Consider the following 144,179-nt stretch of genomic DNA (forward strand, 5'->3'; position numbering starts at 1 on the left):
GAAAGAACTGGGACATTTTCAGCTTCAAGGAATTGTGTACAGATGCTTGCGACATGGGGCAGTGCATTATCATGCTGAAACATGAGATGATGGCAGCGGATGAATGGCTTTAGGATCTCGTCATGTTATCTCTGTGCATTCAGATTGCCATCAATGAAATGCAATTGTGTTCGTTGTCCGTAGCTTATTCCTGCCCATATCATAACCCCTCCACCACGGCACTCTGTTCACAACATTGATATCAGCAAACCGCTCGCCCACGCAATGCTTTACATGCTGTCTGCCATCTGCCCTGCACAGTTGAAACTGTGATTCATCCGTGAAGAGCACATTTCTCCCATGTGACAATGGCCATCGAAGGTGAGCATTTTCCCACTGAAGACTGTTACGATGACGAACTGCAGTCAGGTCGAGACCCTGGTGAGGAAGACGAGCACCCAGATGAGTTTCCCTGAGATGGTTTCCAAAAGTTTGTGCAGAAATGCTAAATTGTGTAAACCCACAGTTTCATCAGCTGTCCGGGTGGCTGGTCTCAGACGATCTCACAGGTGAAGAAGCCGTAGGTGGAGGTCCTGGGCTGGCGTGTTTACACATGGTCTGAGGTTGTAAGGCCAGTTGAATGTACTGCCAAATTCTGTAAAATGGCATTGGACACGGCTTATGGTAGAGAAATGAACATTCAATTCTCTGGCAACAGCTCTGGTGGACATTTCTACAGTCAGCATGCCAGTTACATGCTCCCCCAACTTGAGACATCTGTGGCATTGTGTTGTCTGGCAACACTGCACATTCTAGTGGCATTTTATTGTCCACAGCACAAGGTGCACCTGCGTAATGATCATGGTGGGGGGTTTTAGGGCGGCACTAACGTTAGATACACAAGTAAACTGTGGCTGTCACGGCTTTTAAGAGTCATGATGGCTCACAGTGATGTTGCAAAAAATGTACTATTGATGGAATTAACTATTGATGAACTGACAAGTAATTAACTTTACACTCACCATTGATAATGTCTTTATAAATAAATAAATACCGTTAAATATATGAGTTACACAAAGTAGGGAACTTTATTTTGAGAGGGGATGGATTGTAATTCTGTTCAAAGAGAGAGAAGAAGGAACATAATGTTACTTTATATAATGTTAATGAACAAAGCATGAGAATGATTAGGGTTAATATGGTAACTTCCATTAGCACGAGACAAATCATTGTATAAAGTACTTAACGTTAGTAAATTACTGTATAAAGCAACAATATTAATATTAAAAATGTATTTAATAACTCACCTCTGTCCTCTCAGTCCATCATATACTGTACACTGAATGTACAAAAAGTTATGAACACTTGCTCATTCCATGACATATACAATAACGTTATGTTGAATTACATGGAAATTATATCTACTTTTTTGAGTCCATTGCCTTGGAATGGAATCTTAATAAATGATGTTGCATGAACACAAAAACATGGCGCCGTTATACCCCTGAACAGCTACAGGCTGCTAACGAGGAGGTGAAGGCTGGGAGGAGCCTGAAGGAGGTGGCTCATACCTCCTGTTAGTACCTGTTTACCGGGAAGCCAATGGTCCAAAAACATTCCACATAGTTAATAACTATTGCAGTATGGCGATATGCTGTAAAATGTCACCGAACTGGCTGTGCACTTTGGTCTTTAAGGGAGTCACGATAATTTTCTTCACCTTTAAACAATCAAGAGCAGAAAGAGAGGCACGCAGGAATGTCATGTTTCAATTTGGGTTAGAGCATGACATTTGCAAACAAGTTTAATAGATAGCACGTGAGAGTTTAGGAAATGTGTTATTGCACACAAGATTTAACACTTCAATTATTGAACACAGCACTCGTGAACAGGTTGGCACAGCAAAGTTATTTAAAAACGTGAACACAGCAAACGTGAGAACAAAAAAACGAAAGCTCTTTATCAGAAGGTGAAGGGTTTACTTGTATAAATGCAGATTAAAGGTTGACGCAGTGGTATTCTTTTTAATATTCTGCACATCAAAGTCTTATGCAATTCATTATTGATTGATTCAGTGTTTGTGTTATTGATAACCACATTGCTATTAGCACCCTAATCATGAAAAATGTGTTTAATATTGGCCATAATAGTATTAATACTAATGCTCATTTAAACAAAAATGTCTTACAAGTGTATATGGTTAAGCATGTTTTTAATCTGCGCAAGAAACTCTACCCCTGGTGGAAAGACGCTGTACGGCACACAATGAGTTTCATAATGAGTGCTGTATGTTGCGTCGTGACATTTGCATAATATTGAGGTTTATTTTCATACATTTGACTTTTATTTGAATCAACTCTATTTTACAACAGCCCTGAACATTGTATGACCACCCCATCTTTGGACAAAACATGTTGAAATTAAGAATCCAGACAGTTGATTTGGAACCATTATTGACAAGGGATTAAGATTGACCAGTCCGCGACTTGATCACTTGAAAATAAGATCTCAGCAATGGTCAATCATATCCTCATGAAATAAAGTGTTCTGTGTTTCTGAGAAGCTTCTCTATAACATGAAATACAAAAGTATAACACCAGAACCACAGTTTAGCTTTGACCCCGGCGCCAACATACTATTACTGCTTATGAAAAGCATGCAGTTACTTGCTGTATAACTCTGATGATACAAATCGGGAATTTGTAGTTCTGACTATGCTCTTCAAGAGGTGGTGATATTAAAACCAAATAGTTCAAGTGTATTTTACAATCACTTATTACCATCAGCTAAACCAATTACATTAAAATGCCTATTTACCGTGTTCCATCTGACTGTGCAATCCACTGTCTTATCAGCCCAGCCAGGTAATTTATTAATTCTCCACCATAAAAAGCATCTAGACGTTATCTCACATTTCTTTTAGACTAACATTTAGTTTTCAACAGCGGAGATTTGTGTAAGCCTTGCTGTCTGTCTTTCCGACGTTTGCAACATTGTTTCAATATTCAAATTTGATCTCCAGCTGTCCCACAGTATTGAACGTGTCGGGACTCGGGACAAGACAGACAGTCAGGCAGCGTTTCTCAGCCAGTCGAAATCATGGTATAATTTTTATGGATATATGCAAAGAAATGTCAATTGAAAAAGGTCAAACGGAACGACGTGCAGCTAGTTTGCAATCTTTCCAGATTCAGTTTGAAGTGATTGTGTTAGCTGTGTTGTTGGCTATCTCCTCTGAACAACAGTGTCCTGACAAGAGAGCACATTTTCTATGCCAGGTGAAATCGTGCCTCATTAGCTCATTGTTATGGCTGTATCCAAATAAATGTCACTAGAAAACAGCTTAAAACAAATGCAAAGGCAGCTACTGTTGTTATTCTATCTGCACTGTTTGACGTGACTAAGTTAGCCATTGTTGGCTAGCTAGCAAGCAAGGGAATAAGAACGTTGCCAGCCAGTATTCCCAGAAGCTAGGATATGCATATAATTGGTAGATTTGGATAGAAAACACTAAAGTTTCTAAAAAACTGTTAAAATAATGTCTGTGAGTATAACAGAACTGAAATGGCAGGCAAAACACCGAGGACAAACCATCCCAAAAAAAAGAAATTCATCCAACCACTGATTTCAATGGCTGGCACTTTTATAATAGGGCGAAATCGTGCCCGATTGCAGTTCCTAGGGCTTCCACTAGATATCAACAGTCTTTAGAAAGGGTTTCAGGCTGGTTTTTGGAAAAATGAGCCAGAAATTGTAGTGTTTCTAGGTGGCTCCCATTTTGGCTGTAGTGTTTCTAAGCGCGTAAATGATAGTGCGTTCTTTGGTATTTCTCCTCCGGTAAAGACAATAACGATTCTCCGTCTTAAATTGTAGAGTTTATTTGCGTATTAGGGTACCTAAGGTTTGTTTATAAACATTGATTGACTTGTTTGGATAAGTTTATTGGTAACATTTGGGATTCATTTTGTATGCATTTTGAAGGAGGGAAACCGAGTGGATTATTGATTGAAGCGCGCCAGCTAAACTGAGTTTTTATGGATATAAAAAGGACTTTATCGAACAAAAGAACCATTTTTAATGTAACTGGGACCTTTTAGAGTGCCAACAGAAGAAGATCTTCAAAGGTAAGGCATATATTATATCACTATTTCTGACTTTTGTGTCGCAACACCCTGGTTGAAAATGATTTGTTATGCATTTGTGTGCTGGGCGCTGTCCTCAGATAATCGCATGGTTTGCTTTCGCCGTAAAGCCTTTTTGAAATCTTACATGGCGGCTGGATTAACAACAAGTTAAGCTTTATTTTGATGTATTGCACTTGCGATTTCATGAAAGTTTAATATTTATAGTAATTTAACTTGAATTTGGCGCTCTGCTATTTCATAGGAAGGTAGTGGGACGCTAGCGTCCCACTAATCCGTAAAAGGTTAACAGCTTCTACCCCTTCCCCCACTTTGATTTTACACTGCTGCAACTCTCTGTTTATTATTTATGCATAGTCACTTTACCCCTACCTACAACATTTGACATTTCTCTAAAACAGGCTATAGGCTAAATGTGCACCACCAAGTCAGAACAGTAGGCTAAATTATGAGGGGAAAAGGGACCAAATTATTAGGTTGAGGTACATTGGCTACTAACAGCTTACTACACAACATACACTTACTATTGCTTTCTTAGCTACAGTATACATATCTCCCTGGCATATTACATAATTTATGCAGCTGCATACAAGACATTTTTGGACTCAACCTTGTTGTGCTGTGCTCACTTGAACAGGAAGGTGGCGGGGCGGTCCTTCGTGGGAGTCACGTCCTGACCATGGTAAGATGTTATTTTCTATGGTAGAGTAGGTCAGGGCGTTTTGTGTTTTTCTATGTTTTCTATTTCTATGTTTAGTTCTAGTTTTCTATTTCTATGTTGTTGTTTTTTGGGATGATCTCCAATTAGAGGCAGCTGGTCCTCATTGTCTCTAATTGGAGATCATACTTAAGTAGGGTTTTTTCCACCTGTGTTTGTGGGTAGTTGTATTCTGTTTAGTCTTCAGTACTTGACAGAACTGTGAGCTGATCGTTTTCTGTTTGTTATTTTGTCATTAGTGTTTTTGAGTTATAATACATTTCATCATGAGCACTCAACACGCTGCGCTTTGGTCCCATCTCTACGACAGTCGTTACAGAACTGCCCACCACAATTGGATCAAGCAGTGTGCCCGAGAGGAGATGGATACCTGGTCTATAGAGGAGTGGCGAGAAAGGATAAACTGGACTTGGGGCCAGGTATTGGACAGATATCGAAGCCTGCCGGGGAAGAACGAGAGGCAGCCCCCAAAACATTTTTTGGGGGGGCACACGGGTAGTTTGGCGGGGTCAGGGGTGAGACCTGAGCCAACTCCCCGTGCTTATCGTGGTGAGCATGTGCCTGCATCTCACACTCTCCCTCCAGTGCGCCTCCACAGCCCAGTACGTCCTGTGTCTGCTCCTCGCACTCTCCCTCCAGTACGCCTCCACAGCCCAGTATACCCTGTGCCTGTTCTGCGCACCCGGTCTCCAGTGCGTCTCCCCAGTCCGGTGAGACCTGTTCCAGCTCCACGAAAGAAGCCTCCAGTGATGATCTATGGCCCGGAGCCTGTAGGGATGATCTACGGCCCGGAGCCTGTAGGGATGATCTACGGCCCGGAGCCTGTAGGGATGATCTACGGCCCGGAGCCTGTAGGGATGATCTACGGCCCGGAGCCTGTAGGGATGATCTATGGCCCGGAGCCTGTAGGGATGATCCATGGCCCGGAGCCTGTAGGGATAATTCATAGCACGGAGCCTCCAGAGGTAATCCATGGCCCGGAGCCTGTAGGGATAATCCATGGCCCGGAGCCTCCTGAGACGGCCTACAGTCCGGAGCCTCCTGAGACGGCCTACAGTCCGGAGCCTCCTGAGACGGCCTACAGTCCGGAGCCTCCTGAGACGGCCTACAGTCCAGAACCTCCTGAGAAGTTCCCCAGCCCGGAGTCTTCAGCGGCGGTCTGCAGCCCGGAGTCTTCAGCGATGATCTACAGTCCGGTTCCTTTGATGATCCACGGTCCGGTGGTACTAAAGCAGAGGGATCGGCGGGTGGAGCGGGGATTACGCCCCGGAGCCACCTCCTCTGCTGGAGGATAAGGCTAACAGGTGTTAGCCTTATCCCCCCACCCTACACTCCCTTTTTGTTTTTTAAGAGCATTCGGAGTCTGCACCTTTGGGGGGGGGGGATACTGTCACGTACTGACCATAGTAAGATGTTATTTTCTATGGTAGAGTAGGTCAGGGTGGTGTTTTGTGTTTTTCTATGTTTAGTTCTAGTTTTCTATTTCTATGTTTTTTGGGGGGATGATCTCCAATTAGAGGCAGTTGGTCCGTTGTCTCTAATTGGAGCTCATACTTAAATAGGGGTTTTTCCACCTGTGTTTGTGGGTAGTTGTATTCTGTTTAGTCTTCAGTACTTGACATAACTGTGAGCTGATCGTTTTCTGTTTGTCTTTAGTGTTTTTGAGTTATAATAAATTTCATCATGAGCACTCAACAAGCTGCGCTTTGGTCCCCTCTCTACGACAGTCGTTACAGTGGGCAAGTTTTGTCATCAAACTTTGTCATAAAAGTCTGCCATTCTCTGGATTGATGGTGCTGTCAAGACAACTGGGAACTCGGAAAAAAAACAAGATTGAATCATGACATCAGTGATCTTCAGGTCAGAGCTCTAGAAAGAGGCCCGAGTTCCCTACTTGGAGTTCCGAGTTGGATGACCATACAAAATGTATTTTCCCAGTCAGAGCTAGTTTTTTTCAGAGTTCCCAATTGTCTTGAACTCACTGAAGTCTGAGATTTCCCAGTTTCCAGTTGTTTTGAATGAAGCAGAAGTAATGCATTATTGACAGCATGGCCAATGTTGAATGTTTATCCTTTTAAGCTTGGAAAAGAGACCCTTAAACCCAGACTTGGACCACACACCCACTCTATTGAATAGCAGGCTAGTGATTGCTTTGCAATGCTTGCAGTTAGCCACTGATTCCTTCCAAACCACTCATTGTTGAATTTGCGATTTTCCAACTTCCAACGGTGTAATGTTTATGTCCAATGAGTACCGATACGTTTTATCTATTCACTTCATAATTCCGCTGCCCCACCTGCCCTGAATGACGGGTCGCCACTGCTGTAGTGATTGGCTGTTTCCCATGTATACTTTGCATGTTATTAATGTGTGGTTCTCATTGGCCAGTTAAAGTTTGGGAAAGTTATAAAGTAGGCATGCAGCCAGTGTTCCGTGATAGTAGACTTATGACATGGACGACAAATATGATGTTCCTGCCAGAGCGTCCTATTCACACAACTGCTAACGAATGTTGAAAGTTACAGCATTGTACGAGTGTAGCCTGTGTGTCAGCTGTCAGAGGACATTATAGCGCACGGTTGCTATTCCTGATTACTGAACTACTTCCCTGTGTGTGTGTGAATGGGTGACGGGGTGTGTCCATGTGTGTGAATCGATTCATGTATTGTTTCTGCACTTCAATGTGTGATTATGCAGTTTTACATATTCAAAAGCTTAATCAAGTTGTCACGGGTTTACTTTTAATTGGTAATTTCATACTTCAAAACATTATAACACGGCCTGTGCATTGTTACACAATTAAACCCTCTTTCACGCTGGCTCCCACTACCCTCCCTGGCGCTCGGAGGCGCCAGGCTCCCCAGCATTACGCGCGCCTGCCACCATCATTGCGCTCACCTGCCTTCCCCCTTCACACGCATCAGCAATTATTGGACTCACCTGGGTCATTTCCTCCCCTATATCTGTCTGCTCCCGAGCTCTGTTCCCCGCTTCAGGATTAATGTTTGTGATTTTGTTAATGGGTTCTGACGATGTTCAATGTCTGTCCCACATTAAATGGTCAACTCCCCGTACCTGCTTCTCTTCTCAAGCGTCGGTCCATACACCCTCACGTTATTTTTGGCAGGTTAATCATTTTTTACTAATAAATGTCTTTGCTTGGTGGAGGTCAATGTCGCAGTCAAATGATATGCCTCCCGGCAGGACTGCCTGTGGGACTGCTCCATTTCAGGATTACCCAATGTGCCTACAGTCACATAGAAAGTTCTGGCTGATTCAAGCCTGAAAATGTCAACCCTGTTACTGTCCAACCTGTTACTTTTATGGTCCACCCTGTTACTCTCTTACTGTCCACCTCTTACAAACGGAGGACAGACTGAAAATAGTTACACTTTAAAATGGAACTGCTTGTAAACTGACCCACTTCTTCCTATACCGAACTCAACTCTGATATTTAGACACACTTGTATGTCCGTTTAGTAATTGGCCATTACAATTAGAAGAACTCCGTGCTGCCTATAACAATTCCCAAAACCAACAAGCGAGCAGTTATCCACAGCAAATAAAATAGATAAACCACGGTTTGAACAATGTGAATGGGTAGGCCGACAGACTAAAGGTAATTGTCAAGGCTTGAAGGCTGCAGTTTGATCATCTTTAGATCCCCACCCCCATCTCTCTATATTTCTATTTTCTCCCTCAACCTGTCTGAATGAGATGAATTCAGTTTGGTTTTGCATATGCGCTTTAAATCACCATTTCGATTTACATCAGGTCTGGCTAGAATATTTTCTGTTCTATGGATTATCTGCATGCGCTTGAATCTGAGACCGCTCGAGGAAATCAAGGACATCCTTTATTTTGCGGGTCAAGTGACTTGTAGCCTATATTTTATGCCTCACTGCGATGTGTGGAGCTACGTCTGCCTGGTCATTTGTATACAGTAGACTAGCCTATGGACTGGATACTTGCATTAGGTATCTTTATTTCTTTCCATCTTGAGCAATAGGTCTATTGTATTTGCGCAGCGCGAACGTTTTTGTGCATGCATGGGTCTTCACCAAATGTGCTGTTTTTAGTTTTTCTAATGATGCGTTGCTCCGTCGCTTTGTCGTCCCTCGTGAAGCGGGAGGTTGAGTGAGTAGCAAGTTTTACAGATTAATAGACGTCATTCACGATTTGGGAAGTCCGTTTACGACGCACGATGGGAACTAAACAGACGAAGGGAGCCGCGTCGGACTCCGGCGGGTCATGCTCACTGCTTGGAGACGGACGCAGAGCGCGTACAGGCGGCGGTCGTCGGGTGATCGTCTGGGACGCGGCGGGGCTCCTCCACCCTACCTTAGACGCGTCAGTATGTTCCAGGGGGTGTTGATGATGGCTAGGGACGGGAGACAAGAGGACGCAACCGAGCTGCTGAAGACACTCCGACTGGTGAGTTGTGTTGGGGTATGTGCAGGGGCGAAAATCTGATATCAACTTTGGAGGGGACAATTACATTACATTTTCTCAAGAGCAATTCCTGAGGGGGACACCAAAAGTAGTGCTGTAACACATAGCCTACGTTTAATATGGTAAATGTATATTGAGGAACCAAAGAAATAAGGTGTTTGCCGTACTCCTAACTACCGGTACCCAAAACTACACAACTAATCACAACAGCAATACCATTGCCTTTAACAAATCTTAGTTCAGTCACCAGTTTAAGTTGAGAGTGGGGGTATCCATGGCATTTTCCAATTATGTTCCTATTTTACAAGTCAAAAAAATTGAGAACCTTTCATAATGTTGCCAAACAAAGACTCAACAAACTTACCTGAGACCCCCTGTCTCTGCCAGTCTGTCCCTGCATATGTCCCCAACTCTGCTGTCTGTGTGCCATCTGTTGCCTGCTCTGCCTAATGACATCATTGTGAAACATTTCCATTAGAATTTCATTTCTTTCTTATGAACATTTTATCAACTAGTCTTTGATATATTAGGCTACTAGGGTTCTTACTTTGCGTTTTGGTGTACTGAAAAATACTCTGATGTCCATCTTTTTTCTGCCATTTTTCTGCCATTTTTCTACCTGGTTGGCACACACAGTATGTAGGTTATTTACAGTAGGAGATGGGCTTCTATCATCTTATCTTCTATCATTCTATATGGGCTTCGATCTAAAAGGTAGCTAGCAAATGTGAAACGGATTGCAGTGACAAGAGTTGACAGCTGTATGAGTTCACCATTTACACAACATATGCTGCAACCTTTTGTAATTTTAATCGTTTGTTTCATATTGGCTGGCTTCTAACAATAGCTGAATTTGCAAAGCTAGCGAGCACCAATTCAGTGGTGTTTGCTATAATCTTTGCTACCCGGGTTAAATAAAGGTGAAATAAAATGTATAAATAAAAGTTCCCTTGCGATAATCTAGCTTTTGCAACGAGACCATTAAATATATTTAAAACAATGGTAGAAGACAGTGTAGTTCAGTTTATTGCTAACCTTATCACAGGGACTTTGAAGCACTAACTTACATGCATGCTGATCTTGGAATAAATTGACGATAGCAAAGATTCCATCTTTGACGATGCCACATAAATAGAATAGGTACTAGCTAGCTTAATAGTTAATATTTGCGCGCTAGCTCTGCATATTCAGCTAGTGTGTGTGTGCGCGATTGACTGGATTAACCTCACATCAGTTACGTGCATTGAGTGCCTTTCAGACAGTAGATACGACCTCTACGTTACCTCGCAAGCTAAGGAACTGGCAGTGGATCAAACCATTGTGAGGCAAAGGGTGGGGGGGTCGCAATCTTTTGAAACTTAAAAACGAGCTATTAAGTGTCTATAATCAGCACAATTGCTTTCATTGCGTATTATTAATATTATTTAAATTACATAGTTATGTTTCAGTGATATAATCCTCCCCGGGATTTCCGCCCCTGGGTATGTGAGGGCTTGTGTGTGCATGTCCACCTCTTACAAACGATGATGACGTTGGTAGGCCCTATTCTCTCACACAGAATGTTTTTGTTTTCCATTGCAAAATGTTCTGCTGCTTCCTGGCTGATGTTTTGGTTACTTTTGAATGCTGGCGGTGCTTTCACTCTAGTGGTAGCATGAGACGGAGTCTACAACCCACACAAGTGGCTCAGGTAGTGCAGCTCATCCAGGATGGCACATCAATGCGAGCTGTGGCAAGAAGGTTTGCTGTGTCTGTCAGCGTAGTGTCCAGAGCATGGAGGCGCTACCAGGAGACAGGCCAGTACATCAGGAGACTGGAGGAGGCCGTAGGACGGCAACCACCCAGCAGCAGGACCGCTACCTCCGCCTTTGCAAGGAGGAGCAGGAGGACCACTGCCAGAGCCCTGCAAAATGACCTCCAGCAGGCCACAAATGTGCATGTGTCTGCTCAAACGGTCAGAAACAGACTCCATGAGGGTGGTATGAGGGCCCGACATCCACAGGTGGGGGTTGTGCTTACAGCCCAACACCGTGCAGGACGTTTGGCATTTGCCAGAGAACACCAAGATTGGCAAATTCGCCACTGGCGCCCTGTGCTCTTCACAGATGAAAGCAGGTTCACACTGAGCACATGTGACAGAGTCTGGAGACGCCGTGGAGAACGTTCTGCTGCCTGCAACATCCTCCAGCATGACCGGTTTGGTGGTGGGTCAGTCATGGTGTGGGGTGGCATTTCTTTGGGGGGCCGCACAGCCCTCCATGTGCTCGCCAGAGGTAGCCTGACTGCCATTAGGTACCGAGATGAGATCCTCAGACCCCTTGTGAGACCATATGCTGGTGCGGTTGGCCCTGGGTTCCTCCTAATGCAAGACAATGCTAGACCTCATGTGGCTGGAGTGTGTCAGCAGTTCCTGCAAGAGGAAGGCATTGATGGCCCGCCCGTTCCCCAGACCTGAATCCAATTGAGCACATCTGGGACATCATGTCTCGCTCCATCCACCAACGCCACGTTGCACCACAGACTGTCCAGGAGTTGGCGGATGCTTTAGTCCAGGTCTGGGAGGAGATCCCTCAGGAGACCATCCGCCACCTCATCAGGAGCATGCCCAGGCGTTGTAGGGAGGTCATACAGGCACGTGGAGGCCACACACACTACTGAGCCTCATTTTGACTTGTTTTAAGGACATTACATCAAAGTTGGATCAGCCTGTAGTGTGGTTTTCCACTTTAATTTTGAGTGTGACTCCAAATCCAGACCTCCATGGGTTGATAAATTGGATTTCCATTGATTATTTGTGTGTGATTTTGTTGTCAGCACATTCAACTATGTAAAGAAAAAAGTATTTAATAAGATTATTTCTTTCATTCAGATCTAGGATGTGTTTAAGTGTTCCCTTTATTTTTTTGAGCAGTATATTTTAAAGTCCCCATCGGCCTCATGATGAATTTGAACTTTTTAACTGTTTTAAAGACACCATTGGCCTCATGCTAAAATCCCTGAGCAGTTTCCTTCCTCTCTGGCAACTGAGTTAGAAGGACACCTGTATCTTTGTACTGACTGGGTGTATAGATACACCATCCAAAGTGTAATTAATAACTTCATGCTCAAAGGGATATTTTTACCGATCTACCAATAGGTGCCCTTCTTGGCAAGGCATTGGAAAACCTCCCTGGTCTTTGTAGTTGAATCTGTGTTAAAAATTCCCTGCTGGACTTTGGAACCTTACAGATAGATCATTGTAGGTGGGGGGTACAGAGATGAGGTAGTCATTCAAAAATAATTATTGCACACAGAGTGAGTTCATGCAACTTATGTGACTTGTTAAGCATATGTTTACTCCTGAACTTATTTAGGCTTGCCATAACAAAGGGTTTGATCGTTCCACTTTCACATGATGTGGTATTGTGTGTAGGCTGGTGACAAATCTAAATGTAATCAATTTTGACTTCAGGCTGTAACACAACAAAATGTGAAAAAAGTCAAGGGTTGTGAATACTTTCTGAAGGCACTGTACATTACGTTCTCGGCGTTGTTAGGTGTGTTGGCAGCGCCCACTAATCTTAACGAGTGATTTGTTTCCTTTGTAATGGGATCGTTTGAATAGACAAAAATGAACAGCTTTGTTTGAGTTTAAAAAAACATGGCATGCTAGCTCCATCCTGGAGGCACAGTGGACTAATTCCATGGATAGAGATCATAAGTTCTAATATCACTGACGCCATGCCACAATAAAAAATAAATTGTGGTTGCATGATTAATGCCTAAGCAAATTAATTTCCAGGTGTCCTATCTGTGCCTGGATTTCAAAACAGTAAACCTAAGCTAGCACTGTTATTAAGTCTTATTGAAACGTTCAGTTTGAATAAGGAAGTTATTCAAAAACTTCAAAATAACCTATCATTTCTGTTCTCAGAATGTTAATTAAACCAGAGTAAAATGTTCACAGAACTTCCCTGCAACCTAAAAAGGAATGTTCCCAGAATACGTAAAATTTTCACTTTTCTCAGAATGTTTAATAAAAAACATTGTTTTACCAGTCAGGACACGTATGGCTTTGTTCTCCGAACCAATCGGAAACCAAAAAGTTAAGTTCCCAGAACTTCCAAGGAACCAAATGTGCTAGCTGGGCTGTGTGTAAATCCTCTTCAGAACCAGTCTTTACAGAGGGGTGCTTCAGGGATCAATACTGGCCAAGTCAATATATGCTGTGGCAGCAGGCATGGAAAGAGACCCTGCTGGGCTACAAGTCAAGGCTGTTATGAAAAGGAAGGTCCAATAACATCATTCACTCTCATTCACTGGTTGTGGAAGTTACCTCTAGGGACACCTGTAGTCAATCTTAGATGAATCAATGTTTATTAACGGCAAGCTGGAGAGGTCACAGTCAAACTGATACATAAAGTACCGCTCTGAAGTGAGCTCTGTCGGGGGAGTCCCGTTTTGTTCTCTTATACAGTATACTGCTTAAACAGACCAGTCATATTTGCATGGTTCATAAGTTGGTTCCTGCATGTGTCTGGCACCGTCTCCTATTTTAACATATAAAACATCATCTGGGCATTCTGCCAAATGGTCCTAAGGAGGGGGTCATGTCGTCGTCCCTCCCTTATATCTTTACCAAGCACAGACAGGAACCAAGTATTATTTATGACATAAAAGACAAAAGTCTCTTCACATAATAACATTTTCCATCACATGCTCCGACACACTTCTAAATGTTCTCTCTCTCTCTCTCGAACGGGATTCCCTGGGTGCTATGGAGAAGTTGTGTCATCAGTTGATGTAACACTTGAGCCCTCACTCCCAGTGGCGCAGGCAGGGGCTCCTGAAGAGCAAGCCTCAGCCCAGGTGAGGCCACTGCCCCTACGACAGAACATCTGCACTCATTCACACACATGCATGCACTCACTCATGCAGGTACACATACACACACGTTTAACTGACTGTCTGGTTATAGGCATGGCCTCAATTGATCCTTTCTACCAATGGGGAGCTCAGAGACGGATAAGACAATAGCTCTTCACAGGTTAATGGATCATCACTACCTCCGCAGCTGCCCCCGCCACACAGAACACACTCCCTAATATTTCTTCCCACTCAAACACCTCTGTGCGTCTCAAATGTCACCCTATTCCCTACATACTGCACAACTTTTGACCAAGGCCCATGAGGTTCTGGTCAAAAGTAGTGTGGTCAAAAGTAATGGACTATACTGTATAGGGAATATGATGCTATTTGGGACGTACTCCTAGTACAGTGTCAACTACAAACATGCATGCAAGAATGTTTATAGGTAATCTTGTACACATTAGCAGCTAAAAGCTGAATTGTGGTACACCAACTCACTATCACAAATTATTGTGAAAACAAAATAGTGACAGACACGCAGAAAAAAAATGGCCACCACACTATTCTTATACAGTGCATTTCAATCACAGATGAAGGCAGTAGGTTACTTAAGGCAGAAACAATAGGAGGGAGGTTGGTCGGTCAGGGAGAATGGGTGGGCATTTAACAGGAAGATCTAGCAACCCAAAGGTTTGAATCACATGATGGACAACTTTAGCATTTTAGCAATTTTGCAACTACTTACAAGTTTTTAACTATTTTGCTAGCATGTTAGCTAACCCTAACCCAGGGCTTCCCAAACCTTTTTGTTCCATAACCCCATCTGAAAATTTTAGCGACCCCCAACCATGTGAAAAAAAAATGTCATTATGTAATCTCCACATAGTTTTGCACAGTGGATGGGGTTTAATGGAGATTACAATCGAAGTTAACCTGCTGCAGTATATCTCAGAGTTCTGTGCTCAGCTCTTTTGCCGCCAGTTGCTCTCAGTGTATAATACAATGCGTCCATATGGCAGAGGGAGACACATTCATAACTAGAGTGCACAGGCCTGCCTGCCATCCTGCCATAGATGGAGCCCCATCTGTGCAAAAGTCCACTATTCGATTCCATGGAATCTGTTTTTCGTCATTATAGCCACGCAGCACATTGAACGTTTCATGCTCGAGAGTCGTGAGACAGAACTATTTTGGGGGAGGAAAAAACGTATTCTGATTGTCTTATCCCTAACCCTAAACCCTAGCCTTGGAATTAGAATTCTTTATGAAGAATATTGCGTACTGGACACATGCCTTATAAGGAAATTATTAGGCAGAAAAAAAGTGTTTTTGTGTGCTTGTCACGAATTTCAAATAAGTAATTTGTGTCTATTTCACAATTTGTGATAATGTGTTGGGTACACAGGAAGAAAATAAGAGAGAATTAGATGACAGTTAGCTAGATAAAGAAGAGTGACGAAATCTCTAGCCAGCTTTAGAGGGTTCCTTCACAACAGAGAAAAGTGTGTGTGTGACTGTGTACTGCCATGCTGGGGGCAGGAGGAGGTCAGAGACCCACATGTTCTGGAACACTCTGTCTCTCTCTCCGTCTCCCTCGCCATCCTCCCTAAGAATTCCTCTCATTCTCTGCTATTGTTACGGGGGAATTAGCTGGAAGGAATGTGAAAGGCTTGTACTACTGTACTAATGCGATTAGCTTCAACGCAGCTCTCTCTCTCCTGTTCGCACCCGTCTCCCTCTTCCCCGGCACATGGCGCTAGCACTTAACCCCAGGCTTAGTGCAGCCACCGCATTGTTTGGATGCCTCTGCAACTGGGAGATACTCGTTTGTTGTGCTAATGGTAGGGCTTGATATACTCTAAGGGATTCCAGATGCTAGCAGCACCTTTTTACAGTAACTATTGTGCAGAAAGACATGTGTGTGTTGCGTTTGCTAATGCTAGTGCATGATATCCTGAAAGAGATTCCGGCTGCCAGTTGTACCTATATGGTGCAGAAAATGTCTCCTTTCTAATCCAAGTACCCTCACAATACCTACTCACAGTCTCTATATCGGGGATGAATTCAGGGGATGTTCCGCAGCTTGCGAAGTCAGTGATGGAATGAAAGCAAATCAAGGGCTCTTATGGAGGGATTTGTACAGTTAGTGTACAAAACATTAGACTGACCAGGTGAGAGCTATGATCCCTTATTGATGTCACTTGTTAAATCCACTTCAATCAGTGTAGATGAAGGGGAGAAAACCGGTTAAAGAAGGATTTTTAAGCCTTGAGACAATTGAGACATGGATTGTGTGTGTGCCATTCAGAGGGTGAAGGGGCAAGACAAAATATGTAAGTGCTTTTGAACAGGGTATGGTAGTAGGTGCATGGGCCCTCAGATCCTCAAAAAGTTATACAGCTGCACCATTGGGAGAATTTTGGCTGCATCACGTCTTCGTATGGCAACTGCTTGGCATCCGACCGCAAGGCGCTACATAGGGTAGAGTGTACGGCCCAGTACATCACTGGGGCCAAGCTCTCTGTCATCCAGGACCTCTATACCAGACAGTGTCAGAGGAAGGCTCTAAAAATTGTCAGACTCCAGCCATCCAAGTCAGTCTGTTCTCTCTGCTACTGCACGGCAAGCGGTACCAGAGCACCAAGTCTGGGACCAAAAGGCTCCTGAACAGCTTCTACCACAAAGTCAGAATGCTGCTGAACAGTTCATTAAATGGCTACGCGGACTTTCTGCTTTTCACCCCCTACCTACATGTACATATTACCTCAATCAATCACCCCAACTACCTCATACCCTAGTACACTGATTAGGTACCTGTACTCTTTGTATGTAGCTTGTGTATATAGCCTCGTCATTGTTATTTTATTGTGTTACTATATTATTTGTATCTATTAATTGTCATACTTTTTAACTGCATTGTTGGTTAAGGGCTCGTAAGTAAGCATTTCAAGGTAAAGTCTACACTTGTTGTATTCGGTGCATGTGACATACAGTTTCCTGTGTGTATCAAGAATGGTCCACCACCCAAAGGACATCCAGCCAACTTGACACAACTGTGGGAAGCATTGGAGTCAATATGGGCCAGAATCCCTGTGGAACGCTTTCAACACCTTGTAGAGTCCATGCCCCGATGAATTGAGGCTGTTCTGATGGCAAAAGGGGGTGCAACTCAATATTAGGAATGTATTCTTAATACTTTGTACACTCAGTGTATGCCCCAATTCTCTCAAATACCTGTAGTCTATGTTCCACAAAACTGTGTTAGCCTGTTGAACTAAAGCCTATGCATTCGCTTGGGAAGCCAACGCATGTTTTCAGGTCTCAGGCAAGGTTAGAACCACCTCTGTTACACTTACAAACGCATACTACCGTATTAGGATGATACAAACATACTTTCTACTACAGTGGCAGGAGACCTAATGTAAATTCAGACCAATCACTACCTTTCTGCTTGTGGTAATGTAAAGGTTGGCCCTAACCTCAGATATAGGATCAGGTTATCTTACCATCAAACCTAGCCGTAACTATTAGGAGGATGAAATGTATCTGATTCTGGATCAACAGTGAGAGGCAACTTCTATCATCTGGAATACGGGAATGGGAACCAATCTTCTGCCCACTATGTCTAGAGATGATGAGGCATTAATTGAGTAAAATGTCATTTTCTAGCATTAAGCTCCGTTAAAATAAGTTCCCTGCCCCTCGTCAGGAGGCAATTCGTGCTGACACAGAGATAGGAGAGGACGGGAGGGGAGTGGTCCCTTTTTGAAATGTCTCCAGTTTTGGAACCGCTAATCATCGAGATAAAGACGAATATGAATTTCTATGAGTTTTATCCCTCACATATCTTTGTCTGGTAATACACTGGGGTGCAAGATGACAATGTGATCTAGGGTTGAGCAGTGTCCAGATTTTTATACCGTCATACCATTCCTGTACCATACCGGCGTATACTGCTATTTCTTTCCAAATGTAAAAAAAAAACAATTGAAGGCTAACAAAGTACTATTCCCATAGCGGACACTAGCTAAAAGCTAACAAGCGCAAAACAAAAACGAATCGCAAAGACAGATAACCCAGCTCATAAAGTTAATACAATTTCTTAAAAGGCTACTCAGTTTGTTGCATGCACAAAACAAATATTAGGTAGCAGGGATCTTGATCCAGGAAGGGGATTGATTGTCTCTGCTGTAGCCAAGAAGCTTGATCTTGCAAGCTAACCACTTAGCAAGCAAGTTAGCAAACCAAATGCACAACTGGAGCCCTGAGCTGGAGAGAATTGATTTGGCACATCTTAGATAGTTAACCAGTGGAGGCTGATGGGAGGACGGGCTCATTGTAATGGCCGTAATGGAATGGTAACAAGCACATCAAACATATGGAAATCACGTTTGACTCCATTCCATATTTTCCATTCTAGCCATTAACTCTCTTTGCGCCAACAGAAAAGGACGCCTCGCTTCGCGTTCTTAGGAAACTATGCAGTATTTTGTTTTTTACGTATTATTTTTTACACTGTTACCCCAGGAAATCTTAAGTCTTATTACATACAGCCGGGAGGAACTATTGATATAAGAGCAACGTCAATTTACCAACATTACGACCAGGAATATGACTTTCCTGAAGCGGATCCTCTGTTTTGGACCGGCCACCACCCAGGACAATGGATCGGATCCCAATAAGCGACCCAAAACAACGGCGCCGCAGACAGAGCGATCTTCTGGTCAAGCTCCGTAGAAGGGCACATCGCCCACCGCTCCCGAGTATACTACTCGCCAATGTCCAGTCTCTTGACAACAAGGTAGACGTAATTCGAGCAAGGGTTGCCTTCCTGAGAGACATCAGAGATTGTAACATTCTTTGTTTCACGGAAACATGGTTCACTCGGGATACATTATCAGAGTCGGTACAGCCACCCGGTTTCTTCACGCATTGCGCCGACAGAAACAAACATCTCTCTGGTAAGAAGAAGGGCGGGGGTGTATGCCTTATGATTAACAAGTCATGGTGTGATCATAACAACATACATGAACTCAAGTCCTTTTGTTCACCTGACCTAGAATTCATTACGATCAAATGCCGACCGCATTATCTACCAAGAGAATTCTCTTCGATTATAATCACAGCCGTGTATATCCCCCCCAAGCAGACACCTCGACGGCCCTGAAAGAACTTCATTGGACTCTATGCACACTGGAAACCACATATCCTGAGGCTGCATGTATTGTAGCTGGGGATTTTAACAAGGCTAATCTGAAAACAAGGCTCCCTAAATTTTATCAGCATATCGAATGCGCGACCCGGGCTGGTAAAACTCTGGACCATTGCTATTCTAATTTCCACGACGCATACAAAGCCATCCCTCGCCCTCCTTTCGGCAAATCTGACCACAACTCCATTTTGTTGCTCCCAGCCTATAGACAGAAACTAAAACAGGAAACGCCATTCTCAGATCTGTTCAACGCTGGTCCAACCAATCGGATTCCACGCTTCAAGATTGCTTCGATCACGTGGACTGGGATAATTTCCGGATAGCATTGGACAATATCATTGATGTATCCGCTGATTCGGTGAGCGAGTTTATTAGCAAGTGCATCGGTGATGTGGTACCCACAGGGAATATTAAAACCTTCCCCAACCAGAAACCGTGGATTGTTGGCAGCATTCGCGCAAAACTGAAAGCGCGAACCACTGCTTTTAATCATGGCAAGGTGACCGGAAACATAACCGAATACAAACAGTGTAGCTATTCCCTCCGCAAGGCAATCAAACAAGCTAAGCCTCAGTATAGAGACAAAGTAGAGTCGCAATTCAACGGCTCAGACATGAGACATATGTGGCAGGGTCTACAGTCAATCACGGACTACAAAAAGAAAACCAGCCCCGTCGCGGAAACCGACATCTTGCTCCCAGACCAACTAAACAACTTCTTTGCTCGCTTTGAGGACAATACAGTGCCACTGACATGGCCCGCTACCAAAACCTGCGGCCTCTCCTTCACCACAGCCAACGTGAGTAAAACATTTTAAACGTGTTAATCCTCGCAAGGCTGCCGGCCCAGACGGCATCCCTAGCCACGTCCTCAGAGCATGCGCATACCAGCTGGCTGGTGTGTTTACAGACATATTCAATCAATCCCTGTCTGCTGTTCCCACATGCTTCAAGAGGGCCACCATTGTTCCTGTTCCCAAGAAAGCTAAGGTAACTGAGCTAAACGACTATCGCCCTGGAGCACTCACTTCCGTCATCATGAAGTGCTTTGAGAGACTAGTCACGGATCATATCACCTCCACCCTACCTGACACCCTAGACCCACTCCAATTTGGCCAAACAGTTCTATTTTTGTTTCATCAGACCAGAGGACATTTCTCCAAAAAGTATGATCTTTGTCCCCATGTGCATTTGCAAACCGTAGTCTGGCTTTTTTATGGCGGTTTTGGAGCAGAGGCTTCTTCCTTGCTGAGCAGCCTTTCAGGTTATGTCGATATAGGACTCGTTTTACTGTGGATATAGATACTTTTGTACCTGTTTCCTCCAGCATCTTCACAAGGTCCTTTGCTGTTGTTCTGGGATTGATTTGCACTTTTCACACCAAAGTACGTTCATCTCTAGGAGACCGAACGCGTTTCCTTCCTGAGTGGTGTGACGGCTGCGTGGTCCCATGGTGTTTATACTTGCGTACTGTTGTTTGTACAGATGAACGTGGTAGCTTCAGGCATTTGGAAATTGCTCCCAAGGATGAACCAGGCTTGTGGAGGTCTACAGTTTTTTTTTTTACTGAGGTCTTGGCTGATTTCTTTTGATTTTTACCATGATGTCAAGCAAAGAGGCACTGAGTTTGAAGGTAGCCCTTGAAATACATCCACAGGTACACCTCCAATTGACTCAAATGATGTGAATTAGCCTATCAGAAGCTTCTAAAGCCATGACATAATTCTCTGGAATTTTCCAAGCTATTTAAAGGCACAGTTAACGTAGTGTATGAACTTCTGACCCACTGGAATTGTGATACACTGAATTATAAGTAAAATAATCTGTCTGTAAACAATTGTTGGAAAATGTACTTGTCATGCACAAGGTAGATGTCCTTGTCACATGCGTCGAAAGGATAAGACCAAGGCGCAGCGTGTTGAGTGCTCATCTTCTTTTATTAATGAGAGAACACTTAAACTAAATAAACAAACGACAAACAACAGTTCCGTAAGGTACCACGACTATACGAAAAACAACCACCCACAAAACCCAAAGGAAAACAGGCTGCCTAAGTATGGCTTCCAATCAGAGACAACGAAAGACATCTGCCTCTGATTGGAAACCATGCTCGGCCAAACCTGGAAAACGAAACATAGAAAATGAAAACTAGATCACATTCCCCTGGAAACAAACAAACCCCAAAACACACAAAACAACCCCCCCCTGCCACGCCCTGACCATTCTGCTATGGCAAATGACCCTTTTCACTGGTCAGGACGTGACAGTCCTAACCGACTTGCCAAACTATAGTTTAACAAGAAATTTGTGGAGTGGTAGAAAAACAAACAAGTTTTTATGACTCCAACCTAAATGTATGTAAACTTCCGACTTCAACTGTATTTATTTAAAAATAACAAATATTAAAATTGATGACAAAACAAGAAAAAAAAGTTCAAACTGTGTATTGACTGTTTTGTAAATCATACCATGGGTATTTTAAAATACCCCGGTATGCCTATACCGCCCAAGCCTAATGTGATCACATTACTTTCAGAAAGTATTCACACCCCTTGCCTTTTTCAAAATGTTGGTGTGTTACAGCCTGAATTTAAAATTGATTAAATTTAGAGTTTTTGTCGCTGGCCTACACACACTACCCCATAATGTCAAAGTGGAATTATGTTTTACTACTTCTTTTTTTTAATGAATTAATAACAAAATGGAAAGCTGAAATGTCTTGAGACAATAAGTATTCATCCCCTTTGTTATGGCAAGTCTAAATAAGTGCTTATTAACAAGTCACACAATATGTTGCATGGACTCACTGTGCAATAATGGTGTCTAACATGATGTTTGAATGAGTACCTCATCTCTGTACCCCCACACATACAATTATCTGTAAGGTCCCTCAGTCGAGCAGTGAATTGCAAACACAGATTCAACTACAAAGACCAGGGAGGTTTTCCAATGCCTCGCAAAGAAGGGCACCTATTGGTAGATGGGTAAAAACAAAAAAGCAGAGTTTGAATATATCCCTTTGAACATGGTGAAGTTATTAATTACACTTTGGATGGTGTATCAATGCACCCAGTCACTACAAAGATACAGGTGTCCTTCCTAATGCCGTTGCTGGAGAGGAAGGAAACCGCTCAGGGATTTCACCATGGTGACTTTAAAATAGTTACATGGAGTTTAATGGCTGTGTCAGGACAAACCTGAGGATGGATCAACAACATTGTTGTTACTCCACAATACTAACCTAATTGACAGAGTGAAAAGAAGGAAGCCTGTACAGAATAAAAATATTCCAAAACATGCATCTTGTTTCCAACAAGGCACTAAAGTAATACTGCGAAACACTTTTTGTCCTGAATACAAAGTGTTATGTTTGGGGCAAATCCAATAAAATACATTACTGAGTACCACTCTCCATATTTTCAAGCATAGTTGTGGCTACATGTTATGGGTATGCTTGTAATCATTAAGGACTGGGGGATTTTTTCAGGATAAAAAAGAAACAGAATGGAGCTATGCACAGGCAAAATCCTAGAGGAAAACCTGGTTGTCTGCTTTCCACCAGACACTGGGAGATTAATTCACCCTTTCAACCGGACAATAACCTAAACCACAAGGCCAGATCTACATTGGAGTTGCTTACCAAGAACACAGTGAATGTTCCTGAGTGGCTGAGTTATTGTTTTGACTTAAATCTGCTTGAACATCTATGGCATGACTTGAAAATGGTTGTCTAGCAATGATCAACAACCAATATAACAGAGCTTGAAGAATTTAGAAAATAATAATGGGCAAATATTGTACAATCCAAGTGTGCAAAGCTCTTAGAGACTTACCCCAAAAAGACTCACAGCTATAATCGCTGCAAAAGGTGATTCTAACATCTATTGACTCAGGGGTGTTATGGAAATTAGATATTTCTGTATTTAATTTTCAATACATTTGCTACAATTTCTAAAAACTTTTTCACATTGTCATTATGGGGTAGTGTGTGTAGGGGGGTGAGAATAAAAATCTATTTGATCAACTTTGAATTCACGCTGTAACACAAAATGTGGAATAAGTGAACAGGTATGCATACTTTCTGAAGGCACTGTAAGTTTCTATAATTTCTCCCTAGCCTCAATCCTTTTCATTGAGATGCAGCCCTGACCTCAGAAGCCAACCAAGTGCCCTCTCAATCCCCTGAATCAGTAAGCTCACCTGAGAGCAGGCTGTCATTTAGCAGCCAGTCATTAGTGACTGTGTGTGTGTGTGTGTGTGTGTGTGTTCGCTTTCAGTGTCATTTGATCCCTCATTTTTGGTGTACTTTTAAAATTGTGTGTGTTAAAAGTGTATATTTTACAAATATATGTGCTCTGGTCATTTTTTAGACTTGGAACAAGACTCTGCTGTGCACAAGGACATTATCTGATTTTTCTCCTGATATAGGATATTAATGCGTCTCCTCTCCCCAGTCTGAAAGTCGCCCTCTCTTCCCCTCCCGTGGGCGACGCCGTGGACCTCTCTGGAGTGCCACTGGATGTACGGGACATGGAGCGCCTGGCTGCCCACCTCTGTCTGCACGCCGCCTGTATGCGAAGCCTCGACTTGGGCTTCATCGAGCTCACGGACCAGGTCATATGAAAACGTCTCAATATTACAAATACAGCTTGTATAATATATTTAATGACTATGACCGATTGTCAGTTGAACCAAAAATCATAGTATTTCACTTCTAAAATTAAAATTCAACACTGAGCAAGAGCTTGTGTAACCCACAGGGATCAAACCCTAGATTGTTTCTAAACAAAGCAAAAAAAGATACGTCCCTTTTTCAGGACCCTGTCCTTCAAAGATAATTCGTAAAAATCCAAATAACTTCACAGATCTTCATTGTAAAGGGTTAAACACTGTTTCCCATGCTTGTTCAATGAACCATAAACAATTAATGAACATGCACCTGTGGAACGGTCGTTAAGACACTAACAGCTTACAGACGGTAGGCAATTAAGGTCACAGTTATGAAAATGTAGGACACTAAAGAGGCCTTTCTACTGACTCTGAAAAACACAAAGATCGATGCCCAGGGTCCCTGCTCATCTGCGTGACCGTGCCTTAGGCATGCTGCAAGGAGGCATGAGGATTGCAGATGTGGCCAGGGCAATAAATTGCAATGCCCGTACTGTGAGACGCCTAAGACAGCGCTACAGGGAGACAGGATGGACAGCTGATCGTCCTCGCAGTGGCAGACCATGTGAAACATCACCTGCACAGGATCGGTACATCCGAACATCACACCTGCGGGACAGGTACAGGATGGCAACAACAACTGCCCGAGTTACACCAGGAACTCACAATCCCTCCATCAGTGCTAAAGACTGTCCGCAATAGGCTGAGAGAGGCTGGACTGAGTGCTTGAAGGCCTGTTGTAAGGCAGGTCCTCACCAGACATCACTGGCAACAACGTCGCCTATGGGCACAAACCCACCATTGCCGGACCAGACGGGACTGGCAAAAAATGCTCTTCACTAACGAGTCGCGGTTTGTCTCACCAGGGGTGATGGTCAGATTCGCGTTTATCGTCGAAGGAATGAGCGTTACACCGAGGCCTGTGCTCTGGAGCGGGATAGAGGTGGAGGGTCCATCATGGTCTGGGGCGGTGTCACAGCATTATCGGACTGAGCTTGTTGTCATTGCAGGCAATCTCAACGCTTTGCGTTGCAGGGAAACATCCTCCTCCCTCATGTGGTACCCTTCCTCCAGGCTCATTCTGACATGACCCTCCAGCATGACAATTCCACCAGCCGTACTGCCCGTTCTGTGCGTGATTTCCTGCAAGACAGGAATGTCAGTGTTCTGCCATGGCCAGCGAAGAGCCCAGATCTCAATCCCAGAAATATCCGGGAACATGCAGGTGCCTTGGTGGAAGAGTGGGGTAACATCTCACAGCAAGAACAGGCAAATCTGCTGCAGTCCATGAGGAGGAGATGCACTGCAGTACTTAATGCAGCTGGTGGCCACACCAGATACTGACTGTTACTTTTGATTTTGATCCCCCCTTTGTTCAGGGACACATTATTCCATTTCTGTTAGTCATATGTCTGGGGAACTTCTTCAGTTTATGTCTCAGTTGTTGAATCTTGTTCTGTTCATACAAATGTTTACTCATGTTAAGTTGACAGTGAGATGACGTTTCTTTTTTTGCTGAGTTTAGTTAGTTTTATCTCCATGGTGTAACCCACAGAGATTGAACCCTAGATTGTTTCTAGTTAGTTTGTTTTATCTTCATGGTGTAACCCATCTCCAGCGCAGCTTGGAATATCTCCAGAGGAAGGAAATTACACCCTACTAATGCACAGACACAGTCACCTCCCCTAGCCAGTTGTCTCCAAATAACTATGTGCTATATAAACACTAGTGTCTCAATTTTGGTGAAAGTCACAATATACAAGGGATGCATGTTCAACTATGTTATGCTCCGGGTGACGTTTTCCTTAGGTGCAGATCCAGGATCAGCTTCCCCTCCCCCAATCTTAACCTTAATCATTAGTAAGGAAAATGCATCAGCGACGAGGGGCAACTTCATCCTACTCACTCTGTTACACAGGCACTGCTACTGCTGGTGCCAATGCTGGCCACGGTGCCCTGCCTCCAGATGCTGGCGCTCAACGCCAACCGGCTGATGTGTGCCGTCCTTTGCCAGCTCACCGACACCCTCAAGGACCCGTGCTGCTTCCCTGCCCTCACCGGGATGGACCTGGGCAACAACAGGGACATCTTTTCCCTTACTCATGGGCCTAAGGAAGCGCTGCCCCAAGCAGTGCAAGCTGCCCACCATCCAGGAGCAGGGAGAGGCCCAGGGACAGGGGGGCAATGCCCATGGAGAGAACTCCAATGGCAGGCCACTCAAGGGGGAAAGCAGGGCTGGAGCTGGGGATGGGACCTCTGGTGAGTGGCAAGAATGGAGGACACTGGACGATACTGAGGAAGAAGAGTTAGAGGACGAGATATGGGACTGTAACATGAGGAATCCAGTGAATGGAGACGGAGGACAAAAATATTTAAAGAGCGTGGCACACAGTGGCGTTGGCGAATAATCATCCAGCCAATCCAAACAGCCAATAGGAAGGGAGATTGATGATCACGTGTCCCCTCAGTCAACCAATCAGACCTGAACATTTTTGGGGGGGCTGTATATTGAGTGAAGTGAAACATTCAGCAAGTTGCAGATAGAAACGTATGAATAGAGCTGACACCATTCCCTATTCGCCAGACATAATGGGACCCATCTCGTCCAAAAGGTTGAGTCAAGTTTGCCAAAAATCACCTGGAAGTACCTGGATGATCATCAACACTCTTGAAAGAATGTTCTACGGACAGATGAGTCAGAAGTATAACTTTTTGGACGACGTGGGTCCCATTATGCCTGGCGAAAACCAAACACTTCATTCCACAGTAATAACCTTATACCAATGGTCAAGAATGATGGTGGTAGTGTGATGGTTTGGGGATGCTTTGCTGCCTCAGGACCTGAATGACTTGCCTTAATAGAAGGAACCATGAATTCTTCTCAAATGTGACGTTTTTGAATGGCCTAGTCAAAGTCCAGACCTAATCCCAATTGAGATGTTCCATTACCGTACTTAGAAGCATGTCAAACGCTGTTTAAAATCAATTTTTATGCGATTTTTTTTTTCTCCTAAAATAGCGATAATATTCCAACCGGGCAACGTTGTATTCATTCAAAGGCTGAAAGAAAAAAATGGAGTAGTCTTGTGAATGCGCATCTCAGTCTCACTGTCCCCAGGCTGACCACTTACAAATTCTGCTGCTTTTCTTTGCCCAGAGACAGCAGACACCCCATTCCACTTTCTGGCGGCTTTAGAGAGCCAATGGAAGCCTTAGAAAATGTCACGTTACAGCACAGATGCTGTATTTTCGATAGAGATGCAACAGAAGGACAACAAATTGTCACAGGGAACTTCCTGTATGGAATCTTCTCAGGTTTTGGCCTGCCATATGAGTTCTGTTATACTCAGACACCATTCTAACCGTTTTAGAAACTTTAGAGTGTTTTCTATCCAAATCGACTAATTATATGCATATTCTAGTTTCTGGGCCAGAATAGTAACCAGATTAAATCGGGTACGTTTTTTATCCTGCCGTGAAAATACTTCCCCCTATACCACAACAGGTTAAAGGAGTTCTGCATAGAAGAGAGGGCTAGAATTCCTCCATAGCGACGTGAGAAACTGATTAACAACTACAGGAAGAGTTTGGTTCGAGTCTTTGCAGCTAAAGGTGGCACAACCAGTTATTGAGTTTAAGGGGGCAGTTACATTTTTACACAGGGGCATTGGGTGTTGCATAACTTTGTTAATGAAATAAGTATGTCATTGTTGTGTTATTTGTTCACTTAGGTTCCCTTTATCTAATATTAGGTTTTGGTTGAAGATCTGATAACATTCAGGATTTTTTTTTTGCAAAAGTAGAGAGAATTAGAAAAAGGGCAAATATTTTTTTCACAGCACTGTACATCGAGGGGAGCCCCCTGTAGAACATTGAGAATTTAGACTCCCTGTTCTTTCAGGGGTCTGTTCAGAAGGGTGCAGCGTTACAAAACTTTGATAAAAATGCTTTTTGTAGAACAGAAAGGACTTTCCCTCGTGTAATTGGGAATCATGTCAGCTCTATGTATCTTTTTTTTTATATGAAACGTTTTGACGTTTCAATTCACTGAATGTATTATTGATGTGCCCTGTGTCCATGTCCATGCCCTCTCTAAGTGAGATGGATCCAACAGCATATTTAGGACAAGAGAATAAGCTGCATTCAATGTGCATTGCAGTATGATAGAACTGGAATGGAAGCTATAACATGTGACTTTGTCGGTCATCACACCCAACTAGAACACAAAGAACTTGGCACATGAAAATGAGAGAGAGATAGTTTGGAATGGATCACGTACTGTACAGTACCTCTTGCTTGCTCACTTTTTTTGCGAGATCTCTGAATAGAGAGTTGGTGAAGACGGTGAGTGGATGCTGTGGGGACTTCACACTCTGCTGACTACAAGTTTTAGATGAGAGACCAAGCAAGTCCTATTCTTTAACTTAGATTTTTGGATGAGATGGAGACGTGAGTTCAACATATCAATTATTAATTTGTAGACATTAGCCTATTAAATACAAACCATCCTAGGTTTTGTATTGAAGTCAATGTACCCAGAGGAGGACAGAAGCTATCTGTCCTCCGGCTACACCCCAGTGCTACCCGACAGAGTGCTGTTGAGGCTACTGTAGACCTTCTTTGAAGAATAGTGTGTTTGAATCAATTATTTGGTGATGTGATTATATTTAGTATAGTTTTATCTAAAAAGGATAACTTATTAAATGTTTTACAATTTTTATTTTCTATGAAATTCACTGAGGAGGATGGTCCTCCCCTTCCTCCTCTGAGGAGATAGATTTCACTAAATATCATTACATTTGAAATCAACCAGAGCTTGAAACCCTAGACCTATGTATTGTCTATTTTTAGTTGAACCCTGGGTTGAATTGAAACAATAGCTGTTCATGACTTTGCAAATGCTATATAGGCCTAAATAGCATCATTGATGATTTATGAGTGATAAAGTATGGTCACATTTCCTCTGCTCTGCTAAACCTACCCTTTGGAATGAATTCGATAGCAACAATGAATCTATTTAGTTTTTAAGTGCATATTTCTCAACATTCATTCTCACGATATCACATAGCTATTGGGCTGGGCTTGGTTAAAACCTTGGATGAGAGATCAAACGGTAGCTGTAGATAGATCAATTCTCCAGTAGGAGTTAATGCCCAGCCTATTGTTTTTTTTATGATAGTCGATGTAACATTGAAGTTCTGCCGTTGATTTAAAGGTACAAATTCAGAATAATTTATACACGGTTTGTCTCTGTTAAAATTTGGTTACCATAATAACATAATAATGTGGTTCAAATTTGTCCATCAAAACAAGAGTTTACATTGATTCCACATCACAATACGTTGACAAATTACGTTGAAACAACATTGATTCCACCAGTTTGTGCCCAGTGGGTTGTCACTCATTGTCATCCATTGCCAAACATGAGCAATGGAGACACAAACAGATCTGGGACCAGGCAGTAAGTACTTCCCATCTGGTAATGTGTCATTCTAACCTCCATCAAGCTTGTCAAGCAATGTTAAAAAAATAATAATGTCAAATAGCACATACTACACGTTTTTTTAATGACCAGTATTTTATTCCCTGTTCTTTTCATTCTTCGACGGAAAAACTAGAGCGAGATTTGTTTGCATCCAGTGTGGATTAATGTTATGGCCTACATTACAGCATGTTTTATGCATTTAAATGACAATGTCTCCCCAAAATGTGGTTCCTTGGAAGTTTTGGGAACGTATGTTTTTAGTTTCACATTGGTTGTGGAAACAAAGCCATACGTTTCCTGACCGGTAAAACGGAACGTTTTTTTAAATGTTCTGAGAACAGAAGTGAACATTGACTGTTCTGGGAATGTTTATTTTTAGGTTGCAGGGAGGTTCTAAGAACATTTTACTGATTCCTTAAAAGTTTTCCATTAAGGTTTTATTAACGCTCTGAGAATGGAAATTATTGGTTATTTTGAGTTTTTTTAATAACTTAACTTTCACTGAATGTTAAGATTTTTTTCTTTAGGAATGTAGTGAAGTAAAAGTTGGCAAAAATATCAATAGTAAAGTACAGATACCCCAAAAAACTACTTAAGTAGTACTTAAGTACTTTACACCACTGTGTATGTGTAACCTACACCGTATTCACTACAGTGTCATGACTGTCCTGTGAGGATCCAAATTGATCAGATCAGCTTGGCAATAAATAACTTCAACCAGACCCCCTCTCACCCGCAGAGGGGGGAGAAGGGAACTGGGGGGGGGGGTTGACAGCTCACACCCTGTTGTAAATCAATGACAGAACATTCAGCATCTCTATCTCCAATGTTCACCACAGGAATGTGCCTTTGCTTCACAGACATTTTCCTGCCGAAACTCTAACATGTTCTAAAGTGAATACTGGAACAATATTTCTAATATAGAACGTGGGGAATGGTCAGAGGTGACCTAAAAGAACACTGTCGGTTTGGTTGTTTATTTTGTGATGTTATACTGTAGAAGAAATACTGTAACTTAAAGTATACATACTACATGCACAAAGTTTTCATCCTCTGTGTTGTGCATGAAATATGAAAAATTATTAGAGTTTTTGTTAAGATAGGGATATGATTTTAGGAGCCATAAGAGATAGTTTCACATAACTTTGTACAAGTGACAAGCCACACCCCTGAGTGAGGTCAGTGAGCCTGATGGAACCGCCCGTTTGAATGAACTGTATAAAATGATGGGTTAAGAATTAACATAGCAGACCAGAGAGATGTTGAGCTGCAGCTCACGTTTAAAGTGGTTTGAACTCTGAAACCACTCAACACGAGGTAGAAACGATAAAGTCACCTCCCGGACAATCACTGGTAGGGCTGATTTAGTAAAGTATCTAGAAAAGCGAATTTATGTGGGACCATTACCCTTCTCAAATCACCGTAGTACACTACTCTCATTACCCCATTGAGAACCATCGACACGGCTGGCTAGCCTATCTTCAAATAAGCTTCTTCCAGAGCGAATGGAAGTAGAATAAGCTCTGTAGTTCTGTTCAGGACTACACAATAAGTCACCGGATATCGGACGACTGCAGAGGAGAACAACCGTAGAAGACGGGTGGGGACCCCTTTTGGACAATCAGAGCCTTACAAGCGTGCCGCGAAAAGGTCCAACCAACCCCCTTTCCAAGAAGGCCAGGTTCCGAAAGAGATATACGGTGAACCAAGGCATTTCCATGTAAATACATTCACGATTTCTTTACTCCAAGCGGGCGGCGGTTCATGTGCAAAGTATAAGTGAGAGTAGTTTCAAAATGTACCAACGTTTAGTGTCTCTGTTTCTGTCTGTCTGTCTGTCTGTCTGTCTGTCTGTCTGTCTGTCTGTCTGTCTGTCTGTCTGTCTGTCTGTCTGTCTGTCTGTCTGTCTGTCTGTCTGTCTGTCTGTCTGTCTGTCTGTCTGTCTGTCGTAACAAGCCGCCATATTGTTGTCAGTCCGCTTGGGACCTGTTTCTAATGTATTAAGTGTGTATATTTATCCTGTGTTACCATTTAGTTAGCTAGTAAATAAATAATTAAACCAATTTGTGTTGTACTGAATCATAAGTAAGGCTCAGGTTCTTTCAGATGCAAGGAGGATACAACTGTTCAGAATGATGATATGATACGAGGTTATGATTGATAAGTTGACTGTTTATGGATGTAATAGCTTTTAGTTTAATTCAGGACATGTTAACTCTTTCAAGAACCACTCTCGTGGTGTCCCAAATCCTAATGAGTTAATTATTTCATGATTCATTTAATCAATTAACAATTAAACATAGTTAGTTGATTAGATAAATAACAGTCATCAGATTAATGAAAGTAAAGTCACGACAACAGGCACAAACACATAGTCCTGAGCTGTGTTTGAAAACTCATACTAACTGTACTATTTGTGACGTGAATTGAATATATAGTAAGCTTATTGGTCATAGTATGGATATAGTTTGTATGCCAAAAGTTCCCGGATGTCGTACTAAATTCACCAAAATATGAAGTATACACACAGAGGACACTATTTCCGTACTTTAGGGCCCATAATGCAATTCTTAAGGAAATGGGCATGGCTTCACATCGTTTTCAGATTTGAAGAAAATGGCGGAAAATATGCAGCCGAAGTACAACGAGCGGATACAAATTAGGTGTTTTAACTAATTATGACAAATGTTAAGAAAATGTTGAGCAATGTAATGACTTTTCAAATAAGTTACCTTACACGTTATGTTGGCTGATAATTTGTTACCTACGCTGTACTTACGAACCACATAGCATATCATTACAGCAGTATGTACCGGTATGTTGTTAGCTAGCTACCTAACTTAGTTGGCTACTTATACATCAAACTTGCCAGTATATTAACTATAGGCTATCTAACTTAACTACCCATCGTTTATTAACTTGATTATTCCCATCATTCTTAGCTTAGCTAAATGGTATAGTCATTGTGCGTTCTCAATCGACATTCGGGTGCTTTCGTAAATTCAATCTGGCGATCTACTCCGATTTCAGAGCACTCAACACCAGTTGAATATGGGCGGTGTCAGTAAACGTCTGCAAAAAAGCGCAATTCAATTGATGCCAGCAACACAGTTACAGTCATTAACACTCTGGATAACATGACAACTGCCTAACCAGCTCTGCTAGGGCGAGTAAAATGGTCAGTGGTCTCATTTGTGTCTGGGAGAAGCTAGCAAGCTAGCCAACGTTAGCTTGATTGCCGTTGTAAGATCAGAACACTCAAATCAACCCTACTCTTGGCCGGGGCGTCCAGTGTGCGCTCCGAGAGCGAAACACTCTGAATTTACAAACAGACAATCTGACAACGTTCCCCAGCTAGCAATGAGGAATCGGCCCAGAAGCGGCCCTCTTTCGGGGTGTCGGAACTGATTGATTCGGCCCAGAATCAAGTATCGGACTCGGCCCGGGAATCAAAATGAATGACTGCCCAGAATCGGCCCAAGTACATCAGGCCGTTTCCGTCTACCGGAATTCAGCTGACTTTGCCGGCATCTTACCAGAAACCCCCCAGAAGCGGCCCGATGCATATTTAAATAAATGTATGCAAAATTACCCGATTTAGTAATTTTAAATATGACTATTATACACATCCACAAAAAAAACATTTTGTGTCGGAGGAAACACCATTCACCTGGTGACCATGTCACCGTGCGTGCGCGTGGCCCGCCACAGGAGTCGCTACAGCGCAATGGGACAAGGACATCCCGGCCAAACCCTCCCCAAACTCGGACGACGCTAGGCCAATATTACGTCGCCTCATGGGTCTCCTGGGCGCGGCCAGCGCGGGTCTCGAACCAGCATCTGTTGCAACACAGTTTGCACTGCATTGGAGTGTCTTAGATTGCTGCGCCACTCGGGAGGCTCCATCCACAAAGTTTTTGATGCTTATCAATTGCCTTGCACAAAGTATCAAAATACTAAAATACTACACAGGACTCTTAAAGAATTTAATTTAAATGTTAATTGTATTTCGTTGATCACAGAAACAGAGAAAATATGGAAAAATAAATAATGGAATGTTAATTACATAAAGCAGCCCGTGTAATCATCTGCCAGAGAGTAGCCCCAATCGGCCCGAGCCTCAAGTAAAACATTTGGTGCAGATAACACACCGGAATCAGCCAGAGCCCAATCCCCAAATCCTAGCCATAAGTAATACTGCCGAAGGCGGCCCAGACTCGGGCCACATGACTTCGGCCGAGTCTGACTCTCAGCCTAGTGCCCCAACTCTCAGCTAGAATCGGCCTAGATCCACTGTACTAGCTGGGTCTGAATTTACGAGCGGAATTTGGCACTTCAGATTGAATTTAAGAACACAATTTTGTAATTTGTTATGCTAACTAGCTAGTAAGAGGTTGCATAGCAACAGCATCATGTTCCAGTAGACTGGCAAAGAGCTAGTATGCTCAACTGAAAGGATACTGTTTGTTTACAGTATACTAAAATGAACTAATAGTACATAGTATGTACAGTGAGGGAAAAAAGTATTTGATCCCCTGCTGATTTTGTATGTTTGCCCACTGACAAAGAAATGATCAGTCTATAATTTTAATGGTAGGTTTATTTGAACAGTGAGAGACAGAATAACAACAACAAAAAAATCCAGAAAAACGCATGTCAAAAATGTTATAAAATGATTTGCATTTTAATGAGGGAAATAAGTATTTGACCCCTCTGCAAAACATGACTTAGTACTTGGTGGACACAGAGGTCAGACATTTCTTGTAGTTTGCCACCAGGTTTGCACACATCTCAGGAGGGATTTTGTCCCACTCCTCTTTGCAGATCTTTTCCCAAGTCATTAAGGTTTCGAGGCTGATGTTTGGCAACTCGAACCTTCAGCTCCCTCGACAGTTTTCTATGGGATTAAGGTCTGGAGACTGGCTAGGCCCCTCCAGGACCTTTATGTGTTTCTTCTTGAGCCACTCCTTTGTTGCCTTGGCCGTGTGTTTTGGGTCATTGTCATGCTGGAATACCCATCCACGACCCATTTTCAATTCCCTGGCTGAGGGAAGGAGGTTCTCACCCAAGATTTGACGGTACATGGCCCCGTCCATCGTCTCTGATGCGGTGAAGTTGTCCTGTCCCCTTAGCAGAAAAACACCCCCAAAGCATAATGTTTCCACCTCCATGTTTGACGGTGGGGATGGTGTTCTTGGGGTCATAGGCAGCATTCCTCCTCCTCCAAACACGGCGAGTTGAGTTGATGCCAAAGAGCTCCATTTTGGTCTCATCTGACCGCAACACTTTCACCCAGTTGTCCTCTGAATCATTCAGATGTTCATTGGCAAACTTCAGAAGGGCATGTATATGTGCTTTCTTGAGCAGGGGGACCTCGCGGGTGCTGCAGGATTTCAGTCCTTCACGGCGTAGTGTGTTACCAATTGTTTTCTTGGTGACTATGGTCCCAGCTGCCTTGAGATCATTGACAAGATCCTCCCGTGTAGTTCTGGGCTGATTCCTCACCGTTCTCATGATCATTGCAACTCCACGAGGTGAGATCTTGCATGGAGCCCCAGGCCGAGGGAGATTTGCGAATAATTGCACCAACTGTTGTCACCTTCTCACCAAGCTGCTTGGCGATGGTCTTGTAGCCCATTCCAGCCTTGTAGGTCTACAATCTTGTCCATGACATCCTTGGAGAGCTCTTTGATCTTGGCCATGGTGGAGAGTTTGGTATCTGATTGATTGATTGCTTCTGTGGACAGGTGTCTTTTATACAGGTAACAAACTGAGATTAGGAGCACTCCCTTTAAGAGTGTGTTCTTAATCTCAGCTCGTTACCTGTATAAAAGACACCTGGGAGCCAGAAATCTTTCTGATTGAGAGGGGGTCAAATACTTATTTCCCCTCATTAAAATGCAAATCAATTTATAAAAATTTTGACATGCGTTTTTCTGGATTTTTTTGTTGTTATTCTGTCTCTCGCTGTTCAAATAAACCTACCATTAAAATTATAGACTGATTCTTTCTTTGTCAGTGGGCAAACGTACAAAATCAGCAGGGGATGAAATATTTTTTTCCCTCACTGTCATGTATATACTCATTAAGTATGGGTATTCGAACACAGCTCTGGATTAGAAAACTTTCAATGGAGAATCTCAATTGAGATTTTTTTAAATCCTGGTCTGTATCCACAAAGCATCTAAGAGTAGGAATGCTGATCTAAGATCAGTTTTGCCTTTTAGATAATAATAACTGTTCTATAGTTTGCATGGTGCCCTAGTAGCAGCATAAGCACAGAGCTCATGTTACTGTGTACATATTTTGTTATTTTGTAGGTGTTTTTAATTGCAGCTTTTTTGTTTTTGATAACATTCAAATCAAATGTATGTATATAGCCCTTCTTAGATCAGCTGATATCTCAAAGTGCTGTACAGAAACCCAGCCTAAAACCCCAAACAGCAAGCAATGCATGTGTAGAAGCACGGTGGCTAGGAAAAACTCCCTAGAAAGGCCAAAACCTACTAAGAAACCTAGAGAGGAACCAGGCTATGAGGAGTGGCCAATCCTCATCTGGCTATGCCGGGTGGAGATTATAACAGAACATGGCCAAGATGTTCAAATGTTCATAAATGACCAGCATGGTCAAATAATAATCACAGTAGTTGTCGAGGATGCAACAGGTCAGCACCTAAATGTCAGTTGGCTTTTCATAGCCGATCATTGAGAGTATGTCTACCGCTCCTGCTGTCTCTAGAGAGTTGAAAACAGCAGGTCTGTTTAACATTGAGTTTTTATTGCATATATCTGATGTTTTTGAGCCACAGATTTTCACATTGACTAACAGGTTAACACTTTTGTCATGGCTAGCTAGCTGGCTAATGTTTTTGTTTGAAAAAATGCATCTGGACACAGTACATTTGTTTTTGTTTCACCTGGCTGCCAATTACTGATCTCCTGAGAACATCATTTGAGGAGTCGGCTGAAGCGTGAGAGGAATGGGAGAGAGGAATACAGTAGTGCTGAGGCAGAGGGCTGGTAGTGAGGATAACTGCCTACGATTCTGAACTATGTGTGGTGAGTTTTCTGGCACCCAGAGCTGCTGAGGCATCACCCAAGTGGGTGCTACACAGAATGGAAGAGGAGAAGTCCAGTGGCTCTAAGACTCACGTTGGTTTCCAGACTTGCCCTCTACAACATCATCAGCAGACTCCATCACCATCATTTACCATCCTCTGTGGATACGGGCCCTGGACAAAGCTTAATCTGCGTCTGTGAAACCAGCCTATAAAATCCAGCAAGTTTCAATAGCTTTTGTTCTACTTGGAAAATATACAAATAAAACAGCAAGGTAGTTTATAGATGGGACAGATCATGATTTTCTACTTATGATATCTTTAAAAATATATTAAAAACACAGAAAAGTTTAAATGTGTGCCAAAATGTTGTCATAAGTGTCACCATGTTACCTCAAAATAACTAGTCCATCTCTTTTCGAGGCATTGAGACACCACATTTTTTGTCCATTGAGATGGCAGTGGAGAGAGTCTGATGTCATAGACTCACAGAGCAATGTGTAGAATATCATTCATTAATGCCCTCACAAATAACATGACATAACTACTTGTTAATTATGAATGTAATAATGACTGCTGTCCTAACCTAGTAGGTTCCCCCTTACATCTTCCCTAGGCTTCAGGAAAGGTCACTCAACTGAGACTGCTCTCTGTCACGGAGGCTCTCCGCACTGCCAAAGCTGACTCGCTCTCCTCTATACGCTGCCTTCGACGCCGTGAACCATCAGATCCTCCTCTCAACCCTCTCAGGGCTGGGCGTCTCAGGCTCAGCAGACTCTTTGATTGCATCCTACCTGGCAGGCCACTCCTACCAGGTGATGTGGAGAGGATGTGTGTGTGCACCACGTACTCTTGCTACTGGTGTCCCCCAGGGCTCGGTTCTAGGCTCTCTCCTCTTCGCTCCATAAACCAAGTCACTAGGCGCCATCATATCCTCACATGGTCTCTCCTTTCATTGCTATGCGGATGACACTCAACTACTTTTCTCCTTTCCCCCTTCTGACACCCAGGTGGCGATGCATCTCTGCGTGCCTGGCAGATATCTCAGCTTGGTTGTTGGCCCACCACCTCAAGCTCAACCTCGACAAGACGGAGCTGCTCTTCCTCCCGGGGAAGGCCTGCCTGCTCTAAGACCTCTACATCACGGTTGACAACTCCACGGTGTCTCCCTCCCAGAGTACATAAACCTTGGCGTGACCCTAGACAACATCCTGTCATTCTCTGAAAATATCAAAGCAGTGACTTTATCCTGCAGGGTCATGCTTTACAACAGGGGTATTCAACTTTTACCCTACGACGTTTCTGTTCTGGTGGGAGGTGCTATAGGAGGACAGGCTCATTTTAATGGCTTGGATGGAATAACTGGAAAGGTATCAAACATATGGAAACCACATGTTTGACTCTGTTACATTTATTCCATTCCAAAAACATCTGAAACTGTAACTCTTCAAAGAATACCTTAAATAATCCCACAGCATGAACTAACACTCACACTTGAGTCATTTCCCCCCTAGCACTGACTTTGCTGATAAGTACTTTTTGAGGAAAAATGTACTTACTATGACTGAGATATGTGTTTGTCCCACCTAGCTAACTTAAGATGAATGACTTACTAAATGTAAGTCGCACTGCATAAGACCACCTGCTAAATGACAAAAATGTCAAATGTAAATACAATTAAGTGGCATTTGAGTGACATCTAGTGTCAAATTGTTGAAGCTGCATACACTTGACTTATATTCATCAAGAACAAAAATCTGCGGTCCAGGCTAAATAACCAGGTAGTCTAATATTTAACAAGCAACCAGATGAGTTGAAGTCAGAGGTGAACTTTTGATAATTGATTAATCAACGACATAATTTCTCGACCTTCTCAAAATGGATGGATGTGATGCCCATCATGACATGCTCCATCATGACTAGTTACACCTCATTACATCCGGTGGATGAGGTCAATCTTTCCCTAAAGATCCGCCATTTCAGCCTCTGAGTTTATATTTCAAATTACTTAAGAGATTTATTTTAAAACGCCTTGACAAATAAATTATAGATTTCTGGTTGCCACAATTAATTCTTAATTAAGGTGTTAACTGTATTGTTTCGTGGGAGTCGGTGAAATGTACATAGATGTAACGGTTTAAAGCGGTATCGATGCCATGGTTTTTTCCCGGAGCGTGTTCCATAGTGAACCAAAGTTTTTGTATGAGTTGAATCCCGATTGCGAATAGGGAGAGGCAAGGGGAAGGCCTTGGATCCTCGGAGTGGATTTGGAGCCATGGCCGGGAATTTTGATGCCGAGGACCGTGCTAGCTGGTACTGGGGAAGGTTGAGCCGACAGGAGGCGGTTTCTCTCTTGCAGGGTCAGAGACATGGCGTGTTCCTGGTCAGGGACTCGATTACCAGTCCTGGGGACTACGTGCTATCTGTCTCAGAAAACTCAAAAGTCTCACATTATATAATTAACAGCATCAGCAACAACCGGCAATCTGGATCAGGTAAAATAGCGAGCTAGCCAGCTAACTAACGTTACACCAGACATACATAGCTAGTTAGCAAACCTAAACCAAAGACAATAGCTATTTGTTTAGAAACTCTGGCTAAGCTATGAACGTCTAGCTAACGTTAGTTAGATGTCTACTGATGTTAGTTAAGGACTGAATATACTGTATTATGTTGCAACGGAAGCAACCCTAACGTTACGTCGTTAGCTGTGGCGGTCATGTAGCTAGCTTGTGCTTAGTGAACTACATACAGTATATAAGACTGGTGGTGGCTGCTTTAAAAAAAAAAAAACTGTTTAATAGTGGGTTTTCAAAGGTCTGTTTAGTTTTGTCATCTGGAGTTTTAGGTACTTTCTGTTTAGTAAGAACCTGGTAGACGGAGTGAAAGGGGTGGGTTGGGTTGATCCTGTGAATGAATGGACAGGCTGTCACAATTGGAGGATGACTATTCCGAATGGTGTGTGTGGAATGCCTGTGTTCCTGCCCTGTTTTTTTTTTTACACAGGCTCAGTTCTTATTTGTTACTTTATTTTGATATCGTAACGACCATCTGCACTGATCTGTGTTTTTGACAGATGGGATGCTGCCAATATCAGAAGTGACTTTACGCAGCAGTTTAGAAGAATTCATGTAGCGTATACGAATTATGGTTAGGGTTAGCTAAGTGCAAAAAGTCAACCTGATGCGACTCAAATATGCAACTTTGAAATTAGCACATGCCATCTCGACATGCGCCTGATAACTCGCAAACACTGACGTGATAAAGCTTTGGCGATATCCAGATTGTTATACCTTCAAACCGAACACAAGGGGCGCTATTTTCAAACACCACTGAGCCTTTGTAATCCAAAGGTTAGCAATGCTAACAAGTACATGTAAAATCGCATAGCGAATGCTAACTAAATGCTAACGAGGGCATTGAGAACAGTTTATACAGTCTCTGACCTGAAGTATTTGCAGGACAGACATCCCAGCTCAAAGTTATACAAGTAACTAAAAAATGCTGCATGCAGAAAACCAATATTAGACAGCAAGTCTCTTGATCCAGGAGGGAATTCTCTGCTGTTACCAAGCGAAGCTTGATTATGGAAGAAGCTAACCACGTAGCTATACTAAACCAAAATATAAACATAACATGCAACAATTTCAATGATTTTACTGAGGGACAGTTCATATAAGGAAATCAGTCAATTGAAATAAATTCATTAGGGCCTAATCTATGGATTACACATGACTGGGCATGTGCGCAGCCATTAGGGAGCCAGGCCCAGCCAAAAAGAATGAGTTTTGCCCCACAAAAGGGCTTTATTACAGATAGAAATACTCCTCAGTTTCATCAGCTGTGCAGGTGGCTGGTCTCAGACGATCCCGTAGGTGAAGAAGCCTGAAGTGGAGGTCCTGGGCTGGCATGGTTACATGTGTTCTGCGGTTGTGAGGCAGGTTGGACGTACTGCCAAATTCTCTAAAACGGAGGCGGCTTATTGTAGATAAATGAACATAAAATTCTCTGGCAACAGCTCTGGTGGACATTCCTGCAGTCAGCATGTCAATTGCATGTGCCCTCAACTTGAGACATCTGTGGCATTGTGTTGTGCTGCACATTTTAGTGGCCTTTTGTCCCCAGCACAAGGTGCACCTGTGTAATGTATAATGCTGTTTCATCAGCTTCTTGATATGCCACACCTATCAGGTGGATTGATTATCTTGACAAAGGAGAAATGCTGACTAACATGGAAGTAAATGCATTTCTGCACAAAATATGAGAAAAAAAGCTTTGTGCGTTTTTGAACATTTGTCTGAATTAATCCTACCAAAAACGATAAATCCATAGCTAATTTGACGTTTTATTCCTGAGCAAGTCTTAACTACTTGATTTTACCTCTAACTAAGAGTTTAGTGGTTGTTGGACCAGTATTTGTGAATTTTGAAATGTGCATGAAAATTAGCTAGAAGCTATTGTGCTTGCTAGCTGAATCAGTCTTATCAATCCATATGAAACGAAGGATGCTAACAATGCCAGTTCACACACTCCATACTGAATACTCCTTCTAGCCTACAGTGCCTTCAGAAAGTATTCATACCCTTTGACTTATTCCACATTTTGTTGTGTTACAGCCTGAATTCAAAATGGATTAAATATTTTTTTCTCGCCCATCACACAATACCCCATGACAGTGAAAACATATTTTCTGAAATTTTACCAAATGTATTGAAAATTAAATACATATCTCATTTACTTAAGTATTCACCGCCAAAGGTTATAACCACCTTTGGCGGTGATTACAGCTGTAAGGCTTTCTCGGTAAGTCCCTAAGAGCTTTTCACACCTGGATTATACAATATTTTCCCATTATTATTTTCTAAATTCTTTAAGCTCAGTCATTTTGGTTGTTGATCAATGCTAGACAACCATTTTCAATTCTTGCCATAGATTTAACTCCCCAGTCCTTAATGATTACAAGCATACCCATAACATGATGCAGCCATCACTGTGCTTGAAAATATAGAGAGTGGTACTCAGTAATGTGTTGTATTGGATTTGCCCTAAACATAACTCTGTATTCAGGACAAAAAGTTTTTTTGCTTTGTCACATTTATTGCAGTATTACTTTAGTGTCTTGTTGCAAACAGGATTCATGTTTTGGGATATTTTTGTTCTGTACAGCCTTCCTTTTCACTTTGTCAATTAGTTTAGTATTGTGGAGTAATTCCACTTTGACAATGACAAAAGGCTGTAACACAACAACGTGGAAAAAGTCAGAGTTTCTGAAGGCGCTGTAGCCATCCACTGTAGTGAAATTCTAGCTAATAGCACAGTTCATGTTTTATGATAATCCAGTTTCTGTTCTGCCGTGACTAGTGCACTGCTCAAGCTGCGACGTTATTGCTCTGGCCAAATGTTAAAGTAGCGAGGCACAGTACCAGCTGTCAGATACATATGATTTCTGAGAACAGTCCCATAACTTTAGTGCCATACAACTTAATCAGCAAGCTTGCAAATTAGCTACCGCAATGGCCATTCAAACAAGCTAGCAGTAAGCTTCTAACTGGAGCAAGTTTGCACAGCTCGTCAAGCATGGTGTGCCGTAGTAGCCAGCCCAGTGTATCATAGTGGAGTGATTTAGGAACTAGTGTAAGCGAATGAGCAAAATCACGATTTTTAGAGATTAGTTCCATGATTTGTAATACAGATGGCAACTGCATGTCACGTTAAAATGACGCCACCTATCGGAAGACAATGGTGTGACCATTAGCTATGCTTTGAAATTGAATCAAACTATTGAATGAGTAGGCCTATGTCTTCTTAGACCCAGATACTGTGGGTGGCATTAAAATGTATTATGATGACGATCCCCTTGAACATATTTGTTTTTATTAATAAACTTGCAAAGAAATTGTGACTGGGAGCGTTTGCATGCTGTATGTGAAGCCGTGGGAGACTTCAATACTATTTCAGCTAACTCCTTGACTTGAGCCACATTCTTTTGTTAGGGCTCCATTGTCAGAATTCTTTTTTTGCTGTGAGGCTCTTTCAGTAGCCTCTGAGTTCCAGGAGAGTGGTTTTCTCCAGAATAGGCCAGGCAACAGCAGGAGCCTAGGTCACCTCCGCTTGGGATAACTCTATAAAAGCATGAGACCTAAGCCAATATCATCTTTTACATAAACAATTTCAACAAAATTAATTGCATCAGTGTCAGACCTTCATTTAGTGCAACACTGCCTTTGATGCAGAAGGGAAAATCCACCCATTGGTCCACCATACGTTGTTAGATCAGCCGTGGTAATGATATGACATAACAAACTGCTCCATCCTCTCCCCCTGCCTCGCCCGCCAGGTCTGGCCCCCCCGCGGTTCCGCATCGGGGATCAGGAGTTTGATGCCCTACCCGCCCTGCTGGAGTTCTACAAGATCCACTACCTGGACACCACCACGCTGATCGAACCCATCAGCAAGGCCAAGCATGCGGGCTTCGTGAGCTGTGCCGCCGCTGCCCCGGGGGGCGCCCTGCAGGAGGCAGAGTTTGTTCGCGCCCTCTTTGACTTCCCTGGCAACGATGAGGAGGACCTGCCCTTCCGCAAGGGAGATGTGCTGCGCGTGCTGGAGAAGCCTGAGGAGCAGTGGTGGAACGCGGCCAACCAAGAGGGCCGTGTCGGCATGATTCCCGTGCCCTACGTGGAGAAGTACCGGCCTGCCTCGCCCAACTCCTTGGGGGCTCCGGCGGCAGGGAGACCCGGCGGGGCAGGAGGAGTAGGCGGAGTAGCGGCAGGTGTTGGAGGCAGCACTACCGACGGAGCAGCTCCCCAGCTGCCCCCGCCTCTGGGGGAGCCGGGCCAGTATGCCCAGCCCGTGGGCAATACACCCCTGCCCAACCTGCAGAACGGGCCTGTCTACGCCCGTGCCATTCAGAAGAGGGTGCCCAACGCCTACGACAAGACGGCCCTCGCCTTGGAGGTATTCCATCCCTGAGTGTATTTGAAGTGGAAACTGACCTTATTTAGAGAAACGAAATAGAGTTTAGCTACTGTGCATGTCAGGCAAAGGCTGGGGTCGGTTTGACAGGAGGAGGCTTTGTTCCTACACATTTTGAAACGTTTCCCCCCACAAAAACCTTGGATGTTGGTGCACCTGGCCGCATTTCAAATTAAACAAAACAGAATTTCGTTGAATAGTACGGGGTGTAACCAAGTTATTAAATCATTTTCATGTGGTTGTTCAAGTGTGAGGTAGAGCTGATTTGATGTGTTCATTCTTCTACTATTGTTGATTGATTAGGCTGCATTAAATAACTAATTATAGAACACCATTGAGCCAGACAGGGGCTTTTTAAGAGCCACACGTTAGACCCCAGGAGGTCTTGTTTCTTTCCAATCTATCTCTATATTCAAACCTGTGTGTGTTTCTGCAGGTCGGAGACATGGTAAAAGTGACCAAGATCAACGTGAACGGCCAGTGGGAGGGCGAGTGCAAGGGCAAGCATGGCCACTTTCCCTTCACGCACGTCCGGCTTCTGGACCACCAACACCCTGAGGAGGAGAGCTGAGAGACACACTTCGTCTCACTCCTCACTTCACAAAATCCCTCTGTGATCGTTTCTCACAGATGATAGGAAGAGCACACAGGATATACGGACTACAGTGGTCAGGAGTTGCAACTCAGCAGCTGTTGTTGCCAATGGGGCTGGAGTACACTCCCCTCCCTTCACATACACACACAGAATAGAGTTTACACTTCCACCCCAGTATTGAAGTCCTGATACACAACACACAGCAGCGTTTATGACCCCTCTCCCATGTTATCCACGAAATCCTCCTCTACACACATACTTACGCACGCACGCACGCACACAATTCAGATGTGTATATGTGGCTTCTCTCACAGACTCATGGATCACCCTTTTGTAGTAATGGACTGTGAACTTGGCAGTGAGAAGAGTAGCCACCCTGACTCCTAATTTTGACTCCCTCTTGTGGAGACAGATGCTCACTGCGACTGAAACCGACCATTGCTGCACTTCAGACAGCACGAGTTACCACAGCATACTCCACTATTCACCACAGGGGCTCTAACCCAGCCCCTCTCTGCTACAAACGTCACACTACAAACCCCCAAGTTCTCTTTTTGTATTGAAATGAAAAATATTATGATAGAATTATGACAGGTACAGCAACTGCCAAAAGAAAGGAAACACTTGAGTAAATGATGGATACAAAGTATATTGAAAACAGGTGCTTTCACACAGGTGCGGTTCCTCAGCAATTCCTAAGCAATTAACATCCCAACATGCTTAGGGTCATGTATAAAAATGCTGGGCAGGCCCAGTTTCCCATTATTTTGGCTAACATGGCTATAGGATGACAATGCCCCCATCCACAGGGCATTAATGGTTCGATGAGCATGAAAACGTCACCAGATCTCAATTGTACACTTATGCAAGATTCTGGAGTGGCGCTTGAGACCACCAACAAAACACCAAATGATGGAATTTCTCATGGAAGAATGGTGTCACATCCCTCCAATAGAGTTCCATCCAGAATTGTGTATAATCTATGGCAAGGCACATTGAGGCTGTTCTGGCTCATGGTGGCACAACGCCCTATTAAGACACTATTGGCGTTTCCTTTTTTTGGGCAGTTATATATATATATAGTACCAGTCAAAAGTTTGGACACACCTACTCATTCAAGAGTTTCTTTATTTTTACTATTTTCTACATTGTAAAATAATAGTGAAGACATCAAAACGATGAAATAACACACAGAATCATGTAGTAACCAAAAAAAAAAGTGTTAAACAAATCAAAATATATTTTATATTTGAGATTCTTCAAAGTAGCAACCCTTTGCCTTGATGACAGCTTTGCACACTCTTGGCATTCTCTCAACCAGCTTCACCTGGGATGCTTTTCCAACAGTCTTGAAGGAGTTCCCACATATGCTGAGCACTTGTTGGCTGCTTTTCCTTCACTCTGCGGTTCAACTCATCCCAAACCATCTCAATTGGGTTGAGGTTGGGTGATTGTGGAGGCTAGGTCATCTGATGCAGCACTCCATCACTCTCCTTATTGGTCAAATTGCCCTTACACAGCCTGGAGGTGTGTTGGGTCATTGTCCTGTTGAAAAACAAATGATAGTCCCACTAAGCGCCAACCAGATGAGATGGCGTATCGCTGCAGAATGCTGTGGTAGCCATGCTGGTTAAGTGTGCCTTGAATCCTAAATAAATCACAGACAGTGTCACCAGCAAAGCACCCCCACACCATCACAGCTCCTCCTCCATGCTTCACGGTGGGAACCACACATGCAGAGATCATCTGTTCACCTACTCTGCGTCTCACAAAGACAACGTTTTTGCGACTGCATTTGAAACTTTCTAAGTTCTTAATTTTCCATATTGACTGACCTTCATGTCTTAAATTAATGATGGACTGTAGTTTCTCTTTGCTTATTTGAACTGTTTTTGCCATAATATGGACTTAGTCTTTTACCAAATAGGGCTATCTTCTGTATACCAACCCCTACATTGACACAACTCAACTGATTGGCTCAAACGTATTAAGAAGGAAAGAATTTCCACAAATTAACTTTTAACAAGGCACACCTGTTAATTGAAATGCACTCCAGGTGACTGCCTCAAGAAGCTGGTTGAGAGAATGCCAAGAGTGTGCAAAGCTGTCATCAAGGCAAAAGGTGGCTACTTTGAAGAATCTCAAATATAAAATATATTTTGATTTGTTTACCACTGTTTTGGTTACTACATGATTCCATATGTGTTATTTTTTATGTTTTGATGTCTAGACTATTATTCTACAATGTAGAAAATAGTAAAAATAAAAACCCTTGAATGAGTAGGTGTGTCCAAACCTTTGACTGGTACTGTGTATATATATCATTACATGCTAAATATTATGTTAAATGTTTTGTTTTTTCGTTGCCCTGTGTGTGAACAGACCCTCACGCTTTGTGTGGTCACTGTTATGCATCTATCTGAAACACTATGATGACTGTGTCTGGGGAGGAAGTGGAGACATTCCTTAGGACTGTCAGGTATGGGGCCTTTGTCCAGTCCACCTCATTGTTTTGAGAAATGGTCATATAAGGATACAATGGCCAGACAATGACAGAAAAATGTAAATATACCAACACCGCCCTCTCTCCTCTTACTTTGATTTGCCCAGTCCCCTCCTCTCCCATCCTGTCAGTCTCCTCCACCTGTCTCATTCATTTGTTACATGGTCTGATCCATTTCCTCCCGTACCTCCCCTATGCTAAAGACACTAGAGGCACCTACAGAGTACAGTTTTGTTTCAGTGTACATAAAGGCCTTTTGGCAGATGGAACCTGTTAACGTCACATTTGAAATGATGCAGACTTAGTCCCCAGCACTGTGATGCAGAAGCTCACATTGTCACACTCGACAGAAAGCCGCAGCCTTAATCCTTTGGTGTCTCCCCTAGTTTCCCTCCCACGTGGTCGTAGCAAACACACAGTAAATATATATACACGTTTTTAAGTTGACAGAATTCATTGTTTCTGTCAGCTACGTTTCAACTGGGTGCTCTAAGTTAGGTCTGGGTTGTATTCAGTAGGGCACAATATTGAAAGTGTTTTAAAAAGTTATGCTACCGGAAAAAATATTGAATGTTTCTTATCGGACAGGTTTGGGAGTACCGCCCCGTTTTGAAACCTTTCTTCCCGACTGAACATGACCACGTTCATTTCCCTAGTGTCTCCCTTAGTGCCAATCTATCAGCATCTCACCCAGTACCTAGCCTCTGGGCACAGTTATGACACATCGAGCCACTGACGTGCCAGATACACCGCAGTATGCTAAACGTCCTCATAGGATGACTACATTACATTGCTAAAGGACTGTGTGGGTGAAAGGCACATAGCCACTGATCGATCATAGTAACATGGGTGGGTGTATTGACCAATCGTAGGCACATGTGAGTGTTTTAGGCCAATCATCCTCATTTGGGGAGGGTCTGTTTATTTTGTCCTTTCTACCTCGTCTGAATTGTTTTAATTGATGTTAATTGTCTTTCCGAAATAGGAAAATAACATGACCTGAAGTGCCAGGCTCAGTTCATCTGTATTTTTGTGGAAATGTTGGTAGATTTTATTTCCTTATTTTTTATTTTTTTTGCCAACCGAACAATTATAGTCCAAATAGTCCTTACTCCCTCAACTATACCCTGTGGTATTATTGTGTAAATGTGCATAGTTGCACAACCTTCCCAACAGTGTAAGAACCCATGTTCCTTCCAAGTCCATGTCTATGAAGCTGCAAGGCTTTTTAATAATACTAAGAGTGAGAATATTAATTACAAGCCCTGTGTAGATGTTTTCTATGTTAAAGTTTACAAAGACACTACCGTTGCTCTATTGAAGGCAGAACTGAGGGCAACCTGCATAACTTGTGTTGACTGCAGCATCACTGTATTTATGAGACAATGAACAGTTAAAATGTGTCTGTAAAGGTTTGAATGGTTTTATGCTCTGTAGGTGATATAAACAGATTTCAGTGACGGGAGGAGTAGTACGGCAAGAGGATGATTGAACTATGACACAGTACAGAAAGCACCAGGGTTGTGTTCAGTAGGGTACAAAGTAGCAAAATGTTTTGCAAAGGGGGTAAAAAAAATATAGTTTTGGTCAAGTTCAGGTAGTAGGCTACCTCCCAGTTTCACTGTTTTGTTTTCTACCTACTGAACCAGACCAGGGTCACTGCTAGATCCAAAAACTTGTGTTGCCCCTGTTAAGTAATATTTCTATATATTTTATGAATTAGAAATTATGCAATCTGTATTTAGCAATGACAGAGAAAGATTTACACAAATAAATGAATGACAAACTCAAATTGAAAATATGACATTAAACTGCCTGACAGAGTTCCCCTATTGCATAACTTTGAATTATTTGTTTAAGTCAATACTGCAGATTGGGAAGGGTGCTGTGGACATGTACCTGGCACCTCTCATTTTCCCTTTCTAGTTTTCTTGAACTCTGTTGTCAATACTGTTTGGATTTCTTGAAAGGAAACAAATAATTGATGTGCTTTCTGTTGGTCTTTGGCTTTTTAATGTTGTCCTCTGATATGGCACTGATGGGTATGTATTTTACCATTATGTTCATAGTGTAAGAAGTTGTTGTACTTTGTTTGGTTAACATTGCTCAAATGTTCTCGAACATTTCCCACCAACACCATTCTGCAATGTGTTGCCAGTTGAGCCAGGTCCTGTTGTGTCTGTTGTACTTGCATGTTGCATCCAGTGACAGCCGTCTGTCATCCAACCATCTCAGGCTTGCCTTGAAGAGAAGAGACTGTCTCCATTTCATAGAGGGTCATGATCATATGATACCGTTTTGTCTAGTGGAGTATAGGCCAGTCAGGTGAAGCAACTTTCGCCCTTGGACCAACGAATACTTGGATTTTAATGAGTGATTTTAAAATGGTGTCCTTTCCCAAACATTTTTCAACGTTGAATCCCTTTTCTGCACCTTATCGCTTATATTGCCTCTGTTAGTGATGATTGTTTTTTTATGCCTCATCATTCATGCCAAACTGTTTTCATTCTCCTGTATTTTTGTACCAGGTAATTCCACAGAAACTGAATTACGCTGAGACTCTGGTTTAAAAAAAATAATGTTATGCCAAACAAAAAACATTTATTTAAAAGTTTAATAACAAACCATACAACTATGCAGAATGACTAATTTGAACAATTTAAACAGTAAATTACAAACAAATAACATTTACTGGAAAAACTATCTGCACAGTTCTTCCTGTAAATATTTTTTGTAAAAATGTATAAGTAGTCATTGTGCATAGAGTTTGTATGGTTAAACATTGAAATTAATGTTTTTTCTGTTTGGTATACATTTTTAAAGTGAAATCTCAGCGTAATTCCATGACATGAAATTGCCCTATCCCAATTACAATTTTCCTTTTGTGCCATCCCTTTTCTTTTGAAGAGGACAGGAGTGGGTGAAAATATAAATAATTGATTTTAAGATGTTCCATTGTGATATAACACTATTATTTGACGTTCACATTTTACCTTTTATTTTCTGTAGCATGTAATGTGTTAATATCCTTAGTAAATAAAAACCTATTACAATTGTGTCAATTTGCTATGTCTTAATTTGTGTTTGTCTCCATTCAACACCTGACAGGACTGTGAAGCAACATGAATATTGGCACAGACACATGCATACACACACACAATAACATACGCACTATTCATACACATGGATTTAGTCCTGTAGATATGTGGTAGTGGTGGAGTAGGGGCCTGAGGGAACACAGTGTGTTGTGAAAGTATTGTAATGTTTTTAAAATTGTATAAACTGCCTTAATTTTGCTGGACCCTAGGAAGAGTGCAGCAGCTAATGGGGATCCATAATAAATACAAATACAGGCATTCTTACATTTTGGGCATTTTTTTTGTCACATATAGCCTATGTCTCTGCTGACTGTCACAAATCGAAAGTGAAGTGATACAATACACACTGAATGCTAGCTAGCCCTTCATCATGACTGTTCCATGGCATTACATTACACATAAGAGTCATTGGACGAAGGCGTCTTCTGTAAGGGGAGTTTTAATTAAGGATCGGCGTCCCGTCAACGGGACAGTTGTAAATCATGCAGCGCCTTATGTCAAGATCACAGATTTTAGAGAAACAACAAATGGCAGTACATATAAGTGTCTTATATCCGCTGAAAGCTTAAATTCCCAGAGATAACATGAAGTGTCGTTTTGTTAGATAAAATCCTTTTTCATATCCTAAAATGGTCCATATAGCATGCACGATCGATTTTGTATTTCCACTCGTTCAATTTGCAAAGAAAGGAATATGAAAATCTTACCCTAAACGTTGTTTCAACGAGTCAAATCACGTTCTTATCTATTCCTCAGAGAGGTAACAAGACTTCACGATTTCATTAGGGGTGTAGTATATCCTATAGCACACCATATTTGGTCAGAGAGCGACACCTTCATGGCACACCGATGACGTGGGCGGCCATCACTTTAACAACTGTATCTTTGTCAAATAAGCACCAATTGGGGTCAAACAAAGCTAGCTAGATAGCCAATGAGCTGGGCTTTACGGGAGTATCCAGAAACCATGTATATGTCATAAAATGTAGCTATTAACCTTATACGACAGCATGCCTTTTCATTTTGGACAAGAATGATAAGGATATTCAGAGTTATGAAGTTATGAAAACTGATTGTTTTGCAAATGTTGAACTTCTAATATGGCTACTAATACCTGGAAAGCTAAATCAAAGTCCAAGTATACAGATTTGATGATATTCTTGCAGAAAAATGGAATATGAATGCGAATGTCTCCTTCACGATTTGCCCAAATGTACCTGGGGACTTCACACTAAAAGTCTTGTAGTTCAGTCATACTTCAACTTTGCACATACACTGCCGCCATCTTGTGGACACTATGGAATTACAACCAGAGTGATGGCTAGAACTATGAGCTTTCTTTTGCATTTCAGAGATGGTGGTAGAAAAAGACTGGTTGGTTTTTTCTTTGTATTTTCTTCAACCAGATCTATTGTGTTATATTCTCTTACATTCAATTCATATTTCCACAAACTTTAAAGTGTTTCATTTGAAATGGTACCAATAATATGCATATCCTTGCTTCAGGGCCTGAGCTACAGGCAGTTAGATCTGGGTATGTCATTTAGGCGAAAAAAAAGAAAAAGGGGGGGGCTATCCCTAAGAAGTTTTAAGATCCCAGACGCTCGGTCTGAACATTACCATGCATCACTCGCTGTATGGTTTTGGAAGCATAAGGACCTTATCTTTCATATCAGTGAGATACAATTTTTTATACACACCTTGATAAGGTTAGTGTTCCCACACCGCGATATCTACATGTTACAGCGCTTGTTTACGGAAAACAGACAAGACAAGGCGACCACCTGTGCTAATTAGTTATCTAGCAAGCTCCCCCGAAAACCTGTGTAAGTGCAACTCGGGGAAGTGTATTTTTGTCAGATGGAGGCACCCATATAGTTGTATGGATCTGTGCAAAACTGCTACGGTAAGTGTATCTTTTTTATTTGAAGGATTCTCGCTGATGAAAGATAAGGGACGTATGTTGCGAAAGGAGTATCGCAAGCAATGATTATTAACTTTTCTAAACGTTAAATACAGCGTCGGGATTGTAGTTCACGAGGCAGTCGTGGGAGAAGTCATGGCTGAGAACTGTAGGGGAAAAGCAGAATGCCACCTAGAGTTTGAGAGCTAACAATGCATACAGCCAACCTGAGATTATGACAGATTGATTGACTACCCATGGCTGGTGAGAAGAGGTGATAAAATCACTTATATATTTTTTATTTAACCATTTTTTAAACTAGGCAAGTCAGTTAAGAACAAATTCTTAGTTACAATGATGGCCTACGCCGGCCAAACCCGGCCGACGCCGGACCAATTGTGCACTGCCCTATTGGACTGCCAATCACAGCCAGTTGTGATACAGCCTGCAATCGAATCAGGGTGTCTTTAGTGACACTTCAAGCACTGAGATGCAGTATTTTGGACCGCTATGCCACTCCGGAGTCACAGGATTATAATAACAGTATTGACTCCAGCAATGATAAAATGTAAATATGTGGCCCTGATGTGTGAACCACCATTATTATATGCACACTACTTTATGGAGTCTGGTCATGCTGAGTGGATTATATTTAACTGAATCTGTTTAATACTGGCCTGTGTTTCACATTGTATTTCAATCGATTTTTGGTTGGCATATAATCACACCATAAATACATGAGATGAAATGAGTTGGTGGCCAATAACTTGCACGGGAGTGTGTGAGAAAGAAAAGTGAAGAGCGGGGATGTGGTGTTGGCGTGGATTGCGTCAATTCCCCGGATTGAGTTCGGACGCCATCTTTAAACCAGTGCTACCGGTAGTTAGAGAGTGGGGACGCTGAGCTTCTGCTCCACCAGGAACCGCAGTCCGAGACAGATCCACGTTCGAGCCGCACATCAGCGACAGCCCGACCTCGAACACCATGGCAGATCGAGAACACTTAGTATACCAGGCCAAACTCGCCGAACAAGCCGAGAGATACGATGGTAAGGGCTAAGATTTACTGTCAATGCGGAGTATGCCCCTCATTCGCTTGTCTCCCTCTCTCTAGCGGGGGGCTTCGAGGAGCGGGTGAGGTGGTTTGAAGATGGATTCGTTAACTAGCTAGTAAGAGATCGTAGTAGAGACAAAATGGCGGAGGCGATGGGGTTTCCCAACTAGTTACAGTCATTTCACGTTAGTGTTTTGACTGAACAAAGGTATCAAGCGATACACATGTGTATTAGTGGGGTTTAGGATATTCAGTGTTTGCATGGGCATGGGTGATATTCAGCCCATACTATCTTGAAAGCCGTTGGTTGTTTCTGCTGGTGGTCCTGTTGTTCCGACTTGGTTGTTAATTATCAATGGATATACTAACGTTACTATAACTAGCTGACGCTAGTTAACAAGAGAGCATGACAGCTAACGAACGTGAGCTAAAATCTGTGGTAAAATTGCGGTTAACAATGGTTGACAAATTGCAATAATAGCTACCGTGTCATGGGGAATGGTTAAGGTTACCAAACCATTTGTTCACTAAAATAATTTGGTTATTTGATTAACTAGCTATTTTGACAGTAATGACGTTACACTAGAAATAGCGGCTTCGTAGTTAGCTAACGTTAGTCTTGAAGCTACTTTGCTAGCGACTGCAGTTTTGCCAACTATTTTTCAAGGAAAGTATAAATTACTTAGATGAGGTTTAACGGCACCCAGAAATGTTGGATTACTGCCACCAACTAGACAGGAATAGAACCCTCTTATACTTTGCTTGGAAAAAGTACGGTATTTGTTGATTTCCCTATATAACCCTACACTAATTAAAAACCCACCCGACTTCACTATTTAAACCTATCTAGTCCTACCTCAGGCTTAAAGGACGGGACACCACCACTCAACATACCCGGTAACTCTTCTGACATCAAATATCGTACACCCAAGTACTTCTCTGCATCTGCCACCACAACCTCTATTTTCTGCGACTGGTGTTCCATCCCTGCAGTACTATTGATAACTAACCATTGTTATGAACAAAGCCAATCTTACTGAAGCATATATCCAGGGTTGCCAGGTCAAGTTAACATTTCTAGCACAATGACCACTCAAAACCTGCTCCAAAGGCTTGAAAACTAGCCCAATTTCTTTCCCCCACAGCAAGTGAGGAGTTGCCATATTTATACAATAAACCGTTTTCCGTAAGTTATCGAGCCAATTAAGAAGGAATATCCTTGTAACGCCGTTAGAAGCAAAATTTAGGTTCTCAAAATAATTATTGCAAGCTATGACATGGTGTAATAAAGGAATTTGAATATGTGACATCGGAACTGATAAGTCACCTTTATTTAACTTGCCAGATCATTTTCCATCAATGGATGTGGATTTAACTCGCTTGACTGCTATGATTAAGTAATACGGCACACGGGGGTGTGGTATATGTCCAATATACCACAGTGGCCAATGGCCAGTAACCACGACGCAATGCGGGGTGCCTGGATACAGCCGTTAGGTGTGGGTATATTAGCCATGAACCACAAACCCCCGGGGTGCCTTATTGCTGTTATAAACTGGTTACCAACGTAATTAGAACAGTAAAAAGTAGTTTTGTCATACCTGTGGTATATGGTTTGATATACCACGGCTTTCAGCCAATCAGCATTCGGGGCTCGAACCAGGTTTATAATTGTAAGTAAATCGCTGTTGTGCATTTGCATAACAAAAGATAAATCCGACAGGAGAGTTTGAGTGATGAATGTTGGACTGAAGATCTCAATCTCTGAGCAAGAAACACTTGGATGAACATAAAAAAATCGAATGTTAGGCTATTTTCTGGCAATTGTGCTGATGTTAAGACTACAAACCGTTATAAATGGCCCATTTGCGAGATTGACTTGTCATTTCAATAGGCATAGGCTTCAGACTCAAATCTGGGTTTATGATTTTAATAAAATGTTGATATAGTTTGCTTAGATAAAGGCAGGTAGCCTATAGCCCCTGATATGTTCTACATCTCATTTCAGACAGTCTACAGTAGCCTACACAAGATATAGGCAAGATGTAAACTGAACAATTCAGCAGCTTGCTTAGTTCAAATTAACAGACAAATTTGTTTAACATGAATAGCGAGGCGATTTCGCAATAAGAAGTGCTTGTTTTCCCAATAGCCTGCTGGAATAGGCTACTGAGAATGGGGTAATCATTTCAATCACTGAATTAAATATTAATAATATCTTAATGAACTGAATATGCTTGTCAACAATAGCCAGTGTTTATTTTATCTGTAGCCTAATCTGACTACTTTTACCGTCAATCTAATGCGTTCATAATAATACAAGGCTACATTAAACTGAAGTTACAGGCAGAATGATTTGCAATGACTCAAGTGATATCGTAATTTCAGCATATTTATTGTATCAAATGTTAGCCTACAACGGCATATACATTAATTGGCTATTTGTTGGCCATCAAAGGCAAATGTATAATTCTCCACACACACACACTGCCTGTCAGTTTAATTTAGGACTTTTCCCCCATAAAAAGAACCATGCGAGGGAGTTCTGTAACTTTCATTTAAAATTTCTACTCGGGCAGCCCCCGGGAACCTAGAACTGAGCATGCATAAAGCACTTTGTTTGATACTGTTTTCTTTAAGCAGTCAACATTAGAATGCAGTTTAAACCACCTCAGAGTGGATTTATATAATGTGCCCAAAGTCTTTTTCCAGTGCTTTGTCACCATTATTTCTTGATGTGCATCAGTTCTACAGTATTAATGTTTTATGGAAAAAGGTTTGAAAATAGCTCTCTCCATAATGACAATCTAAATAGCCTACCTACAACTGGTAAAAAGTTGTCATAACGTGTGCATGTGCTGGCTGCTCTCTCGCTCACGTGCCTCAGCCAATAACTGTAGTGCTTTCTCAACACACACACCCCTCTGGCCCTCCCCACCACTCACTCAGCAACAGCCTGTCTCACTGCTTGACAGTCAGGAGCCGTTCACAGTGGGTGTGGATTTAAAAAAAAAGTATATATATATATATATATGAGATGCCGTGGCAGCCGCAGTGCAAATACCTGCGAACCAATACATTTTCACTCGCAGTGTTTTCCAAGTAGCCCAATTAATCTGGAAAACTGCAAACATGGCAACAAAACATGGCAACACTGCATATATCACTCATTGGCCTTATCCCTCTATATTGGTACAGATCTACAACTCACAAATTATCTCAGGATCCCTCCCCCTTGACCCATTACTTTATTTACTGCCTCAGCATTAGACACCCTCTGCACTACTCTAACCCTAGGTAACCTCAACCTGCCTCTCTCGCACTGGACATTTCTGATCCGAAGCCCCTTGGGCACCACTACAACTAGCACATACCGCTTCTTTTCCCAATGCTACTCATTCCTTTGTCTCATGCCTTTCTGCACACTTCTCACACATAGGAACCTCCCTCCTACACAGTGCTGCCACATGCCCATAAGCTTGACACCTGTAACAACTAGGGATGCATAATATATTGGTGAACTTATCGGCATCGCCCCGATGTCTAGTTTAACGCCGATGTGCAAAACCAATGTCAAAGCTGACGTGCATACCTATATAACGTAATGACGCCACGTCAAATTTTGCGCTACACTTGCAACAACATTCCTAACCTAGCCCACAATGTCTGCTGTGTGGATCGAGCAGTCGTTTGAAAGAGTAAGACAATTTCAGCGACTCAACTCAAAGGCGAAATCCATTAATAGCTTGATAATGGTATTCATTGCCCTTGACAATCAACCGTTCTGTTGTGGGTGATGTTGGCTTTCGCCGACAGGTCGAGCACTAGTACATACTACTAAGTGTGCTATTTTTCAGATGTTGCTCTACCAAAGTTACACAGTAATGGCGTCACTGCTAAAAAAAATAAACATTGTGTCACTGCTATTGGCGTTATGACTGACATTTGGACCAGCGATATCAGCCCCGTGAGCATGCTGAGTCTGACAGCACAATGTGTCGTCAAGGATTTGGTACTGAGGAAAGTCGTATTGCATGTTCATGAATGTTCCGGTTTGTCATTTTGCTGCTGCCATTTCAATGGCATTTGAGAACATGTTTGGAACTTGGAAACATGAACACACTGGCAAGCTCCATTCAAACAACTGACTCGCGATATGCTCATCCACTGCGCCTGCAGCAGATGTGATACCCTCTGTCATGGCATTGAAACGCCTGCTCAACAAAGCGATTCGGTGGCATTCTCTCTCTGTGTCGCCACAATGCTCGACGCAAGGACTGCTGCTTCGATGCAGACAAACGGGGTTTACGTGAAATGTTACTTACGCAGCTGGACAAGATGGAAACGGACACAGTGACCATGCACACTGAGAAAGAGAGGCCATGGACAGAGCTGAAACTTCACTGCTTGACATGTCATGAAATCCTGGTTGAGAATTAAACGACTGAACAAATGAACAATGAAACAGCAGTGCAAGTAAGTGAAAGAAATAGGTTTTGATTATGTTTTACTGGTAATATGCATAAAAGCCAAAACTTACTTTTTGGTGTGTGTGTGTGTGTAACCTTTATTTAACTAGGCAAGTTGGATAAGAACAAATTCTTATTTACAATGACGGCCTTCCCCGGATGACGCTGGGCTAATTGTGCGCCGCCCTATGGGACTAGTAACAACGTAATGTGTTTGGCGCAAAATCTCATATGGTATAACTGAAATATCCTAACATCAATTTGTTTCATCAAATGTTTTTTGTTTTGTTTGTGCTGGACTCCCAATCACAGCCTGGATTCGAACCAGGGACTGTAGTGATGCCTCTTGCACTGAGATGCAGTGCCTTAGACCGCTGCGCCACTCGAGAGTCTGGAGGAACAAACAGGAACTGATTAAATAATTGAATAAGGTAGATTACCCTTTTTAGAAAATATTTGTACTTTTAATTTTTTTAAATTTATTATTCATGCCTGTGGAGTCATTTAACAACAAGGAACAGATTTTAAAAAGTGATGGGTGCACACACTCAGCAGCCGCCCGGCAGTGCCACCGCACAGCTGAGTTCAGCTGAGCGGGCACACTCAAACAGTGAAGTCGATAAATCAACTAAGTCTCTTGGGCAGCCTTATAAAGTACGTGTGTGTGTGTGTGTGGAGTCCACACAGGTTGTCAAACCCTGATTTGCGGCCACAGAGCTCTGAGGGTTGGGTTTCCTGCTAGTTCTTGCTATCTATTATCAACGCTAACCGTAAGCAAACGTTAAACTCAACACGCTAGGCAGCTAGCTAGTTAATGTTAATTGACAGTTTTGTAGAATGTTTTAGCTGGTGCGATCGTAGTTAGATAGCTTGCTAACTATGAGGCGATGGGTCTAACCCCCTGCCATCAGAACAGCCTCAATTCGTCGGGGCATTTAACTCTACAAGGTCTCAAGCGTTCCACAGGGATGCTGGCACATATCGACTCCAATGCTTCCCACAGTTGTGTGAAGTTGGCTGTATGTCCTTTTGGCTTTTCTTGATACATGGGAAACTGTTGCGCCTGGCACCTACTACCATACCCCGTTCAAATGCACGTCAATCTTTTGACTTGCCCATTCACCCCCGGAATGGCACACGTTCACAGTCCATGTCTCAATTGTCTCAAGCATAAAAATCCTTCTTTAACATGTCTCCTCTTAATCTACACTGGACAAAAATATAACCCAACATATAAAGCCCATGTTTCACCAGCTGAAATAAAAGATCCTAGAAATGTTCCATATGCACAAAATGCTCTCAGAATTTCTCCCAAATGTTTACAAATTTGTTTACATCCTATTCAGTGAGCGTTTCTCATTTGCCAAGATAATCCATCCACCTGACAGGTGTGGCATATCAAGAAGCTGGTTAAAAAGCATGATTATTACACAGGTGCACCTTGTGCTGGGGTCAATAAAATGCCACTCTAAAATGTGCAGTTTTGTCACCACACAATGCCACAGATGTTTCAAGTTGAGGGAGTGTGCAATTGGCACACTCCCTCAACTTAATGTCCACCAGAAAATGGAATACTAATTTCTCTACCATAAGCCACTGTTGTTTTAGAGAATTTGGCAATACGTCCAACCGGCCTCACAACCGCAGACCACGTGTATGGTGCCGTGTGGGTTAGCGGTTTGCTGATGTTAACGTTGTGATCAGTGTCCCATGGTGGAGGTGGTGTTATGGTATGGCATGCATAAGCTACGGACAACGAACACAGTTGCATTTTATCGATGGCAATTTGAATGCACAGAAATACCTTGACGAGATCCTGAGGCCCATTTTGGCCCATATGATCTTTAACTCAGTAAAATCTTTGAAATTGTTGCATGTTGCGTTTTATATTCCGTATACATTAACCTCTATGGGCTAGGTGGGACGCTAGCGTGCCACCCGTGGTGCACTCCATCAACAGCAGGTGCATTTCAAGAGCGGCAAATTTGAATCCAAATAAATGTCAAAATTCAAATTTTTCAAACATACAACTATTTTACACCCTTTGAAAGATAAACATCTCCTTAATCTAACCACGTTTTACGATTTCAAAAAGGTTTTACGGCGAAAGCATAAATTTAGAGTATGTTAGGACAGTACATTTACAAGAGTTGTGTGTAATGTTGTCAATTCAAAGACAGGGTCACCAAAACCATAAAACCAGCTAAAATGATGCACTAACCTTTTACAATCTCCATCAGATGACACTCCTAGGACATTATGTTAGACAATGCATGCATTTTTAGTTCTATCAAGTTCATATTTATATCCAAAAACAGCGTTTTACTATGGCATTGATGTTGAGGAAATCGTTTCCCTCCAATAACCGGCAGTCAAGTCAGCGTCACAAATTAAATAATTAAAATTAGAAAACATTGGTAAAATATTATATTGTCATTTAAAGAATTATAGATTTACATCTCTTGAACGCAATCAACTTGCCAGATTTAAAAATAACCTTACTGGGAAATCACACTTTGCAATAATCTGAGCACTGCGCCCAGAAAAATACGCGTTGCGATACAGACTAGACGTCATGTTGGGGAGATCTAAAATCGAAAATACTATGTAAATAATCCATTACCTTTGATTCTCTTCATCAGATGTCACTTCCAGGTATCACAGGTCCATAACGAATGTAGTTTTGTTCAAAAAAGCTCATCATTTATGTCCAAAAATCTCCGTCTCGTTAGCACATGATGTAAGCCAGCCGGACTTCTCGTCATGAACGAGGGGAAAAAATATATTTCCGATCGTTCAAACATGTCAAACGTTGTATAGCATAAATCATTAGGGCCTTTTTTAACCAGAACATGAATAATATTCAAGGTGGACGAATGCATACTCTTTTATAACGTATTGGAACGAGGGTACCCCAACATGAACTCGCGCGCCAGGTGTCTAATGGGACATCATCGTTCCATGGCTCTTGTTCGGTCAGATCTCCCTCCAGAAGACTCCAAACACTTTGTAAAGGCTGGTGACATCTAGTGGAAGCAATAGGAAGTGCCAAAATATTCCTCAGCCCCTGTGTTTTTCAATGGGATAGGTTTAAAGTCAATACAACACATCAGGTATCCACTTCCTGTCAGAAAATGTCTCAGGGTTTTGCCTGCCAAATGAGTTCTGTTATACTCACAGACACCATTCAAACAGTTTTAGAAAATGTAGGGTGTTTTCTATCCATATGTAATAAGTATATGCATATTCTAGTTACTGGGTAGGATTAGTAACCAGATTAAATCGGGTACATTTTTTTTATCCAGACGTGCAAATGCTGCCCCCTAGACCCAACAGGTTAAACAGCCATTACTAACATTGAGTGTCTGGTGCCAACATACTGACTCAAATCTCTGGCTACTTTAATAAATGGTTTTAATAAAGGTATCACTAGTCACTTTAAATAAGCCACTTTAATAATGTCTACATATACTACATTACTCATCTCATATGTATATACTGTATTCTATACCATCTTGCCTAAGCCGTATGGCCATCGCTCATCCATATATTTATATGTACATATTCTTATTCTTCCCTTTACATTTGTGTGTGTATAATGTGGTCGTTGTGAATTTGTTAGATTACTTGTCGGAAATAGAAGCATAAGCATTTCGCTACACTCGCATTAACATCTGCATGTGACCAATACAATTTGATTTAATGAACAAGCTGTTAATTAATTAATTAATTAATTAATTTGTAAGTCGCTCTGGATAAGAGCGTCTGCTAAATGACACAAATGTAGGAATATTTTGGCACTTCCTATTGCTTCCACTAGATGTCACCAGCCTTTACAAAGTGTTTTGAGTCTTCTGGAGGGAGATCTGACCGAACAAGAGCCATGGAACGATGATGTCCCATTAGACACCTGGCGCGCGAGTTCATGTTGGGTACCCTCGTTCCAATACGTTATAAAAGAGTATGCATTCGTCCACCTTGAATATTATTCATGTTCTGGTTAAAAAAGGCCCTAATGATTTATGCTATACAACGTTTGACATGTTTGAACGAACGTAAATATATTTTTTCCCCTCGTTCATGACGAGAAGTCCGGCTGGCTTAGATCATGTGCTAACAAGACGGAGATTTTTGGACATAAATGATGAGCTTTTTTGAACAAAACTACATTCGTTATGGACCTGTGATACCTGGAAGTGACATCTGATGAAGAGAATCAAAGGTAATGGATTATTTACATAGTATTTTCGATTTTAGATCTCCCCAACATGACGTCTAGTCTGTATCGCAACGCGTATTTTTCTGGGCGCAGTGCTCAGATTATTGCAAAGTGTGATTTCCCAGTAAGGTTATTTTTAAATCTGGCAAGTTCATTGCGTTCAAGAGATGTAAATCTATAATTCTTTAAATGACTATAATATTTTACCAATGTTTTCTAATTTTAATTATTTAATTTGTGACGCTGACTTGACTGCCGGTTATTGGAGGGAAACGATTTCCTCAACATCAATGCCATAGTAAAACGCTGTTTTTGGATATAAATATGAACTTGATAGAACTAAAAATGCATGCATTGTCTAACATAATGTCCTAGGAGTGTCATCTGATGGAGATTGTAAAAGGTTAGTGCATCATTTTAGCTGGTTTTATGGTTTTGGTGACCCTGTCTTTGAATTGACAACATTACACACAACTCTTGTAAATGTACTGTCCTAACATACTCTAAATTTATGCTTTCGCCGTAAAACCTTTTTGAAATCGTAAAACGTGGTTAGATTAAGGAGATGTTTATCTTTCAAAGGGTGTAAAATAGTTGTATGTTTGAAAAATTTGAATTTTGACATTTATTTGGATTCAAATTTGCCGCTCTTGAAATGCACCTGCTGTTGATGGAGTGCACCACGGGTGGCACGCTAGCGTCCCACCTAGCCCATAGAGGCTAAGGAGCCTTTTGGACCTAGACTTGGCGCTCCAGTACCGCTTGCCGTGCGGTAGCAGAGATAAGTCGGACTTGGGTGACTGGAGACAAAACTGTTGCAAAAGCATTCCAGCTGAAGCTGGTTGAGAGAATGCCAAGAGTGTGCAAAGCTATCAAGGCAAAGGGTGGCTACTTTTTAAAGAATCTCAAATATATATCATATATTTTGATTTGTTTCCCACTTTTTTTGATTACTACATGATTCCATGTGTTATTTCATAGTTTTGATGTCTTCACTATTATTCTACAATGTAGAAAATGGTAAAAGCAAAAAAAGAAAAACCCTTGGATGAATAGTTGTCCAAACTTTTGACTGGTACTGTAGGTCCTGGATGGCAGGAAGCTTGGCCCCAGTGACGTACTGGGCCGTACGCACTACCCTCTGTAGTGTTTTACGGTCCGATGCCGGGCAGTTGCCATACCAGGCGGTGACGCAACCGGTCAGGATGCTCTCGATGGTGCAGCTATGTAACTTTTTGAGGATCTGGGGACCCATGTCAAATCTTTTCAGTCTCCTGAGGGGGAAAAGGTGTTGTCGTGCCTTCACGACTGCCTTCGTGTGTTCTGACCATGATACTTTGTTGATGTGGATGCCAAGGAAATTGAAGCTCTCAACCTGCACCACTACAGTACAGCCCTGTCAATGTTAATGGGGGCCTGTTCAGCCCTCTTTTTCCTGTAGTCCACAATCAGCTCTTTTGTCTTGCTCACATTGAGGGAGAGGTTGTTGTCCTGGCACCACAATGCCAGTTCTCTGACCTCCCTATAGGCTGTCTCATCGTTGTCAGTGATCAGGCCTACCACTGCTGTGTTGTCAGCAAACGTAATGATGATGTTGGAATTGTGCTTGGCAACACAGTCGTGTGTGAGCAGTGAGCACAGGGACTAAGGAGCCCCTGTGTTGAGGATCAGCGTGGCAGATGTGTTGTTGCCTATCCTTGCCACATGGGGGTGGCCCGTCAGGAACTCCACGATCCAGTTGCAGAGGGAGGTGTTTAGTCCCAGGGTCCTTACCTTGGTGATTGGTTTTGTGGGCGCTATGGTGTTGAACGCTGAGCTGTACTCAGTGAACAGCATTCTCACATCAGTGTTCCTTTTGTCCACGTGGGAAAGGGCAGTGTGGAGTGCGCTTTGAGATTGCGTCATCTGTGGATCTGTTGGGGCGTTATGCAAATTGAGGTGGGTCTAGGGTTTCCGGGACGATGATGTTGATGTGAGCCATGACCAGCCTTTCAAAGCACTTCATGGCAACTGATGTGAGTTTACTGGGCGGTAGTCATTTAGGCAGGTTACCTTCGTTTTCTTGGTGTGCTTGAAACCTATAGTATTACAGACTCAGCCAGGGAGAGAGAGAAAATGTCAGTGAAGACACTTGCCAGTTGGTCCGTGCATTGCTCTTAGTACACGTCCTGGTAATCCGTCTGCCCCTGCGGCCTTGTGAATGTTGACCTGTTTAAAGGTCTTTCTCACATCGGATACAGACGGCGTGATCACACAGTCGTCCGGAACAGCTGGAGCTCTCTTGCATGCTTCATTGTTGCTGCCTCGTAGCAAGCATAAAAGGCATTTAGCTCGTCTGGTAGGCTCGCGTCACAGGGCAGCTCGCAGCTGGGTTACCCTTTGTAGTCCGTAATAGTTTGCAAGCCCTGCCACATCCATGTAGTAGGATTCAATCTTAGTCTTGTATTGATGCTTTGCCTGTTTGATGTATCGTCTGAGGGCATAGCGGGATTTCTTATAAGTGTCCAGGTTAGTGTCCCACTCCTTGAAAGCGGCAGCTCTAGCCATTAGCTCGGTGCGGATGTTGCCTGTAATCCATGGCTTCTGGTTGGAATAAGTACGTACGGTCACTGTGTGGGGACGACGTTGTAGATGCGCTTATTGATGAAGCTGGTGACAGGTGGTCTACTCCTCATTGCCATTGGATGAATCCCGGAACATATTCCAGTCTGTGCTAGCAAAACAGTCCTGCAACATGGCGTCTGCGTCATCTGACCACTTCTCTATTTAGCGATTCACAGGTACTTTCGGCTTGTAAGCAGGAATCAGGAGGATAAAATTACTTTCAGATTTCCCTATTGGAGGATGAGGGAGACCTTTGTATGCGTCTCTATGTGTGGAGTATAGGTGGTCTAGATTATTATTATTTTTTGAAATTTTTTTAAATTTATTATTTATTTATTTCTCTGGTTGCACGTGACATGCTGGTAGACATGAGGTACAGAGGATTTAAGTTTGCCTGCATTAAAGTCCCCGACCACGAGGAGCACCGCTTCGGGATGAGCATTTTCTTTTTTTACTTATGGCCTCATCGGTTTGTGGTGGTAAATAGACAGCTACGAAAAATAAGAAACTCTCTTGGTAAATAGTGTGGTCTACAGCTTATCATGAGGTACTCGACAGAGGTAGAGCAAAACCTCGAGACGTCCTTAAAATTAGACATTGCGCACCAGCTGTTAACATATTGCTCACATATCTCTGTTGCAGAGTGACGAGAGCCATGATAATGAGTTTAGATTAGTCATGGAAATAAAAGTGCATAAAACAAATTGCTGCCCTATTTAAAAAGATGGAGAACAAGCTATGAAGGAAAAATAGGTAGGTACAGCCGACTAGTGCAAAAATAATATTGCGATATTGTCAAAACGATACGATATAGCATCAAATAATATCCTGACATTTAACTTGATTTTTTTTCTTCCTATCACTAGTCTTGAAGAGAATACAAGGAATGTGCTTATTTTTTTTTGTTTGTTTTTTTTCCTAACTTATTATTACTTCAATTATCTGAACTGTACCACTCTGATGACCCCGTTCATAAACTATGCAGACTCATCTGGGCTAAGACTTTCCCATGATGATGAATGCAGAGGAAGATGTGTTAAATGCCTTAGGTTCATTTAACTTTTTATTTTCCCAATTTAACATGATGGCAGTATTGCTGAGAAGGCATACTGTTAACCTGTTAGGGCTAGGGGGCAGCATTGACACGGCTGGATAAAAAACATACCCGATTTAATCTGGTTACCACTCCTACTCAGTAACTAGAATATGCATATACTTATTACATATGGATAGAAAACACCCTAAATTTTCTAAAACTGTTTGAATGGTGTCTGTGAGTATAACAGAACTCAAATGGCAGGTCAAAACCTGAGAGATTCCTTTACAGGAAGTGGCCTGTCTGACCATTTCTGGAACTTCTTTGCCATCTCTATCATTTACTAAGGATCTCTGCTCTAACGTGACACTTCCCACGTCGTCCATAGGCTCTCAGAGCCCGGGAAAAAGAGAATGTCGTCATTCCAGCCCCAGGCTGAAACACATTATCGCCTTTCTCAAGTGGCCCATCAAGAGACACTAGCTTATGCGCGTGACCCCGACCGCCCCCGCCTTTGGGATTTTTTTCCTCTGTTTGCCGAAAAGGAGATTCCCTGTCGGAATATTATCGCTTTCTACGAGAAAAATGACGTAAAAATTGATTTTAAACAGCGGTTGACATGCTTCGACGTACGGCAATGGAATACTTTGAATTTTATTGTCAGGAATTGCGCCAAGCGCGACACTTCTTTACTATTTCGGATAGTGTCTCGAACGCACGAACAAAACGCCGCTATTCGGATATAACGATGGATTATTTTGGACCAAACCAACATTTGTTATTGAAGTAGACGTCCTGGGTGTGCATTCTGACGAAGACAACAAAAGGTAATGACATTTTTATAATAGTAAATATGATTATGGTGAGTGCTAAACTTGCCGGGTGTCTAAATAGCGAGCCCGTGATGCCTGGGCTATGTACTTAGAATATTGCAAAATGTGCTTTCACCAAAAAGCTATTTTAAAATCGGACATATCGAGTGCATAGAGGAGGTCTGTATCTATAATTCTTAAAATAATTGTTATGCTTTTTGTGAACGTTTATCGTGAGTAATTTAGTAAAATGTTAGCGAATTCCCCGTAAGTTTGCGGGGGTATGCTAGTTCTGAACGTCACATGCTAATGTAAAAAGCTGGTTTTTGATATAAATATGAACTTGATTGAACAAAACATGCATGTATTGTATAACATAATGTCCTAGGGTTGTCATCTGATGAAGATCATCAAAGGTGAGTGCTGCATTTAGCTGTCTTCTGGGTTTTGGTGACATTATATGCTGGCTTGAAAAATGGGTGTCTGATTATTTCTGGCTTGGTACTCTGCTGACATAATCTAATGTTTTGCTTTCGTTGTAAAGCCTTTTTGAAATCGGACAGTGTGGTTAGATTAACGAGAGTCTTATCTTTAAATGGCTGTAAAATAGTCATATGTTTGAGAAATTGAAGTAATAGGATTTTGAAGATTTTGAAAATCGCGCCACAGGCTGGCAGTGGCTGTTACGTAGGTGGGACGAATTCGTCCCGCCGGTCCCATAGAGGTTAAGTGCCGTAGTAGTACCTGAAGAGTTTTCTAGATTTTGATATCAAAGATCAGCAGTGCTACTCATGGGCCATGCAGTCTCTTCTCTCTTTTGCCCTGCTATGAAACAGGATACTGTCCCCTACCAGCTCTAGCCTACACCTCCCCCACCCCTCATGTCGTTACGCCTGCTGAAAGGGGTCAATCACCTGGAGGGGCCGGCCACTCAGAGCCAGGATGATTCCCCCCCCTGCAGGCCTGCTGTGGAACAGGCCACTCCTGAGCCCCCTTTGGCACAGAGGAATGTGCAAGGCGGATAGTGCAGCTGGGCTTAAGCCAGACCATAGAGGGGAAGGTATGCACCTATGCAGCCACCCTGACATGGGGACCAAGGGACAGGAGGAGACTAGAGCAGCACTGCGCTACTCTCTTATGTAACCCCTTTCTCTCGCTCTCTCTCTCTCCAGCTCAGGCGAGTCATCCAGCCCCAGTGTGTGTGTGTGTGTGTGCGCACAAATAGATCAGACAGGAGCTGCCTGCTTAGTGGGTATCTTTGCAAAGACTGTGCTGTCTTACCTTTTCCTCGCTCCCCTCCTTGGTGCCTATTCTTTCAGTAAGTGCACTTATACACTGCCTCCATCCAGACCGGGCTCAGCAGTCCTGGTCTGTCACTCAACAGACCTGAACACGTTCCAATGTGGTGTCATAATGGTGGCGGTAACACCCCTCCCCCCAACACACCTCAGTCACGTCTGTTCTCTTCTTTCTAAAGAGACTGAGTAGTATTCCTCTTTCCTTGCTTGATGGGTTAAGATGGAACAGTTAACAGAAAGTATTTTCTTTAGACACCGATTGTTCTTGCAGTCATTTAAAATGTTAATTTGATTTTGTCGAGTCGTGCTAATCAGGGTGGCAGAGTAGCTGAGCACAATAGTAAGATGTGCTGCTTCCTCACATGAATGAAAGGCAAGCTGGTGCGAGTCCTGTTCATTCAAACTAGCTGAGATCTTCCTTTTTTTCATGTGTTCTCGATGACCCAGGTCCCCCACACAGACATGACATTTCTACCTTAACTTCTTACATCTAGACGTTCCGCTAGCAGAACACCGCTCCAATATCCAATGATGGGGCGTGTCGCGAAATACAAACGCCTCAAAAATCCGAAAACTTCCATTTTTCAAACATATGACTATTTTACACCATTTTAAAGACAAGACTCTCCTTTATCTAACCACACTGTCCGATTTCAAAAAGGCTTTACAACGAAAGCAAAACATTCGATTATGTCAGGAGAGTACCCAGCCAGAAATAATCAGACACCCATTTTTCAAGCTAGCATATAATGTCACAAAAACCAAAACCACAGCTAAATGCAGCACTAACCTTTTGATGATCTTCATCAGATGACACTCCTAGGACATTATGTTATACAATACATGCATGTTTTGTTCAATCAAGTTCATATTTATATAAAAAAACAGCTTTTTACATTAGCATGTGACGTTCAGAACTAGCATTCCCACCGAACACTTCTGGTGAATTTACTAAATTACGCACGATAAACGTTCACAAAAAACATAACAATTATTTTAAGAATTATCGATACATAACTCCTTTATGCAATCGCGGTGTCCGATTTTAAAATAGCTTTTCGGTGAAAGCACATTTTGCAATATTCTGAGTAGATAGCCCGGCCATCACAGGCTAGCTATTTTGACACCCACCAAGTTTGGTACTCGCCAAACTCAGATTTACTGTAAGAAAAATTGGATTACCTTTGCTGTTCTTCGTCAGAATGCACTCCTAGGACTTCTACTTCAACACCCAATGTTGGTTTGGTTCCAAATAATCCATAGTTATATCCAAATAGCGGCGTTTTGTTTGTGCGTTCAAGACACTATCCGAAGGGTAACGTGCCCGCGCTTATTGTGACAAAAAAATGTTATGCGATTTTTCTCGTAAAATAGCGATAATATTCTGACCGGGAGTCGTTGTTTTCGTTCAAAGACTGAAAATGTAAAATGGACTCTTCACGTGCACGCGCGCACCCGTCTCATTGTTCTCAGATCGACCACTATCCAAATGCGCTACTGTTTTTCAGCCATGGACTGCAAAGTCATCATTCAACGTTCTGGCGCCTTCTGAGAGCCTATGGGAGCCTTAAGGTGTCACGTTACAGCAAAGATCCTCTGTTTTCAATAAAGAGGCTAAAGAAGGCCAAGAAATGGTCAGAGAGGGCACTTCCTGTTTGGAATCTTCTCAGGTTTTGGCCTGCCATATGAGTTCTGTTGTACTCAGACACCATTCAAACAGTTTTAGAAACTTTAGAGTGTTTTCTATGCAAATCAAACAATTATATGCATATTCTAGTTTCTGGGCAGGAGTAATAAACAGATTAAATCGGGTATGTTTTTTTTTATCCAGCCGTGAAAATACTGCCCCCTATCCATTACAGGTTAAGTGAGGCACCACACCCTAATAGGGTGATTTTCTCCCCCCCCCCCCCCACCAATCATTTCACAATTAACTTTTACCAGTTGAATATGGACACCAATATAACACTGTTTTTATATTAACATATTTTCTGAAATATTGTTGCCTCATTTGTATAATTTTATACATCTCTCTATACATTTCTGCACACTGAATGAAGTCAGCATAAATATTTAGGTATAGTTTAAAAAAAAAAAACAGGACCAGACATGTGTAGAGCAGATTGTGGATATATACTTTTTTGTAAAATACTAAAGACGTACATACACAGCATTTTTGGTGCATATTTCCAACAATTGTTATCAGAATCAAAAGTTTGCAACATATCAACAATTCCCTCTATACAAGTCTGGAGAATATATCGACGTAAAACCACAAATCCAGATGTTTCTGAAGCTGAGAAATTAGTTGGCGTGTGGGAAGAGTCTGACTTAAGGGAAATGTCAGTTAAAGAACAATGACTTAAGCTGACCAAATGCCTATTTATACCAAATCACGATCTCTTCAAAGTAAGTTACTACATGTAGTTCAGTTCGTAACATTTTTTTAATGAAATGGGCTTTTAAATGATGTATGATTACATGTAGTGAGCTTTGACATTATGGATTTGTCCATTTTAATGTGATTTAAAAATCATAGTAGTTATGACAATAGCATGATAAACAAGTTTGAGATTTTTAATGTTTTTGAAAGTACTAACAGTAAAGGTAGACTCAGCGATATGACGTAGATGCAGAAAGTAAACAGCATAGTGGGTACATTTCCGCAACAACTAACAGCGTTGAAACGTGTGGCTCAACTTCTCTGCTGTTTTGGTGTCCTGGCTACGGCGCTGTGAAGCGTACTCATGCACATGCGCAAATACTGTGTGAGAGCGAAGTCTTGCATCTCGATCGTCTGAATGTCTGCGGTGCTGCTCGTGGCAGTCATTTAGCTGAGTCTACCTTTTTAAAGGTCCCAAACATTCATTCTGATTCCCTTGAGTGGGTGATTAGTACTAACATTTTTAGCATTTCTTTCTATCATGGCTAACTACCAGGAAGTTTGAAAAGACAGGTTTATGGGCGGTAAGCTTATATTCATGAGCTCGCCTTGACTGACAGCTCTTTGATACGCGTATGTCAAGAAACTTGGATTCAGTGTTGCAGTAAAATCATCTCAAGCAAATTTGGTGATATACAATGCAACTCAAACAACATTGATATTGCATGAATGATGTCTTTTTTATACATCTCCCGTATGGCATGTCTCTTGTGATGCGAATCACAGCAGCACTGACGGATGTGCTGACATGACAACTTTGTCAGTTTTGAATGACCCTTCCCCCTCTGTTCCATGCTGGCTGAAGACCTAGCTAGCCAGTAACTAGCTAACACCAGACACAGATGAAAGGGGAAACATATACAGTGCCTTCGGAAAGTATTCAGACCACTTCACTTGTTCCACATTTAGTTAGGTTAAAGCCGCATTCTAAAATGGATTAAAAAAAATAATAATAATCCTCAGCAATCTACACACAATACCCCATAATGACAAAGTGAAAACAGGTTTGTAGAAATGTTTGCAAATGTGTTATGTAAATAATTTTTTTTTTTTTTTTTAAGTATTCAGACCATTTGCTCTGAGACTTGAAATTGAGTGCACCTGTGGTAAATTCAGTTGATTGGACATGATTTGGAAAGGCACACACCTGTCTATATAAGATCCCACAGTTGACAGTGCATGTCAGAGCAAAAAACCAAGCCATGATGTAGAAGGAATTGTCAGTAGAGCTCCGAGACAGGATTGTGCCGAGGTAAAGACTTGGAAGGGTACCAAAACATTTCTGCAGCATTGAAGGCCCCCAAGAACACAGTGGCCTCCACTCTTAAATAGAAGTTTGGAACCACCAAGACTCTTCCTAGAGCTGGCCATCCCGGTCAAACTGAGCAATCGGGGGTGAAGGTTTTTGGTCAGGGAGGTGACCAAGAACCCGATGGTCACTCTGACAGAGTTCCTCTGAAGATGGGAGAGAGAACCTTCCAGAAGGACAACCATCTCTGCAGCACTCCACCAATTAGGCCTTTATGGTAGAGTGACCAGACAGAAGCCGCTCCTCAGTAAAAGGCACATGACAGCCTGCTTGGAGTTTGCCAAAAGGAGAAACAAGATTCTCTGGTCTGATGAAACCAAGATTGAACTCTTTGGCCTGAATGCCAAGCGTCACGTCTGGAGGAAACCTGGCACCATCCCTATGGTGAAGCGTAGTGGTTGCATCATGTTGGGATGTTTTTCAGCGGCAGTGACTGGGAGACTAGTCAGAATCGAAAGATGAACGGCGCGAAGTACAGGGAGATCCATGATGAAAACCTGCTCCAAAGCACTCAGGATCTCAGACTGGGGCATAGGTTCACCTTCCAACAGGACACCGACCCTAAGCACACAGCCAAGACAATGCAGGAGTAGCTTTGGGACAATTCTCTGAATGAGTAGCCCAGCCGTAGCCGAGATTGAACCCGATCAAACATCTATGGAGAGACCTGAAAATAGCTGAGCAGCAACGCTCTCCATCCAACCTGACAAAGCTTGAGAGGATCTGCAGAGAAGAATGGGAGAAACTCCCCAAATACAGGTGTGCCAAGCTTGTAGCATCATACGCAAGAAGACTTGAGGCTATAATCGATGCCAAAGGTGCTTCAACAAAGTACTAATTTAAAGGGACTGAATACTTATGGAAATGTGTTAACTTAGAATTATTTTGCTAATTTATAAAAAATTCAACAGTTTTTGCTTTGTCATTATGTGGTATTATGTGTAGATTGAGGGGGGGGGGAATAAAAAAAATATATATTTTAGATTAAGACTGTAACCTAACAAAGTGGAAAAAGTCAATTGGTCTGACTACTTTCTGAAGGCACCATGTCTTTGCCATAGTTGAATAGTGTAAACTAGTAATTATATTTGCTGACACCCTACAGTCAAATTTTGACACTGACAGACTAGTTATCCCAGCGCCGTTGGTTACAAGGTGGTACTTATTTAAATTGGGTCAAAAATACCACGTTACGTTGGTGTATTAAAATGAGTTAGGTTTACTTCACCCTACGCCCTTAATAATCCCGCCTTTCTGAATCCAAGTGTTTGACATGGGGGAGGGGACAAGTAACTTCATGATCTAACTTTATCAATCTAGAAGCAACAGTAATTTTTCATACTTTGGTCATCATACTTTTGATCTGCTTTCATCCAATTTCATGAGAAATGTTATTTCAGCTTGTGGTGCCTCTCCTTTAAATCCTATTCGAATAAATATTGTTTCCTTTCCCTTACCGTCCTTTCAAATTTTGTGTCAATCCGTAGAGGGGTCACTGAGTGTGTTTTGAGCACGGCCCTAGTCCGCTGATCAAAGCCACGGCTCAGTGGTCTTCTGCTGCAGAGATACTGTAGTGCTGCTGCTCTTCCTGGGCGCTGACTGTGGAGCATTGAGTTTCTGCAGCATGCTTTGTGGAGGTCTGCCATTGGCTGCTGTAGGTACACTCTCTCTAGAAGTCATAGGCTCTATGTATATGGCACACACTGAGCTGCCTGCCTGTGCACCGCATGGCGGTGCTTTGATTTTTTTTTATGCACCTGCAGGGTCACATAGTGCAAGATCCCACGCTTTCTGGGGGTTCTCCCTCAGTCCCATAAGCATTAGTATAAAGCAATAGTAGGGTATTGTGTAACTGTAAACATATAGGCCTAACGTGGGCTATAGGCCTAGTACGGCAATGTTATGCCGTAATTATTACGAGCAATACTTCTGCTCTAGCTAAGACCTGTTGTAACCACTTACTGTATTATAACACCCATATTGGACAGCTGCACAGCTCCTGTCATTTTCCTTGATCTGATTTACTGGTGTAACATTAAATGTGAAAGGCCTCCACCTGCAAGTTGCCTCACTGTGATTACACCAGCCCTGTAATGGTGTCTCTTGATTAATTCGTTTTACAGACACAAACCCAAAGTTATTTTACAAAAAACATCTCCCAGACTTGGATACTGACGCAGTACTGAATTCGGCGTCGTTCTATGAGGGAAGATTCTAGAATTTCGAGACACTCCTCTGGTCTTTGGCTCTACTCCCACGGCTACGCCCATCTAGCGTTAATGCAGGTTTGCATAAAGTCCCCCCTGTCTACGCTGGCAACTCCCCAGACACTCCATTAAGAGAGCTTGTGATGACAGGAACCTTTCAAGGTGTGCATCTAAACTCTTTATACATCTAAATATGGAAGAGAAATGTGCCAGGAGACCCTGTTCTATACAGTGAGTGTAGTTGGCCTATTTGATCTGTCCTGATAGTCATTGTGTATGAACCCAGTGAACTGCTTTGGATTGAGGATAAATCCATTTGAATTCAATCACTTTTTGACAATCATCTTTTTGATTGAACGAATCCTTTAATACATATTTGCCCACTGTAGAAGTGCTCAGAAAGGGATTTTTTTAGACCTGAATGCCAAAACATTCACGAGATGGTGCTCAAAGTTTACATACTGTATTTTGCGTACCCCACCCTACCATGAGACCTCAATGTTTTCAACACTCAAAACTAGAAACGTTTGATATTGATATAATTTTACAAACAGGGTTGTCAAACAATTTGATAATTTCTTAGTGTTTTTAATAAAAATGGTAATTTACATAGATTTTTTTTGTGTAATAATTAAATTGTCAAACTAAAATAAATAAATTACGACTGTCAGGACCAATCCAGTTAACAACCCAAATAAAACTATCAGTAATCAAAGTGCAATCTGTGTACATACACCAAAATATATACTAAGAATATGTACAGAAGTAAATATATTAGTGAGCTATGTCAAGAATCCAGTATATAACTACAGGCTGTGTTTTTTATATAAACAGTATTTAAAAAATGCAATGTACAGCAGTAGATAGTGTTTCCTCTGCTTTCATTTGTGGCGCTGCGCCACAACAGAATCATTGCCACCACACCAAGAGAAACTATTTCTACCAAACGTAGTTTCAATAATATTCTGTGAAGCACATCAGCTGTTCTTCGTAAATAGATCATCTGGCTTCCATCACAGTTCTGAAGGTTATTTAGCTCTCTGAGCTGTGGCAGGCAGCCTGCAACTCAAGAAACACAGCGTGCCAGTGCGCAATACAAAACTCTGTGGCGCGAAACACAATTCACTTCAATCACCTCAGTGTACCCGTGTGAGAAACTGCAAGAAAGGTATGTTAGCTTGTTTGTTTGACAATCGTTAGCCAGCCAACTAGTTAAGTACATAAACTACCTATAACCTAAAAACTCTAACATCATTTAGATCTATAGTTGAAGTCAGAAGTTGACTCCAATTTAAGTGTATGTAATTAACTTGTTTTTCAACCACTCCACAAATTTCTTCCTCTCTGGGATATGTGGGACGCTAGCGTCCCACCTCGACAACAGCCAGTGAAATTGCAGGGCGCCAAATTCAAAACAACAGAAATCTCATAATTAAAATTCCTCAAACATACAAGTATTATACACCATTTTAAAGATAAACGTATTGTTAATCCAGCCACAGTGTCTGATTTCAAAAAGGCTTTATGGCGAAAGCATACCATACGATTATGTTATGTTAGCGCCTAGTCACAAAAAAACATACAGCCATTTTCCAGCCAAAGAGAGGAGTCATAAAAAGCAGAAATAGAGAGAAAATGAATCACTAACCTTTGATCTTCATCAGATGGCAGTCATAGGACTTCATGTTACACAATACATGTATGTTTTGTTGGATAAAGTTCCTATTTATATCCAAAAATCTCAGTTTACATTGGCGCGTTATGTTCAGTAATGTTTTTCCTCCAAAACAACCGGTGATTTTGCAGAGAGCCACATCAATTTACAGAAATACTCATCATAAACTTTGATGAAAGATACAAGTGTTATGCATAGGATTATAGATACACTTCTCCTTAATGCAACCGCTGTGTCAGATTTAAAGCTGTACGGTGAAAGCACACCATGCGATAGTCTGAGTACAGCGCTCAGCCACCAAAACAAGCCATACAGATACCCGCCATGTTGTGGAGTCAACAAAAGTCAGAAATAGTGTTATAAATATTCACTTACGTTTGATCTTCACCGGAATGCACTCCCAGGAATCCCAGTTCCACAATAAATGTTTGTTTTGTTCGATAAAGTAAATCTTTATGTCCAAAGTCAAAAAAGTTCCATTACAGTTCGTAGAAACATGTCAAACGATGTATATAATCAATCTTTAGAATATTTTATCATAAATCTTCAATAATATTCCAACCGGACAATTCTTTTGTCTTTAGAAAGGAAAGGAAAGGGAACGGAGCTCGTGCTCACGGCTGCGCGTGATCAACAACTAAAGGCTTTCAGCTGAGGCAGTTACTGTGACTGGTGTTATTCACTCCCCTTTCACAATAGAAGCCTGAAACAATGTTCTAAAGACTGTTGACATCTAGTGGAAGCCTTAGGAAGTGCAATCTGACCAAATTTACACTGTATATTGGAAAGGCAATCACTTGAAAAACTACAAACCTCAGATTTCCCACTTCCTGGCTGGCTTTTTCTCAGGTTTTCTCCTGCCATATGACTTCTGTTATACTCACAGACATCATTCAAACAGTTTTAGAAACTTCAGAGTGTTTTCTATCCAAATCTATATATATCAAATAATATGCATATCCTAGCTTCTGGGACTGAGTAGCAGGCAGTTTACTCTGGGCAAGCTTTTCATCCGGACGTGAAAATACTGCCCCCTATCCCAAAGACGTTAACAAACTAGTTTTGGCAAGTCGGTTAGGACATCTACTTTGTGCATGACACAAGTCACTTTTCCAACAATTGTTTACAGACAGATTATTTCACTTATAATTCACTGTATCACAATTCCAGTGGGTCAGAAGTTTACATACACTAAGTTGACTGTGCCTTTAAACAGCTTGGAAAATTCAAAAAAATTGTCACGGCTTTAGAAGCTTCTGATAGGCTAATTCACATCATTTGAGTCAATTGGAGGTGTACCTGTGGATGTATTTCAAGGCCTACTTTCAAACTCAGTCCCTTTTTGCTTGACATCATGGGAAAATCAAAAGAAATCAGCCAAGACTTCAGAAAAAGATTGTAGACGACCTTGGGAGCAATTTCCAAATGCCTGAAGATACCACATTCATCTGTACAAACAATAGTATGCAAGTATAAACACCATGGGACCACGCAGCCGTCATACCGCTTAGGAAGGAGACGCGTTCTGTCTCCTAGAGATCAGCGTACATTGGTACAAAAAGTGCAAATCAATCCCAGAACAACAGCAAACGACCTTGTGAAGATGCTGGAGGAAACAGGTGCAAAAGTATCTATATCCACAGTAAAACGAGTCCTAGATCGACAACCTGAAAGGCCGCTCAGCAAGGAAGAAGCCACTGCTCCAAAACCACCATAAAGAAGCCAGACTACGTTTTGTAACTGCACATGGGGACAAAGATTGTACTTTTTGGAGAAATGTCCTCTGGTCTGATGAAACAAAAATAGAACTGTTTGGCCATAATGACCATCGTTATGTTTGGAGGAAAAAGAGGGAGGCTTGTAAACCGAAGAACACCATCCCAACCGTGAAGCACGGGGGTGGCAGCATCATGTTGTGGGGGTGCTTTACTGCAGGAGTGACTGGTGCACTTCAAAATAGATGGCAACATAAGGAAAATTATGTGGATATATTGAAGCAACATCTGAAGACATCAGTCAGGAAGTTAAAGCTTGGTCGCAAATGGGTCTTCCAAATGGATAATGACCCCAAGCATACTTCCAAAGTTGTTGCAAAATGACTTAAGGACAACAAAGTCAAGGTATTGGAGTGGCCATCACAGAGCCCTGACCTTAATAATCCTGTAGAAAATTTGTGGGCAGAACTTAAAGCGTGTGCGAGCAAGGAGGCCTACAAACCTGACTCAGTTACACCAGCTCTGTCAGGAGGAATGGGCCAAAATTCACCCAACTTATTGTGGGACGCTTGTGGAAGGCTACCTGAAACGTTTGACCCAAGTTAAACAATTTAAAAGCAACGCTACCGAATACTAATTGAGTGTATGTAAACTTCTGACCCACTGGGAATGTGATGAAATAAATAAAAGCTGAAATAAATCATTCTCTCCACTATTATTCTGACATTTCACATTCTTAAAATAAAGTGGTGATCCTAACTGACCTAAGACATGGAATTTTTACTAGGATTAAATGTCAGGAATTGAGTTTAAATGTACTTGGCTAAGGTGTATGTAAACTTCCGACTTCAACTGTATAATATTGCTGCCACAATTGAAAACTGCAAGGCCAGCTATTGAATATCCACAAGTAACGTTATGTTGATGATAGAAAAATGGTTATCTAACGTTAATAATCTAGCAAGTTAGGTAGTTTGTTTGGAACTGTATCGTGCAAGAAAGATGGCTCCATTTATCTGTCTTCAATTAGATTTTATTTTTCTCAGACGAGTTAATTGAAGTACACTGCTCAAAATAATAAAGGGAACACTTAAACAACACAATGTAACTCCAAGTCAATCACACTTCTGTGAAATCAAACTGTCCACTTAGGAAGCAACACTGATTGACAATAAATGTCACGTGCTGTTGTGCAAATGGAATAGACAACAGGTGGAAATTATAGGCAATTAGCAAGACACCCCCAATAAAGGAGTGGTTCTGCAGGTGGGGACCACAGACCACTTCTCAGTTCCTATGCTTCCTGGCTGATGTTTTGGTCACTTTTGAATGCTGGCGGTGCTTTCACTCTAGTGGTAGCATGAGACGGAGTCTACAACCAACACAAGTGGCTCAGGTAGTGCAGCTCATCCAGGATGGCACATCAATGTGAGCTGTGGCAAGAAGGTTTGCTGTGTCTGTCAGCGTAGTGTCCAGAGCATGGAGGCGCTACCAGGAGACAGGCCAGTACATCAGGAGACGTGGAGGAGGCCGTAGGAGGGCAACAACCCAGCAGCAGGACCTCTACCTCCGCCTTTGTGCAAGGAGAACCAGGAGAAGCACTGCCAGAGCCCTGCAAAATGACCTCCAGCAGGCCACAAATGTGCATGTGTCTGCTCAAACGGTCAGAAACAGACTCCATGAGGGTGGTATGAGGGCCCGACGTCCACAGGTGGGGGTTGTGCTTACAGCCCAACACCGTGCAGGACGTTTGGCATTTGCCAGAGAACACCAAGATTGGCAAATTCGCCACTGGCTCCCTGTGCTCTTCACAGATGAAAGCAGGTTCACACTGAGCACGTGACAGACGTGACAGAGTCTGGAGACGCCGTGGAGAACGTTCTGCTGCCTGCAACATCCTCCAGCATGACCGGTTTGGCGGTGGGTCAGTCATGGTGTGGGGTGGCATTTCTTTGGGGGGCCGCACAGCCCTCCATGTGCTCGCCAGAGGTAGCCTGACTGCCATTAGGTACCGAGATGAGATCCTCAGACCCCTTGTGAGACCATATGCTGGTGCGGTTGGCCCTGGGTTCCTCCTAATGCAAGACAATGCTAGACCTCATGTGGCTGGAGTGTGTCAGCAGTTCCTGCAAGAGGAAGGCATTGATGCTATGGACCGGCCCGCCCGTTCCCCAGACCTGAATCCAATTGAGTACATCTTGGACATCATGTCTCGCTCCATCCACCAACGCCACGTTGCACCACAGACTGTCCAGGAGTTGGCGGATGCTTTTGTCCAGGTCTGGGAGGAGATCCCTCAGGAGACCATCCGCCACCTCATCAGGAGCATGCCCAGGCGTTGTAGGGAGGTCATACAGGCACGTGGAGGCCACACACACTACTGAGCCTCATTTTGACTTGTTTTAAGGACATTACATCAAAGTTGGATCAGCCTGTAGTGTGGTTTTCCACTTTTAATTTTGAGTGTGACTCCAAATCCAGAGCTCCATGGGTTGATAAATTGGATTTCCAATGATTATTTTTGTGTGATTTTGTTGTCAGCACATTCAACTATGTGAAGAAAAAGTATTTACTAAGATTATTTCTTTCATTCAGATCTAGGATGTGTTGTTTAAGTGTTCCCTTTATTTTTTGGAGCAGTATATTTCCAGCCACAGCAGCAAAATAGAAAGGGGGAGCAGGGACAAGTGTCGGGTAACGTTAACTTAGCTAGCTAATGGCAAATCAGCCTGATTTTTATATGAAACTTTCTTTAGATAGCTTAAGCTTTTAAAGAGTTAGCTATCCTTTTTATAATAAGTGTGTCACTTTACTAGACCGAGACGAGGCAGAATCCTGGGAGTGAGTTAGGGTTGCATGAGGGACAACATTTTTAAGAGGAGAGGAAAGCCAGGAGGGTAGATGGAAGGAGTAGAGGAGGAGAGCTGAGTAAGGCCAAGTGCGTACCACTGGCAATCCAGATGTGACCCAAAGTGACTTTAAATTGACAGACTGAAGCTGTGGCTATATAATACGCCACACGGTTAGTCAAATGTCCTTTAATTTGGCTACGGGCTAAAAATGTTTCTGCATATTTAGTCTGTACTAGTCTGCAGCATTATGTATTTATTTTTGAGCCAACTCCACTAGGACCTCGATGGCCCAATGGGTTTCTGGGTGCATTCATCATCGAGGAGGAGAGGGAGAGGCCAGGTGGACAAGACCAGGGTGCAGTTCTGGGTTCGGTTCAGAAAGAAGGTAAAAACATTTGTTTTCAAATGCTGTGACTAAACCAATGTTACATCCTGTGTGTTGAATAAACTAAAATGGCTATTAATTCCTTATTTTCTCTTTTGTGCTGTAATTAGGTAATGGATCCATATCTTGTTGGCCTTCAGGACAGCCTAGACCGGCGGTTCCAACACCGGTACATTCTGGGGGGCCTTCAGTCTGTTGGGACCTCAGCCTGCTTTCTCCTGGTTCTCTTACAAGCAACATGTGCTTGTTGGAGCATTCAAGGTATGGCATTGAGTGTGAGTCTTTTTGAAGAGAACATTTTAGGGCAGTGTTGCCCAACCCTTTTTCCTGTTGAACTACCACTCTGTTGGCTCTTTAATGTTGTATATATTTTTGTATTTCAGGGGTTGGACCAGATGATGGCAATGACAAAGCTGGCCTCGCAGTTTGAGTGGAGGCAATCTACACTTTTTTTATTATCCAGCTGGCAGCAATCACACTGACTATACCAGTGTATTCCGTTAGTTGTGAGAGGGACTTCTCTGCAATGAAACGAGTAAGAACATTTAAATGTTGAAGTAGAGCCTCTTTGTCCCACTCCCGTGTCTTATTATTCTTTGTTATTGCAGGTCAAAACAAACTTGAGGAACAGACTGCAGGGAGAGCATCTTGCGTCATTCTCTCTCTTTCCCCCCCCCAATCAAGGAGCTCAATTACAGGAGGGCGTTGGAAATCTTTTTCCAAAAGCCCAGAAGAATAAAGTGCTCTGACCAAGGCTGTTACCTAAGTCAGAACTAGGTTTTTGTCAGAACCTGGAAAGAGATTTCCAACACCCTCCTTTTGTGATGAACATGAATCAGGGGGCTGTAATTCATGTTCCTCTGTTACTTTTGTCAATATAAACGTTTTTAGTTCAGAAAGGTCTCTGTTGTGTTTCTTTAGATGGCTGCAGCACTCAACCTTAAATTGCATCCTGTATACTATAATCATTTTACCAATACCTTATTGAGCTCATTTCTAGGAGTGGAAATATATTTAAGATTTCAGTTTTTTTTCCTTTAAAAAGTCACCAGAACCAAGCTTTTCAGTACTTGTTTTGGGAGAGAGGACCTTGGAACACTGAGAATGAGCTATGTGAAGAGTTGAGTATATGAATAAGAATACAGTATTTAATCCAGTATATAAATACTGTGTATAAATAGTGTAATGAAAATGCAATAGTAGTAGATGTATTAGAATGAGCAATATGAAAGGGAAAGGAAGAATACATTATATGAATACAGTGTTAAAGACAGTATAAAGGAAACGGTCCCGTGTTTAATGTCTCAATATACAGTGCTTTCGGAAAGCACTGTATAAGACTCCTTGACTTTTTCCACATTTTGTTACGATACAGCCTTATTCTACAATTGAGGAAACAAAAAATGTAATCCATCAACACATAATGACAGTGAAAACTTTTATTTTTTTTAATGTTTGCAAATGTATTAAAGAAAAAAATGACACCTTATTTGCATAAGTATTCAGACCCTTTGCTTTGAGACCCTAAATTGAGCTCAGGTGCATCCTTTTTCCATTGATCATCCATGAGCTGTTTTTACAATTTGATTGGAGTCCATCTGTGGTAAATTATATTGATTGGACATGATTTAGAAAGGCACACGCCTGTCTATTTAAGTCCCACAGTTGACAGTGCATGTCAGATGAAAAACCAAGCCATGAGGTCGAAGGAATTGTCTGTAGAGATCCAAGACAGGATCGTGTCAAGGCACAGATCTGGGGAAGGGTACCAACAAATGTATTCAGCATTGAAGGTCCCGAAGAACACAGTGGCCTCTCATTCTTAAATAGAAGAAGTTTGGAACCACCAAGACTTACTAGAGCTGGTCTCCCGGCCAAACTGAGCAATCGGGGGAGAAGGGCCTTGGCCAGAGTTCCTCTGTGGAGATGGGAGAACCTTCCAGAAGGACAACCATCTCTGCAGCACTCCACCAATCAGGCCTTCATGCTAGAGTGGCCAGAATGAAGCTGTTCCTCAGTAAAATGCACATGACAGCCCACCTGGAGTTTGCCAAAAGGCACCTAAAGGACTCTGACCATGAGAAAGATTCTCTGGTCTGATGATAGCAAGATTGAACTCTTTGGCCTGAATGCCAAGTGTCACGTTTGGAGGAAACCTGGCACCATCCCTACGGTGGAGCATGGTGGTAGCAGTATCATGCTGTAGGGATGTTTTTCACGGGCAGGGACTGGGAGACTAGTCAGGATCGAGGGGAAAGTTGAACGGAACAAAGAACAGGGAGATCCTTGATGAAAACCCACTCCAGTGTGCTCAGGGCCTCAGACTGGGTCTAAGGTTCATCGACCCTAAGCACACAGCCAAGACAATGCAAGAGTGGCTTCAGTCTATGAATGACCTTGAGCGGCCTAGCCAGAGCCCGGACTTGAACCCGATTCAAATATCTCAGGAGAGACCTGAAAATAGCTGTGCAGCTACACTCCCCATTGAACCTGATAGAGAAGAGAAGAATGGGAGAAACTCCCCAAATACAGGTGTGCCAAGCTTGTAGGCCAGGTACTTCTATGCGTGCACGGGCTCAGGCACCAGACCATTATTCCTCCTTCACCAAACTTTACAGCTGGCACTATGTGGTGTTCTAATGGCATCCGGCAAAGCCAGATTCATCTGTCGGACTGCCGGATGGTGAAGTGTGATTCATCACTCCACTGAACGTGTTTCCACTGCTCCAGAGTCCAATGTTGATGAGTTTTACACCACTCCGGCCAACGCTTGTGCATGGTGATCTTAGGCTTGTGTGCCTAAGATCACCATGGAAACCCATTTCATGAAGCTCCCGACGAACAGTTGTTGTGCTGACGTTGCGTCCAGAGGCAGTTTGAAACTCAATAGTGAGTGTTGCAACCGAAGACGGACGATTTTTACGCGCTCCAGCACTCGGCGGTCCCGTTCTGTGAGCTTGTGTGGCCTACCATTTCGTGGCTGAGCTTCACAATAACATCTTAAATGCAAGTAAAACTAAATGCATGCTCTTCAACTGATGGCTGCCCGCACCCGCCCGCCCGTCTCGCATCACTACTCTGGACGGTTCTGACTTAGAATATGTGGACAACTACAAATACCTAGGTGTCTGGTTAGACTGGGAAATCTCATTCCAGACTCCCATTAAGCATCTCCAATCCAAAATTAAATCTAGAATCGGCTTCCTATTTCGCAACAAAGCATCCTTCACTCATGCTGCCAAACATACCCTCGTAAAACTGACCATCCTACCGATCCTTGACTTCGGCGATGTCATTTACAAAATAGCCTTCAACACTCTACTCAACAAATAGACTACATTCAATCACAGTGCCATCCGTTTTGTCACCAAAGCCCCATATACTACCCACCACTGCAATCTGTATGCTCTCGTTGGCTGGCCCTCACTTCATATTCGTCGCCAGATCTTCTCCACTGGCTCCAGGTCATCTATAAGTCCTTGCTAGGTAAAGCCCCGCCTTATCTCAGCTCACTGGTCACCATAGCAGCACCCACCTGTAGCACTCGCTCCAGCAGGTATATTTCACTGGTCCCCCCCCAAAGCCAACTCCTCCTTTGGCCGCCTTTCCTACGAGTTCTCTGCTGCCAATGACTGGAACGAATTGCAAAAATCACTGAAGCTGGAGGCTCATATCTCCCTCACTAACTTTAAGCATCAGCTGTCAGAGCAGCTTACGGATCATTGCACCTGTACATAGCCCATCTGTAAATAGCCCACCCAACTACCTCATCCCCATATTATTTATTTTTTGTGCTTCACCCCAGTATCTCTACTTGTACATTCGTCTTCTGCACGTCTATCACTCCAGTGTTTAATTGCTAAATTGTAATTATTTCGCCTATTTATTGCCTTACCTCCCTAATCTTACTACATTTGCACACACTGTATATAGACTTTTCTATTGTGTTATTGACTATGTTTGTTTATCCCATGTGGAACTCTGTGTCGCACTGCTTTGCTCAATCTTGGCCAGGTCGCATTTGTAAATGAGAACTTGTTCTCAACTGGTCTACCTGGTTAAAAAAAGGTGAAATAAAAAAAACATCACTTATATTTGACCGGGGCAGCTCTAGCAGGGTAGAAATTTGACAAACTTGAAAGTCCCTGAGCTCTTCAGTAAGGCCATTATATTGCCAATGTTTGTATATGGAGATTGACATTGCTGTGTGCTCGATTTTATACACCTGTCATCAACAGGTGTGGTTGAAATAGCCGAATCCACTAATTTGAAGGGGTGTCCACATCATTTTGTGTATATATTGTGTACTTGAATGGGAATATTGGTTTGAAATTCTGTCAATCCCCCATAACAAACCTATTCATAGAAATATAGATAATAGAATAGATGTTACCATTTAAATTGACCTTTGACGGTGGGTGACTGGCGGCCATCTTTGTTGTAGTAATGAAAAGTTCAAATAAATTAAATTATAAAGGTGTATGAATGGACAAAGCCATCGTTCACTTGACACCATTCATTCCTATGTTTAGCCTCAATAGCGCATTGAAGCCAACTGAAGTCGGTTAAGATGGCGTCTCATGGAGACATTAGATGTGCAGTTTGAGCTACTCCAAGAAGTGATGTTTCAAGCTAGCTCAGTGCTGCCCCATTTCATTGAGTAACTCAAGTTGAAGGCCTGACCGTGGTACTGCAGGCTGCAATTAGCAACTAAATTATCCGTAACTTCTGTGTGCGATTACATTTTTTTTAAATTATTTTAGTTTTTTTTGAATAATCTGTTCAAGGGCATACATCTGGTGTATTGGAAGTAATTTTTGGCAACATGATTGTCTTCTAAAATGTTTTTATTTATATAAAGATTGACCACGTAATTTTTTCCATTCTATAATGGGGATCTTGTTTTCTGCTAACAATGCCCACAGTACCACTGTCGGCCTTGAACTTCTGTGGCTTCATTGAGAAGGGGCAGTCGTTCTCCCCTGGTCTCAACTGATAGAGGGCACAACACAACCTCAGAGTATATAAAGTAGGGTCTAAGCTATGCGAGTATGCAACAACAAAAAAATATTGACTTTATGCGTTTTTAGGCTATAGGTATGGCGTTTGGTAATGGCTTTGTAACCTCTTGTGATGAGCTTTCTTATAGGCTAGTACTGAACAGTGGGAGTGGCTATTTGCATATTTGTAGACTGATTCATAAATGCAGCAAGTGTCCTTGTTAACACCGGTTACCCCATCAAATGACCCAGTTGCATTCAGTTCATTCCTCAGTTTGACTCATTTACTCACATGACTTATGAGACAGTGGCCCAGTTCAAATGCTCCGTTCTATGTTGACCCATTTCTCCCCGGTTTCAGGGGGTCGATCTTTACTTACACTGACAAGTTTGGTTGGTGCAGCCCAAAAGACTTGCTAATTAAACTTACAACCACCAACAAACCCTTGACCCCTATAAATTCCCTCACAGTGGCTGTAAATGTAGTTAAAAAAATACTGCTGTGCTGTGTGCTTCCTGATATGTTAGTCTCAGTCAGGGATGTAATTCGTCAGGAATTCCTGCTTTCTCGACATTATCCTCAATTCCTGCATAATAGAAACTGACCTATCCCCTAGTGAAAATCTTGATTTTCCTATGTTGACTGTCATGTGTGAACGACTTTGTCAACCACTTTGAAAATAACCACTTTAAAAAGGTTGACGACATCCGCTCCTCATTCAATCTGCCTATTCAATCCACAGGTCCCACTCACACGCTTTGACGTCTTTCTCCCCTTTCTCTCCAGATGAAATCCTGCGACTAGTGAGGTCAGACCGCCTGACAACCTACCCGCTCGACCCCATCCCCTCCTCCCTTCTCCAGAACATCTCTGGAGATCTTCTCCCATTCCTCACTTCCCTCATCAACTCATCCCTGACCACTGGCTGCATCCCCTCTGACTTAACAAAAGCCAGAGTTGCTTCCCTCCTCAAGAAACCAACACTCTGTCAAACTACAGACCGGTATTCATTATTTTCTTTCCAAAACACTTAAGCCTGCTGTCTTTCTCTGAACGGTATTGACCCTAACTAGTCAGGCTTCAAGACAGGTCTCAACTGAGACTGCTCTGCTCTCTGTCTCACGAATGCTCTCCACACTGCCAAAGCTGACGCTCTTGCCTCTGTTCTCATCCTCCTAGATCTATTCGCTGCCTTCGACACATGAACCATCAGATCTTCCTCTCCACCCTCTCAGGGCTGGGCGTTTCAGGCTCTGCACGCTCTTGGGTTGCATCCTACCTGGCAGGCCGCTCCTATCAGGTGACGTGGAGAGGATCTGTGTCTGCACCACATGCTCTCACTATTGGTGTCCCCCAGGGCTCGGTTCTAGGCCCTCTCCTCTTCTCTATACACCAAGTTACTCAGCTCCGTCATATAACATGTTCTCTCCTAGCATTGCTATGCGGATGACACTCAACTATATTTCTCCTTCCCCTCCCCTTCTGACACCCAGGTGACACACCCAGGTGCCTGGCAGATATCTCTGCTTGGATGTCGGCCCACCAGCTCAAGCTCAACCTCTACATGATTGAGCTGCTCTTCCTCCCGGAAAGGCCTGCCCGCTTCAAGACCTCTCCATCATGGTTGACTCCACAGTGTCCCCCCCCAGAGAGCAAAGAACTTGGCATGACCCTGGACACATTCTTTTGTTCTCTGAAAACATCAAAGCGGTTACTCGCTCATGCAAGTTAGACCCCACCTCATACAGGAAGCAGCGCAGATCCTAATCCAGGCACTTGTCACCACCCGTCTGGACTACTGCAACTCGCTGTTAGCTGGGCTCCCCGCTTGTGCCATCAAACCCCTGCAACTTATCCAGAACGCCGCAGGCCGCCTGGTGTTCAACCTTCCCAAGTTCTACCATGTGACCCTGCTCCTTTGCACACTCCACTGGCTTCTAGTCGAGGCTTGCATCCACTACAAGACCATGGTACTTGCCTACGGAGCAGCAAGAGAACTTGCCTTTCGTGAACTAACAGTCACACTTTACTTTTCCCCCCCTACTGGCACTAACTGTGATAACTACGTTATTGAAGAAAAATGTACTTACTATCAGTGAGATACTTTTGTGTACATGTGGACACCCCTTCAAATATGTGCATTTGTTTATCTCAGCCACACCTGTTGCTGGCAGGTGTATACAATCGAGCACACAGCCATGCAATCTCCATAGCCAAACTTTGGCAGTAGAATGGCCTTACTGAAGAGCTCAATGACTTTCAACGTGACACCGTCATAGGATGCCACCTTTCCAACAAGTCAGTTCGTCAAATTTCTGCCCTGCTAGAGATGCCCTGGTAAACTAGCTGCTGTTATTGTGAAGTGGAAACGTCTAGGAGCAACAACGGCTCAGCCGCGAAGTTGTAGACCACACAAGCTCACAGAACGGGACCGCCGAGTGCTGAAGAACGTAGGGCGTCAAATTCGTCTGTCCTCAGTTGCAACACTCACTACCGAGTTCCAAACGGCCTCTGCAAGAAAAGTCAGCATAAGAACTGTTTGTCGGGGGCTTCATGAAATGGGTTTCCATGGCCGAGCAGCCGCACACAAGCCTATGATCGCAATGTGAAATGCCAAGCGTCGGCTGGAGTGGTGTAAAGCTCGCCGCCATTGGACTCTGGAGCAGTGGAAACGCGTTATTTGGAGTGATGAATCACGCTTCACCATCTGGCAGTCAACGGACAAATCCTGTTTCAGCATGACAGCATGACAAGGGCACAAAGTGAGGTCCATACAGAATTGGTTTGTCGATCGGTGTGGAAGAAATTGACTGGCCTCCACAGAGCTCTGACCTCAGCTCCATCGCACACCTTTGGGATGAATTGGAACGCCGACTGTGAGCCAGGCCTAATCGCCCAACATCAATGCCCGACCTCAGCTGCTCTTGTGGCTGAATGAAAGCAAGTCCCCACAGCAATGTTCCAACATCTCGTGGAAAGCCTTCCCAGAAGAGTGGAGGCTGTTATAGCAGCAAAGGGGGGGACCAACTCCATACTAATGCCATGATTTTGGAATGATATGTTGAACGAGCAGGTGTCCACATACTTTTGGTCATATGTATGTGGTTGTCCAACCTAGCTATCTTAAAATGAATGCACTAACTAAGTTGCTCTGGGTAAGAGCTTCTGCTAAATTCTTAAAATGTTTAATTATTGCAGCCAGCAAGCAACTGACGATCCCCCAGAACAGACTGTTCCTACCTTTTTTGAAAACGGGTTGTGTGATGGTTGAGCTTCATTCTTTTCTGTCTCTTCTCTCTGTCAGAAATGGTGGAGTCCATGAAGAATGTGGCCGGCATGGACGTGGAGCTGACGGTGGAAGAGCGGAACCTGCTGTCGGTGGCGTACAAAAACGTGATCGGAGCCAGAAGAGCATCCTGGAGGATAATCAGCAGCCTCGAACAGAAAGAAGAGAACAAAGGAGGCGAAGACAAACTAAAGATGATCAGGGAATACAGGCAAACGGTGAGCCACCGGGACGGAGGTAGTAGAAGAATAGCATCCCTGATGAAGGCAGCTTGCTGTCGAAATGTTAGTTACATAATAGATGTAGACCTATTGCATCGGAGGGATGGTGTGTGGCTCCTTTCAAAGTAGAGGTTAAGACTCGGCTCCTCTTTAATCTTTTGAAGAGGTCTTTCAATGGTCATGTTATGTAAAACTGAGACTTCAAAGTTGAGTGTGATGTTTTTTCCTATTCTCCTTGAGTTTGTTGTCCTCTGGTGTTTGTGTTGTCTGCTCTGCAGGTGGAGACTGAGCTAAAATCAATCTGTAACGACATTCTGGATGTACTGGACAAGCACCTCATTCCAGCTGCAAACACGGGAGAATCAAAGGTTTTCTACTACAAAATGTACGTCTGTGGATGGGAGATATCTTCAAAAACTATTTTGCACACACCAGCGAATATGTACGCCCTGACTGCGCTAGTAATATGAGAAAAGGCTGCCATGTCTTCTCAGTGCAGCGTTGTGGCCGTCGCTCATACAACACTCGCTCTCTCTGGCAAGCAGAGCGTAAAACCTCTTATCTGAGCTGTGAAAAAACAGCTACTCAAACTAGCTAAAAAACATCTGTTTTCCACACTTTTCCGTGAAGTGTGCATTTGTGCGCAACCTAGAGCTTGGCCAATAAACCAAAAATGATCAATACCGACCATACCAATCACTTATCGCAGACATTTTGCTGATATCATTCATTACAATAAGCAGACTATACTAGAAAAATGTGACTTTTGATAATATGGGTGATTGTTAATGGGACAATTGATGGCTACAACCATCAAACTAGTAGTATTAACATTTGGTCTTCAACAAGGACCTGAGGGCTGCGCTGAAAATGTGTTATATTTCCTCTCTGTTAAAATTAGCAAAATGTAGTCTTCTATCCAAAGTGTTTAAAATGTTCTATGCTCCCTGACTGTCTTACTTTCATTTCAGTGTTTATTAGCAAGCTGGACACAGTCAAGAAACTGTATAAATGATCGATTTGGTCTTATGTATCAACATTTGAAATTGTGTTTTTTATGTTGGATAAAAGTGGAGACTCAGAGCTAGAAAATGTTATATTATACACTGCAGTTGAGCAACAATGGGAAAGTAATTCTGCTTTGAAAGTTGATAAACTTGTAACCCCACTTTTGAGAAAATGGCCCTTTTGGTAAACGTACTGGAGAGCTGCTCTTTGTCTATACCCGTTCAGCATTGTTTACACCCACTGAAGCCTTAGTCCCAGCCATCTCTTTAAGGATTCACATGTGAGGTCATGTGATAAACACACGTTATATCAAATCAAAGTTTATTTGTCACATGCACAGGATGCGGAAGGTGTAAACGGTACAATGATAGTACTTGCATAGTAGCAATATCAAAAACAGAATGTGTCCAGATAAAAATATTTTATGAATATTTGATCGTTATTAGATGACGCTTACCCGACACACTTGTCTAAATTGATGGGTTATGTGAAGGAGATGCTATATCCACCCCTCACCCAGATCTTGCTAAGTGAATGGATCACTATTGTCTAGACATGTACACATGTTCATGAAATGCCATCGATGGTTGTAATCACCCACAGACACACCTGCTAATTTGATGGGTCTTGTAATAATCCAGACGAAGTGGAGTCTTGTTAGACTTGTAGCTAGCTAGCTAAACAATGAACCGGCATAACCCCAACTACTACCAATACAAACATTGTCATAGCTGTAGTATGAATCTGCAGGTAGCTAAAGCTAACAAACTAGGTTAAATGTTAACTAGCTAACATTAGGCTATAACTAGCAATGCAAATGGATTTCTGCTTCAAATAATATTACTACACAGATCATACACGTAACGTTAGCTAGTGAGCCCGCAAGCTAACATTTGCTAGCTAACAGTCTGCTTTAACTTGCAAAAAAAAGACTTTCTAACCAAATTTGAAACTTCTATCAGAAAAATGTAGCTAGGCTCTTACCCGTATACATGGATGAATGCTTCATGGGCAGACTGGAACCATTTTAACTCCGTTTTCTTTGTAGCTAACTCTTGTTTGGCCAGCTTTGTGTCAAGTCACTCAGTTCAAACTAACCGTAGCGTGTGCAGAATGTTGCCCATCGCTTTTTCCTACTGATCTGTTGATGGTGCCTACTAAATTCAGGGCATCAATCTTGTGAAAAGTAGCAAAACTTTTGTACTTCTCGATGGCTAACATCATTTTTTTTTTTAAATGGCGCGGTAGAAAGGACTGTCAACACATACTAAACAGCTCACGTTATAGACAGAAGTGTGCTACATGGCAGACCAAACCCATCTCCTGTCATGTCCAGCCTATACATTATCTCAGCCAATCATGGCTAGTGGGAAGGTTTCTGTCCCACGGGCCGTATATTTGACATTCCTGGTTTAAAGAATCGTAACAAAACTTGTGTACATGGTTATAGACTTATTGTTCTATTTATCGTTATAGCATCAATTCAGGACATTTATCGCGATATAGATTTTTGTCCATATTGCCCAGCTCTAGCACTACCCCACAAGGATTTAAAAGCACACGCTTGGTGTAAGCAAGGGCACTTAACACCAATCCTTTTAATTCCAAATAGGGGAATTCAGTGCAGAAGTGCATATTTCAGGAAAAGAGTCTTATATTAACATAAGGAGACCATGGATTTATTGTTTTGTGGGGTTGAAATAACCGTGGTCTCGTTCTCCCCTCTGTCCCCAGGAAGGGAGACTACCACAGGTACCTGGCAGAGTTCGCCACGGGCAACGACAGGAAGGAGGCGGCGGAGAACAGTTTGGTAGCCTACAAAGCCGCGAGCGACATCGCCATGATTGAGCTCCCCCCGACTCACCCCATCCGCCTGGGACTGGCACTCAACTTCTCCGTATTTTATTATGAAATTCTCAATTCCCCTGACCGTGCATGCAGGTGGGCCCCTTCTCTCCTGTCTCATCTTCTCATCTTCTCTTTTTTCCCTGCTCACTCCACGTCTGTCTCGCCCATCTTCCTCTACACTCAATTGCCAGATGTGTTAAGTAGAAAGGGATTGTGAGGGAGTAATAATACACTTGATTTATATGCATTGCCTTACTCATCGTTTTCTTGCAGTACCAGGCATTGAACCGTCTTTCAGTAATATCTTCAAAGAAACAGAACGAGTTCTGATTTGATTATTATTTGGGGCTCATATCTGGTGCTGCATCATGCCATGGTGAAATTTTCAGACTAGGTGTGCAGTACAGTCTCACCAATACAGTACATTGAGGAAGTCACCTCATGCCCTGGCTAGTAATACAATGTGTGTGTGTGTATATATGTGTGTGTGTGTGTGTGTGTATATGTATATATGTATATATGTGTATATATATATATATATATATATATATATATGTATATATATATATATATATGTATATATATATATATATATATGTATATATATATATATATATGTATATATATATATATATATATATATATATATATATATATATATATATATATATGTATATATGTATATGTATATATGTATATATATATATGTATATATGTATATATATATATATATATGTATATGTATATATATATATACATATATACATATATATATATACAAATTTTAACAAATACATTTTATTGTATATTCCATACCGGTACATGTTACCAGATGTTCAGCCCATTGTTGATGTGTGACTTGGATGCTGTGTGAAATCCAACCTTTGACCCCTCTGCTCTGCCCATGCTGCTGCCCTCAGGTTGGCAAAGGCAGCATTTGACGATGCCATTGCAGAACTGGACACGCTGAGCGAGGAGAGCTACAAGGACTCCACGCTCATCATGCAGTTGCTACGCGACAACCTTACATTATGGACTTCAGACATGCAGGGGGATGGTGAGCGTTCCATGCTTCTTCACCTGTTATATGTAGCACAATAACTATTGACTAAACACACTCCAGCGTCTCTTTTCAGTGTTGTTCAAAAAGTATGCTGCTACATCAGCTTGACAGCAAACAAGGTCACGTAGAGGATGGGTGTTTTCCAGCTATTGACTTTACAGACTGCTGGACTGGTGCGGTGTACACTTGACCTCACCCACCCTTTCTCTAACTTCCCTCCTCCCCTCAGTACAGTGGTCCTTCTCTAACCGAAGCACCTCTCCATCTCTAGCGCTCTCTTTCTCCCACTCGTTCTCTTTCTTTCACTATCTCTTTGTCTTTCACCTTTCTCTTTGTTTCTCTCCCTTTTACTTTTTTTGTCCTGGTCCGTCTGTTGAGCTGTACTCCCTTTCACTGCTCTAATATCTCTCTCCCATCTCTCTCGTGTCTCCGTTTTCCTCTGTGTAGATTCTTAAGGACAACCCCTCTTCATTCCCTCTATAGAACTGTATTTTGTAAGTTATCTCTTTCACCTTTCTTGGGCATACCTCTTGCTCCCCCACTCAGACTTGCTACCCCTCACTAACCCTTTGTCACTGCATCATCCAGCGCCAGGTTGGGCTCATTAGGGCACACGGTAGCAAAATGTTGTGCAACGGGAAACAGGTGTTTCTTATTAAATAGCGCTGAACATTGAGTGCATTTTTAGGTCTTTTTTTCAGCTTTGGTTTGATAATGAAACAATAATCACGGTTTTTGGTTTCTTTTTTTATTAAATGTTTTATTAAGTGCACTATGCATTATGTGCATTAAATGATGTAACAACACAGAATAAAACTATTAATAAACCTCCCATGATGGTAGGGACTTCCCATTACTGATTATCACTTATTAACCCCGTAAAACAATACACATCAATATCTGTCTGTTTTTTTGTTGCATGGCCTGTGTCTCCATCTGCCGATGTTGGCCCTCAGCATCTGCGGTGGAAGTTGGCAGCGTTACAGCGGTGTTTGTCAGTCCAGGAGATATCCCGGAAATCTGTCTTCTCACGAAAATGCCTGTCGTGTCCGAACGGTTATAGCCTAATGTTAGCTAGTTAACATTGAACCTAGTTTGTTAGCTTTAGCTTATTTAGTCTCAAATTAATAATGAAACATGTTCAATTTGGTTTAAATAATGCAAAAACAAAGTGTTGGAGAAGAAAGTAAAAGTTAAATATTTGCCATGTAAAAAAGCTAACGTTTAAGTTCCTTGCTCAGAACATGAGAACATATGAAAGCTGGTGGTTCCTTTTAACATGAGTCTTCATTATTCTCAGGTAAGAAGTTTTAGGTTGTAGTTATTATAGGACTATTTCTCTCTATACCATTTGCTCAGTCAGACTGCTATATCAAATCATAGACTTAATTATAATATAACACACAGAAATACGAGCCTTAGGTCATTTAATATGGTCAAATCCGGAAGCTATCATTTCGAAAACAAACTGTTTATTCTTTAAGTGAAATACGGAACCGTTCCGTATTTTATCTAACGGGGGGCATCCCTAAGTCTAAATATTGCTGTTACATTGCACAACTTTCAACGTTATGTCATAATTATGTACAATTCCGGCAAATTAATTACGGTCTTTGTTAGGAAGAAATGGTCTTCACACAGTTCGCTACGAGCCAGACAGCCCACAGTGACACAATTTCCCTAGTTAAAAGAAATTCATGTTAGCAGGCAATATGAACTAAATATGCAGGTTTAAAATATATATACACGTGTATTGATTTTAAGAATTTATGTTTATGGTTAGGTGCAACGGCAGTACTTTTTTTCGCGAATGCGCTTGTTAGATCTTCACCCGTTTGGCGAAGTAAGCTGTAATTCGATGATAAATTAACAGGTACTGCATCGATTATATGCAACGCAGGACAAGCTAGATAAACTAGTAATATCATCAACCATGTGTAGTTAACTAGTGATTGTGTTAAGATTGATTGTTTTTTATAAGATATGCTTAATGCTTGCTAGCAACTTACCTTGGCTCTTGCTGCACTCGTGTAAAAGTTAGTCAGCCTGCTATGCAGTCTCCTCGTGGAGTGCAATGTAATCGGCCATAACCGGTGTCCAAAAATGCCGATTACCGATTGTTATGGAAACTTGAAATCGGCCCTAATTAATCGGTCGACCTCTAGTTTGGGCTACACACTAATATGACCCCTCTATGGAAAGGTGAGACTCACGAACACGTACAGTGCCTTCAGAAAGTATTCGCACCCCTTTAGTGTTTCCAAATTTTGTTGATACAGCCAGGATATGAAATGTATTACATTGAAATTGTGTCACAGATCTACACACAATACCCCATAATGTAAAGGTGGAATTTTGTTTTGTAGAACATTTTTTTTATGAAAATGAAAAGCTGAAATGTCTTGAGTCAATAAGTATTCAACCTTTTGTTATGGCAAGCCTAAATAAGTAAAAAATGTGCTTAACAAATCGCATAACAAGTTTTCAATGCCACTCAAAGAAGGGTACCGATCAATGGCTAAAAGTAACTGAATGTCCCTTTTGAGCATGAGGAAGTTATTAATTAAGCTTTTCATGGTGTTTCAATACACCCAGTCACTACAGAGATAGAGGCGTCCTTTCTAACTCATTTGCCAGAGAGGAAGGAAACTGCTCAGGGATTTCGCCATGAGGCCAATGGTGATTTTAAAGTAGTTATAGTTTAATGGTTGTGATATGAGAACTGATGGAGCAACAACATTGTAGTTACTAACCTAAATGACAGAGTGAAAAGATTGAAACCTGTACAGAATACAAATATTCCAAAACATGCATCCTGTTTGCAACAAGGCACTTAACTAATACTGCAAAAACGTGGCAAAGAAATGTACTTTTTGTCCTGAATACAAAGTGTTCACGGAGTACACATTACTGAGTACCACTCTTCATATTTTCAAGCATGGTGGTGGGTGCATCATGTTATGGGTACGCTTGTCATAGGGAAAGACTAAGACGTTTTTTAAGATAAGAAACCGAATACAGTCTAGCACAGGCAAAATCCTAGAGGGAGAAGCTGGAAGTCTGCTTTCCAACAGACACTGGGAGACATTCACATTTCAGTGGGACAATAACCTAAAACACAAGGCCAAATCTACACTGGATTTTCTTACCAAAATAACATTCAATGTTCCTGAGTGGCTTAGTTACAGCTTTACTTAAATCGGCTTGAAAATCTATGACAAGACTTGAAAATGGTTGTCTGGCAACGATCAACTTGACAGACCTTGAAGAATTAAAAAAATAGTAATGGGCAAATATTATACAATCCAGGTGTGCAAAACAAATCTCCACCAACGGCGCTTCTACAAAGTTTTACTTGGATATGAACACTTAAGTAAATGAGATGTATTTCTGTATTTAAAATGTACACATTTATAAAAACTTGTTTTCACTTTGTCATTATGGGGTATTGTGTGTAGATGGGTGAGAATCTATTTAATGTTTTTATTCTGGCTGTAACACAACAAAATGTGGAATAAGTGAACTGGTATGAATACTTTTTGAAGGCACTGTACGTCGCTTGTTTTGCTCTAGGATGCCCACAAGCCTCATAAGACTTGTCTGAAGGTAGCCTGATACCAGTTTTAAAAAATGAATGGAAGTATATATGGAAGTAGTTTAGTGCCTAAGAAATGTGTTAAAAGAATACTTTGGGATTTTGGCAATGAGGCCCTTTATCTACTTCCCCAGAGTCGGATGAAGTCGTGGATACCATTTTATGACGAATTATCCCTTTAAATATGGGTAAAACAAATGAATCATTGAGCTTTCTTACATCTCTCAGATATAGGACAGACACTTCAAAACAATCTTCCTTTTAATTTATTTTTTGACTATGAATCTGTTATTCAATGTGTTTCTATGGGCTAATGACTGTAAGGCCAAATTCAATGTTTAATCAAATATTTTTCTTTTTATACCTAAAGGGGTCCCTCAAGCGTAGACTCTCGGACAGGAGTCTCCAACCTATTCTAACATGAGAACTACTCAAATAAGCCTGTCCTTCTCTTCTCCCTTGCAATGCTTCCCCAGGTTCTTAGTGCACTACTTTCTCTTGTCCGCTATGCTTTCTTTTAAAGGGGGCACTATAAAATGAGTCCTTGCGCTAACTGAGAAAATATTGACGTAACACAACCGGTCATATTTAGCTAACTCTCGGCTGACAGAAACCACAATAGGAATTAGCTAATAGAAATTACTATTTACAATTCATCAAATCACGGGTGATCTCACCGTTGATTGAAATAATTGAGTAAAACACTTTCTAAAAATCGTGTGCGCCACAATGTTTGTTTTTTCACGTCAGCCGAAGAGGAGACAAGATTAGTTTGTTCTGTTTGCACTATGCATGTTGAGAAGGTGGTGTGTCTATGATCATTCACTTCCGGAAGTTTACTCGAAAGATGAGTGAACCATTCCTTCACCTCGTTATAACATCTTTGGTCTGACAGATGTTTACGTGACACCCAGAATGCATTGTAGAATGTCAACAAACATGGCGCCACACATAGCTGGCAAATGGCTTAACATTCGCTCATCATAATCAGTACAACCTTCAAAAAAGTATTTTACACTCATCATGGGTGTCCATTACAATCTATACAATAACCAGAATGCATTATTTGCCACCAGTACTTGAAAATGTGAATAAAACTGTAAATACATTATGCTTCATACATAAACGACAACACGATATACAGGAAATAATGCACTTATTTTGATAGGAACACGCACGTTTAATTTATTTAACCTTTGTTTAACTAGGCAGGTCAGTTAACCTCTCTAGGCTAGGCGGGACGAATTCGTCCCACCTACGTAACAGCCACGGCTATCCTGTGGCGCGATTTTCAAAACCTTAAAAATCCTATTACTTCAATTTCTCAAACATATGACTATTTTACAGCCATTTAAAGATAAGACTCTCGTTAATCTAACCACACTGTCCGATTTCAAAAAGGCTTTACAACGAAAGCAAAACATTAGATTATGTCAGCAGAGTACCAAGCCAGAAATAATCAGACACCCATTTTTCAAGCCAGCATATAATGTCACCAAAACCCAGAAGACAGCTAAATGCAGCACTCACCTTTGATGATCTTCATCAGATGACAACCCTAGGACATTATGTTATACAATACATGCATGTTTTGTTCAATCAAGTTCATATTTATATCAAAAACCAGCTTTTTACATTAGCATGTGACGTTCAGAACTAGCATACCCCCGCAAACTTCCGGGAATTCGCTAACATTTTACTAAATTACTCACGATAAACGTTCACAAAAAGCATAACAATTATTTTAAGAATTATAGATACAGACCTCCTCTATGCACTCGATATGTCCGATTTTAAAATAGCTTTTGGTGAAAGCACATTTTGCAATATTCTAAGTACATAGCCCAGGCATCACGGGCTCGCTTATTTAGACACCCGGCAAGTTTAGCACTCACCATAATCATATTTACTATTATAAAAATTTCATTACCTTTTGTTGTCTTCGTCAGAATACACACCCAGGACAGCTACTTCAATAACAAATGTTGGTTTGGTCCAAAATAATCCATCGTTATATCCGAATAGCGGCGTTTTGTTCGTGCGTTCCAGACACTATCCGAAATAGTAAAGAAGTGTCACGCGCTTGGCGCAATTCGTGACAATAAAATTCTAAGTGTTCCATGACCGTACTTCGAAGCATGTCAATCGCTGTTTAAAATCAATTTTTACGACATTTTTCTCGTAGAAAAGCGATAATATTCCGACAGGGAATCTCCTTTTCGGCAAACAGAGGAAAAAATCCCAAAGGCGGGGGCGGTCGGGGTCACGCGCATAAGCTAGTGTCTCTTGATGGGCCACTTGAGAAAGGCGATAATGTATTTCAGCCTGGGGCTGGAATGACGACATTCTGTTTTTTCCCGGGCTCTGAGCGCCTATGGACGACGTGGGAAGTGTCACGTTAGAGCAGAGATCCTTAGTAAATGATAGAGATGGAAAAGAAGTTCAACAAATGGTCAGACAGGCCACTTCCTGTAAAGGAATCTCTCAGGTTTTGACCTGCCATTTGAGTTCTGTTATACTCACAGACACCATTCAAACAGTTTTAGAAAATTTAGGGTGTTTTCTATCCATATGTAATAAGTATATGCATATTCTAGTTACTGAGTAGGAGTGGTAACCAGATTAAATCGGGTATGTTTTTTATCCAGCCGTGTCAATGCTGCCCCCTAGCCCTAACAGGTTAAAAACAAATTCTTATTTACAATGATGGCCTAGGAACAGTGGGTTAACTTCCTTGTTCAGGGGCAGAATGACAGATTTTGACCATGTCAGCTCGGGGATTCAATCTAGCAACCTTTCGTTTACTGGCCCAATACTCTAACCACTAGGCTACCTGCCGCCCCAACATGTCCAAAGTTATTATTTGTAAGGAAAACAACAATGAAGGCAATGCGAGTGCTAGCCAGAAAATGTCAGTCAATTCGTAAATAAATAAATAAAATAAACAATTTCAGTTAATCATTGAGCACTATTATTGAGCAAGTTCATATATATGTACTTTCCCGTTTCATAACCATTTTCTTCAGTTTCCTGCCTAGTGAACACGACCCTGTTCTAATCTTAGACTAGGCCAGATGAGACTGTCTCTGGCCTAAAGTGCTCTGTGATGTCCACATGGCCCAACTCAACCATCAAGTATCTGGGCTGCATTTAGAACAGCGTTTTCGGGTGTGTGTCTGTGTGTGCATTAACCTCTTACATCTAGACGTTCCGCTAGCAGAACACCTAATCCAATATCCAATGATGGGCGTGGCGCGAATTACAAATTCCTCAAAAATACAATTTTTTTTTCAAACATGACTATTTCACAGCATTTTAAAGACAAGACTCTCCTTTATCTAACCACACTGTCCGATTTCAAAAAGGCTTTACAGCGAAAGCAAAACATTAGATTATGTCAGCAGAGTACCAAGCCAGAAATAATCAGACACCCATTTTTCAAGCTAGCATATAATGTCACAAAAACCCAGAAGACAGCTAAATGCAGCACTAACCTTTGATCTTCATCAGATGACACACCTAGGACATTATGTTATACAATACATGCATGTTTTGTTCAATCAAGTTCATATTTATATCAAAAAACAGCTTTTTACATTAGCATGTGACGTTCAGAACTAGCATACCCCCCGCAAACTTCCGGAGGAATTTGCTAACAATTTACTAAATTACTCACGATAAACGTTCACAAAAAGCATAACAATTATTTTAAGAATTATAGATACAGAACTCCTCTCTGCACTCGATATGTCCGATTTTAAAATAGCTTTTTGGTGAAAGCACATTTTGCAATATTCTAAGTACATAGCCCAGCATCACAGGGCTAGCTATTTAGACACCCGGCAAGTTTAGCACTCACCAATATCAGATTTACTATTATAAAAGTTTGATTACCTTTTGTTGTCTTCGTCAGAATGCACTCCCAGGACTGCTACTTCAATAACAAATGTTGGTTTGGTCCAAAATAATCCATCGTTATATCCAAATTGCGGCGCTTTGTTAGTGCGTTCCAGACACTATCTGAAAGGGTAAATAAGGGTCGTGCGCATGGCGCAATTCGTGACAAAAAAAATCTAAATATTCCATTACCGTACTTCGAAGCATGTCAACCGCTGTTTAAAATCCATTTTTATGCCATTTTTCTCGTAAAAAAAGCGATAATATTCCGACCGGGAATGTCCATTTAGCTAAACAGAGGAAAGTAAACAAAGCTTTCGGTCGACGCAGGCACGAGCCTGAGTCTCACAGTACTGTAACCAGCCACTACCCAAACGTGCTACTTTTTTTTCAGCCAGAGCCTGCAAAGCCACGATTCAGCTTTTTACCGCCTTCTGAGACCCTATGGCAGCCGTAGGAAGTGTCACGGGACAGCTAAGATCCTCACTCTTCAATAAACAGAGACAAGAAGAACGACACCTTGTCAGACAGGCCACTTCCTGCATGAAACCTTGTCAGGTTTTTGCCTGCCAAATGAGTTCTGTTATACTCACAGACACCATTCAAACAGTTTTAGAAACTTTAGGGTGTTTTCTATCCATATGTAATAAGTATATGCATATTCTAGTTACTGGGTAGGAGTGGTAACCAGATTAACTCGGGTACGTTTTTTATCCAGCCGTGAAAATAAGTAGAAGCTAGAGATGTTCCCCTCTCATTCGGCATGAGTTGAATGGGGTGTGGTTAGTGACACTGTCTGACTCACTGAAATGCAAGTTCTACCAACACTGTCTGTCTGGTTTTGGGCTAAACTTAAGGGACTCCACTTATTAATATGGCTGAACATGATACACTCAATCTTCACACCGAAACACAAATGTGTGGTTGATGTGCACCAACACACTAACTACATGAAGCTAAGATGTTTTTCTCCCCTCACCATCTCACATGTGTGGCACTAGTCTGGGTGATGTCAGAGGACATGGGCAGTCCAACCAAGCAGCCTGTTGGTGTGTATGTAATGGTTATAGCAGGTCTTAAAAATAAATTATATATATATATCTATATCATTTATCATTTATTTTGAGGCGGGGCAACAAACTCAGTACTTTAAAATGACTAAAACCTGTAGAAATGATCATGGATATACATTAAGTCCTCACTGCCCTGTTGTCATGGTAACAGTGGGTGGGCTCTGGATTCTTGTCAGTTTTTTAAAAATGTTTTTTGCATTTGTGGTGAAATTGACAAACTGGCTTTTTAATTATGAAAATGTAATCGATTTTCCTCTCTCTTCAGGTGAAGAACAGAATAAAGAAGCACTGCAAGATGTGGAGGATGAGACCCAGCAGTGAGACTTTACAGCTAATACCCGAAACCTCCCTCTCCCTCCTATTGCCTGCCCCGCTAACCCCAGGTCCTACTACGTGTCAGTGAGAGCTCACAAACTTGGCTTTTACTCCGACGTCCACTCGCTCTATTTTTCCCCACCTCTTCTTTCTTTAATTCTTTCTTTATGTTCTATCACTCTGTCTGTTAGCTCATAGCCCCTCTGTGCTTCCTAGGGTTTTTATTTTCTTTAAAAACAATCCTATTAAATTCTCCTATTTCAGTGGAAATAATATACTTCCACGTTAAAACACAAGAGAAAATGTAAAAGCTAAAGCTTCGAGCTGTTCCTGGTTGTTACCTTTTATTGATTTTTATAACTCCTGTTGCAAGCCTGTAAGGTTCACGTCGTTCCCTTTCCTTTTTTTGTTGTTGCTTTTTTTCGTTTACATTTTTGCCATGTCATCAGTTGCCAAGTGTGCTTGCTTGGGGTCGTCAACGTTCACACAATTAACGAGTTGATTTTTAAAACACAAACGTTTAACTCTTTTTCCATACCTGTGATGTCTTTGTGCTACTTTACGCTAATCGTCTAAGTTTTTGGTCGGAAATTAGGGATGGTCGTGAATTTTGACGGTTTGTAAAAGGGACATTTTAATGCCCTCTCTCGCTCTCTCGCTCTGTCGCTCATTGCAAGACTGTTTTATCAATGGTGATAGCTGAACTTCCCATGAGTGTCTCTTTCTTTGCGATCACCCCTCAAGTCCAGAGCATGGACCATGAAAGAGGCTGTAGCGCTGCTTTTTTACTCATTGCTGACGTAAGGACACGATGGCTTGTAGCAGTTGGATGGGGGAAAAAACAAGAATCTCCCTTTCTCTGATGTTAGGTAAAGCAGGTTTGCATTGGCACTGTCAAAACAAAAACAACCTTTGTTTAAAAAAATAAAAACTTGCTTATGTCATCTTGTATCCCCATTCTGTTCCAGAATGTTCCCTTTCTTTCTCTATTTCTTTCTTTCTCTGTCATGCCCCCATATTTTCTCTCTCTGTTCAGTATGTGTAACTTGAATCTGATTTGTACTACTGGATATTCTGACTGGAGCCACAAGCACTGTCTGTATTCTTACTGAAACACAGCATGGAAATTAACATTAAACTTCAAATTTAAAAAAAGGAACTTAAATTAAAATGCACCTGTCATGTCATTTTTCGCCTCAAATGCCAGAGACTGACAACAGTTTACCTTCTGTTGTTACTGTCATTGAAGGGTAAGGTGCTCATTCAGTGAGCTGATCAGGAAATGAGTCTTACCCTCCAACAGTAACAACAGAATGTAAACTGTCAGTTTCTGGCTAGACTACAATCTTTTGATTCTGTGGATCTTTTTCTTTTGGAGTACCTAGGTTGAAGCGGGAAAGGCATAAGAACAACACACATTTTTGGAAAGATGTCTACTAATTAATACAGTATCTTGTTTTTGGCCCCACAGATTACTTGTAGTCCATGGGCCAGAGAGCCAAATTTCACATATTTCGGTCCATGTATGTGGGTTATATTTTGGTATAATACCCACATTTAGCTACCTCTGATACATGGGTATCACTGCATTATTATGCCCCCTATGCTGTTATTTGGGCCAAAAGGATTGAAGATATGAAATGTCATTTTGTATTATAAGGGAAAAATCATCTGTAAGGCAATTTGATAAGTTAACTTCATAATACAACACATTAAGGTGGGAAACAATTGGAATGGTGATGTCATCTCTATATCGAGCTAGAATGGACAGTATTGGGATGTGCTCTATTATGACATGGTATCCTCATAACTATACCAAATTTCACACATGACAAGGAGACACATTGGGTCTTATTTTTGTAAATTGATCCTACCAAAGGGGCCGCCAGTTGCCAATCCCTGCAACAGACTATTACAGGTGGCAACTAGAAAACCAATATGCCACCAGATTTCGATCTTTTGGACTTGAATTATTTCCCTGTATGACCAATTTCCCGAAAACAATACAGTGCATTTGGAAAGAATAGACACTGACTTTTTCCACGTTTTGTGTTACAGCCTTGTTCTAAAATGCATTTTATTTTTTTCAATCTACACAACACCCCATAATGAAAAAAGATCACATTTACATAAGTATTTAGACCTTTTACTCAGTGCTTTGTTGAAGCTCCTTTTGCCGCGATTACAGCCTCGAGTCTTCTTGGGTAAGACGCTACAAGCTTGGCACACCTGTATTTGGGGAGTTTCTCCCATTCTTCTCTGCAGATTCTCTCAAGCTCTGTCAGGTTGGATGGGGAGCATCGCTGCACAGCTATTTTCTGGTCTCTCCAGAGATGTTAGATCAGGTTCAAATCCGGGCTCTGGCTGGGCCACTCCGGGACATTGAGGCTTGTTCCGAAGCCACTCCTGCATTGTCTTGGCTGTGTGCTTAGGGTCATTGTCCTGTTGGAAGGTGAACTTTCGTCCCGGTCTGAGGTCCTGAGTGCTCTGGAGCAGGTTTTCATCAAGGATCTCTGTACTTTGCTGCGTTCATCTTTTCCTCGATCCTGACTAGTCTCCCAGTCCCTGCTGCTGAAAAACATCCCCACAGCATGATGCTGCCACCACCATGCTTCACCGTAGGGATGGTGCCAGGTTTCTTCCAGACGTGACCCTTGGCATTCAGGCCAAAGAGTTAAATCTTGGTTTCATCAGACCGGTGAATTGTGTTTCTCATGGTCAGAGTTCTTTAGGTGCCTTTTGGCAAACTCCAAGCAGGCTGTCATGTACCTTTTACTTAAGAGTGGCTTCCATCTACCATAAAGGCCTGATTTGGTGCAGTGCTGCAGAAATACTTGTCCTTCTGGAAGGTTCTCCCATCTCCACAGAGGAGCTCTGTCAGAATAACCATCAGGTTTTTGGTCACCTCCCTGACCAAGGCCCTTCTCCCCCGATTGCTCTGTTTGGCCGGGCGGCCAGCTCTAGGAAGAGTGTCGTGGTTCCAAACTTCTTCCATTTAAGAATGATTAGAGGCCACTGTGTTCTTAGGGACCTTCAATGCATTTTTTGGTACCCTTACCCAGATCTGTGCCTCGACACAATCCTGTCTCGGACCTCTACGGACAATTCCTTCGACCTCATGGCTTGGATTTTACTCTGACATGCACTGTCAACTGTGGGAACTTATATAGACAGGTGTGTGTCTTTCCAAATCATGTCCAATTAATTGAATTTACCACAGGTGGACTCGAATCAAGTTGTAGAACATCTCAAGGATGATCAACGGAAACAGGATGCACCTGAACTCAATTTCGAGTCGCAAAGCAAAGCGTCTGAATACTTATGTATATATTTTTCTGTTTTTATTTTGAATACATTTACAATAATGTCAAACTGTTCGGTTTCTCATTATGGGGTATTGTGTAGATTGAGGGAAAACTTTGAATACATTTTAGAATAATGCTGTAACGTAACAAAATGTGGAAAAAGGGAAGGGGTCTGAATACTTTACGAATGCACTGTAGTTCTGCTATTTGTAACGTTGTTTCAATGATGAGTCAGTCTAGGTAAATCATCATAAGTAAACAAAATGCTATGTTTTTTAAGATAATTCATTCCAACTTGTCTCAACATGATAGGTTTTCGTAGGGAGGTTCCTTTTCTAAAATCAGTCAAGTTCTTGTAACACCTGATAAGCCTTCATCATTGGGCTTGTTAATGCACGTCATTGTTGGAGCCAACTGCAAAATACACTTCAATTGGATGCTCTGATGCCACTTAAAATATTGATTGGGTAACTATTTTCAGAGGAATGTGGCTGTTTTTCTTGATTATTTGATTTGTCTATGAATTGTATGTGCAGGGTTCCCTTGCAAAATAGACCCTGGTCTCAACGGTGCCCCCCTATTTAAGTAAAGGTCAAATAAAAATACTACTCATTCTTCTTTGTAGATCAGTCTATCAATCACAATTAACAATTCAATTAATGTCTGCTGCAATTTATGGACGAGCCCCTTTCTGTTGTGTGGGAGCTCTGCGGCCTGAAGTGTTTCCCTCTCCTGTGAGATTTCTGGTTTTCTCATGACCTCTGGTGGTCAGTCAACTGCAATCGCGTATCAAATGTTGCTCAAATTTAGCTAGGGCCCAGTCGATATATTCTAATCCAGCGATTCTCAACTGGTAGGTTGCCACTGAAATTTTGGAGTGTCTGAGTAAAAAATATATATGAAAAAAAATACTCCAGTCTGAATTTAGATGACTTAAACCAGGTTGAAAGTGTATACACAGCATTCCGGTGTGTACACGTTTATGTGTGTGTCTCTTTCTTTGAGGGGGGGATTGGGGTGTTAATGTCAGCTCAAATCGGGTCACGGTTTTATTAGGCTTCTATGCAATGATGTGCATCATCTCTCTCACGTTGCGGACATACAGGACTCAATACCAGAGGACCAAACCGATGCGTACAGCTGGAAGGATCTTGGGTCAGTTTTGCATAGTTACACTATGTATTGTCCTGAAGTTCTGGAAATGAGTTGTACCTTGAAAGGAGCCTGGGTAATATCTAACCTGTCGTATATTTACCATGTCTTTCTTCTCCTTCATGAAACACACACACACTAGAGCCATTTCCCCCTGAGTCTAGATAGTTTTGTCTTTATTTATCATTCAGTCCATAAGTCCCCTGCTTACTGGTTTCAGTGTATCACCGTTCGACACCATCTCTATCACAAGACTCCAAACAAACAGCTTGATTGAAGATAGTCAATGATGGATCAAAAGATCAAGTGCCAGTGTTGCTGATCAGTCCTGGAGCAGATGTCAGCTAAAGACCCGAGCTGTATCAAAGTAAATTGCTTGCGCCAGCAGCCAAGTGACGTCACCATCGCTGAGACGTGAAGTAACGTCTCTTCTTTTGCCCAACCACGACAAATTTCGTCCACTAGCTTCTGGAGTATGAAGTTGCTGGCTTTGGATCGAATCCTGCCTCCTCGAACAGACAAGGACCTACTGTTGATCGTAACAGATAGAGAGCACCAGCTAGTTGGATGTGGTTGAAGTAGTAGGATCAGTCCTAGAGGGAGAAGGGTTTGTATCACGAAACACCGCGCTAGATCTTTCCTTCCTTGTCGTCCTTATCTCTTATTTTTGTCACCCTGCGCACTTTCATCAAAGCTATCTATCCGCCGCTCCTGCAGCACTGTGTGTGTGTGCGTGCATGCTAACATTATCAGCTAACAGAGCTGTTACATTTACATTTACATTACATTTACATTTAAGTCATTTAGCAGACGCTCTTATCCAGAGCGACTTACAAATTGGTGCATTCACCTTATGATATCCAGTGGAACAACCACTTTACAATAGTGCATCTAAATCTTTTAAGGGGGGGGGGGGGTTAGAAGGATTACTTTATCCTATCCTAGGTATTCCTTAAAGAGGTGGGGTTTCAGGTGTCTCCGGAAGGTGGTGATTGACTCCGCTGTCCTGGCGTCGTGAGGGAGCTTGTTCCACCATTGGGGTGCCAGAGCAGCGAACAGTTTTGACTGGGCTGAGCGGGAACTGTGCTTCCTCAGAGGTAGGGGGGCCAGCAGGCCAGAGGTGGATGAACGCAGTGCCCTTGTATTGCAGGCGTACAGCAGAGCGGCAAAGGGGGATACCTAGTCAGTTGTACAACTGAATGCCTTCAACTGAAATGTGTCTTCCGCATTTAACCCAACCCCTCTGAAGGGGGGGAACCCTCTGTTACTGGAGGCATCAGTATCTGTCTGCATCACACACATCACTGAGCCGAGGCACAGCCAAACATTTGGGCTATAAGGGAGTCAGGAGGCTGCTATGGGCGGAAGATGAACAATCTTTTGGGAAATGGCTAATATGCTGCTGTTGCGGCTCTGCGTGTCGGCCATTTTGGTGCAATGTTGCATCAGCTGATAAGAGACCCTTACTAATGTGTACTGTCTGCTCCTGGTGGAGGAGCTGGATGAGGTTTCTATCGATCGGTGATGAGGCCCAAAGGGGTGTCTGTCTGTGTCTGTCCGCGTTTCTCTCACGAGCTCATGAGGTTATTCGAGGCTACCACGAATCATTGATGTTACCCTCTACTGTTCTCATCCGCTACCCTGCTAAATAGGTTACTAGCTGCCCTGTCAGGGTATGGGACTTACTAGCCCTAGAGGAGAATGTGCAGATCACATCAGATCCCTCTCTGTCTGTGTGTGTGTGTGTGTGTCACATTCTCTTCTATATGTGCGTTCGCATGTGTGTGAGTGAGAGAACGTGTGTGTGTGTGTGCGTGTCATGCTCTCCTCTCTCAAACCTGCCCTCTCTCCACTCCACACCAGAATGGATACCAGCCCCGAGTAGTTTAAGAGCCACTTACCTTTTTAGCTGACTGATTGTCAATGTCTGTTACCCATGGACTTTTGGAGTGTAGAAAGCTTGTGTTTTCATACAGTTCAGTCATTTGGAGATGACTCTCACCTCATGTTCACAGCATGTGTGTTTGTGTGGCTAGCTTGAGAAAATTATTTAATTGTGTTATCATCGTGATTGATGTCCTATAACTTTAGGAGTACAGAGAGCATGATGTCTTTAGACTCTGCTCCTTCAGCTTAAACAGGTTGGAGGACTACTAAGACATTTGATCTTTCTTGAATTGCGGTGGCATTTTCTGGATTGTTTTGCAAGGCGGAGGTCCTGGGTTTGAGCATCGGTATCAGTTGAATTAGGAGGAAGTGTTACTTGCTAAACCTTTATACCACCAGCAGTGTTAGGTCAGGACACATGCCTGAGACTGACTGTCTCACCCTAACTCCATCTCCCTATACACGCACAAACACAATACACACATCACCTGGGCTTTGGGGGCTTTGTCAAGAGGCTCTGTTATCAAACTCACTGGATGCCTCCTTGGAGAGAGAGCATGTAAGAGAGAGCACCTCTTTAAGATCAGACCGAGGGGGCTGTGTGAGAACAAAGCGGGGAACGCTGCGTTGTGCATCACATCAAAGTCCAGGATTTAAGAGGATCAGCCACAGACTTCCAATACAGGTAAGGAGTCCTCAGGTAAACCCTGTGTGTGTCTGTATGTGTCTGTGTCTGCCTGCCTTCCTGCCTGCCTGCTGTCTGAGGGAGCTGACACTGTCACTCTCCCCCGGCACACACATGCACAAGTTTAACAGCACCGCTCACTGGGAGAGAACTGATGTGAACTCACACAAACAAGCTTGTCACTGGGGAGAATGTTTGGGTGAGGATTTTTTGTCTTGTCCACACTTTCTGCTCTATATTACACTAGGCCTGCTACAGCTAGTTGGGTAACATTCTTCTTTACTAAATACCAGCCATTTTGATACGTAAAGAGTCATGTTATACAGTATATAGCCTACTTATAATACGTTCTAAATCATTATACCTGCAGGCTTTACGATCTGACCCTTTTTTTCAATTTTAATCTAAAATGACATACCCAAATCTAATTGCCTGTAGGTCAGGACCTGAAGCAAGGATATGCATATTCTTGATACCATTTGAAAGGAAACACTTTGAAGTTTGTGGAAATGTGAAATTAATGTAGGAGAATATAACACATTAGATCTGGTGAAAGATTGGCTCTGCTTGATTCAGCACAGCTCAGTAGTATGAAAAAGGTCAGTGTGCCACCAGAGGCTGTCCCTTGAGTCTGGTTTTTAACAGGAAATGTTGTACTAAGACCTGGGGCCATTTATTGAACCTTTATTTATAAAGGGAATCCCTAATGGGATTCCCTTTATAGGGTCTCTCTTTCAATTGTGTCCTATGTTTCAACAATCCAAACAGATAACATTAAATACAGAGCAAAAATTATATACAGAGAAATGATTCGATTTATATAATATATAATAATATACGCCATTTAGCTGAAGCTTTTATCCAAATTGACATAGTCATGCTTGCATACATTTTGCATATGGGTAGTCCCGGGAATCAAACCCACGAGCCTGGATTTTACAAGTGCACTTTTTTGTCCAGTGATATTTTTTTTTTGCAATTCCACTTGGTTATGAGAAACTTACCCCACCAGCACCATGCTCATTCTGCAGTATCGGTATCATGTTTCAAAACATGAACAAAGGCTCCAAAAACACCAAAATATGTGATGCCGGTTTTAGATGTACTCATGAAATGATGTCATTCCGAACTTTATCCGCAACATTATATCCCATTTTGTTGGACTCGAGAGAGAGTTTAACATGCACATGCTTTCTATCAGCACAATGAAAACAAGAAAGCATGCGCATGCTCGCACACAGGAAAGTATTGCTCGAGTCCAACAAAAATGAAATATAATGTTGCGGATAAAGTTCAGAATGACACAATTTTGTGTGTACAACATCATAGCAGCCTTTCTCTCCTCACCGCCCCCATTGGTCTGTCAGGAATAGAAGTGTCTTTTTTTCTCTCTGTGTGGAGAGTCATTGGATTCATGCAAGGCACAGTCTACTGCTTCAATTGACTATCGATCGTAACCAAGCTCCTACATTGACTGGCTGTATGTGTAACTTTTAGGTTGCATCCTAAATGACACCCTACATCAAATATAATTTTATTGGTCACATACACATGGTTAGCAGTGGTTAATGCGAGTGTAGCGAAATGCTTGTGCTTCTAGTTCCGACAGTGCAGTAATATCTAACAAGTAATCTAACAATTTCCCAACAACTACCTAATACACACAAATCTAAAGGGGTGAATGAGAATTTGTACATATAAATATATGGATGAGCGGCATAGGCAAGGTGCTGTAGATGGTATAAAATACATGTGATATGAGTAATGTAAGATATGTAGACATTATTAAAGTGGCATTATTTAAAGTGGCATTGTTTAAAGCAGGGGACACCAACCTTTTTGAAACTGAGAGCTACTTCATGGGTACTGAGTCATACGAAGGGCTACCAGTTTGATACGCTCTTCTGAAATAACAAATTTGCTCAGTTTGCCTTTAGTTATACGTTATTAATAATGATTAATGATACTCATCTATGTGAAGACACTGATCACGCTAATAATTTCTCACAATAATTATCAACAATGACAATAAGGTGGGAAACAGATATCAATATTCAGCACTTTAATCTCAGTAATTGTTACATTTTCAGATGATCACTTACATCACTACATTTCATAGGAAAAATGTCCCATTTTCACTAGCCACTGACAAACCCTTGTAACAAATCATGAACTGTCTCAAAAAGTTATCAATTATGTAATGTTAGAAAAATCAACTTATTTTTAAATAAATCTTGTCACATTTTGAACTATTGACCAAATCTGCTGCATTTTTTAACACACTTTTAAATTGAACAAAATTCTTCAATATTTTACTTCAACTTCGCCATGGCACTGCCATGTTGCCACTGACATCTGGTATCTGTTTCTTTGTTAGTGGGAAGACTGGCATTGCATGCTGTTCACCAGTGTATTGTAATCTGGTGTGTAACTTGACACTGCAATTGTGAGTGAGTCTTTCAGATGTGCATCAGTGAGGCGTGTTCTGTGTTTGTTCTTGATGAAGTTCATGTCAGAAAACGCTGATTCACAGAGATGGGTTGAACCAAACAGGCTAGCAACCTTCATAGCTGCTGTGCATACTCCACTGTACTTCTCTGTGTCAACAAGGCACCAAAAGTTTGGTGCAGCCTGGTAGACTTTGAGGTGGAGGTCATTTTGCAATGTTATGATTTCAATCTCCACCTGTCCAGCATCCAAGTTGAACGTTGCACTTAGTTGCTCAGCAAAGAATGTTGTGTCCACATTCATGAAAGGATTGGAAATGAACGACACACATGGCTCAAGCTGATGAAGGTCACAAAACCTATTCTCAAACTCTTGCCCAAGTCTGTTTATGACTTCACAGTACTTTTCTGCAACTTTGTCAAATGTCTCAGATGCAGAAGCATTGTCTTTCAGCACCGACTGCACACAGGGAAAGTGCAGCACCTTTTTTTCTGTAAATCCACAGAGAAAATGTTCATCTTGGCTTTAAATGCATTTAAAGCACTTATCAGATCAACAACAGTCTTGCCTTGCAGCTTGCAGTTCAAGTCGTTTAGTTTCCCAGTAATGTCCGTCAAAAATGCAAGGTCAAGTGTCCACTCTGTCCTCTAGCAGTGAGACGTCTTTGCCTTTGGACTGCTTGAACTCTTTGATTTCACCCAAAAGTGACAAAAAACTCGCCCTCTGCTGAGCCATCGGATTTCTCTGTGTAGCAGCAGGTCACCATATTCAGCTAACATCTCCTCAAATAGCACCTTGAAAATCCTGTGCTGTTTTGCTTTGGAGCGGATGTTGTTTATGATTTTTACAACGGAGTCATCACGTGCTCAAAGCCGATCACTTTTGTTTTCTTCGCTGCGCCCGCTAGCTTACTCTCCACGAGCACTGTTTTTTTCACGCGCACAATACTGACCTTTGAACTAGAGTAGGTCAGAGTTCACCTGAACTTATCTAAACTCATGTATAATGAAAATATTTTTAAGATATTGTCATTTTTAAATATATATAAATGCAAGTGTAATTAAAAAGAATAGCAACAGAATACAATTACATTTCAGACGTAGCTCACTAGTGAGTTGTGCTATTTTTAGACCAGGCCTGTGGGCGACTCATGTGGTCCCTGGGGGCGACCTGGTGCCCGTGGGCACCGTGTTGGTAACCCCTGGTTTAAAGTGACAGGTGATCCATTTATTAAAGTGTCCAGTGATTGGGTCTCAATGTAGGCAGCAGCCTTTCTGAGTTAGTGATTGCTGTTTAGCAGTCTGATGGCCTTGAGAAATAAGCTGTTTCACAATCTCTCGGTCCCATCTTTGATGCACCTGTACTGACCTCACCTTCTGGATGGTAGCAGGGTGAACAGGCAGTGACTCGGGTGGCTGTTGTCCTTGATGATCTTTTTGGCCTTCCTGTGACAATGGGTGGTGTAGGTGTCATGGAGGGCAGGTAGTTTGCCCCCGGTGATGCGTTGTGCTCTCGATTGTGCATCTGTAAAAGTTTGTCAGGGTTTTGGGTGACAAGACAAATTTCTTCAGCCTCCTGAGGTTGAAGAGGCGCTGTTGCGCCTTCTTCACCACACTGACTGTGTGGGTGGACCATTTCAGTTTCTCTGTGATGTGTACGCCGAGGAACTTAAAACTTTCCACCTTCTCCACTGCTGTCCCTTCGATGTGGATAGGAGGGTGCTCCCTCTGCTGTTTCCTGAAGTCCACGATCATCTCCTTTGTTTTGTTGGCATTGAGTGAGAGGTTATTTTCCTCACACCACACTCCGAGTGCCCTCACCTCCTCCGTGTAGGGTGTCTCGTCGTTGTTGGTAAACAAGCCCACTACTGTTGTGTCGTCTGCAAACTTGATGATTGAGTTGGAGGTGTGCATGGCTACGCAGTCGTGGGTGAACAGGGTGTACAGGAGGGAGCTGAGCACGCACCCTTGTGGGACTCCAGTGTTGAGGGTCAGCGAAGTGGAGATGTTGTTTCCTACCTTCACCACCTGGGGGCGGCCCGTCAAAAAGTCCAGGATCCAATTGCACAGGCTGGGGTTGAAACCCAGGGCCTTCAGCTTGATGATGAGCTTGGAGGGTACTATGGTGTTGAATGCTGAGCTGTAGTCAATGAACAGCATTCTTATATAGGTATTCCTCTTGTCCAGATGGGATAGGGCAGTGTGATGGCGATTGCATCGTCTGTGGGCCTGTTGGGGCGGTATGCAAACTGAAGTGGGTCTAGGGTGGCGGGTAAGGTGGAGGTTTTATGATCCTTGACGAGTCTCTCAAAGCACTTTATGATGACAGAAGTGAGTGCGTCGGGCGGTAGTCATTTAGTTCAGTTATCTTTGCCTTCTTGGGTACAAGAACAATGGTGGCCATCTTGACGCATGTGGGGACAGCAGACCGGGATAGGGAGTTTGAGTTTGAGTTTATTTTATTTTTACAGGGACAGTGCACATTATTCAACGTTTCAGTAAAAGTGCTGGTTTTAGCCAGCCGGCTAATTTTCAACCGCAGTCCCTGGGCAGGTTATTAAAAACAATTACAATATAGACAATCATTGAACAGTGAGCACACGCAGAGTAACATAGGAGCAATTGAATATGTCCGTTAACACACCAGCCAGCCAGTCTGCGCATGCTCTGAGGATGCGGCTAGGGATGCCGTCTGGGCCAGTAGGCATGTGAGGGTTAACACGTTTAAATGTTTTACTCACGTCGACCACGGAGAAGGAGAGGGGTGGGGGCGCAGTCCTTGTTAGTGGGCCTCGACGATGGCACTGTATTATCCTCAAAGTGGGTAAAGAAGGTGTTTAGTTTGTCTGGAAGTGTGACGTCGGTGTCCATGACGTGGCTGGTTTTCTTTTTGTAGTCCATGATTTCCTGTAGACCCTGCCACATACGTCTCATGTCTGAGCCGTCGAATTGCGACTCCACTTTGTCCCTGTACCAGCATTTCGCTTGTTTGATTGCCCTGCGGAGGGAATAACTACACTGTTTATATTCAGCCATATTCCCAGACCTCTTTCCATGGTTAAAGGCAGTGGTTCTCGCTTTCAGTTTTGTGCGAATGCAGCCATCCATCCACGGTTTGTGGTTAGGGTAGGTTTTAATAGTCACAGTGGGTACAACATCGCCAATGCAGTTCTTTATAAAATCACTCACCGAGTCAGCGTATAGATGTTGTTATCTGAGACTGACCGGAACATGGTGCACTACTTTTGTAGATACTGTAGGTGAAAATCCACTTCGTCTGAGGATGACAGAGAATTAGTGTAGAGGTCAATGACCCTAATATGATATACCATCTGACTCCATTATCATATGAATGCTATATGCCCATAATCATATCAGGTGGATATAGCCAAGGTTGCGAGCCTTGCGTCACCAATCGGAATACTATATGCTGCACATGTCTAGGTTTACCATTATGCAAGTATTAAGAGGCTAAGGAACAAGGAGCTAATATCTTGCAATCGATGTGCTCACATTCAATGATTGAGTTAACCTTAGCTCAGAGATGCACAGTTAAAGACCAAGCACATATGCTATGTGTATTGTGAATAACATTTCCCATTAGACATTTCACCAAATAATAATTCAAAGAATGTTACTCAGGAATGTGAGGGCTACAGTTTGTACCTATTTAAAAGTAATCAAATTTATTACAGTTACGCAATAAGAATACAATTAGCAAATGGTACATACCAGAAATCTTCACGATAAAAACAATACAAAATATTCTAACTTTTAACAGCATAGAAAATTCACCACTATGACGTACATCAGGAGATCGGTTTACCAATGACTCCATGATCAAAGTTTAAACCCAGCTTTTATTCTTCCAGGAGCTTCAAATCCCAGTATCTCCCATCGTCTAATTAACATCACTTTGCATGGCCCAAAACATTAAAACAAAAGGCATCAAACTTTACATACATTCCCTAATCTAATCACCACACCTCAAAACTGTACGATAAGACCGAAACCCTGTGTCGCTCCTCTTTGAACTATCCACTGTCCGACAAACAGTATAACACAGTTTCTCTGTAACAATAAATCTATAGCACTTACAGTACAATGAAACATATCAAAATGCGTAGTTCTTTATGAACTCCTGAAACAATCCAAACATTACAATTTAGTTTCATCAGTTTCATCAGTCTTCACACCTCTCCTGGCGTCAGTGACCCCAGGGCGTCTGTGGGAATGTCTCTTCCTCGAGATTGCCACAGATAAGGTGTGTTTGACCCCTGCGATATCCCACAGATGGTCAGCCATTTAAAAAATGTCATAAATCGTGATTGAGTCATCATGCTGGGCCTCTGTGCCAGCAAGTTCTCTAGATGCATCTTCATCACTGGCCTTCATCATTGTTCACATTGATTCACTCTCTGTTTTCAACTACACTTTTGACCAAAGGTAGTGCACGAGGGAATAGGGTGCCATTTGGAACACAATGTGTTTGTTTGTATTAATGTGACTGTATCTGTGTATATGATGAGATGACAGTCAACTTCTGTGAGAATAAGTTCAATCACAGACGAAGAAAGATTAATCTAGCGTTGTTTATGCCCTCCATCTTGATAGTACTTAATGGCATTACAGGCAGTTAACAGTTATTAAGGGGTGATAAACCAACCAGGATGTGTCTCACTGTCAGTCATGGATGAGAGGATTTATTGCCAGCTTCTTTCTGTCTCTTTCATTCTCTTTCTCTCCCCCTCCTGTTTCTCTTTGCCCCTCCTCACTCTCGTTCTCACTCTCTAATTCTCACTCTCTCTTTCCATGTTAACACAAGACTGAACTGAGGTAATATCATTGCCACAAATGGAAATCCACAACAAACCATAATCCAATAATGCAATCTCAATTCTCATCTGATCTGTTATAGTGTTTACATTATACAATAAAGTCTTAGGGGCCGATTCCGACTTAGGAATTGATTCCTTTCCTATGCACGCCTTTCCTATGCACGTCCCAGTATTTGGTATTCAGACTTACCTTGTTGAGATGTGGCTCCCTTGCATGCTCTGAATAAATTTCATTCAACCACTGAAAACCCTTCCACTTAGTGACCAACACATTTTCTCGTGGAGTTTTCATTCAATAGGGTTTTCAGTACATTTATCTTAAGCCATCCCTTTAAATACGCTGTACCTTTTAAGTTCGGATTTTGTCTAGAGACTCACTAGAATGTATATCGAGAGAATGGGTTCAGAGTATTTGGGATCAATGAAAAAAAGCCATCTAAATATATGCATATTAGTCTCCGTTTCAGCACCAATTGGTAGATACAAAAATACTCTGATCTTATAGATTATTTTGTTTAGAAAAGTATTTATGAAACATAAAAAACAGGTTTGGAGAGCCTTTAAATCACATGCGCCGAATACAAGTGTATACTTTACTGTGAAATGCTTACTTACAAGCCCTTAACAAACAATGCAGTTCAAGAAATAGAGTTAAGAAAATATTTACTAAATAAAAAAATAAAAGAGTAACCAAGAAAATTACACAACAAGGCTATATACCGAGTCAATGTGCAGGGGTATAGGTTAGTTGAGGTAATTTGTAAAGTGACTATGCATAGATAATAAACAGTGAGTAGCAGCAGTGTAAAAACAAAGGTGGGGTCAATTTATATAGTCCAGGTGGCCATTTGGTTAATTGTTCAGCAGTCTTGTGGCTTGGGGGTAGAAGCTGTTAAGGAGCCTTTTGGTCCTAGACTTGGCACTCCGGTACTGTCACGACTTCTGCCGAAGTCGGCTCCTCTCCTTGTTCGGGCGGCGTTCGGCGGTCGACGTCACTGGCTTTCTAGCCATCGCCGCTCCATTTTTCATTTATCCATTTGTTTTGTCTTGTTCCCTGCACACCTAGTTTTCATTCCCCAATCACACTACATGTATTTATTCCTCTGTTCCACCTCATTCTTTGTGCGAATTTTTTTTGTGTTATGTGTCAATTTTAACGCGATAGCCTGGTGTTCGTTTTGTTCCGTGTTTTATTCACAAGGTATGTTTATTTGTTTGAACATAATTATTGTGACTGCGCGTTTTGCACTTTTGCATATTGGCTGGAGGTTTCAACGCAGTGGCGTCCGTCTGTTGGTTTCTCCTGCCTCAAAAAAATGTGCGCCTGTTCACAACTCTCTGCTCTCCTGCACCTGACTCCGCTCCCAGTACGCACACCATTGACAGGTACCGCTTGCCGTGCGGTAGCAGAGAGAACAGTCTATGACTTGGGTGACTGGAGTCTTTGCCAATTTCTTCTGACACCGCCTAGTATATACAGTGGCTTGCGAAAGTATTCACTGCCCTTGGCATTTTGTTGCCTTACAACCTGGAATTTAAATTGATTTTTTGGGGGGGTTGTATCATTTGATTTACATAACATGCCTACCACTTCAAAGATGCTAAATCTTTTTTATTGTGAAACAAACAAGAAATAACACAAAAAAACAGAACTTGAGCGTGCATAACTATTTACCACCCCAAAGTTAATACTTTGTTATGGGTTGGGTTATGTCTCTATAAGCTTGGCACATCTTGCCAATGGGATTTTTGCCCATCCTTCAAGGCAAAACTGCTCCAGCTCCTTCAAGTTGGATGGGTTCCGCTGATGTACAGCAATATTTAAGTCAAACCACAGATTCTCAATTGGATTGAAGTCTGGGCTTTGACTAGGCCATTCCAAGACATTTAAATGTTTCCCCTCTAACCACTCAAGTGTTGCTTTAGCAGTATGCTTAGGGTCATTGTCCTGCTGGAAGGTGAACCTCTGGAAGACTGAAACAGGTTTTCCTCAAGAATTTCCTTGTATTTAGCTCCATCCATCATTCCTTCAATTCTGACCGGTTTCCCAGTCCCTGCCGATGAAAAACATCCCCACAGCATGATTCTGCCACCACCATGCTTCACTGTGGGGATGGTGTCCTTAGGGTGATGAGAGGTGTTGGGTTTGCGCCAGACATAGCATTTTCCTTGATGGCCAAAAGCTCAATTTTAGTCTCATCTGACCAGAGTACCTTCTTCCAGCAGGCTCGTAAGCAGTCGCACCACGCTTCGCTCCACAGGTAATATTCCACTTCGCTACATTACAACGGCTTGATTTGTTCGATCTGAGCAATTCTTCTTAGCTAGCTACATAGCCGTCTTTGTATCAAAGATAATTGTGTAGTTTAGAGTAACTGAGTAATTATCGAGGCTAGCTATCTTCGTCCTCCTAACGTAGTCAACACTGCTAGCTGCTAGCTAGCTAGTCATCACTGTTAGCTAGCCAACTTCTACCGACTAACAGTACCGCAGAAACTATTACATTACAACGCAACGACTTGATTAGTGTGGTGTTAGTGTTAGTTAGCCAGCTACATAGTTGTCTGTGCTGTCTCTGTATCTAAGATAATTGTGTAGTTTGAGTTTGAGTATTATCGAGGTGTGCTAGCCAGCGCGACGCGGCGCCAGACTTACTCAACACACCTAGTCATCATTAACCCACTGCCAGATAGCCATCCGTTACCGACTAGCAGCGCTGTAGTTACTAATACTTCACAACGGAACGATTTGACTAGTGCAGTGTTACCTAGCGAGCTACCTAGTTGTCTTTGTCATAGCTTGATAATTGTTAATTGATAATTGTTAGCTAGCCAGCCATCGAGGTTAGCTAGCCAGCTATTTCCGTCCCCCGCGACGCCATTTTTCCTAACCTAGCCAACTATTACCGACGAGCAGCATTGTTGAAACTAAATACAATACAAGGAACGTCTTGATTAGTGTTATGTTAGCTAGCTAGCTACAAAGTTGCTTTGTATCATGACAAGGTGTAGTACTGAAACTACCGAGGTTACCTAGCCAGCTACACGTTCAAAGTCAACAACGCAGCCACTGCTAGCTAGCCTACTCCACCAGCCAGCAGTACTGTATCATTTTAGTCAATAACATTTTTGCAACGTAAGCTTAACTTCCTGAACATTCGAGACGTGTAGTCCACTTGTCACTCCAATCTCATTTGCATTAGCGTAGCCTCTTCTGTAGCTTGTCTACTATGTGTCCGCCTATCCCTGTTCTCTCTCCTCTGCACAGGCCATACAAACACTTCACACCGCGTGGCCGCTGCCGCTCTAACCTGGTGGTCCCAGCGCGCACGACCCACGTGGAGTTCCAGGTCTCCGGCAGCCTCTGGAACTGCCGGTCTGCGGCCAACAAGGCTGAGTTCATCTCAGCCTATGCTACCCTCCAGTCCCTAGACTTCCTGGCGCTGACGGAAACATGGATCACCACAGATAACACTGCTACTCCTACTGCTCTCTCCTCGTCTGACTACGTGTTCTCGCATACCCCTAGAGCATCGAGCCAGCGGGGTGGTGGCACTGGAATCCTCATCTCTCCCAAGTGGACATTCTCTCTTTCTCCCCTGACCCATCTGTCTATCTCCTCATTTGAATTCCATGCTGTCACAGTTACCAGCCCTTTCAAGCTTAACATCCTTATAATTTATCGCCCTCCAGGTTCCCTTGGAGAGTTCATCAATGAGCTTGACGCCTTGATAAGTTCCTTTCCTGAGGATGGCTCACCTCTCACAGTTCTGGGTGACTTTAACCTCCCCACGTCTACCTTCGACTCATTCCTCTCTGCCTCCTTCTTTCCACTCCTCTCCTCTTTCGACCTCACCCTCTCACCTTCCCCCCCTACTCACAAGGCAGGCAATACGCTTGACCTCATCTTTACTAGATGCTGTTCTTCCACTAATCTCATTGCAACTCCCCTCCAAGTCTCCGACCACTACCTTGTATCCTTTTCCCTCTCGCTCTCATCCAACACTTCTCACTCTCCCCCTACTCGGATGGTATTGCGCCGTCCCAACCTTCGCTCTCTCTCTCCCGCTACTCTCTCCTCTTCCATCCTATCATCTCTTCCCTCTGCTCAAACCTTCTCCAACCTATCTCCCGATTCTGCCTCCTCAACCCTCCTCTCCTCCCTCTCTGCATCCTTTGATTTCCTCTGTCCCCTATCCTCCAGGCCGGCTCGGTCCTCCCCTCCTGCTCCGTGGCTCGACGACTCACTGCGAGCTCACAGAACAGGGCTCCGGGCAGCCGAGCGGAAATGGAGGAAAACTCGCCTCCCTGCGGACCTGGCATCCTTTCACTCCCTCCTCTCTACATTTTCCTCTTCTGTCTCTGCTGCTAAAGCCACCTTCTACCACTCTAAACTCCAAGCATCTGCCTCTAACCCTAGGAAGCTCTTTGCTACCTTCTCCTCCCTCCTTAATCCTCCTCCCCCTCCCCCCCTCCTCCCTCTCTGCGGATGACTTCGTCAACCATTTTGAAAAGAAGGTTGACGACATCCGATCCTCGTTGCTAAGTCAAACGACACTGCTGGTCCTGCTCACACTGCCCTACCCTGTGCTTTGACCTCTTTCTCCCCTCTCTCTCCAGATGAACTCTCGCGTCTTGTGACGGCCGGCCGCCCAACAACCTGCCCACTTGACCCTATCCCCTCCTCTCTTCTCCAGACCATTTCCGGAGACCTTCTCCCCTACCTCACCTCGCTCATCAACGCATCCTTGACCGCTGGCTACGTCCCTTCCGTCTTCAAGAGAGCGAGAGTTGCACCCCTTCTGAAAAAACCTACACTCGATCCCTCCGATGTCAACAACTACAGGCCAGTATCCCTTCTTTCCTTTCTCTCCAAAACTCTTGAACGCGCCGTGCTTGGCCAGCTCTCTTGCTATCTCTCTCAGAATGACCTTCTTGATCCTAATCAGTCAGGTTTCAAGACTGGGCATTCAACTGAGACTGCTCTTCTCTGTGTCACGGAGGCTCTCCGCACTGCTAAAGCTAACTCTCTCTCCTCTGCTCTCATCCTTCTAGACCTATCTGCTGCCTTTGATACCGTGAACCATCAGATCCTCCTCTCCACCCTCTCCGAGCTGGGCATCTCCGGCACCGCGCACGCTTGGATTGCGTCCTACCTGACAGGTCGCTCCTACCAGGTGGCGTGGCGAGAATCTGTCTCCGCACCACGTGCTCTCACCACTGGTGTCCCCCAGGGCTCTGTTCTTGGCCCACTCCTATTCTCGCTATACACCAAGTCACTTGGCTCTGTCATATCCTCACATGGTCTCTCATATCATTGCTATGCAGACGACACACAATTAATCTTCTCCTTTCCCCCTTCTGACAACCAGGTGGCGAATCGCATCTCTGCATGTCTGGCAGACATATCAGTGTGGATGACGGATCACCACCTCAAGCTGAACCTCGGCAAGACGGAGCTGCTCTTCCTCCCGGGGAAGGACTGCCCGTTCCATGATCTCGCCATCACGGTTGACAACTCCCTTGTGTCCTCCTCCCAGAGTGCTAAGAGCCTTGGCGTGACCCTGGACAACACCCTGTCGTTCTCCACCAACATCAAGGCGGTGACCCGATCCTGTAGGTTCATGCTCTACAACATTCGCAGAGTACGACCCTGCCTCACACAGGAAGCGGCGCAGGTCCTAATCCAGGCACTTGTCATCTCCCGTCTGGATTACTGCAACTCGCTGTTGGCTGGGCTCCCTGCCTGTGCCATTAAACCCCTACAACTCATCCAGAACGCCGCAGCCCGTCTGGTGTTCAACCTTCCCAAGTTCTCTCACGTCACCCCGCTCCTCCGCTCTCTCCACTGGCTTCCAGTCGAAGCTCGCATCCGCTACAAGACCATGGTGCTTGCCTACGGAGCTGTGAGGGGAACGGCACCTCCGTACCTTCAGGCTCTGATCAGGCCCTACACCCAAACAAGGGCACTCCGTTCATCCACCTCTGGCCTGCTCGCCTCCCTACCTCTGAGGAAGCACAGTTCCCGCTCAGCCCAGTCAAAACTGTTCGCTGCTCTGGCACCCCAATGGTGGAACAAGCTCCCTCACGACGCCAGGACAGCGGAGTCAATCACCACCTTCCGGAGACACCTGAAACCCCACCTCTTCAAGGAATACCTGGGATAGGATAAAGTAATCCTTCTAACCCCCCCCTTAAAAGATTTAGATGCACTATTGTAAAGTGGTTGTTCCACTGGATATTATAGGTGAATGCACCAATTTGTAAGTCGCTCTGGATAAGAGCGTCTGCTAAATGACTAAAATGTAAATGTAAATGTTTGGGGAGTCTCCCACATGCCTTTTGGCAAACACCAAACGTGCTTGCTTATTTTTTCTTTAAGCAATGGCTTTTTTCTGGCCACTCTTCCGTAAAGCCCAGCTCTGTGGAGTGTACGGCTTAAAGTGGTCCTATGGACAGATACTCCAATCTCCGCTGTGGAGCTTTGCAGCTCCTTCAGGGTTATCTTTAGTCTCTTTGTGGCCTCTCTGATTAAAGCCATCCTTGCCTGGTCTGTAAGTTTTGGTGGGCGGCCCTCTCTTTGCAGGTTTGTTGTGGTGCCATATACAGGTTGTAATGCATCAAAATAGGAAAAACGCCAAGGGGGATGAATACTTTGGCAAGGCACTGTAGGCCCTGGATGTCAGGAAGCTTGGCCCCAGTGATGTACTGGGCCGTATGCACTACCCTCTGTAGAGCCTTACGCTCAGATGCCGAGCAGTTGCAATACCAGGCGGTGATGCAACCAGTCAGGATGCTCTCGATGGTGCAGCTGTATAACTTTTTGAGGATCTGGGGACCCATGCCAAATCTTTTCAGTCTCTTGAGGTTGGAAAAAGGTGTTGTCGTGCGCACGGAATAAAAAAAACGGTGGTTTGAATACTGTACATTGTAGACTATACCCTGTCTATTGCCTACACCAATGATGGAACTGTGTGACGACATGGCCAAGTATTGCGCCAAGGGCTTGGCCTGCGCTCCACCTCGTAACAATTTAATTATCATTCCTGTCTTTTAAAAAATATGATCAACTGTTATTAATGATCCTCAGCCACAACCACACAGCTGTGACAGCGTTTACAGAGGAATCAAATGAAGGTAAATGAAGCAATGTAATTACATGAAATGATAATATAGGCTATAACACCTGAAGGGAACTAACAGTAAATTGGCAGTTGAATATGTGTGGTTTTAGACCTACTGACGGTCGATACTGATAGTGGCTAATATTTAACATGATAGAAATAGGAGACAGAGAAAGTCGGCTTAGCCTATGATTAAGACATTTGAGAGTGGCCATCCCTGCATTAAAAGGCTGTACAATGTCTCCCGAGTGGCGCAGTGGTCTAAGGCACTGCATCGCAGTGCTAGCTAGAGATTCTGGGTTTGAGTCCAGGCTCTGTCACAGCTGGCCGTGACCGGGAGACCCATGGGGCGGCGCACAATTGGCCCAGCGTCGTCCGGGTTAGGGGAGGGTTTGGCCGGCAGGGATGTCCTTGTCCCATCATGCACTAGCGACTCCTGTGGCGGGCCGGGCGCAGTGCATGCTGAAACGGTTGCCTGGTGCACGGTGTTTCCTCCGACACATTGGGTTAAGTGGGCATTGTGTCAAGAAGCAGTGCGGCTTGGTTGGGTTGTGTTTCGGAGGACGAACTTCTCTAGACCTTCGCCTATCCCGTGTCCGTACGGGAGTTGCAGCGATGACACAAGACTGTAACTACCAATTGGATACCACGAAAAAGGGGTAAAAGTAAAAAAGGAAAAAAAGAGTCTGTACAATTTAAATTCTGCATAAAGGTATAGCATTTCAGAAACTTTACTGTGGGAAAGTTGATATGTTTATATGCTTCCGTTTGCTGTCATATGACTGGTTTCACATTTGTCTCCAGCGATTATAAGGTAAAATAGATTAAAACCTTATCCAAACGGATTACAAATGTACCTAGCTCTTATCAATAGCTCTTATTAAGTTGTAAATTAAAGTGCATGGAGAAGAAAAAATACATGATTTTACAACTTGAAACAGGTTGGTTCGCTAGACTTTATTCATGGTTTCCTCACACGTAAAGGTGTTGGAATTATTAGGGAATTAAGGTCAGAAGACAGTTTATCTGTAGACCACTCTGCCACACCTTAATTTATTCAATCTCTACCCCAAACGAATAGCTGGTAAATAGCATGCTATTCTCATGCTTAAATTCAAGGTCAGAATACACAGAGACAAAAGTGCATAAAAAGGGGATTACGCTCCATTTACACTCACTTAACTCGGGTCGGAATCGGGCCCTTATAGAATATGCAGTTATCACAGGATCCCCTTCTGACAGTTGCAGTAAACCTGGGTCATGTTCCTTAGGACATGCAACATTAAACATTGTGCATGCTTTTCTTATTGGACAAGACCTGTTTCAGTCACTTTTCTTCTGTTTGGTGCCTAATGGATATCATAAGGTGAATCCACCAATTTGTAAGTCGCTCTGCATAAGAGCGTCTGCTAAATGACGTAAATGTAAATGTAATGAACACAACCCTAATCTCTGTGTGTCTGGCAATCTGACATTGCTGCTGGTGCAGCAAGTGGCCATGTGGTGGTGCCAGCGGACAGCAACATCCACTCTCTGCTACGCTTGTGTCTGACTGCCGCAACATATACATTTGCAGTGGGGTGAGTTGAGATATTGAATAGATATTGCAAAGTCATAACATACCCAAATGAATGGGCCAAGGAGAATGTTGTACTGTAGGCTATTGCTTGAATGGCATTTTCTATTCATCCTGTATTAAGAGATCAGGCTACACACACACACTTTTGGAGGTTCAAATGCGATCATGACTTTGTTTTTTAATCAGTCAAAGAAGAAAACTTTTTGCATTTCAAACTATAAGTGTATGAAATTATTTCTACCTTATTGATTAGGCATAGGGAGTGACAACCCTTGCAAGAATTCAGAGGCCCTCATGCATTATCAAAGCTCCATGACATTTTACCTAGGTAAAGATCTATGATTAGCTTCCCCTCTCCCATTCCTAACCTTATTTGTTAGTGCGGGAAATGCAAAACTGACTCAAGACAGCGTCTAGGGGCAACTTTACCCTACACCGTTACATTATGGAAAGAGCTATATGTACAGTATTATATATCTTTATATGTGGCTCTGTCTCAAACTGTACACACAATCAAAGATTCATATTACTGCACAGTAGTGGATTGAATATATTTCCTACTCATGAATCCAAAGTGGATGAATCAGCAATTATTCATTTTGACAAACAAAGATGATTTGCAACATCCATTTTATCGCTATCTGTCTCACCCTTCAAAGCTTTGATACAATGCCTATGATTATGACTAAGTGAAAACTCAAGGTGACAGAAACTGAATAGAAACATCCTTCAAACTAAAATTCAAAAGCGACTTTTAGTCATTCCTTTTGCTCGATTAAACGTTACAAATTAATCAAGACATACTATCACCGATGTATCCTTTCATAGGTGCGATTAACCTAATATAAATCAAGAATCGAGTTGTTTTCTGAAAACAAAACGGTAACAAGCGACTCTGTTTTCATTCGCTGCGACCACATTTATTTCTCTCCCCCTCACTCCCCTCATTTCTCTCTCAATTCAATTCAAAGGGCTTTATTGGCATGGGAAACATATGTTTACATTGACAAAGCAAGTGAAATGGATAAACAAAAGAGAAATAAACAAAAAGTTGACAGTAAATATTACACTAACACAAGTTCCAAAATAATAGAGACATTTCAAATGTCATTGTGTCTATATACAGTGTTGTAACGATGTGCAAATTGTAAAAAACTGTAAAAAAAACTGAACATAAATATGGGTGTATTTACAATGGTGTTTGGTCTTTACTCGTTGCCTTTTTCTTGTGGCAACAGGTCACAAATGTTGCTGCTGTGATTGCATACTGGGGTATTTCACCCAAAAGATATGGATGTTTATCAAAAATGGATTTGTTTTTCAATTCTTTGTGGGTCTGTGTGATCTGAGGGAAATATGTGTCTCTAATATGGTCATACATTTGGCAGGTTAGGAAGTGCTACTCAGTTTGCACCTCATTTTATGGGCAGTGTGCATATAGAGGAATGAATAAGAATATGTACATATAAATATATGGATGCGCGATGGCCGAACGGCATAGGCAAGATGCAGTAGATGGTATAGAGTACAGTATATATATGAGATGAGTAATGTAGGGTATGTAAACATTAGATAAAGTGGCATTGTTTAAAGTGACTAGTGATACATTTATTACATCCAATTTGTATTATTAAAGTGGCTAGAGATTTGAGTCAGTATGTTGGCAGCAGCCACTCAATGTTAGTGATGGCTGTTTAACAGTCTGATGGCCTTGAGATAGAAGCTGTTTTTCAGTCTCTCAGTCCCAGCTTTGATGCACCTGTACTGACCTTGCCTTCTGGATAATAATGAGGTGAACAGGCAGTGGCTCGGGTGGTTGTTGTCCTTGATGATCTTTCTGTAGTCGATGAACAGCATTCTTACATAGGTATTCCTCTTGTCCAGATGGGTTAGGGCAGTGTGATTGTGATTGCGTCATCTCTCGACCTATTGGGGTGGTAAGCAAATTGGAGTGAGTCTAGGGTGTCAGGTAGGGTGGAGGTGATATGATCCTTGACAAGTCTCTCAAAGCACTTCATGATGACGGAAGTGAGTGCTACGGGCGATAGTCGTTTAGCTCAATTACCTTAGCTTTCTTGGGAACAGGAACAATGGTGGCCCTCTTGAAGCATGTGGGAAAAGCAGACTGGGATAGCGATTGATTGAATATGTCCGTAAACACACCAGCCAGCTGGTCTGCGCATGCTCTGAGGACGCGGCTAGGGATGCCGTCTGGGCCGGCAGCCTTGCGAGGATTAACACGTTTAAATGTTTTACTCATGTTGGCTACAGTGAAGGAGAGCCCGCAGGTTTTGGTAGCGGGCTGTGTCGGTGGCACTGTATTGTCCTCAAAGCGAGCAAAGAAGTTGTTTAGTTTGTCTGGGAGCAAAACATCGAGGTCCGTGACGGGGCTGGTTTTCTTTTTGTAGTCCGTGATTGACTGTAGACCCTGCCACATACCTCTCATGTCTGAGCTGTTGAATTGAGACTCTACTTTCTCTATACTGACGCTTAGCTTGCTTGATTGCCTTGTGGAGGAAGCTATACTGTTTGTATTTGGTCATGTTTCCGGTCGCCTTGCCCTGATTAAAAGCAGTGGTTCGCTCTTTCAGTTTTGCGCGAATGCTGCCATCAATCCACGGTTTCTAGTTGGGGAAGGTTTTAACCTCTATGGGCTAGGTGGGACGCTGTCCGATTTCAAAAAGGCTTTACAACTAAAGCAAAACATTAGATTATGTCAGCAGAGTACCAAGCCAGAAATAATCAGACACCCATTTTTCAAGCCAGCATATAATGTCACCAAAACCCAGAAGACAGCTAAATGCAGCACTCACCTTTGATGATCTTCATCAGATGACAACCCTAGGACATTATGTTATACAATACATGCATGTTTTGTTCAATCAAGTTCATATTTATATCAAAAACCAGCTTTTTACATTAGCATGTGACGTTCAGAACTAGCAAACTTCCGGGAATTCGCTAACATTTTACTAAATTACTCACGATAAACGTTCACAAAAAGCATAACAATTATTTTAAGAATTATAGATACAGACCTCCTCTATGCACTCGATATGTCCGATTTTAAAATAGCTTTTGGTGAAAGCACATTTTGCAATATTCTAAGTACATAGCCCAGGCATCACGGGCTCGCTATTTAGACACCCGGCAAGTTTAGCACTCACCATAATCATATTTACTATTATAAAAGTTTGATTACCTTTTGTTGTCTTCGTCAGAATGCACACCCAGGACTGCTACTTCAATAACAAATGTTGGTTTGGTCCAAAATAATCCATCGTTATATCCGAATAGCGGCGTTTTGTTCGTGCGTTCCAGACACTATCCGAAATAGTAAAGAAGTGTCGCGCATGGCGCAATTCGTGACAATAAAATTCTAAATATTCCATTACCGTACTTCGAAGCATGTCAACCGCTGTTTAAAATCAATTTTTACGCCATTTTTCTCGTAGAAAAGCGATAATATTCCGACAGGGAATCTCCTTTTCGGCAAACAGAGGAAAAAAATCCCAAAGGCGGGGGCGGTCGGGTCACGCGCCTAAGCCCAGTGTCCCTTGATCGGCCACTTGAGAAAGGCGATAATGTGTTTCAGCCTGGGGCTGGAATGACGACATTCTGTTTTTTCCCGGGCTCTGAGCGCCTATGGACGACGTGGGAAGTGTCACGTTAAAGCAGAGATCCTTAGTAAATGATAGAAATGGAAAAGAAGTTCAAGAAATGGTCAGACAGGCCACTTCCTGTAAAGGAATCTCTCAGGTTTTGACCTGCCATTTGAGTTCTGTTATACTCACAGACACCATTCAAACAGTTTTAGAAAATTTAGGGTGTTTTCTATCCATATGTAATAAGTATATGCATATTCTAGTTACTGGGTAGGAGTGGTAACCAGATTAAATCGGGTATGTTTTTTATCCAGCCGTGTCAATACTGCCCCCTAGCCCTAACAGGTTTAATAGTCGCCTTGGGTACAACATCACTGATGCACTTGCTAATAAACTCACTCACCGAATCAGCGTATACATCAATGTTGTTGTTCGATGCTATCCGGAACATATCCCAGTCCACGTGATCGAAGCAATCTTGAAGCGTGGAATCAGATTGGTCGGACCAGCGTTGAACAGACCTGAGCACGGGCGTTTCCTGTTTCAGTTTCTGTCTCCATTTTGCTGGGAGCAACAAAATGGAGTTGTGGTCAGATTTGCCCAAAGGAGGGCGGGGGAGGGCTTTGTATGCGTCGCGGAAGTTGGAGTAACAATGATCCAGAATTTTGCCAGCCCGGGTCACACATTCGTTATGCTGATATCATTTAGGGAGCATTGTTTTCAGATTAGCCTTGTTAAAATCCCCAGCTACAATAAATGCAGCCTCAGGATATGTGGTTTCCAGTTTACATAGAGTCCAATTAAGTTCTTTCAGGGCCGTCGAGGTGTCTGCTTGGGGGGGATATACACGACTGTGATTATAATCGAAGAGAATTATCTTGGTAGATAATGCAGTCGGCATTTGATTGTAAGGAATTCTAGGTCAGGTGAACAACAGGACTTGAGTTCCTGTATGTTGTTATGATCACACCACAACTCGTTAACTTCTCTAGGGTCTGTGGGATGCTACCGTCCCATCTGGCCAACATCCAGTGAAATTGCAGAGCGCCAAATTCAAAAACGGAAATACTCATTATAAACATTGATGAAACATACAAGTGTTGTACATCGGTTTAAAGATAAACTTCTTGTTAATCCAACCACAGTGTCAGATTTCAAAAAGACTTTACGGCAAAAGCAAACCATGTGATTATCTGAGAACAGCGCCCAGCAGACAAATCATTATAAACAGTAACCAGCCAAGTAGACGAGTAACAAAAGTCAGAAATAGCGATAAAATGAATCACTTACCTTTGATGATCTTCATATGGTTACACTCACAAAACTCCCAGTTACCCAATAAATGTTTGTTTTGTTCGATCAAGTCCCTCTTTATATCAAAAAACCTCAGTTTTGTTAGCGCGTTTTGTTCAGTAAAACACTGTCTCAAACAACAGCCGGTGAAATTGCAGAGCGTGAAACTCAACAAAACAGAAATTCTCATAATAAACATACATAAAAGATACAAATGTTATACACCAGCTTAAAGATAAACTTATTGGTAATCCAACCACTGTGTCAGATTTCAATAAGGCTTTACGGCGAAAGCAAACCATGCGCTTATCTGAGAACAGCGCCCAGCAGACAAATCATTACAAACAGTTAGCAGCCAAGAAGAGGAGTAACAAAAGTCAGAAATAGCATTAAAATGTATCACTTACCTTTGATGATCTTCATATGGTTGCACTCCGAAGACTCCATGTTACACAATAAATATTTGTTTTGTTCGATAATGTCCCTCTTTATGTCCAATAACCTCAGTTTTGTTGGTGCGTTTTGTTCAGTATTCCATTGGAACAAAGCGCGGTCACAAAAGACAGACGAAAAATCAAAAAAGTACCATAAAGGTTCGTAGAAACATGACAAACGATGTTTATAATCAATCCTCAAGTTGTTTTTGTCATAAATAATCGATAATATTTCAACCGGACAAAAGCTTGGTCAATAGAAAAGGAAAAACAAGAAAGGCTCCCGGTCGCGCGCTGGCTTCATGTCTGGAAATTTCCACTGTCCACTCATTGAATGTGCTTTTTCTCCCTCATTTTTCAGAGTAAAAGCCTGAAACAATGCCTAAAGACTGGCCACATGTTGTAGAAGGCATAGAGATTATTAACTGCGTCATAAGTCTTTGTATGGTGGATAGGCTTTCAATGGAAAAACAGGCATTTCAAAATAAAGGCACTTCTTGGATGGATTTTCCTCAGGTCTTCTCCTGCCATATCAGTTCTGTTATACTCACATTATTTTAACAGTTTTGGAAACTTCAGAGTGTTTTCTATCCAAATCAAATGTTTTCTATCCAACCAATTATATGCATATCCTAGCTTTTGGACCTGAGTAGCAGGCAGTTTACTTTGGACACGCTTTTCATCCAAAAATTCCAAATGCTGCCCCCTACCCTAATGAGGTTAATCATAAGGCATACCTTCTTCTTACCAGAGAGATGCTTGTTTCTGTCGGCGCGATGCGTGAAGAAACCAGGTAGCTGTACTGACTCTGATAACGTATCTCGAGTGAGCCATGTTTCCGTGAAACAGAAAATGTTACAATCTCTGATGTCTCTCTGGAAGTCAACCCTTGCTTGGATTTTGTCTGCCTTGTTGTCAAGAGACTGGACATTGGCGAGTAGTATACTTGGGAGCGGTGGGCGATGTGCCCCTCTACGGAGCCTGACCAGAAGACCGCTCCGTCTGCCCCTTCTGCGGCGCTGTTGTTTTGGGTCACCTGCTGGGATCCGATCCATTGTCCTGGGTGGTGGGCAAAACAGAGGATCCACTTCGGGAAAGTCGTATTCCTGGTTATAATGTTGCTAAGTTGACGTTGCTCTTATATCCAATAGTTCCTCCCAGCTGTCTGTAATAAGACTTAAGATTTCCTGGGGTAACAGTGTAAGAAATAATACATAAAAAAAACGAAATACTGCATAGTTTCCTAAGAAGCGAGGCAGCCGTCTCTGTCGGTGCCGGAAGTAAATGGGCGGGGTCGAGCCTGCATCCCTGTCTCACCCCACGGCCCTTTAGAAAGAAATGTGGGTGTTTTTTGCCAATTTTAACCGCACACTTGTTGTTTTTGTACATGGAATTTATAGTGTCATCATTTTTTCCCCAAACACCAATTTCCGTCAATTTGTATAGCAGACCCTCATGCCAAATTGAGTCAAAAGCTTTTTTGAAGTCAACAAAGCATGAGAAGACTTTGCCTTTGTTTTGTTTTGTTTGTCAATTAGCGTCTGCAGGGTGAAAACGTGGTTTGTCATACGGTAATTTGGTAAAAAGCCAATTTGATATTTTCTCAGTACTGAAAGGTACGGGGAGTTGAACATCTAATGCGGAACAGACAGGTAACAGGACAGGAACAGCGTCAGTCAACGGGTATAAAAAGAAATGCAAACATTAATGCTGAAGCAGGGAACAGAGCGGGAAACCAGAGAGATATAGGGGAGGTAATGACAGAGGTGACTTGAGTCCAATAATCGCTGATGCGCATGACAGGGCGGAGGCAGGTGTGCGTAATGATGGTGACAGGGGTGTGTAATGCTGGGCAGCCTGACGCTCGGAGGGGGAGTGGGAGCAGGCGTGACACAGTACATTGTTTTCACTGAGGAAAATGTGCAAGTCTACTGTTAATGATAATGCAGAGGATTTTCCCAAGGTTGCTGTTGAAGCATATCCCACTCTAGTTATTGGGGTCAAATTTTCTTTCTCTTTTGTGGATTGGGATTATCAGTCCTTGGTTCCAAATATTGGGGAAGATGCCAGAGCTGAAGATGATGTTAAAGAGTTTTAAGTATAGCCAATTGGAATTTGTGGTCTGTATATTTTATAATTTCATGTAGGATACCATCAACACCACAGGCCTTTTTTGGGTTGGAGGGTTTGTATTTTGTTCATTCAATGTAATTGGAGAATCCAGTGGGTTCTGGTAGTCTCCAATAGCTGATTCTAAGATTTGTAATTGATCATGTATATGTTTTTGCTGTTTGTTCTTTGTTATAGAGCCAATAAGATTGTAAAAGTGGTTTTGGATAGATAACTTTGTGGTGTTGTTTGTTTAGTGTGTTCCAATTTCCCCAGAAGCGGTAAGATTCTATGGACTCTTCAATTACATTGAGCTGATTTCTGACATGCTGTTCCTTCTTTTTCCATTGTGAATTTCTGTATTGTTTTAGTGATTCACCATAGTGAAGGTGTAGACTGGTTTTCTGGCTCTCTATGTTTTTGGTTGGATAGGTTTCTCAATTTCTTTCTCAGGTTTTTTGCATTCTTCATCAAACCATTTGTCATTATTGGCTTTCAACTGCCAAGTTTACACCTTCACTATTACAGTGAAATGTTTTGTCCAGGAAGTTGTCTAAAAGGGATTGAATTTGTTGTTGCCTAATTGTTTTTTGGTAGGTTTCTACGCTACTTTTCTTCTATCTATAGCACTTCTTAATATTGTGTAGTTCTTTTGGCTTTGATGTCTCATGATTGAGTATTGCTATCTTCTTGTAGACTGTGATTTTGTTGTGATCTAATAGGGGTGTTAGTGGGCTGACTGTGAACGCACTGCCAGATGCTTTATGGCATCTCTCTCTCACCCCAACCATACTCTCTCTCTCTCTCTCTCTCTCTCTCTCTCTCTCTCTCTCTCTCTCTCTCTCACTTTTTCCCTCTCTCCCCCCACCCACCCTCCTTCAATCTCTTTCTCCTCCAACTCTCTTTCCCCCCAAAACTTTCTCCCCCCCACCCTCTCTATTTTGGCTCGCACCACACTGTCAGTCGCCGAGCGACAATTAATTAACAAGAGGATGTTAATGGCGCTCCACTTAAGCGCGGCAGGTCACCCCTGGTAATCAAGGTGTATTTTACGCAAATCAAATGATCATACACAGGTCTGCCATCTCTCCCTGAGTACCCTACTCACGCTCCCATCATTCATCATCTCATTCACCTTTGCACCTTTGCGTTCCCTCCGCTCTGCTGCCGAGAATACAGTACTGCAGGTTTGGTTGTCTTTCACACGCATACAGATACAAATCAAACCAAACTTTATTTGTCACATGCGCCGAATACAACAATTGTAGACCTTAACGTAAAATGCTTACTTACAAGCCCTTAACCAAAAGTGCAGTTCAAGAAGAGTTGAAGAAAATATTTACCAAATTAAATAAAAAATAATAAAAAGTAACACAATAACATAACAATAATGAGGCTATATACAGGGTGTACCGGTACCGAGTCATTGTGCGGCGGTACAGTTTAGTTGAGGTAATTTGTACATGTGTAGGTAGGGGTGAAGTGACTATGCATAGATAATAAACAGCGAGTAGCAGCAGTATACCAAACAAATGGGGGGGGTGTCAAGGTAAATAGTCTGGTGGCCATTTGATTAATTGTTCAGCAGTCTTATGGCTGGGGGTAGAAGCTGTTAAGGAGCCTTTTGGTCCTAGACTTGGCGCTCAGGTACCGCTTGCCGTTCTGTAGCTTAGAAAACAGTCGATGACTTGGGAGACTGAAGTCTCTGACAATTTTATGGCCATTTCTCTGACACCACCTATTATATAGGTCCTGAATGGCAGGAAGCTTGGCCCCAGTGATGTACTGGGCCGTACGCACTACCCTCTGTAGCGCCTTCCGGTCAGATGCTGAGCAGTTGACATACCAGGCGGTGATGCAACCTGTCAGGATGCTCTCGATGGTGCTGGGGACCCATGCCAAAACTTTTCAGTCTCCTGAGGGGAAAAATGTTTTGTTTGGACCATGATAGTTCATTGGTGATGTGGACACTAAGGATCTTGAAACTCTCGACCCGCTCCACTACAGCCCCGTCGATGTTAATGGGGGCCTGTTCGGCTCGCATTTTCCTGTAGTCCACGATCAGCTCCTTTGTCTTGCTCACATTGAGGGAGAGGTTGTTGTCTTGGCACCACACTGCCAGTTCTCTGACCTCCTCCTCCATCTTCCACTTCCTCCTCCATCGGAGACACATATCTCCCTCACTAGCTTTAAGCACCAGCTGTCAGAGCAGCTCACAGATCACTGCACCTGTACATAGCCCATCTGTAAATAGCCCATCCAACTACCTCATACCCATACTGTATTTATTTATCTTTCCCCTTTGCACCCCAGTATCTCTACTTGCACATTCATCTTCTGCACATCTATCACTCCAGTGTTTAATTGGTATATTGTAATTACTTAGCCACCATGGCCTATTTATTGCCTTACCTCCCTTATCTTACCTCAGACTTGTTCTACTGTATTATTGACTATGTTTGTTTATTCCATGTGTAACTCTGTGTTGTTGTATGTGTCAAACTGCTTTATTTTATCTTGGCCAGGTCGCAGTTGTAAATGCGAACTTGTTCTCAACTAGCCTACCTGGTTAAATAAAGGTGAAATAAAGAAATAAAAATCGTTGTCGTGATCAGGCCTACCACTGTTGTGTCATCAGCAAACTTAATGATGGTGTTGGAGTCGTGTTTGGCTATGCAGTCGTGGGTGAACAGGGAGTAGAGGAGGGGACTAAGTACCCACCCCTGGGAGCCTCAGTGTTGAGGATCAGCGTGGCAGACGTGTTGTTGCCTACTCTTACCACCTGGGTGTGGCCTGTCAGGAAGTCCAGGATCCAGTAGCAGAGGGAGGTGTTTAGTCCCAGGGTCCTTAGCTTAGCGATGAGCTTTGTGGGCACTATGGTGTTGAACGCTGAGCTTTAGTCAATGAACAGCATTCTCACATACAGTTAAAGTCGGATGTTTACATAGACTTAGGTTGGAGTCATTAAAACTCGTTTTTCAACCACTCCACAAATTTCTTGTTAACAAACTATAGTTTTGGCAAGTTGGTTAGGACATCTACTAAGTCATTTTTCCAACAATTGTTTACAGACAGATTATTTCACTTTTTATTCACGGTATCACAATTCCAGTGGGTCAGAAGTTTACATACACTAAGTTGACTGTGCCTTTAAACGGCTTGGAAAATTCCAGAAAATAATGTCATGGCTTTAGAAGCTTCTGATAGGCTAATTGGCATCATTTGAGTCAATTGGAGGTGTACCTGTGGATGTATTTCAATTCCTACCTTCAAACTCAGTGCCTCTTTGCTTCACATTATGGGAAAATCAAAAGAAATCAGCCAAGACCTCAGAAAACAAATTGTAGACCTCCACAAGTCTGGTTCATCCTTGGGAACAATTTCCAAATTCCTGAAGGTACCACGTTCATCTGTACAAACAATAGTATGCAAGTATAAACACCATGGAACTACGCAGCCATCATACCGCTCAGGAAGGAGACGCGTTCTGTCTCCTAGAGATGAACGTACTTTGGTGCGAAAAGTGCAAATCAATCCCAGAACAACAGCAAAGGACCATTTGAAGATGCTGGAAGAAACAGATACTTTTGTATCTATATCCACAGTAAAACGAGTCCTATATCGACATAACCTGAAAGGCCACTCAGCAAGGAAGAAGCCACTGCTCCAAAACCTCCATAAACAAGCCCGACTACGGTTTGCAACTGCACATGGGGACAAAGATTGCACTTTTTGGAGAAAGCTCCTCTAGTCTGATGAAACAAAAATAGAACTGTGTTACGTGAATGAAGTTATCAATGTTCTTAAACCGAACTTCAATTAAACTACTCAGTCTGCCCCCCCCCCCAGAGTGTATAAGATTCCGGTTAACCTCTGGACATCCAGCGAAAAATCCTATCGCCATTTGCATAACAATGTGTAAAGCCTTTTTGAAATCAGACAGTGTGGTTAGATTAACGAGAGTCTTGTCTTTAAAATGCTGTAAAATAGTCATATGTTTGAAAAATTGAAGTTTTTGTATTTTTGAGGAATTTGTAATTCGCGCCACGCCTATCATTGGATATTGGAGCAGGTGTTCCGCTAGCGGAACGTCTAGATGTAAGAGGTTAATTAAAATGGGCACAAATTGTTTTCAAAAATCGCTGTAGCGCCCCCTATCCTAGGCGACCGTCAAGAGGTTAAATGACGCAGATGGAGAACCAGCCCACAATGGTCAAAACGTTTATTTATGAGAGCTCTGAAATCCTTACAATGTACAAAGCCTTTTATATTACCTCTCTAGGATAGGTGGCACCAAATCGTCCCACCTACGTAACAGCCAGTGTAATCCCGTGGCGCGTTATTCAAAAACCTTAGAAATGCAAAAACTTCAATTTTTCAAACATATGACTATTTTACACCATTTTAAAGACAAGACTCTCGTTAATCTAACCACACTGTCAAAAAGGCTTTACAACGAAAGCAAAACATTAGATTATGTCAGCAGAGTACCCAGCCAGAAATAATCAGACACCCATTTTTCAAGCTAGCATATAATGTCACATAAACCCAAACCACAGCTAAATGCAGCACTAACCTTTGATGATCTTCATCAGATGACAACCCTAGGACATTATGTTATACAATACGTGCATGTTTTGTTCAATCAAGTTCATATTTATATCAAAAACCAGCTTTTTACATTAGCATGTGACTAGCATGTGACTAGCATTCCCACCGAACACTGCCGGTGAATTTACTAAATTACTCACGATAAACATTCACAAAAAGCATAACAATTATTTTAAGAATTATAGATACAGAACTCCTCTATGCACTCGATATGTCCGATTTTAAAATAGCTTTTCGGTGAAAGCACATTTTGCAATATTCTCAGTAGATAGCCCGGCATCACAGGGCTAGCTATTTAGACACCCACCAAGTTTAGCACTCAGAAAAGTCACATTTACTATAAGAAAAATGTTATTACCTTTGCTGTCTTCGTCAGAATGCACTCCCAGGACTTCTACTTCAATAACAAATGTTGGTTTGGTTCAAAATAATCCATAGTTATATCCAAACAGCGGCGTTTTGTTCGTGGGTTCAAGACACTATCCGAAAGGGTAAATAAGGGTGACGAGCATGGCGCAATTCGTGACAAAAAAAATCGAAATATTCCATTACCGTACTTCGAAGCATGTCAACCGCTGTTTAAAATCCATTTTTATGCCATTTTTCTCGTAAAAAAGCGATAATATTCCGACCGGGAATCTGCATTTAGGTAAACAGAGGAAAGAAAATAAAGCATTCGGTCGACTCGGGCACGCGCCTAAGCCCACAGTACTCTGAGCGGCCACTTGCCAAACGTGATAATGTGTTTCAGCCAGAGCCTGCCTCGATATCCTTCATCTTTTTCCCGGGCTCTGAGAGCCTATGGGAGCTGTAGGAAGTGTCACGTTATTGCAAAGATCCTAAATCTTCAATAAAGAGCCCAGATGAAACACAACTTGTCAGACAGGCCACTTCCTGCATGGAATCTTCTCAGGTTTTGGCCTGCCATATGAGTTCTGTTATACTCACAGACACCATTCAAACAGTTTTAGAAACTTTAGGGTTTTTTCTATCCAAAGCCAATAATTATATGCATATTCTAGTTACTGGGCAGGAGTAGTAACCAGATTAAATCGGGTACGTTTTTTATCCAGCCGTGTCAATACTGCCCCCTAGCCCTAACAGGTTAACACACACACACACATAAACTTACATCAGTAGAGAACTCCACCCTGCTTTAGGCGGCTGTATTTTTCCACAGTACACATACATTCCTTATCAAACCTTGCCACCTGTCTTCTAATCTCCTGCCAACTAAGCAGTTCCCAGGCCGTTGTTTCTCTCCCTAACTTAGGGAGGCATCTTCTCCTGTTCCTTTCCCAAGGTCGTCTTATCAACTCTGCCCTGCTCATTTTGAAGTGGTAACAGTGTCTTAGTTTTAAACAGTCTACTCACCCACAGCCATAGCCTTTATAATTTCTAATACATTTCAACAGGTTATATGGTTTCTGAGTGAAATCATTTAGTCAAACCTTTAATCATATAATTTCCATTACAAACTGTTTGGACATTATGACCTTTTAGGGTCATAATGGAAAAAGGGGGAGGCTTGCAAGCCGAAGAACACCATCCCAACTGTGAAGCACGGGGGTGGCAGCATCATGTTGTGGGTGTGCTTTGCGGCAGGAAGGACTGGTGCACTTCACAAAATAGATGGCATCATGAGGCAGGAAAATTATGTGGATATTTTGAAGCAACATCTCAAGACATCAGTCAGGATGTTAAAGCTTGGTCGCAAATGGGTCTTCCAAATGGACAATGACGCCAAGAATACTTCCAAAGTTGTGGCAAAATGGCTTAAGGACAACAAAGTCAAGGTATTGGAGTGGCCATCACAAAGCCCTGACCTCAATCCTATGGAAAATTTGTGGGCAGAGCAAGGAGGCCTACAAACCTGACTCAGTTACACCAGCTCTGTCAGGAGGAATGGGACAAAATTCACCCAACTTATTGTGGGAAGCTTGTGGAAGGCTACCCAAAACATTTGACCCAAGTTAAACAATTTAAAGGCAATGCTATCAAATACTAATTGAGTGTATGTAAACTTCTGACCCACTGGGAATGTGATGAAAGAAATAAAAGCTGAATTAAATCCATCTCTCTATAATTATTCTGACATTTCACATTCTTAAAATAAAGTTGTGATCCTAACTGACCTAAGACAGGGAATTTTTACTAGGATTAAATGTCAGGAATTGTGAAAAACTGATTTTAAATGTATTTGGCTAAGGTGTATGTAAACTTCCGACTTCAACTGTAGGTGTTCCTTTTGCCCAGGTGGGAAAGGGCAGTGTGGATTGCGATTGAGATTGCATCGTCTGCGGATCTGTTGGGTCGGTATGCGAATTGGAGTGGGACTAGGGTATCCGGAGGATGCTTTTGATGTGAGCCATGACCAGCCTTTCAAAGCACTTCATGGCTACCAACGTGAGTGCTACGGTGTGGTAATCATTTAGGCAGGTTACTTTCACTTCCTTGGGCAAAGGTACTATGGTGGACTGCTTGAAATATGTCGGTATTACAGACTCGATCAGGGAGAGGTTGAAAATGTCAGTGAAGACACTTGCCATTTGGTCCGTGCATGCTTTGAGTACACGTCCTGGTAATCCGTCTGGCCCCGCGGCTTTGTGAATGTTGGCCTGTTTAAAGGGTTTCCTCACATCGGCTACCGAGAGTGTTATCACACTGTCATCCAGAACAGCTGGTGCTCTTGTGCATGCTCGTTCAGCCACAACTCTATGAAACACAAGATATTACAGTTCTTAATGTCCCATTGGTAGGGTAATCGTAGGTCATCAATTTTATTTTACAATGATTGCATGTTAGCAAGTAGAACGGAGGGCAGTGGGAGTTTACTCGCTAGCCTACGGATTCTCAGAAGACAGCCCGATCTGCGCCCTCTTTTCCTCCGTCTTTTCTTCACACAAATGACAGGGATTTGGGCCTGTTCCTAGGAAAGCAGTATATCCTTCTCGTCGGACTCGTTAAAGGAAAAAGCTTCTTCCAGTTCGTGGTGAGTAATCGCTGTTCTGATGTCCTGAAGTTATTTTCTGTCTTAAGAGACGATAGTAGCAACATTATGTACAAAATAATGAGTAATGAAACCCTCACGAACTAACCAGCAGCATGACACCTCAGTACACATTAGTTTGGTAACAGATTCAGGCAAGCACAGTAAGAGTACGTTATAGTAAACACACACACGTGCATACTCACACACATGCACACCTCAGCATGTGACACGCATACTGTGCCGCTCATTGTGCCGACGCTTTGATCACTGCACCATCAAAGCGATGGATAGGCTGCTCGTATCTTTATAGATACTCACTTTGACGCACACACACACCAACGACATGAGAACCAGTTAATATAATGCTTGTAGTACAGAGCGGGGCACTCAGAGGCCAGGCAGAATTAGCATTTGTTGATCTTCATAATTATGATTTGTTTATCTGGCAACCTGCATGAGACACGTGATTATCTGGCAACCTGCATTAGACGAGGATAAGACAATCCGTTGCTGTCGGCGAGAAAATGTTGATAGACTCAGAGATGAGACAGGATGAGTATTGACTCGGGTGTGAATGGGGCCTGGCTGTTGTTTCTATCTTTCTCTCGCTCCCTCTGTCTCTCCCTCTCTCTTCCCCTATTGTTCTGTCTTTCTTCCTCTCTCTCTTGCACACTTTCTCTAGAAGATGAAATCCCAATGCCCCAAAAAAACATAACTACTTTTTTTTATTTTATTTTATTTTACTTGATCCCCTCCCAAGCACTCTTCACTGTGATATTCTTTCTAGATTGAATGAGGTCGAGGGCATTGATGGTTGGTGCTTTGACCTATTTCTGCATATTCTATGGGATAATACGACTGAAACAATTGATAGAGGTCATTGCTGATGTGTTCCTAAGACTTTGAGCTAGACTGATGGGTATCACAGGCTGCGTACACACTGTACTGTAGCTTAGAGTCTATCTGCCGTACCCTTATTGATCTACATCACACTCTTCTTTTTTTCTCCCCCTCTGTTTCCTCTTTCTTTCTCCCTCTTTCTCTCCTTTCTTTCTTTTCCTTATCCTGTCTTTTCTCTCTCCCTCTCATTCCATCCTCTTTCTCTTCCTCTGTTTCTTTACCTCCTTTCTCTTTCTTTTCCCTCATAGCTTTCATTTTATCTCTCTCTCTTCAACTACCTCTCTCTCCCTGTCTCTCGTAAACTGCTCCTCTCCTGCTCCTCTTGTTCTCCTCTTTGACTGTAAAAGTATTAGCGTTGAGGTGTTTCTGCAGGAGAGGAGCCATGTTAGAGAAACAAGGAAATCACACGAGTATTCTGGTGAGCACAATTCCCTTTGATCCATTCCCTCTCTCTCACTATATACCCTCTCGCTTCCCTCTCTCTACTGCCTCTTTCCCTCTACCTTCATCTCTCCTAGCTCTTTCTCTACCTGTATCTCTCTCCCTCTCTCTCGTCTCTCTCTCTCTCTCTCTCTCTACCACCTCTTTCCCTCTACTTCATCCCTGATCTCTGCCCGTCTCTTTTTCTCTTTCCCTCCATCTCTATCTCTTCCCTGCCCTTTCTCCCTCCATCCCTCTGCCTCCCTGCCCTCCATCTCCCCCATCTTCCTGCCATCTCTCTCTCTCTCCCCCTCCCACCACCCTCATCTCTGTCTCTCTGTCTCTCTGATTAAGCATGCTGATGCATTAATCAAGTGAAACTCCCCCCCTCCTCCATTGGGATTAGGCAGAGCACTAATTCTCTCTCTCCAGTCCTGCTCTCGCTTTGAAGTCAAACTGTGAGGGGAAACCGCCAGATTCTCTGCACGGTGCCATTTCCATAATCCCGCTACTACACTCCATCTCACACACGCCTATCAGGCGAAGGAGAAGTTAGATGAGCTAATATTCAAACTGTGATCTAACAGCTTTATCAGCGTTGCCGATAGTGTTATTGAAATCGTTATCAATATATCAACATCTTTATCGTCAACATCGTTATCATCTTCATCACCACCATCATCGTAACCAACACCACCGTCACTGAACTCATCCCTATTAATCAATCTGAGCCTGGTTGTTTTCAGTAATAATCAGTAATTAACTAACACGAATGATTATTATCTCATCAACAGTTACTGATTGGGCCCCTTGGATACACCTTGTGCCAATATCAGCTAATTTCACTTAATAGTTGATAACAAGAGTCTGCTATTCCCAATCCTGCACCAAGGAACCAACATGTGGGATCAGGAATGGTGATTCAACAGTGTCTAGTATACACACACCAGTAGACCTATTGATGTCTAACAAGGAACAGTGGTAATATAATTGCAACTTCCACACATATACTGTATATAGTGCACTCCTTTTGACCAGAGACACTTCTTGGAGGACTAGCCCGCAGAACAGCGCGCGTTTCCAATAACACAATATACTAGCTGAAACAGGGATGGACTACCTGAAGTTGTCCAATAAGAAATGCTTATTTTTGTTTTCTGATGCAAAACATTTGAAAATGTTTTCTGTTGCAGGCCCTACTGAATGTGCCCCATGTTGTAGTCGGATCCTTGCTGGTTTCCACTGTAAACGTGAGAGGCCGTTTGTAACAATGAATTACTCGAGTGGTAAGAGTTGAATTTCTCTCTTCACCAAAGGGCTTTAAATAAAACAGAAGCCAGTAGGCTAGGCTGCCCCGCACATTAGCATAGGGAAAAAACTGTTTTAATCGAGTGCAGAGCAAAGGACTGCGAGATAGATGTAAACATGTAATACGAGAGTGGGGTAGGATGACGGACAGAGAAATTGTTAAACTCTGCACCTTGTGCTCTCAAGCGTTCCTCTGAGGTCAGTGATAAATGTATAGGTGAGCGCGGGAAGCAGTGCTGCTCATCAAAATCTATATTCTACGATTCTCCCAGACACTTGCACAGCGAGGCTTGAGTCCTCGATTACTATAACCACTGGCTGTATCATCTCTCTTTATTTGGAAATTTAAGCCACAAGAATAGGGACTTTATAATCTAGCCCCACATTTTCACAGAGGAAAATGAGCTGCAGCAGGCATGTTAATATGAATGTGGTAGTAACAGAGGTAAGGGTAAGTGCATCCACCAGTAAGTAAGTAAGCCTTGTCCCAGACAGAATGGACCATAGGTGTCATGTAGTACAGGGGTTCCCAAACTTTTTCACCCTGGGACCCCCTTCCAGCATTGGGAAACATCACGCGTCCCACTGGCGTGCACACACGTGCCATGTCTATTTCTATGGGCACAAGCACTGTTCATGACACAAACTGTTCACAACCCTCTTGTTGGTGGAGAGAATTTTGCAGGTTTAAAGCAAATGTTCATGCAATTCTATACATTTTGTCATGTCTAATGTGTATTCATGTAATATTTGAGTGACAAAATAATTACAACAATATCTATGGGCTAAAAAAACGAAATAAAACAACTTTGCTGACATGGGCTAGTTGATCTGGACATTTCTGACAAGGTATAAATAATAAAGGTTTGCAATGACTAACATGACAAGAGGAACTGACGATGCATTACCCAATTCCGAAATTGCACCTTGTGCATTCTACTATTACAACTTTCAAAACCTTCAAGGGTAAGTTAAAAGCCAGACTGAGTTCTGAAATTATTATTTTTTAAATATATATACAGTACCAGTCAAAAGTTTGGACACACCTACTCATTCAAGGGTTTTTCTTCTTTTTTTTTTTTTACTATTTTCTACATTGTCGAATAATAGTGAAGACATAAAAACTATGAAATAACACATATGGAATCATGTAGTAACCAAAAAAAGTGTTCAAGAAATCAAAATATATTTGAGGTTCTTCAAAGTAGCCACCCTTTGCCTTGATTACTGCTTTGCACACTCTTGGCATTCTGAGACGTAGAGTAGGTGAACGGATGATATCCGAATGTGTGGTTTCAACTGTGAAGCATGGAGTAGGAGGTGTGATGGTGTGGGGGTACTTTGCTGGTGACACTGTCAGTGATTTATTTAGAATTCAAGTTACACTTAACCAGCATGGCTATCACAGCATTCTGCAGCGATACGCCATCCCATCTGGTTTTCACTTGGTGGCTCTATCATTTGTTTTTCAACAGGACAATGCCAAACACACCTCCAGGCATTTGACCAAGATGGAGAGTGATAGAGTGCTGAATCAGATGACCTGGCCTCCACAATCACCTGACCTCAACCCAATTGAGATGGTTTGGGATAAGTTGGACCGCAGAGTGAAGGAAAAGCAGCCAACAAGTGCTCAGCATATGTGTGAACTTCTTCAAGACTGTTGGAAAAGCATTACAGGTGAAGCTGGTTGAGAGAATGACAGGAGTGGGAAAACAGACCACAATGTCAATTCCATGTTTTTGTTGATATGTTCATATTATGTGATATGTTGATATTATTATATGTTGATATTGTAGTTTGTACGGACCTGTCCATTCCAGTCCACCAGTAGAGTTTACGGAGCTGTTGTTTTGTTCAGACAACTCCCTGATGGCTGTCATGAGCGAGTGAAACCAGTCTGTGACGCAGCAGAGAGTTCATCCTGAATGGGAAAGTAAGGTACCAGTTCTGGGGGTAAAAATAATTCTCATTTTGGGACAGCCTTTTTCAATCTTGCTGCGCAAAGCAGCCAGTTCAGGTCATGTAGCACATTGGGAGGAGAACTCAGCCACTGACAGTGTGTTAAGTACCCCGCAGGAACGTTCGCTGCCGCTCAACCGACCACACACAGGCAAGCGCTACTATAGAGTATTTGCGCTCGGCTGAGGAGAGGGACAGGGATGCAAACGCCACTGTGCGTTCTGTTTAATCTGTATGTATTTGCGTAAGCACACCACCCAAGCCATAATCTGATGCATCTGTGAACACCAGGGTAGGAGAAGCAGGATCCAATATTGCCAGGGCAGAGCTATTGACAATCAGCTGCTTGACTTTGTCAAAGCTCTCCTGCGCAGCATCCGTCCATGTGAAATAGCCGCCTGTCCTGTTTCAGGCGCGCATATGCTCGACCTAGAGAGAGTAGTTGCAGACGAATTTGGAGTACCACCCAGTTAAGCCAAGGTATGAGTGCAGGGTGGTAGCATCGGAAGGAGC

At 42.5% G+C, this 144,179-nt stretch overlaps 3 protein-coding genes across 8 annotated transcripts in view; all 3 read left to right on the top strand.

The window, feature by feature from the left end:
* Positions 1-96, top strand: part of LOC106567577 (smoothelin-like protein 2) — a 14,448-nt gene extending 14,352 nt beyond the window's left edge. The window contains exon 10 of one of the 2 annotated variants that reach the window (XM_045693469.1): positions 1-96. This exon is cut by the window's left edge and continues 1,555 nt beyond it. The gene's annotated coding sequence lies outside the window, so the exon portion shown is untranslated. The other variant, XM_014137060.2, reaches the window with a different exon arrangement.
* A 30,214-nt stretch (positions 97-30,310) lies between these two features.
* On the top strand, positions 30,311-44,321 carry LOC106567578 (adapter molecule crk). Its single transcript, XM_014137061.2, has 4 exons — positions 30,311-31,223; positions 37,572-39,056; positions 42,899-43,515; positions 43,970-44,321. The coding sequence occupies exons 2-4, from the start codon at positions 38,837-38,839 to the stop codon at positions 44,102-44,104; spliced, it is 972 nt and encodes a 323-aa protein (XP_013992536.1). The 5' UTR covers positions 30,311-31,223; positions 37,572-38,836; the 3' UTR covers positions 44,105-44,321.
* Positions 44,322-52,452: 8,131 nt separating this feature from the next.
* On the top strand, positions 52,453-102,187 carry LOC106567579 (14-3-3 protein epsilon). Of its 5 annotated transcripts, XM_014137064.2 has the most exons (11): positions 52,475-52,680; positions 79,602-79,709; positions 79,820-79,970; positions 80,093-80,244; positions 85,497-85,713; positions 85,890-86,010; positions 88,015-88,214; positions 88,496-88,602; positions 90,960-91,166; positions 91,994-92,130; positions 100,967-102,187. In XM_014137064.2, the coding sequence occupies exons 7-11, from the start codon at positions 88,017-88,019 to the stop codon at positions 101,020-101,022; spliced, it is 705 nt and encodes a 234-aa protein (XP_013992539.1). In that variant the 5' UTR covers positions 52,475-52,680; positions 79,602-79,709; positions 79,820-79,970; positions 80,093-80,244; positions 85,497-85,713; positions 85,890-86,010; positions 88,015-88,016; the 3' UTR covers positions 101,023-102,187. The 5 variants fall into 5 exon arrangements, with proteins under 5 accessions (XP_013992538.1, XP_013992537.1, XP_013992539.1 ...); XM_014137065.2 differs by lacking the exons at positions 85,497-85,713; positions 85,890-86,010; XM_014137063.2 differs by lacking the exons at positions 79,602-79,709; positions 79,820-79,970; positions 80,093-80,244; positions 85,497-85,713; positions 85,890-86,010 and adding an exon at positions 92,584-92,630 and having other exon boundaries at positions 52,453-52,680.
* Positions 102,188-144,179: the final 41,992 nt, after the last annotated feature.

The sequence above is a fragment of the Salmo salar genome, chromosome ssa13 (assembly GCF_905237065.1).
Source record: "Salmo salar chromosome ssa13, Ssal_v3.1, whole genome shotgun sequence".
Lineage (NCBI taxonomy): Eukaryota > Metazoa > Chordata > Actinopteri > Salmoniformes > Salmonidae > Salmo > Salmo salar.

Coding starts and splice junctions, on each gene's coding strand:
- LOC106567578 (XM_014137061.2), top strand. CDS start 38,837: ATGGCCGGGAATTTTGATGCCGAGGACCGTGCTAGCTGGTACTGGGGA. Junction 39,057..42,898: donor CAACCGGCAATCTGGATCAG/GTAAAATAGCGA, acceptor CTCGCCCGCCAG/GTCTGGCCCCCCCGCGGTTC. Junction 43,516..43,969: donor AGACGGCCCTCGCCTTGGAG/GTATTCCATCCC, acceptor GTGTTTCTGCAG/GTCGGAGACATGGTAAAAGT.
- LOC106567579 (XM_014137062.2), top strand. CDS start 52,617: ATGGCAGATCGAGAACACTTAGTATACCAGGCCAAACTCGCCGAACAA. Junction 91,167..91,993: donor TCCCCTGACCGTGCATGCAG/GTGGGCCCCTTC, acceptor TGCTGCCCTCAG/GTTGGCAAAGGCAGCATTTG. Junction 92,131..100,966: donor TTCAGACATGCAGGGGGATG/GTGAGCGTTCCA, acceptor CTCTCTCTTCAG/GTGAAGAACAGAATAAAGAA.